This window comes from Staurois parvus, unplaced genomic scaffold (assembly GCF_062004578.1).
Source record: "Staurois parvus isolate SC_StPar_1 unplaced genomic scaffold, SC_StPar_1.0 ptg000294l, whole genome shotgun sequence".
Taxonomy (NCBI): domain Eukaryota; kingdom Metazoa; phylum Chordata; class Amphibia; order Anura; family Ranidae; genus Staurois; species Staurois parvus.
In genome coordinates, this window is record NW_028318090.1 from 4,529,044 (window position 1) to 4,673,222 (window position 144,179).

General features: G+C 42.9%; 1 protein-coding gene across 1 annotated transcript; it reads left to right on the forward strand.

Annotated features, from left to right (window-relative positions):
- Positions 1-21,724: 21,724 nt before the first annotated feature.
- EMB (embigin) lies at positions 21,725-73,168 on the forward strand. Its single transcript, XM_089682700.1, has 9 exons — positions 21,725-22,079; positions 39,115-39,198; positions 42,607-42,793; positions 51,305-51,393; positions 54,506-54,633; positions 58,402-58,678; positions 71,377-71,410; positions 71,501-71,566; positions 72,801-73,168. The coding sequence occupies exons 1-8, from the start codon at positions 21,992-21,994 to the stop codon at positions 71,556-71,558; spliced, it is 945 nt and encodes a 314-aa protein (XP_089538826.1). The 5' UTR covers positions 21,725-21,991; the 3' UTR covers positions 71,559-71,566; positions 72,801-73,168.
- The last annotated feature ends 71,011 nt before the right edge of the window (positions 73,169-144,179 follow it).

Below are 144,179 nucleotides of genomic sequence, written 5' to 3' on the forward strand. Positions count from 1 at the left end.
TACGCAAAATCACATATATATGAGTGATTTTGCATTTCCGGGTAAGGACATGCACCCTACCCGCTCCGCATCTGTCAATCAACGGGCCCGGGCCGGTGGTTACTCTCCGGCACCTGGTGATTTCCAAGGATCTCCGACAGGGAGGAGAACTGTTATGTTTATTTACAGTTCTCCTCCCTGTCAGCTCGGGCACAGTACAGCCATCCAAAGCAGTGTGCTTACAGTGACTCACACTGACACGGCCCCCTAGTAAAACACTCCCAGCACACAGTTAACCCTTTGATCGACCCTCATGTTAACCCCTTCCTGCCCAGTGCCATTAGTACAGTGTCAGTGCTTTTTTTTTAGCACTGATCACTGTATTGGTGCCACTGGGGATGTCAGTGACACCAAGTCAGTTCCCCCCAGTGTCAGAATGCCCACCGCAGTCCCGCTAATAAGTCGCTGATCATCGCCATTACTAGTAAAAATGTAAAAATATTTTATGAATCCCAGTATATAGACCGTAAATGCAATAACTTTCACATAAACCAATTAATATACAATTATTCGGATTTTGTTTTGCAAAGACATGTTGCAGAATACATTTTGGTGTAAATTTACGACAAAATTAGATTTTTTACATTTTTTTACTGGACATGTTTAATAGCAAAAAGTAAAAAAAAAATATTTTTTCTCAAAATTGTAGGCCTTTTTTTTTTAATAGAGCAAAAAAGAAAAACCGCACAGGCAATCAAATACCACCGAAAGAAAGCTAAATTTGTGGGGAAAAAAAAGGACAGAAATTTCATTTGAGTGCAGCGTTGCATGATCGTGCAATTGTCAGTTAAAGTAGAGTTCTCAAACTCAGATATAGTGTATTCAAAAACACACTGATAATAATAATGTTTTCATTGTATATCATGTAGCACTCACCTGCTGGTTTTCCTCAAGTTCTTTTCCCATGCAAGTGTAGCGGTACATTTCTGACTCAATGGACAATCTCAAGTGTGCTGCTCAGATGTGTTGCCCTTGATCTCATGGCCACACAGTGCTGGATAATAATAGTGTGCTGCCGCACTAGCTTTCTGTCAGCCAATCACATGGTGCACTCTGGCTGGGGTGTTAGTTGGCAGGTAAAAACGTCTAAAGGGTTCGACTTCACAATTTAGGGGTGGCTGATTGTTTGTTGCTTGACTGGATGATCCCATCTAAGCAGCAAATTGGGTAAAAATATGCATTCCCCCCATTTAGTAAGGTAAGAAACATCAGGAGACCAGCATGGGAGAATGTGACTAAATGGCTGCTTGTCTACCAGGCCAATGTTTTTTTTTTTTGCATTCTTTGCTAGAAATTTTTCTAACCCCCCAAAAAAAGGTATATATTTTTTAAAAGTAGAGACCCTGGAAAATAAAAAAGTGTCACACCGTATTTGTGAAGGTATTTATCAAGCACATAGTTTCAGGGGAAAATACGCTTCCATTAATTTTATTGCAAACCAATACAATATAATACCCAATTCTTGGTAAAATATAAAGGATAGGTTTGCATTGGGTAAATAAATACCAAACATGTCATGGAAACACAAACAAACTATGGTACCATTCTCCACAGGTGACATTTTAAAAGTTTTTATAGGCCATCAGTTTTGAGTTGACCATGCATTATGGCCCTAGAATTATTACTCTCAATCCAGTGTTCACAATGATAAATTGTGGGTGGGGCTTAGGCACCCTAGTGGGAGATACTAAGAACTACACTCACTAATGGCCTAAACATTAGGCAGGAGTTTGCGGTCATACGGTATCAGCGTTAACCGCTTGCCTGCCACCCTATAGCCGAAATACTGCTACAGGGCGGCAGGGCTGTGCAAAATCATGTACATATATGTGATTTGCATTTCCAGGTAGGGAGCGTGCACGGCGACCTACCCGCACGGCCATTGGCTGCTATGCATCTCAATCACCGGGTCCCAGCCAGAGATTTCCCACCAGCACCTGGCGATCACTGTGCAAAGCTGACAGGGGAGAGACCTGTGTGTAAATACCACTGGTCTCTCTCCTGCCAGCAAGGACATACTGTTTTGCAGAGAAATACAAAGCAACATGTCTCCTAAGTAAAACACAACACACAACATACAATGTAAAACACTCCCAGCACACAGATAACCCTTCCTGCCCAGTGTCATTAGTACAGTGTCAATGCTTTTTATTAGCACTGATCACTGTATTAGTGTCATTGGGGATGGCAGTTAGCCAGTTCCTACCCAGTGTCAGAATGCAGTACCACTATAAGTTGCTGATCGCCGCCATTACTAGTATAAAAAAAAAAATATATATATATATAAATATACCGCCATTTGAAGACGCTTTAACTTTCACGTAAACTAATTAATATACAATTATTGGGATTTTTTTTAGCAATGTAGCAGAATACATTTTGGCCTAAATTTATGAAGAAATTTTATCTTTTACATTTTTTTATTATATATATTTAAAAAAAGTCAAAAATATAGTTTTCTGTTCAACATTGTTGGTCTTTTTTTGTTTATAGCACAAAAAATAAAAACCACCGAGGTGATCAAATACCTCCGATAGAAAGCTCTGTGGGAAAACAATGACATAAATGTCATTTATGTACAGTGTTACATGACCGTGCAATTCTCATTTAAAGTAATGGAGAGCCGTATCGCAAACAATGGCTTAGTCAGGAAGGGTTTTTTAATTTTTTGCACTATAAACAAAAAAAGACCGACAATTTTGAAAAAAAAAACAATATTTTTTTACTTTTTCCTATAAAACATGTCCAGTGAAAAAATTTTAAAAATCAAATATCGTCATAAATTTAGGCCAAAATGTATTGTGCTACATGTCTTTGCTAAAAAAAAATCCCAATATGTGTAAATTAATTGGTTTATGTGAAAGTTATAGCATCTACAAATGGCGGTATATATACTGCTGGCAGGAGAGACCTGTGTTGTGTGTAACAGGTCTCTCCCCTGTCAGTGCTACTCAGCGATTGCCAGGTGTTGGCAGGGAAATCTCCAGCCAGGACCCGGAGATTGACATCTGTAGCTGCCTATTCGCGGGAATAGGGCAGCGCGCATGCCCCCTACCCAGAACTGCCAATATATACGTGATTTATGTCCTTTTTCTTCACACAAATAGAGATTTCTTTTAGTGATATTTGATCACCTGTGTGATTTTTATTGTTTGCGCTATAAACAAAATATATAGTAAACTTAAAGTTAGTCATAAATTTAGGCCAAAATGTATTTTGCTATATGTCTTTGGTAAAAAAAAATCCCATTAAGTGTATATTGATTGCTTTGTGTGAATGTTATGGCATCTACAAACTATGATAAAGATAATGTAATTTACACAGCTTTTACTTTCTGACTGCTTATCATATTTCTTGAGGTGCTAAACCAGGACAATATACACCCCCCCAAAATGACCAGGACAGTATAAACACCCCCAAATGATCTATTTTTGGAAAGTAGACACCCTAAGCTATCTGCTGAGAGGCACACTGAGTCCATGGAAGTTTTTTTTTTTTCCACAAGTTTTTGGGAAATGACGAACACTTTTTTTTTTTTTTACACAAAGTTGTCACTTAAATGATATATTGCTCACACAAGCCATGGTTATATGTGGAATTACACCCCAAAATACATTCTGCTACTTCTACCAAGTATAGGGATACCACATGTGAGACTTTTTGGGAGCCTAGCCAGATACAGGAGCCTGAAATCCAATGACCACTTTGAAAGCCTGAAGGTGCGTAACTTCCTCATTTCACTTCCTCACTACCTATCACAGTTTCGGAGGCCCTTCAATGCCAGGATAGCACCCCCCCCCCCCAAATGAGCCATTTTTGGAAAGTAGACACCCCAAGAAATTTAAAAAGAGGCATAGTAAGTATTTTGCAGATCTCATTTTTTCTCACAAGGTTTTGAAATATAAAAAAAGAAAATAAAAAATATGTTTTTGTTTTCTTTCTTCATTTTCCAAAAACAAACGAGATCTGCAAAATAATCACCATGCTTCTTGTCAAATTCCTTGGTGTGTCTACTTTCCAAAAAGAGGTCATTTTATTTGGGGGGGTTAGGTGCTATCCTGGCATTTCACGGCCTCCAAAACTGTGATAGGTAGTCAGGAAGTGTAATGAGGAAATAAAGCCCTTTAAAAGCCTTAAGGTGCTTATTGGATTTTGGGGTCCTATACTTGGCTAGACTGCCAATAAGTCTCTCACATGTGGTACCCCCATAATCAGTAGAAGTAGCAGAATGTATTTTGGGGAGTAATTCCACATATAACCATGGCATGTGTGAGCAATAAATCATTTCAGTGACAATTTTGTGTAAAAAAAAATATTTTTTTTTGTCATTTGCCAAAAACCAAAAACTTGTGGTAGAAAAATAAATTGTTCTATTGACTCAACATGCCACTCGGCATATAGTTTGGGGTGTCTACTTTCCAAAAGGGGTAATTTTGGGGGGTGGGGGCGTTTTATGTCCAGCATTAGAAGTTTATGCCACAGATCACTCATTCTTCTAATCACCTGAAGACCAAGCCTTTTCTGACATTTTTTGTTCACATAGTACTCACACAGTGATTTTTCAAATGCAAATTATAGTGCTGTTGTGCTTCGGAATAGATATTCATGCAACTTTGATATATGCTGCTGTATACGCTGCAGTCCTAATTTGTGAAAAAAATAACACAAAAACAAACAAAATACCATGTGGACCGCGCATAAATTATGTGTAGAAAATTTTAAAATACATGAGTAATATTGCTTCACATATACAAAGTGAATATTCAGTGAACCAAACTTGCCTGCTTCATCCTCATCATCATCAAGGTATGATAACACAGCAGCTAAACATAGAGACTATACTAGAGCAATATCTGTTAAAAGGACAGACATCTCACCCTCCACAACCTCACCTACTGACCAAGGCATTGAGGATGCCAGAGATAAAGACCCTAATCGTCAGTGTCCTATTCACAAGAAGCCTCACCCTCTTAAGAAATGTCGTGGGCTTAGGGCAAAGACTTTACAAGAGCGCAGGGAGATTCTCCAGAAACTTGGAATATGCTACAAGTGCTGTGCTTCTTATAACCACTTTGCTAAAGATTGTAAAGCTGTCATCAAGTGCACAGAATGCGGTAGCGACAGACATGTTACAGCCATGCATCCTACTCCACTTCCAGACAACCCGCAGCAGCTACCTACCTCAACCCCTGTCTCAAATTATGGCGGGGAGCAACAAAGTCATGCTCTAGCTAAAAGTAATGTTTCTTCTTCATGCACAGAAGTCTGTGGAGAGGGACTGGATCACAAATGCTGTGCCAAGATATGCCTAGTCAAGATATACCCAAAGGATCATCCTGAGGAAGCTGCTAGGATGTATGCCATAATAGATGAACAGAGCAACAGATCCCTGGTTAAGCCTAAATTCTTTGAGATCTTTGGCTTAGAAGGTCACGCCACACCGTATACTCTCAGAACCTGTTCTGGTCATGTAGAGACCTTTGGCAGAAGGGTCGATGGATTCATGGTCTCTCATGTCAAGGATGGAGAAGGCATACCCCTCCCAACATTAGTTGAGTGTGATCAGATACCAGACGAAAGAGAAGAGATTCCTACTCCAGAAGCTGCATATCATCATCCTCACTTAAGGCACCTTGCTGATGAGATTCCGGCGATGGACAAGAGTGCTGAAATCTTGGTCCTGCTAGGAAGAGACATTCTCAGAGTACATAAAGTACGCGACCAATGCGATGGACCTAACGATGCCCCTTATGCACAAAGACTTGACCTAGGCTGGGTAATAGTGGGCGATGTATGCCTGGACAGAACGTCATCTGAGATCCACTCCTTCAAAACTTACATGTTGGGAAATGGACGTGCATCCCACTTCAAACAGTGCCCTCACCATTATGAAGTAAAGGAGAAGCCTCTTGATATCATCCAAGTACCTGATGTTACTGCTGTTCTTTGTGATGACAACCTAGGTACCACAGTGTTTTCTACTACAAGTGATGACAACAAAATAGCCTTGTCAGTCGAAGATAGAGAGTTCATCAAAATAATGGACGAAGAATTCGTCCAGGATGAGTCTAACAGCTGGATCGCACCATTACCTCTTCGTGCTGCAAGGGCCACACTCCCAACCAATCGTGAACAGGCTCTATCCAGATTTAACTCACTTCAACAAACACTAAAGAACAGGCCTGAAATGAAGGAACATTTCATCGCTTTTATGAAAAGGATTAGAGATGAGCGAATCGCACATGACGAAGTGGAATTCGTTTCGAATATTAGGAAAAATTCGATTCGCGCCGAATCCAAAAATTAGCAAACTTTGGATGCACGAATCGAATTTTCCCCGATCGGCCGATTTTCATCCCTTCTACAGCCGGCAAAAAGTGTCCCTGCAGAGAGCTCCGCTATTTCTGACAGTTCTCTGACAGTTCCTTCACATTTACAGCGGTTGAAACATTGTATCTATTTGTTTCCATTTAGGATACAGATGTTTTTATTCGGAAACAAATAGATACAATGTTTCAACCGCTGTAAATGTGAAGGAACTGTCAGAGAACTGTCAGAAATAGCAGAGCTCTCTGCAGATACACTTTTTGCTGGACTGGAATTCTTCTTATTTTCATCCTACTTCTTCTTCTTCTTCTTCTTCTTCTTCATCCTCATCCTCATCCTCTTCTTCTTCTTCTTCTTCTTCATCCTCATCCTCTTCTTCATCCTCATTCTTTTCTTCTTCATCCTCATCCTCTTCTTCATCCTCATCCTCTTCATCCTCATCCTCCTCTTCTTCTTCTTCATCCTCATCCTCTTCTTCTTCTTCTTCTTCTTCTTCCTCACCATCATCCTCTTCTTCTTCATCCTCATCCTCTTCTTCATCCTCATCCTCTTCTTCTTTTTCTTCATCCTCATCCTCTTCTTCTTCTTCTTCCTCATCCTCTTCTTCTTCTTCTTCTTCCTCACCATCATCCTCTTCTTCTTCTTCATCCTCATCCTCTTCTTCATCCCCATCCTCTTCTTCTTCTTCTTCTTCTTCATCCTCATCCTCTTCTTCTTCATCATCCTCATCTTCTTCTTCTTCATCCTCATCCTTCTTCATCCTCATCCTCTTCTTCTTCTTCCTCATCCCATTCTTCTTCTTCATCCTCATCCTCTTCTTCTTCTTCCTCATCCTCTTCTTCTTCTTCTTCATCATCCTCATCCTCACCATCATCCTCTTCTTCTTCATCATCCTCATCCTCTTCCTCATCCTCTTCTTCTTCATCATCCTCATCCTCTTCTTCTTCTTCTTCATCCTCATCCTCTTCTTCTTCATCATCCTCATCCTCTTCTTCTTCCTCATCCTCACCCTCTTCTTCTTCTTCTTCTTCATTCTCATCTTCTTCTTCTTCTTCATCCTCATCCTCTTCTTCTTCTTCTTCTTCTTCTTCTACTTCATCATCCTCACCATCATCCTCTTCTTCTTCATCCTCATCCTCTTCTTCATCCTCATCCTCTTCTTCTTCATCCTCATCCTCTTCTTCTTCATCCTCATCCTCTTCTTCTTCTTCATCCTCACCCTCTTCTTCTTCTTCTTCTTCATCCTCATCCTCTTCTTCTTCTTCATCCTCATCCTCTTCTTATTCATCCTCATCCTCTTTTTCTTCTTCTTCATCCTCATCCTCTTCTTATTCTTCTTCTTCCTCATCCTCTTCTTCTTCTTCTTCTTCTTCTTCTTCCTCATCCTCTTCTTCTTCTTCTTCTTCATCCTCATCCTCTTCTTCTTCATCCTCTTCTTCTTCTTCATCATCCTCATCCTCACCATCATCCTCTTCATCCTCATCCTCTTCTTCATCCTCATCCTCTTCTTCTTCTTCTTCTTCTTCTTCCTCATCCTCTTCTTCTTCATCATCCTCATCCTCTTCTTCTTCATCATCCTCATCCTCTTCTTCTTCTTCTTCTTCATCCTCATCCTCTTCTTCTTCATCATCCTCATCATCTTCTTCTTCTTCTTCTTCTTCATCATCCTCTTCTTCTTCTTCCTCACCATCATCCTCTTCTTCTTCTTCTTCTTCTTCATCCTCATCCTCTTCTTCATCCTCATCCTCTTTTTCTTCTTCTTCTTCTTCTTCTTCTTCTTCTTCTTCCTCATCCTCATCCTCTTCTTCTTCTTCTTCTTCATCCTCATCCTCTTCTTCTTCTTCATCCTCATCCTCTTCTTCTTCTTCATCCTCATCCTCTTCTTCTTCTTCTTCTTCATCATCCTCATCCTCTTCTTCTTCATCATCCTCATCCTCTTCTTCTTCCTCATCCTCACCCTCTTCTTCTTCTTCTTCTTCTTCTTCTTCTTCATTCTCATCCTCTTCTTCTTCTTCATCCTCATCCTCTTCTTCTTCTTCTACTTCATCATCCTCACCATCATCCTCTTCTTCTTCATCCTCATCCTCTTCTTCATCCTCATCCTCTTCTTCTTCATCATCCTCATCCTCTTCTTCTTCTTCTTCTTCTTCTTCTTCTTCCTCATCCTCTTCTTCTTCTTCTTCTTCATCCTCATCCTCTTCTTCTTCTTCTTCATCCTCATCCTCTTCTTCTTCATCCTCACCCTCTTCTTCTTCTTCATCCTCATCCTCTTCTTCTTCTTCATCCTCATCCTCTTCTTCTTCATCCTCTTCTTCTTCTTCATCCTCATCCTCTTCTTCTTCTTCTTCCTCATCCTCTTCTTCTTCTTCTTCCTCATCCTCATCCTCTTCTTCTTCTTCTTCATCCTCATCCTCTTCTTCTTCATCCTCATCCTCTTCTTCTTCTTCATCATCATCCTCATCCTCACCATCATCCTCTTCTTCTTCATCCTCATCCTCTTCTTCATCCTCATCCTCTTCTTCTTCTTCCTCATCCTCTTCTTATTCTTCATCCTCATCCTCTTCTTCTTCATCATCCTCATCCTCTTCTTCTTCTTCTTCATCCTCATCCTCTTCTTCTTCTTCATCCTCATCATCTTCTTCTTCATCCTCATCATCTTCTTCTTCTTCTTCTTCTTCATCATCCTCTTCTTCTTCTTCTTCCTCACCATCATCCTCTTCTTCTTCATCCTCATCCTCTTCTTCATCCTCATCCTCTTTTTCTTCTTCTTCTTCTTCTTCTTCCTCATCCTCATCCTCTTCTTCTTCTTCTTCATCCTCATCCTCTTCTTCTTCTTCATCCTCATCCTCTTCTTCTTCTTCTTCTTCTTCTTCTTCTTCTTCTTCATCCTCATCCTCTTCTTCTTCTTCTTCTTCTTCTTCTTCTTCTTCTTCTTCTTCTTCTTCTTCATCATCCTCATCCTCACCATCATCCTCTTCTTCTTCATCATCCTCATCCTCTTCTTCATCCTCATCCTCTTCCTCTTCTTCTTCATCCTCATCCTCTTCTTCTTCATCATCCTCATCCTCCTCTTCTTCTTCTTCTTCTTCATCCTCATCCTCTTCTTCTTCATCCTCATCCTCTTCTTCTTCTTCTTCTTCTTCATCCTCATCCCCTTCCTCTTCTTCTTCTTCATCCTCATCCTCTTCTTCATCTTCATCCTCTTCTTCTTCATCATCATCCTCATCCTCTTCTTCTTCTTCATCCTCACCCTCCTCCTCTTCTTCTTCTTCTTCTTCTTCATCACCCTCATCCTCTTCTTCTTCTTCTTCTTCCTCACCATCATCCTCTTCTTCTTCTTCTTCATCCTCATCCTCTTCTTCTTCTTCATCCTCATCCTCTTCTTCTTCCTCATCCTCTTCTTCTTCTTCTTCATCCTCATCCTCCTCCTCTTCTTCTTCTTCTTCTTCTTCATCCTCATCCTCTTCTTCTTCTTCTTCCTCTTCCTCATCCTCTTCTTTTTCATCCTCTTCTTCCTCTTCTTCTTCTTCATCCTCTTCTTCTTTTTGTCTTCCTCTTGCAGGTCACTGCTCATACGCAGATTTTTTATCGGCAAAAAATCGTCCGATTTGCCCACTATTGCCGCGAAAATCGGCCAATCGGCAAAATCGGCCGATTTTTTTCCAACTTTACAGAAAAAAAAACGGCCAAAATACCGAAAAACGGCCGACCAAATAGCCCACTAATGATCCGAAAATCGGTCGATTTTATTTTCGGCCGAAAAATCGGCCGATTTTCGACCCATCTATGGCCTGCATTAGGGCCACAGAGACTTTAGGGCCACAGAATCGTTACTCAGGGACACAGAATCGTTACTCAGGGACACAGAATCGTTACTCAGGGACACAGAATCGTTACTCAGGGACACAGAATCGTTACTTAGGGCCACAGCTATCAAAAAAAAAAAAATTTAAAGTGACATACACCCTTTTTTTTTTTGGTGGCTGTCGTGCACAGTTGGTGCTGCAGTTTGCCGATTGTGCAAAATAAACTGACTTTCTGCTTCACAACCACTATTGTACGTTCAAAGAGTTAAATCCATTTACACGCCGGCTGGCGGTAATATTTTTTTGGGTGATTAGTGCATTCCAGTGACACAAACGTACAAGTTTCCAGCCAACGGCAAGCTGCAATTGACCGATTGTGTACAATAAACTGACTTTCTGCTTCACAACCACTATTGGCCTTCAATTGAAGCTGCTTCCGCTCCGCCACTCTGCCATTGGACTCTTGATAGTCGTCTCCCCACACTGCTGCTGGGGGGACTTTTTAACATAGGCCTCTGTATGGCCTTCAATTTAAGCTGCTTACGCTTCGCCACTCTGCCATGGGCCCCTGTACCACCTCCTCTTGCTGCTGCCAGGTCCAGAGTGTGTCATGGGTCCCTCTACGGCCTCCCATTGCTGCTGTCTCTATCGCCACACTCTGCCATGTGCCACTTTCAGGTCTCCTCACACTGCTGGTGGGTTCCATTTTGTCATAGGGTGCTGTATGGCCTCCCATTGCTGCTGCCTCCACCGCCACACTGTGGCTCCACACTCTGGTTTTGGCCCGTGACTGCCCAAATGAGTGAAGTGTGCGGTGATTCTAAGATCGACGGCACTCATCTGCATGTCATACTGACTGACAGTATTATTTCTCTTCCCCAGCAGACTCCAAGGGCATTTAAATTAAAGGTACAGTGTTCTGCACTAATATAAAGGTTCTCTGAAGCCTAGAAACCCTTTTAATAAGTTAAATTCGCAGCGAATAAATTCGCATTGAATCGAATTTATTCCGCAAATTCGGCGAATCAGCCGAATCAAATTTTTGAATAATTCGCTCATCTCTAAAAAGGATCTTTGACAATGATCACGCCGAACCAGCGCCACCACTTCAAAGACACGATGAGTGCTGGTACCTGCCTTTCTTTGGAGTGTATCATCCACGTAAGCCAAAACAAATCAGGGTAGTATTTGACTCCAGTGCCAAGCATCAAGGCGTATCCCTGAACGATGTTCTTCTCACTGGCCCGAATCTAACCAACAACCTTGTAGGTATACTTATGAGATTTAGAAGAGAACCAGTTGCCATAACTGCTGATATTGAGCAAATGTTTCATTGCTTCATTGTACGTGAAGACCATAGGAACCTCCTAAGGTTTCTGTGGCACCGTAACAACAACATGGACAATGAGATAATTGAATACCGCATGAAGGTACATGTTTTTGGAAATAGTCCCTCACCCGCTGTTGCAACATATGGTTTACGAAGGACTGCCCTTGATGGAGAAAAGGAGTATGGTGCGGATGCTCGACACTTCGTTGAGAGAGACTTTTATGTTGACGATGGACTTAAGTCTTTACCTACAGACGAAGAAGCCATAGACCTGCTCAAAAGGACACAAGGTATGCTTTCAGAGGCTAACCTCAGACTACACAAGATTGCCTCGAATAGTGTCGCTGTTATGAAAACCTTTCAACCTGGCGATCATACCACTGGGTTTAAAGATTTAAATCTTGGGATGGACATGCCACCTGTACAGAGAAGTCTGGGCCTACGGTGGGACTTATTAAAAGATACCTTCGGCTTTCAAGTCGGCTCTGCAGACAAACCATTTACCAAGCGTGGTGTTCTGTCAGTGGTGAACAGCTTATACGATCCATTGGGATTTGTGGCTCCCATCACCATACAAGGTAAAGCCTTACCTAGACAGTTCTCAGAGTCTATTAAAGATTGGGATGCTCCGCTGCCTACAGACAAGCTTCCAAAGTGGGAGTCCTGGAAACAATCTCTACATGCCTTAGATGGAATCAGTATACCACGCTGTTACACCTCAGCTTCCCTTGCTATAAGTCAGAGAAAAGAGCTTCACATCTTCTCAGAAGCATCTGCCATAATCAATTCAAGACCACTTGTTCCAGTTTCTACAGATCCAGAGACCCCAACTATCCTTACCCCAGCTACTCTACTTACCTAGAAGCTTGGGTCCGTTCCTGTTCCACCTGGAAACTTTAAAACAGGAAATCTGTGCTATGACCAGTGGAAGCGAGTACAACACCTCTCCAACCGCTTCTGGAATCGTGGAGAATGGAGTATATTTCTACTCTGCAAGGACGCAGAAAATGGCAACGCCTGAACCCTAACATTAAAGTTGGAGATCTCGTTCTGCTGAAGGACCAGCAAGCTGAAAGAATCGAGTGGCCTATGGGACTCATTGTAAAGAGCATTCCTAGTGATGACGGCAAGGTATGCAAGGTGGAGGTGAAAGTTGCAAGACAAGGGACTGTAAAGACTTTCAGCAGACCTATCACAGAACTTGTTCTGCTCTTGCCCTTTGGAAAATGAACTTGCTTGCGTATGCTGCTGGATCCAACCTGTGACTTCAAGAAGGAAGTGTCTTGAACTTTAATTGATACAACTTGAAGCCTTATGTTATAATTGTTGCACTATATGCATGTTCTCTTTTGTATGTCTTTCAGGTCTTCAAGACATCAAGCAAATTGCACTGTTGTTTATTTGCAATTGTATAACTACCGTTATGGTTTAAATAGTGACATTTACAATGCCAGACGTGGAGTATGCTGTTACACAGTTAATATTTATGTTAATGTACATGAGAATTCATATAGTTTATTCTTTGTACCATTTCCTATGGACATTTCTATAGTTAGTTATGCTGCCATCCAGTGGTCTTATTTGGTAATGCATTTGTTTTTCATGTTGCCTCCCTGAGATCTATGACACAGTTCCTTTGTATATGAAGCTCCTCCCTTCTTCTTGAGTTCAGCACTTCCTGTGTCATGGAGGCAGCTAACAGACCACATGTAACAGGGACACATGTATTCTGTATAGTATGCTGCAGAAAGTATCATCTTTTGACCGCATAATACTGGAAACCATTCATTCTGCTGTATCCTGTTGTCACATGTACAGAATAAAGCAACTTCTGGATGAACACAGTATTGGTGAGTTCAGCTATCTGATAAGGATTGTCCACAGTGATTATATCTGCTTATACAGGCTAGGCAGAGAGGTCTCACAAGGGATAAATCGCTATCACAACAATCTGAGTCAGAATACAGTGAGTCTTCCCCTTCACTCTCACCTGATATGCTCAGAATCCTGTAGGCCTTTTCACTAGAGTACCTTTGGTTGGACATTTTGGGCACTAAATTTATAGGTACCTAGTGTGACTCATGGGAAAAAGAACATGTGGCTGTCAGGGACTGCTTGAACCACTACAAAAAAATTTACCGGCAAGTGCTAAGAGAGATCAAGCCTGATTCTCAAACACTGCGGTTTTGTGCGCAATGTATCAAGTGACAGTGACCTACTGACGCTACAGTTGCTGGGGGAGAAGGGGGGGTAAACGTAGGTCCTAAACGCAGGTGCTGGCAGGTTCTGGGGCTGTGTAGCTGGCCAGCTAAGACCAGACCTAGGTTGTTAATATGGTTCACATATATGTGTATACCAAACCTGCCAATAACTTCAGTACAGTATATATGTGCACATGTTAAAGCCAAAAGCAGAATCATTGCTGTGATTTATGTCTTTGATTGTTATATGACATTTTTATATTAATTGTGTTAGCAGAAGCAGAAAAGGAAAATATGCCTTTAAGAGTTAGTATAAGGTGAGCCAATCACAGACAGCCTCACACTGTACAGAGCCTTAACCAATTACAGCCAGTTTCACATTTGTGCCTGTGTAAAACTCCCTGCTAGGACTTTCTAGAGACACATGCTCACCAGACAGAGGAGGAAACAGACAAAGTTCCAATCAGAGAAGCTCCATGGAAGTAGAGAAGGTCAAATAGGTATTTAATGCACTTGTGTGTTCCTCTATTGTTTAACAGTGCAGGTAGATCTGTGTCTAAAAACTGTTGTGTGTGTTTACTTGTAGTTCCACCGAATTTACGAACTTACGAATTTACGAATCAAGTCACTGTAGAGTAATCATAATCGAATTTACCGAATTTATCAAACTATACAGAATGAAATAATCTATCGAGATAAGTTATCGAATCAACCATTAAACCATTGTAATATGAAAGAAACAAGCCATTGTAAGCCGTGTTATATGAAGAAGATTGAAGTTATTAAAGAAGTTAACTAAAGTATTCGGTGTGCTCTTTAAACCTACTGCATCCATAGAGCGGCATTGGAGGAATTACAGAGTAAAGTCAGTCTAATCAACAAAGAAACAGCAATTGCATAATTTTTCTAATGCCACAGCGCACTAGGCACCAAAGGGTGCTGCGCCTGCCACAGGCTGATCGCGCTAACGCTGCATTTTTGGGGACACTATACTAATGTGAACGCTGGTATAGTGCTGATCTGATCAAAGATAATCCGTTCAGACACTATACTAGAGGTTTATTGTGTATGAGCGTGTTCCTGGCAATCAGGGGGTTAAATGTGATTACTGGTGTACTTGCGGGCAATCTGACGCTATCTGGGAGGGGCGCTAACTGACGCTAACACGATTGGAAGTCGCCAGCGACACTAATACAGTGATCAGCAAAAATTCTGTACACTGTACTAATGACACTGGTGACAGGGCAGTGAAGGGGTTAACTGGGGGGGCGATCAGGGGGTTAAATGTGTCCTAAAGTGTTCTAACTGTGAAAAGTGTAGTGTTTTACTCATTGTGCCTTGATTCTTCTCTCTCTGGGATGGAATGTGCCCAGAGAGAGAACATGTCATTTCCCGTACCTGTGTAAGTGTAAACACAGGTACAGGAAGATCCCTTATAGGACAAAGATCGGTCATCCAACTTAGGCCGAACATCACTGAACTAAATCATATGATTGATTCCTTGGGGATCAAATCACGGCACCAGCGGGTCGGCGGGGGCGCTCGTGTGTCCCCCTGGCCCACGAAAACCACAAGAGCGCGAATCACGTATATATACGTGATTTTGTGCACCCGTGCCGCCCAGTAGCAGTATTTCTGCTATAGGGCGGCGCAGAAGCGGGTAAACTTTTTTTATGTAGTCACATGACCCCAAAGCTCCGGCTGGTGGTTTATTTCCTGTGCAGTTGGTGGGCGTAAACTCCTTTAGACTCTCACAAGAGCTTTGCCTTTGCTGTCACAAGGCCAAATAGAAAACTATTTTAGAAAAGGTATCTCTATTGCTATTTATTACAGAATGCATGTAGAGAAAACCAGAGCACATAAAAGGATGGTTATTCCATAGGCTCTCTTTGTACTTGAAAGTGGGACTAAACTTAGGACTGCCACCTCATCCCTTTAAAACGATCACATTAATTACACTGGTTCCGTGGCTGATTAAGGTGGTAATTAAACTCACTAACCCCAGGTTCACACCTAAGCGGATTCCCCAGCGTTTTGCAGAAACGCACTACAGTCCCTTTGACATGATTACCTATGGGACACGTTCACATCTCTGCGTTTTCTGTTTTTTGGAAAAGGTCAGGGACTTTTTTTGAATACAAGTAGTTGGTTCTAGACTTCAACTGAAGCGCTGCAGAAAAACATGTAGTGCAATTTTGCGGCATTTTAATAACACTGGTAGGGTTAGCTGTGTAAAGTCATGTTAAAAATGCAAGTTTTTTTAGCGTTTTTTCATTAGCATTTAGCCACATTTTGCTGCGTTTTCCACATTTGCGTTTTTTAGCATTTTTTTTACCCAAAAAAATGTATTTTTTTTTTTTGCTCATAAAAAGTCCAAAAACGTTGGTTTGCCGTGTTTTACCACGTTAGATCATTTTTACAGCTAATAAACTAGAAACCTAGTAGTTTTTTTTTTTTATTCCAGCCAAAAAACGTCTGTGTCAAAAACCTGTGATTACAGCCTATAGGACAGATAGGATAACATGCTGGGGAGTTTACTGGCTGATGAAAAAAACGTCAAAAGCCAAAAACAGTCGCTGTAAAAACGTCCCGTGTGCATGAGGACTTCTGCTGCATGTACCTTTTGAGGTTGCCAAAGAAATGGTTTGCAGGCTTAACAATCCGCCCTGGTTCACACTAATGCGGTGCGGGAAACGCATCAAATCCTGTGCGTTTTCTGCACCACATTGCAATCGCAAGGCGTCCATGCTATCTGGTATGGGTGTCAATGTCAATGTTAAATTAATGCTCCCCGCCCCCTGAAACAGATCACAAAATGCAGTGTGATTACCAGAATTCGCATCGCATGGGTGTTCACACCCATGCGATGCAAATCCGGTGTGGGGAAAAAAGGGTCCTGTACCTTTTTGGTGCAGATGTGATGCGATTTGAGACATAAAAATTGTGTGGATCAAATCGCACCGCACAGACATCACATGTGATGGAACGGATGGATGGAATGCAGTGCAGTTCCTGTGCAAATCACATGTGATGTGCCGCATCACATACGCTTGAGTTCACATATGTGCGGTGCGGTATATCGCATGTGATTCGCACAGGAACCGCACCGCATTCCTGTGAAAATTACATGCGATTTGTGTGCGGTGTGATCGGAGCCATACATTTTCTATGGCTCTAATCGCACCATACCCACATCAAAAACGTGCAGGACCCTTTTTTGGTCCACACTAGAATAGGGTATTCACACCTATGCGATCCGATTCTGTACATCTCACCGTGTTTTGTGGACTGCTTTCGGGTTGTTGTTAAGTTAACATACACACCAGCATCGGTTCACATGAATGGGGTGCAATTCTGACACGGTGCGGAATTCGCACAGAAAACGATGAGAATTCCGCACTGCATCAGCATGAACCAGGGCTTAGTGTGAACCAGGGCTCCTGAGTTTTCCCTTTTCCAGTTTGTGATGTTTTTAGTGATCCATTTGCATCTATAGATTAATTTATGAAGCAATCTGTAAATCAATCTATCTACAGTGACGGAAATAAGTATTTGATCCCCTGAAGCTTTTGAATGTTTGCCCACTCACAAAGGAATGATCAGTCTAAACATCGAATGGTAGGTGTATTGTAACACTGAGAGACAGAATAGCAACACAAAATTCAAAAGAAATGCATGTCTAACAAATGATGCACTGATTTGCATGATCATGAGGGAAATAAGTATTTGATCCCCTATCATTCAGCAGGATTTCTGGCTACCAGGTGTCTTTCATACAGGTAACAAGCTGAGATTAGAAGCAGTCTCTTAAACGGAGTGCTGCTAATCTCATTGTATTACCTGTATAAAAGACAAGTGTCCACAGGATCAATCAAACAATCAGATTCCAAACTCAAAGCTGTCCAAGGATGTCAGGGACAAGATTGTAGACCTACACAAGGCTGGACTGGGCTACCAAACTATCGCCAATGATTATGAGAACAGTGAGGAATCATCCCAGAACTACACGTGAGGATATTGTCAATGATCTCCAGGCAGCTGGGACCACAGTCACCAAGAAAACAATTGGTAACACACTATGCCGACAAGGATTGAAATCCTGCAGTGCCCGCAAGGTCCCTCTGATCAAGAAAGAACATGTCCAGACCCGTCTGAAGTTTGCCACTGAACATCTGAATGATGCAGTGGAGGACTGGTTGAAAGTGTTGTCAGATGGGACCAAAATCGAACTCTTTGGCATCAACTCAACTTGCCGTGTTTGGAGGAGGAGGAATGCTGCCTTTGACCCCAAGAACACCATCCCAACTGTCAAACATGGTGGTGGAAACATTCTGCTTTGGGGGTGTTTTCCTTCTAAGGGGACAGGACAACTGCACCGCATCAAAGGGACAATGGACGGGGCAATGTACTGTCAAATCTTGGGTGAGAACCTTCTTCCCTCAGCCAGGGCATTGAAAATGGGTTGTGGATGGGTGTTCCAGCATGACAATGACCCAAAACACACAGCCAAGACAACAAAAGGAGTGGCTCAAGAAGAAGCACATTAAGGTCCTGGAGTGGCCTAGTCAGTCTCCAGACCTTAATCCAATTGAAAATCTGTGGAGGGAGCTGAAAGTTTGAGTTGCCAAACATCAGCCACCAAACCTTAATGACTTGGAGAGGATCTGCCAAGAGGAGTGGGACAAAATCCCTCCTGAGATGTGTGCAAACCTGGTGGCCAACTACAGGAAATGTCTGACCTCTGTGATTGCCAACAAGGGATTTGCCACCAAGTATTTGATCCCCAAGTCATGTTTTGTGAAGGGGATCAAATATTTATTTCCCTCATGAACATGCAAATCAGTGCATAATTTGTTAGACATGATTTCTTTTGAATTTTTTGTTGCTATTCTGTCTTTCAGTGTTACAATACACCTAACATTCGATTTTTAGCCTGATCATTTCTTTGTGAGAGGGCAAACGTTCAAAACCAGCAGGGGATCAAATACTTATTTCCTTCACTCTATCTATCTATCTCATACTGAAATTGGTGTGCTGTGTGCCATTTAGCATACGGTATGTATTACCAAGGGGATTGAATTCTAGATCTACCAGCTGACGGTTGATTTGTCCATCCCACTGGGGGAAGGGAGTGTAGCAGAATGTGGTGTTAACATAGGTACATCGAACCAGGAGATGTGTGTTTTGTTCAGACAGTAAAAAAAAAAGTCTAAATTTCAACTTCCACCCAAAATAATATTTTAGATTTGGGCACTAATGCATTAAATCACCAGGGCTAGTGATATGTGTGTCCTTCCTCTCTCTCTCCCAAGGTCGTATGTTGTCAGTCGTTTGCAGCTGGATTCCCCAGTCATTGGTCTGTTGTACAATATGGAGGCTCATGTGGAAGAGTGACCTCATGGTTTAGATCTGTAGTGACCTCTACAACTGGGAAATCTTAGCAGAATATCTCACAATTGATATCAAGACTTATAAGACGTTGGTGTGCCTTTCAGCATGATGGCAGACATGAAGGGGTTGATTTACTAAAACTGGAGCACAAAGAATCTGGTGCAGCTGTGCCTAGTAATCAGTCAGCTTCTAACTTCAGGTTGTTCAATGAAGCTTTGACAATAAGCCCCGGTCACATCAAAGCCGATTTTGAAATCGTGCTGCTTACAGTGAAGTCGCACGATTTCACAATCGGGTGACTTGCTGATTTCAGTTGCGATTTGCAAGACATTTGACACAACAAAAGTAGTGCGTGTACTACTTTAGAAATCGGTGCGGCTCCAACCAAGTCAGAGCCGCACCGATATGACCGCTCTAAAACGGCCAATAGGGTGCGACTTGGCATACGATTTGCGAGTTGCATGATATGCAAATCGCATGCCAAGTCGCACCCAATGTGACTGGGGTGTAAGCCTTGGTTCATACCAGTTTAACTTTTCATGTGATTTGACAGTTTCAAATCGCACGACAAGTCGCACCCTATTGTCCTCAATGGAACTGTTCAAAAAGGTGCGACCCCGACTCTGTCAGAGTTGCGCTGATTTTGAAAATAGTTTGCGCACTATTTTTGGTTATTTCAGGTGCAACTTGCATAGACACAGGTGCATGAAGCCGCAGCGACGTCAAGCAAACCGCACCTAGGGTTTTTATAACTGAACACATATTAATTACACAGCTTCTGTGGCTGATTAAGGTGGCAATTAAACTCACTAAGGCTGCCCACACACTATACAATTTTCTGTCCAATTTCTGCCCAATTTCCTTTAGATTTACCTTCAACTATGTAGTGCAAGAGCCTGCCTAATTGGATACAATTGAAAGTGTTGTTAGTTTTGACCTCCTATTATGTGTTTTTTGGTAAATCTAAACCAAAAATCAAGAAAATTGGATAATCTATGGCCAGCCTTAGTGCCTTATCTGCATTAAATTAGCCCCACATTGATATGTGTTCAGTTTTAAAGGGATGAGGTAGCTACCCTAGTTGCACCTGAAATCGCACTGACCTGCGGCTTCAAATGAAGTAGCGCGATTTCAAAGTTGCATTCAACGTGAACCAGGGATAAAACCGAGAAGCTGATTTGTTACTAGGCACAACTGTACCAGTTTTAGTAAATCTCCCCCATAGTGTTTACATTTTATCTTGTCTTGCACTTTTTTTTTAAAGGATAATTTCACCTTTTAATAAAAAATAATAAATGCATATTTGTTTTGCAGGTAACAACATGTGCACTTATTATTTTTGTCTGCAGGAGCCTGTAAAGCATTGCACCAAGGATCAGAAGATCGCTGGTGCCATGCAGGTCTCCTGCAGATCTGTCAGAATATCTGCTTGTTCATATAGGATGTACAAGCAAGCAGATATAATAACAGGAAGAATCAATGTTCATTGAGGACTACAAGCTGGCAGCCGCTAAGGCTTCTGGGACTTGTAGTCTCTCACAGAATGCTGTGAGTGGGCAGAGCCTGCACAGCCACGTTTTTTTTAATTGACAGCTATTGGGGGGGGGATCCAACACTAGCTGTCAAAGAGCAAGGCCGGTCAGATTGTAACATGTTACATGTTCCACCCTGAATATAAGTATGACCATAGATGCAGCCACTCTCTTATAAACACTGCCATCTACTGGTTGAATAATATAGCTCCACTGAATACTTTCACCGATGTAGTTGTTGTACATAAATACATGAACATTGTATTCCAACACAATACTTACCTATTCTGAGAGCGATCCAGTCCGGTTACATGATCAACTGTCAGGAGCAGCTTCAGTATAGAGGAGGGACAGCCAACAGTGGATCCCCCATAGTAAACCTATGGCTCACATCATCGCCCAGGTACTGCAGCCGTTTATTGGCTAACATGTTACGAAAAGGCAAACTTATCCTTTAAAATGAGAAATTAAAAGAATAGATCAGTCCAGATGGGGCTGTGTATGGTCAGAATTTGTTAAACTGAAAAACATTTTTTTTAAAATTGATATACTGCTGCTTTTCAGCCCTTAGGCCTAATGTGCACAGACGTGTTCCAAATGCTCTGTCAGAAGTTGGCGAAAACGCCTCTAATTTTGTGTACTTGCGTGTGTATTTTGCACATACTTGCATGTATTTACAGGCGTATGTTATTTATAAGCATATAAGTGTAAACTCAGCTAGAAAATTTGTTTATTCTTACCATTAGAATAAATTCACACGCATGTTTATGTGCGTTTATGCACATAGGCAAATAAATTATGCTCAAAAGTACCTCTTCAAATGCAGCTTTGGGGCATTTTTCTGCTCCTGATCACTGCGATTAAATGCCTGCATGTGCATGGCAACATGAAATAACATGCAGCTGCATTCATGGTGATAATAAAAAAAATACACCAGAATCTCCTAGTAGAGGCATTTTTCTGGCCGTGTGCAGATGTGGGTTTTTCCTGGACGGACGTTTGGCAGGTAAACCAGCTCCCATTGATGTATTTTATGCAGGTAATTAGCTGTTTGTCTGCATTGAATGTGATATTTCTTCAGTACTGTGATGACTTCAGGAAGGATGTGAGTTAGCAGTGTAGCAACCATGTGCTGATCTCACTAATGACTCTGGGAAGCTTCACATCACAGGCAGAGCTGGGGGCTGATGCAACGCGCAGCCTTCATGGTACATCCCTGTCCCAGCAGAGAGAAGTCTTCATACGTCAGAGGAGAGTCTGCATACATCAGAGGAGAGTCTTCTACAACAGAGAAGAATCTTCATACATCAGAGGATCCTGCACACTGCAGCGTCCGTGCCAAGCTGTCCAGCCTGTACTGCCAGTATGCGCTTCTTTCTCCTCCAGCCCACTGTGGTGACCCTCATCCTCTCTGGGCTCCTATCTCCCCCATCCGTCACCCCACACACAGCAGGTAAGTGCCCTCCCAACCAAAATATCATCTTCCTTTTAGCTTTGCTGTCCTTGAAGGATGGAAGGTGACCTTCCATGGAAGATAAGTAACGTAAGCCTTTCAATTACCATGAACTACACAGAAATGTATATGCTGTATGACCGCTTATGTCTCATTTATTACATCTGTTATATTAAAGGAAAAAATGTGGACAGTGACGAGTTTCCTTTTATGACATTCAATGAATGTGCAGAGGTGACTTCTGTCTATCTGGCCCTCTATGTATAGCTAGCTATCTGTCTATCTCTGCTTGTCTGTCCTTCCGTCACATTGCAGTTGCTGTGCTGTCTACCATTCATGAGCATGCGGTATGTATTAACAAGGGAATGTAATTATAGATCTACCAGCAGAAGGTTGATTTGTCCAGTACACTGGGGGAAGGGAGGATGGCAGAGTGTGTTCTTGGTAATTAATATACATTGAACCTGCAGACCTGTGTTTGTTCAGGCAGAAAAAGAAGTCTAAGCTTGGGTTCACATATGTGCAGTGCGGTATATCACATGTGATTCGCACAGGAACCGCACCACATTCCTGTACAAATTACATGCGATTTGTTTGCGGTGCAATTGGAGCCATACATTTTGTATGGCTCTATTTGTACCGCACCCAAACCAAAAACGTGCAGGACCCTTTTTTGGGTTCGCTCTAGAATCAGATAGCATGGATATTCCCACCTATGCGATCCGATTCTGCACATCTCACCGCGTTTTGCGGACCGCTTTCGGGGTGTTGTTAACTTTACATACACACCCACAGCGGTTCGCATGAACGGGATGCGATTCTGATGCGGTGCGTAATTCACACTGAAAACGCTGTGAATGCCACATCACATCAGTTTAAACCAGGGCTTAATGTCACCTTCTACCCAGAATGACATTTTATTTTTGGTTGGGTACTGATGTGTTGTGTCACCTATAAGCTACTTATTTCTTGGGGACCCCAGGGCTATGATTCCCCTGTGGCATTCGGTGTGTCCTTCCTCAATGGCAGTCTTTTGCAGCTGTTATTAGCCTCTTCCCCGCCGCCCTATAACACAAATACTGCCACAGGGCGGCAGGGCTGCACAAAATCACGTGTATATATACGTGATTTTGTATTGCCAGGTAAGGGGGCATGTGTGCGTCATACCCGCGCTGCCATTGGCGGCTACAGCTGTCAATCAGTGGGTCCCAGCCTGGGAGATTCCCCGCCGGCACCCTGTGATTTCCAACTATCACTGACTGTGGAGAGGTCTGTATGTAAACAATACAGATCTCTCCAGCATGCTGCTTTGTATTGCTCTGCGTAGCAGAGCAATACAAAACAGTATGCCTCCCTAGTAAAGCACACACAGCCACAGTTAACCCTTTGGTCGTCCCAGATGTTAACCCCTTCCTACCCAGTGTCATTAGTACAGTGTCAGTGCTTTTTATTAGCACTGATCACTGTGTTAGTGTCACTGGGGATGTCAGTGACAGTCAGTAATCCCCCTAGGTGTCAGAATGCCCACCGCAGTTGCGCTATAAGTTGCTGATCGTCGCCATTACTAGTATAATAAAACAATACCAGTATATATATCGCCATTTGTAGATGCTATAACTTTCATGTAAACTGATTAATTTACACATATTAGGATTTTAGCAAAGACATGTAGCAGAATACACTTTGGCCTAAATTTATGACGAAATTTGATTTTTTAAAATTTATTTACTGGACATGTTTAATAGCAAAAAGTCAAAAATATTGTTTTGTTTTTTTTCAAAATTGTTAGTCTTTTTTTGTTTATAGCACAAAAAACAAAAATAAAATACCACCAAATAAAGCTCTATTTGTGGGAAATAAGGACATAAATTTCAGTTGGGTGCAGTGCTGCATGACCGCGCAATTGTCAGTTAAAGTAACGTAGCGCCGTATCACAAAAAAGGTCTGGTCAGGAAGGAGGGTCAGTCCTCTGGGGGGCAAGTGGTTAGCCTGTTCTACAGTATGGGGAATCGTCCAAGGAGAGTGACTTCATTATTTAGATATTTTCCTTTTTTTCACCTTGTGATCCTGCAGGTGACTCACATCCTGTTCTAGGGTGACAAAATCTCGCTCACTGCACTGTATCTATGGAGCAGGATCATTGTCGCCCTGAGCTGAATTATTTTTTGAATTACAAACACTCTCCTCATCTCCTTAACCATGAGGGAGTTGTTCTGTAGTCCACTAAAGAGAACAAGAAAGTTCATTAATATTATTTTAGGATTCAGTTAGTAATACTAAACACACACTGTTTAATTTTTTTTAGTTCTTCTCTTTATATATATATGGATGATGGTGTAGCAATTGGGCACACAGATATGGACACGGTCATCCATCTTGCTCAAGATTCCCCATCTTGTATCATTCTCTCTCCCTCCAATCCCTCTCCCTCAGGAATGTGGTCTGTGTATATGCTGAGGTCAAAAGGCATCAGGCACAGCTGGATAGCTTCATGGTTATAAACCCCAATTAGCCTGGGCCCAGTATGTCTGTGAGACTCTTGCTTGGAGATGATCGTAAAGCTATAAACCAGTCCTTCACGGGACATGAAAGACATTCCGAGATAGCCGTAAAACATATATCCCATTTAAAAACCACTTTTCATAACTTACAATAGGGAATACATACAATCGAACAAAGCATATATTCAGATAGCTCAGTTTAATGTGAGTCGCCAGATATCTTACACCCCTAGATTAAGTCTACCTGAGAGCAGAAAGCGATATCTCTTTAACCGTCACAGGTAGATATGTCATCTGATATCTAGACATTCAGCAGATGATTCTGCATACTATCCTACCAGTGGATAGGATGCTCCATGTACCTATGGAAGATTATTGACCATGGTATAAATGTGTGGGGGATTTGGTCATAGCAGAGTTCTCTGCCTAAACACCCTCCCCAAATGAGGCGATTGGTTCTCTGCTTTAAGGAGACACCCTGCTGGTGGACTAGAAAATAGGCTGTCAGGCCTGAGAGAGATAAGTTGAAGTATTCTCCATTTTTAACATCAGGAACCAACTTGGGAGAACGGGACCCTTTTGTTCAGGACCTTGATCTGCTTAAACGAAGGCTGACGGCAAGTATTCTACCTCTCTAAACTTCTTTCTGTTATCTCTCTCTTGTGGTATTGCTCTCTGTATTTATATATATATATATATATATATATATATATATATATATATATATATATATATAGGCTACATCTTTTTCTGTAAATATTTTATTTGCACCATTTTGACCTTTTTAGTAATTAAATCCTATTATCTGAAAAGTGTTGAACTGTTTCTGAAGTTCTTTAATGCAAACTAAGAATCCCTGTCTCTGAAGAGCGCTACTGTGTGTTTTAAACTTCTGAATACATCTGCGTGCGGTGACAGTATGTATACAGACACTTATTCAAACATCATAGTATTACTGCTAAGATTGACGAGTTTCCCCCTTCTCCGTACAAAAAGGCGGTGGTGGCAGTGTGAAGGGTTAATTGCGTAATTAACCTAACAATCGCTCTCAGGCTGTGGAACATAGATTGTGGTCCATTAGCTGGAAAATCTTTTTGCAGGGTGCAGCTGAGCGTGGCATTGTTACACACGTGACAGCATGGTTTTAGATTGGCTAGTCCTTCGGTCACGAGTTGGTGAGAAGGGCTGGGGGTCCGATGCCGCGTCCGTCACAGATGGCACTGAATTAATTTTAATTAAAAGTACCTTTTTTTATAATCTATGTACAGCTGTCACATGACCCAGCTCTTTCCCAGCCCATGCGGGAGGAGCTTCTAGTCCTCTGCTGCCAATCACATCTTAAAAACAAACAAACGATAAAACAGACTTCGAAATTACAGAGGAAAAATACATAATGAATATTTTTTTTAAATGTTTTAAATCGTCATACAAATATGAATTATAACTAAAATCTTCATACTTTTAGTGCAAAAACATGGGGTATGCTATCTAGGCAGGGTCAAGGATAAGAGGGTACCACCAGTCCTCCTTTATGGGGCCCCGCCAACAGGGGGGCCCAGGCAGCTGGGTGACTTGGACATGGGCAGCAAAGGTGATCAGTGCGGGAGGAGGGCGTGATTTACTGGAACTAATCCCCTGTATTGCTTTCTCTGCAGCAGCTGAAAGCTGGCTTCTTCTCCTCTCCCTCCTACTGGTTTTCAGCTGCTGCAGAGAGCCAAACAGGGGATTGGTTCCAATCATTGCCCCCCGGTGCATCCATCACCCTCCCTGTGCTCCATATGTGCACCTGAAATTGGCGGGCCCCCTGACTTTGATTTCAAAGTCAGGCTTGATGTGAACGGGGGCTTAGGGAAAGAAACAGAGAGACACACTAGAATAGTAGTCGGTACCAGTGTGCAAAGGTTTATTTGCTTTGGAAGAAAACATTGCCTATAACGTTGGGTGTACTGGATGGGTGTAGAATAGTTTTTTACATTTTAGAACGGGATGCAGAATTTTAAAGGGTGCCTTGACTGAAAAAAGGTTGAGAAACACTACTCTAGCATACATGCTACAGTTTGTCTGAAAAGTAGAACTCTGCTTGTCACAGGTGTGCTGGAGTTGGGAAAATTCCCTGTCCTGCTCCTGGATAGCAGGTAAGGAGATTGGAACAAATCATGTAAGCAAGATGATACCAGGGGTGGACTGACAACTCATAGGGCCCCCGGGCAACAGGGGATCATGGGGCCCCTGTGTCCTTGCCCAAACTCAAAAAAGCCTATGGAAAAGGTACCAGGGCATATCATGGGGCCCCCTACTGACCCCGGGCCCTCGGGCAGTGCCAGAGTTTCCAAATGGTCAGTCCGCCCCTGGATGATACAATAAAGTGGAAGTATAGTCTTGAAAAAAGGAAAAAAAAAAAAAGGTCCCTGCATATTAATGTCATAATGTGCTAGTATGCATTGTCTACCAGCACATTGTGAAAAATTTACCTTTTAAACAAAGCTCTCCAGCAACCACTGACAAGGCTTCCATCGTCACCATAGGTTCACATCTGTGCGGGTGGTGCAATCCGTGTAGCCGTACCACCCGCACAGAGAAATATGGACCCGCGTGCGGGTGCCATTAGTTCTAATAGCACGCCGCCCGCACTGGAAAACGCCACTGTACTGGGAACCGAGGTTCCGGTGCGGGCTGCGTTTTCAAAAGAAGTGCAGGGACTTCTCCCCTGTGTGTCATGGGAGTCCATTCAAATGCATGGGCTCTGGTGCCCGTGCAAAATGCGGCCCGCACAGCCACGTATATGTGAACTGGGGGTCAGAGAGCGAAATTTAACACACCTGCTCCCCATTCACACCTGAGACCTTGTAACACTAACAAGTCACATGACATCGGGGAGGGAAAATGTCTAATTGGGCCCAATTTGGACATTGTCTCTTAGGGGTGGACTCACTTTTGTTGCCAGCGGTTTACACATTAATGGCTGTGTATTGAGTTATTTTGAGGGGACAGCAAATTTACACTGTTATACAAGCTGTACACTCACTACGTCACATTGTAGCAAAGTGTAATTTCTTCAGTGTTGTCACATGAAAAGATAGAATAAAATATTTACAAAAATGTGAGGGATGTACTCACTTCTGGGAGATAGTGAATATATTGTACTTGACATGTGAGGCTGAGCCTGGAGATGGACTAAAGATAAGCTCCACTAAATATTATTTGCATTTTTTAAATGGACACCTTACACTATATATTGTAGATTTACTATATATATTTATCTATTCCCTTAGTGTGTAAGGGGGCTTACTCTGCCCCCTACATGTGATGTGATGTCAGTAAAATGTAGTAGAAGATTGGGATATAACAAATGGTTTTACACCTAGAGTGTCAGGCAAGTAAGGTTGTTTTGGTGGCAGCTTCCATACGCTTCATGTTTTCCCTGTGGGACCTGCGTGCTAATCACTGAACTGTCCACTGGTGTAAATGTTCCCACTCTGGAGAGTTACAAATTTACATGAAAAAACAGACCAGTCCATCCAGTTCAACCAACAGAGGGAAAAAAAACAAAACGACACACAAACAGAAAACCTCCATGCCCACCTGATCTAGGGAAAGGCAAAATAACCCCCAATAAACATGATCTAATTTGCTCCAGCTGGGGAAAAAAATTCCTTCCTGATCCGAGAAGCAATCGGATATGCCCTGGATTAACTTTAGCATTTTTGCATTAATGTTTAGCTGGGTTTTTTCTGTGTTTGCATTTTTTTTTACCAAAACAGTCCAAAGACACCAGTTTGCTGCGTTTTACCACATTTTGCAGTGTTAGAGCATTTTTACAGCTAAAAAACCCACTAGTCCCAGGTTTTTTCTTCCATCCAAAATACACCCCTGCCAAAAAACGCTAATTACAGCCTATGTGTGCATTGACACAAAAGATAACATGCTGGGGAGTTTTCTGGCTGTAGAAAAAAAGCACCAAAAACAGCAGCACTGGTAACGTTAGCTGTGTAAAGTTTTTTCAGTATTTTTGCATTAGTGTTTTTGCATTAGTGTTTAGCCACTTTTTTCCCGCATTTTTCCATGTTTGCTTTTTTCTAGCATTTTTTTACACAAAAAAATACAATTTCTGCTCAAAAAAACGCTGGTTTGATGCATTTTACTGCGTTTTTCAGCATTAGAGCGTTTTTACAGCTAAAAAACTCATATGGATACCCACTAGTTCTGAGTGTTTTTTCCAGCCAAAAAATGCCCCTGCCAAAAAAATGCTAATTACAGCCTGTGTGTGCATGGACACAAAAGATAACATGCTGGGGAGTTTTCTGGCTGTAGAAAAAAACACCAAAAACAGCAGCTGTAAAAATGCCCAGTGAGGACTTAATGTTAGTATCCAGTTATATTATGTGTATCTAGAAAAGAATCCAGGCCTTTCTTAACGCAATCTACTGAGCTGACCAGATCCAGTGCTTGAGGTTGTCTTTTCTATGTTTTCACAGCTTTTAATGTGAAGAAGCCTTTCCATATTTGGAGATTAAATCTGTTTTCCTCCAGATGTAAAAATTCCCCCCTTGTTTTTTGTGATGACTTTAAAGTGAATAACTCTACAGCAAGTTCACTATGTGGACCATGTATTTATACATGTTGGTCATAACTCCTCTTCTCAAGAGAGAATACATTTAGTTCCTCTAATCATTCCGCATAGATGAGCTCAACACTCAACAGGGAGATTGTTCCCAGGAGCGTGGCACAGTGGCTTAGTGGTTAGCATGTCTGTCCTGCGGTAAATGAGTCACGGGTTCGATTCCCAACCATGGTGCCTCCTGCATGGAGTTTGCATGTTCTCCTTGTGCTTGCGTGGGTTTCCTCCCACACTCCAAAGACATGCTGGTAGGTTAATTGGGTCCTGTCTAAATTGGCCCTTATATGTGTATGAATGTAAGTTAGGGACCTTAGATTGTACACCCCTTGAGGGTTAGGGACTGATGTGAATGTTCATTATATATGTAAAGCGCTGTGTAAATTGACAGCACTGTATAAGTACCTGAAATAAATAAATAATTCCAGGAGCCAGTGTGCTTCTGCATTTCACATCCATGCTTCCCATTCCAGACCGGTGCAGTGTGCTGTCACTCACCAAGGCCAAGGAGGTGCATACTGCACATGTGATGGTTTGGAATGAGAAAGCACAGTGGCTCGTGGGAAGCTGGGAGTCAGCTACTAGTTGGAGTGGTACATGGGCTGGATGGGTTGATAGCCTCAGTGGGAGTTTTTCAGATGTCCCTCCTGGCCTAATAGTAAGATTTGTATAATAAGGACAACATTTCAATACTGCACAGTGTTTTTATGTAACACACTGGGGCCCCTAGATTGTACAGTCTGTTCAGCTGAACTTGGCCTTTGTGTCAAAAGGCTCAATTTACAAAGATTTAAAACAGAACAACTCCTCTAACGTAAGGGGAAACCACACAACCTACACACAGCATTGTTCTCAGGAAACCTCAGCCTTGCCTGGACTTGCCACATATTCTGGAACAAATTAGAGGCTTACAAAATAGGAATTTTATTCGAAAATGCACTCATATAGCAGGTATCAGATTAACTCATAGGGGTTAATTTACTAAAACGGGAGAGTGCAAAATCTGGTGCCGCTCTGCATAGAAACCAATCAGCTTCCAGGTTTTATTGTCAAAGCTTAATTGAACAAGCTGAAGTTGGAAGCTGATTGGCTACCATGCATAGCTACACCAGATTTTGCACTGTCCAATTTTAGTAAATCAACACCATTGATACTTTTGAATTTATGATTTAAGTGACTTTAAACACAAGAACAAAAAGTGAATATATTTGCAGCTTACTGGTCCTTATGTTGCGGCTGCATTCATTTTTTTAAGGCTTTTTTCTCCCCTTTATTTTCATCTGGTGATCCTGACAGTTACACACTTCCTGCCCTAAGGTGACAACTCTACTGCATCTGTGGAGGAGCAGGGTAGTCATCCTTGGACAGCAGCATCTTCAACCTGTGGAGGGGGCTGTGTTAGATGGACTAGCAGATTTAGATGGACTTTACATTACTGGCTAACAAATTAATGCCAAACTCCAGCTAGCACTTTTTAAGCAGGTAAAACAACAGTTTGTTTTTATATATTTTAAAGTTTTTAACTATATGAATAAAATGTGATCATTGTAAGCACCCCTGCCATTGTTAAATGGTACTTCTTCTGGACAGCTTGGTCTGTGAAAGTAAGCTGAAAAATAACAGATCTAATTCCATTATCAACAGGTTATAAAGCTATGTTACATGAGGGACTCAGAAAAACAAAGACTGCAGGTGTTAATGCCTGTGATAGACCATGGCATGTCTTTTTTATGTTCAATCTGTGTTTATTGCAAAATTTTAAAGTGTTACTAAACCCAGGACCCTGCATTCACTATATCTGGTCTCCCACAGAACACACAACATGGAAATGCAATTATTGTAGTAAATATAAACTGCTAAATACCTTTTCTCATCAGTAGTTAGAGCAGTCTTGTGACTTCAATCAGTGTCCAGCAGAGCACTGGTTAAAGCTTGTAGTAGGAGTTTTCATTCTGATTGTCCTATGAGGCTGCAAAACACCTGACCCTCTGTCTGGACAGTGCTGATTGGCTCTGTGCTAATCACATGCAATCTCACAAGAAAAAAAAAACTCTCTAGTAATACACACCAAACTGAGCATGTGCAGCTTGCCCCCTAGGCTCCGTTTTATAATAAGATGGATTGGGGACTGTGGAAGAAGGGGAGGATTAGAGAAGGCAGGATCAAAACATCCTTTTTACACAATGTTTAGGTTCTACAGTTAGTATAACAAGCATGCTTTACTACATATACAAATGACTTTACGGTTGTGGGTTTAGTAACACTTTAATACAGTCATAGTACAAAAGTACTACAAATGTACCACACAGGGTATTAAAAACATATACGGAAAAATAAAAAAATTAAATAAATTAAGAAAACAGGCATGCACCAACACACAGAGTGTTATATAAACAACCCACACATGACAGGATGAGCCCCTGGCTGGGACCAATCACAGTGTATATTAATGAGCTAAGGCAGGCTCATGACCACAAAAGTAAGGTGGCACCTGGCAACACTGGCTTAATAACTTCAAAGAGGATACAAAGAGCATAAACGGCCCAAAGGCAGCTGACGATCCGTCACCTAATCTCATAAAGCTGAATTGTAGGGGCAAAAAAAAAGGAAGGGGAGGAAGGAAATGGAAGGGAGTAGACGAAAGGGGAAAGGGAAGGAAAAGTAAAAAGGGGGGGGGGAGGAGAGAAGGATGGGCAGAGCCAGGAGTGGACAACCAGACGAAATGTCACACGATATCAAATTAGAGACAAGGCTTGTCCCTGCCCCGAAAAAACTCGTAACTCAGAGGACTCCCTAAATATTTTTCAAGAGCGCCATGTTTGGTGGCATTGCTCATCCAGTAAGTATCCAGTTCCTGTGCCAAAAGGGATTCCATCTTCTCAATGTGATCCATCTCTGTAACCCACTCCACTAGGGATGGAACCCGCATCGTCCGCCAATAGCGTGGAATGTCATGTCATTTTTTTTACTGTTTACTTTTCCCATAGCATTTTTTTTTTTTTGCAAAATGCATGAAAATTTGAATCTGATATCCTCTAATATCCTTCAAACTCCTGAGACCACATCTTTTGTCGTACTCACACAGAATTAAAATAATTATAAAGGTATTTATTTCATATATGTCACTTTTTTAAAAAATAAAGCTCTTTATCCTGGAGTGTTAGCTTTGTGAATTTAATCAATGTTTTGTCCCTTTTCCAGAGTTCTCCTTGAATTTTTCTGCAGCTGCATTGTTCAGTATTTGCAGCATATAATGTGTGCTCACACCCACACAAACATGTCAGGAAGGGTGGCATGCTCCTACAATGTCAGCAATAGCCTTTAATTTAATAAAGTAGTGTAGGGAAACATATTTCAAGAACAGATTGTACCAGCTGCTAGAACAGGAGGTCAGGTTGGTGTGCTGAGCAGAATGTTCTATGTACCTGTCTATAATGATTGTGGTTGTGAAGTGGCGGATGGCTACAAGCAGGGATGGCTGATGACTTAAAGGTGAGCCCGAGAGAGTACTGCTAGACACAGATTAAGAATAATTACCAGTAAGCCAGGGAAGTCCCAGTAGTTACAATTTCTGGTGGTCATCCTTGTCAAATGTGTTTGAGATTTTCTTGTTTCTGTAAAATAACAACTCTGTCATCTGTATAATGTTGTTGAAAATGATGCACTGAGGTTTATCTCAAGCCAAAATGTTAGTTTGTAGAAGGGTTAAAATAACGACTGCCACATTTTTAGATGAGGTAAGGAATAGAAGCACCGTCTCATTTATAAAATCCAGAATAAGAATTTATTTGAATTCACCAGAAGAAAACATGTTTCAAGGGTTGCAAAGGTCCCCTTTAACTTGTGTGATGTTTTTTTTTTCCCTCTGCATCAAGATGCTGAGCTAGATTGATCAACTGCTGGTGGCACTGTGGTTCCCTGGGTGGCGGGTTGTAGTTCCAGAGTTCACCAGTGGGTGTCTTCCTGCAGCCAGCAGATCCCAGTATCAATCTGTACTTGGTGCTGGCTGCTGGGAGGGTATTTAGTGCCTGTTTGCATGCCATCCAGATGTATGCTTGCTGTTAAATCCTGAGTCTAATCCTACTCCTGTCTTACATCTACATCTTACTTCTGTCTTGTGCCCTGTGGCCTTGTACCTGCTCCCTTTTTCCTGATTCCAGTCCTGGTCCTCCCCCCTTCCCCCTTCCTTGTATCTCCAGTATTCTCTGTGATCTGATTCCTCATTTTGTATATATTGTATTATAGTTAGGTTGTTAGGTTGTTAGGTAATTTCTCACTCGGTTTACTGTTTGCTGGTGTTTTGATGGATTTTGGTTCCACCATAAATAAATCTTTCTTAAAGAGTAACTCCACTTTTGTTGAGAAAAACACATTCCCCTCTGGGCGATCTATGTACACTGCAAGGATTTTAAAAAACTTTGCTGCAGATTCCTACCTTTTTGTTATTCTGAATAAAGTGTCAATGTGGAAAGTGAATCTAATGGAAGAGATTTTATAAGAATGGGAGTGACTGTATAATTATCAATCAGCATTTGCACTTGCAGGGCTCTAATGAGGAAAATTGCAAGGTTTGCTTCATTTTAGACATGATTTCCTATTGGGGGTTGCCAGAAATCTGACTTGTGGGAAAATCAGTGATCCAATCAAACAAGACGGAAATGATGTTGCTGAGGGGGAGTGTTTTACAAAGTCTGAGTACAGAACACCTCCAGGTAGTCACATTGCATTGCATTTTACAGATAATTACAGTGGCTAATGAATTCAAATAAATGCTGTAGTTTATAAATGGAGTAGTAGCTGTGATCAAACAACTTGTGAAACAACAACAAAGAAAATTTCCAGCTCAATTTACCAACCAGCCTGCAACCAACCAAATTGTCCTAACAGTTCATGTTAAAAACAGGGGTGATGTGAACTGCTAGGCTTGGTTCACATATATGCATTTTGAGTTTGATGCGTTCCCCCATGCTTTTTGCAGTTTGTTTTGCATTTTTCTACACTCGTTTTTGATGTGTTTTGTACCACGTTTTGCATTTTGTTCAGCTTTTTTTTTTTTGTTAAAGTGGAATTGTTTTTGTTACTGAGCAGAATAAAAATGCAAACCATGGACAAAAACTTGCCAAAAATGTACTACCATGCATTTCAGCAGCTTCTCCATTGAACTCTATTGTAGCAAAAATACTTTGCTTTTATAAAAGTCTCTGATCCTTTCCAAAAAGGCAGCAGCCCAAAAAAGCATAGATGTGAACATGTTCCATAGGAAACCATGTTAAATGGAACGCATTAGTATGAGCGGAGCCTTAGGCAGGACCATTCAGTCGGTTGTAGGCTGGTTGGTAAGTTGAGCTGGAAATTTTTCTTTTCTGTTGTTTGACTTGTGTCACCTTTCTATGTGCCCATTGCTGAAAGGCCAGTTATAGACTGGAGCCGTTGCTGTTTGTTTGTGCTATAAGGACTGGCTACAAGAGTCCTAGAAAAATAAAGATGCCTGTAAACTTCCATGTAAAAACCTTCATTGTAAAGGACCTATAGATTAAAATGATAATAAAGGACATGTTTTTATCTATTTAAAATTCTGCCAATTACCTTACACTGTATACTGCTCCTTGATGTCATTAAGTTTTTCCTTCTTTTTTTTTTTTATTCTTTGTTTATTCAGTTCTTTATAACATCACTTGACAAAGTATAAGTGAAGATATCAGAAGTGTAGAAAATATGTTACACACTTCTTGTATAAGTTGAGTACAACAATCTTAAGAACAAAGATAAACAAATATTGAAAAAACATGTAAAAGGTACCTGCAGGCACCGCCATCTAAATTTGAAAGAGAGAATTTGTTTGAAAGTCAAATGTGCTGTTGTCACCAAAACCAGCACCTTCCACTCAAGGTTTTACCTTCTATCTGAATCAGATGGCCCCATGAGTGCTAGCTATGATATCTGCATTTAGATTGGGTCCTTTCCCTTGCAGGATTCTGTGGAGCCGGACTTGCGTTAATGCTCCTAGTTAACTGTGTGCCATTGTGCTGTGTGCGTCCATACCAACACACAAGCTGATGGCAAGCCACTGCCCTTTTCCCTTCTCAGAGCTAGTTAAGGGACAAAGGCTGGTGCCCATGATGTCCCTCATGATACATAATAAGAGTGCTCCCAATGAAAGGATCAATTCCTGTCCGTAGCCCAAACTGTCCTCGATTATTTTCCCCACCTGGGAGAAACAAAGCTCCAGACACTGAAGTGTGCAAGTTAAATCTCTGAAAGTTTAATGCAAAACATGAACTGTTATACAGAACTCAGTGGGTGTTGCTTAATTTTCGGATGACCAATGAAACATTCCACTCTTATCAGTATAGTTTAGTGAAGAACAGAAACTGCAAATAGCTGAGGGATACCATATAAGGTAGTTCTGTTTACTGAGAATAGAAACTATTCTCATGAAATGAGAGAGAAGTTCCAAGTGAAACTCAAAATCAAAACTACCTGTTCACACATCTAGAAATGGAGGCATTATACAAAATGGATGCCAGTTAATAAGACGTATTTCCTTACACCCAAATATGAAGTTTGGGGAAGCTGCACAGAGGGACCTGGACTCCATAGAGGTACATAGCAAATAAATTAAGTATTTAAATCTCTAAGAACTCCAATTTGGTGCTCCTATTATTCCCTATAGAGCTGGTAATTACGCAGGAACCATTTGAATCTGAAGGCTGATTTTTGGATATATAGCAGATAAGGAAGGGGGGAAATGGGAACCAGTAGAGGTTTTTTTTTTTCTATACAAAAGTGCACCCATACTGTAAAATGTATCTAAACCCAAAAAACAAATAAACTAATGCAGGCCATAGCTGGGTCGAAAATCGGCTGATTTTTCGGCCGGAAAAAAAAAATCGGCCGATTTTCGGATCGTTAGTGGGTTAATAGGTCGGCCATTTTTTGGGATTTTGGCACTTTTTTTTTTATCCGTAAAGTTGGAAAAAAACTGCCGATTTTGCCGATCGGCCGATTTTCGCTGCAATGATGGTCAAATCAGCTGATCTTTTTACCGATAAAAAATTTGCGCATGTGCCGTGACCTGCAAGAAGAAGAAATAGAAGAAGAAGAAATAGCAGAAGAGGAAATAGAAGAAGCAGAAGAAGAGAAATAGAAGAAGAAATAGAAGTAGAAGAAATAGAAGAAGAAGAAATAGAAGAAGAAGAAATAGAAGAAGAAGAAATAGAAGAAGAAGAAATAGAAGAAGAAGAAATAGAAGAAGAAGAAATAGAAGAAGAAGAAATAGAAGGAGGAGAAGAAGAAGAATTCCAGTCCGCTATTATATTTGACATGAAAAAGTATTGCGGTTGTAACAATGTATCTATTTGTATCCTAATAAAAACATCTGTATCCGAAATGGATATAAATAGATACATTGTTGCAACCGAAATACTTTTTCATGTCAAATATAATAGCGGATCTCTCTGCAGGGACAGAAGTAATTAAATGCCGGCCGTAGACAGGATGAAAATCGGCCAATTTTTTTTTTTCGGTTGGTGGTAACGTCGGCCTATTGAACGACCGATGTTTCGTTTTTTTGTTAAAAAAACAGCCGGTTTTCGACCCATCTATGGCCTGCATTAGTCTTTAAACCTCTAAAAACTCTAATTTGGTGCCCCTATTATTCCCTATAGAGCTGGTAATTACGCATGCACCATCTGAATCTGATGGCTGATTTTTTGGGTATTTAGTAGATAAGGGAGGGGGAAAATGGGAACCAGTAGAGGTTTTTTGTTTTTTTTTTAATACAAAGGTGCACCCATACTGAAAAATGTATCTAAACCCTAAAACAAAACTTTAAAATTTTGCAGGCTACTATTTCTTAGAGGAGCTGGCTGTATTTGTTTTCTTTTTTTCAAGCTATTTTCCTCTTATTTTCAACTTTTAATACTGTGAATAGCACACTTCCTGTCTCTCCATGTCTACACTATCGGCAAAGAAAGCCTTGATTGTCACACAGAACTTCAAACTTCATGAACTTCGTGTCTGTCTTTGTTCATCTCCATTACATGGTGGATTTACGGAACTAGTCCCGTACAGAAGAGAGATTAAATATGCTGACTTTTTAGCTCATTTGGAGATGTGCATTACGAACAAATTTGTTTCATTTCATCTCAGATTCATTTGTTAAGGCAATAATTTAGTTCCCTCATATTCGTTATGTTAGAATGATTTGTTTTTGGAATTTGTTTCATATTTCATTTTCATATTCATATTTTCGGAAGTTATTTTGGAAGATTCTAATTCATTTGTTTTGTCCTTATGTTTTTTGCACCAATTACTTGCAACTTTGATATGGCTTGCTTATGACTTACTTGTGTTTTCTATACGACTTGCTTGCAACTTGGACTTTGATGTGACTTGCTTGCGATTTTCGATGCAACTTGCTTATGACTGATGTTTTGCTTGACTTTGGCCAATCAAAACATTACAGAATGTGACACATATTATTAAACTTTCAAAACCCTCCAAAGTCGCAAACAAATGAAAAGAATGAATACAAACTGAATTTGTTTTTGGAATAATGTATTAGATCTGTTGAAATTGGTTACTATTCTGATTCAGAGATTAATAAGAGAGAATAACGGAAACTTTTGGGGATTTTGATTCATAACGAAACAAATCAGTCTAATGGCATTTCTGTTATTTTCTGTACTTGCTAATAACGTTCTTAGCCTGAGGAAAGAAGAATGCAGCCATCACATACCACTTACCCTCTAGAGGATTTACCCCCCTTCCTGACCAGGCCATTTTTTGCGATGCGGCGCTGCGTTACTTTAACTGACAATTGCATGGTCGTGCAACTCTGCACCCAAATTAAATTTATGTCCTTTTTTTCCCAAAAATGGAGCTTTCTTTCGGTGATATTTGATCACCTCTGCGTTTGTAATTTTTTGCACTATAAACAAAAAAATACCGACAATTTTGGAAAATAACCCAATAATTTTGACTTTTTGCTATAAAACATCCAGTAAAAAATTTTTAAAAAACAAATTTCAGCACAAATTTAGGCCAAAATGTATTCCGCTACATGTCTTTGCTAAAAACAATCCCAATACGTGTAAATTAATTGGTTTAGAAATGGCAGTGTATATATACTGGAATTTTTTTTGTTTATACTAGTACTGGCTGAGATCAGCGACTTATAGCGAGACTGCGGGACTGTGGCAGGCATTCTGACGTGGAGGGGGAACTGACCAACTGCCACTGTCATCCCCAGTGACACTAACATAGTGATCAGTGCTAATAAAAAGCACTGACACTGTACTAATGACACTGGGCAGGAAGGGGATAACATCTGGGGCAATCAAAGGGTTAACTGTTTGCTGTGTTGTGTTTTACTATGTGTGCTGTGTGTGCTTTACCATGTAAGCATGCTGCTTTGTATCGCTCTGCTATGCAGAGCGATACAAAGCAGCATGCTGGTGCTGACAGGGGAGAGGTCTGTATTGTTTATATACAGACGTCTCCCCAGTCAGTGTTCTTTGGCAATCACCAGGTGCCAGCGGGGATTCTCCGGACGGGACCCAGTGATCGACAGCTATAGCCGTCAATGGTGACGCGGGTAGGGTATATATATACATGATTTTGCGCAGCTCTGCTGCCCTGTAGCAGTACTTCTGCTATAGGGCGGAGGGGAAGTGGTTAAGGGCTGGTATGCTGCAATAAATTACATTTTTGTTATGGGCACTTTAACTTTAAAATAATACAAATACAGCATATTATATTATAGAGTAGATACAGTATATGTATACACTTTAAAATGAAATTGCTTTGCCTTGGATAAGAGAAGGGTGCCTTCACTTTACTCTTGGATCACAATAGCAATATAGGAACATATAATGGATGTAGTCCAACATAATGCTGTCTTCTTCTCTCTCTCCAGGTTCAGATGGGATCTTCCAGGCGTCTGTGAAAAACGGGGAAAGTGCTGACAATTCAGTAATATTACATAGTCTGACTATATCAGGTAAAATCTACATTTATGCTAAATGCTGTATAAAGGTCGGGAGTTAGTCCCAAAATTAGTATTCTGTTTCCTCAATATAGTTCTGAGGTATCAGTAAAATGTTTGTTTGGTTTCCATTGGTGTGTTCGTTTTTTATGCTGGCATTCTGATGCAAGATACGAGGCTTTTGTAGCTGACAGCAAAAAGGAATGTCACAATAAACACCCATGACTCTCAGGCATAACCTATCCCTATCACTTATGTCCCTCTTCGTCATAAAACTTACCCTATTCCCTAACACTGAACACTAAAGAGTATCCATTTATTTGTCCATTCCGGAACCCCCCACCTCCCTGTTGCTTCAGTCCACTCCTCCTTCCCATAAGTGTTTAAGACTGTTGACTGGCCCACCTTGCTCGAGCATTGGTCACATGCTCTTTCATACCTGAAAGTCCTGGGTATTTCTCAGGCTAGCCATACATTATACAACTTTCTTGTACAATTGCCCTTTAGATTTACCAAAATCTGGCAGTACTGGGCAGCACAGTGGCTAAATGGTTAGCACTTCCGCCTGGCAGTACTAGGGTCGTTGGTTCGAATCCCAACCACGGCACCACCTGCCTGCGTGTTCTCCCTGTACCTGCGTGGGTTTCCTCCGTGTACTCTGGTTTCCTCCCACACTCCAAAGACATGCTGGAAGGTTAATTGGCTCCTGTCTAAATTGTCCCTAGTATGTGTATGTATGAATGTGAGTTGGGGACCTTAGATTGTATGCCCCTTGAGGGTTAGGGACAGATGTGAATGTACAACATATATATATGTAAAGTGCTGCGTAAATTGATGGCGCTATATAAGTACCTGGAATAAATAAATAAACCATATAATATGAGGTCAAACTTAAACACTTTCAATTTATATGCAATCAGGCTGGCCCTTGCACTACATATTTGAGCCTTAGTGCTCCCACAGAGGAGTGGGGCACCATGAAAGTGCTGCATCGGTGGTGGTGGTGCTTTTGGTGGGCAGGGGCATATCTACCACAAGGCAAACAAGGCACTTGCCTAGGGTGGCATTTTTCAGGGGGGCAGCACCTCCCCCCAGAGGAAGGGATGAAAAAAAGGACACGCACACCGTGGTAAACAGGTGGGATCCAAGACAGGCTGCGGGCTGCTTGATGGTGTATGTAGAGCCTGGCTCTCATTCCCGGGGATGTCTGGAGCTGTGAAGATGAGTGTCTCTCTATCTCTATGTAGTGAAAGGCCCTCCCGGGTGGGGGGCAGGGGTGTTGTTGGACAGTCTCAGGCTCTCTCCACAGGATGGGGAAGGGGGGGGTTGTGTTGGTGTCCGTGGGGGCAGACGATTTTTGTGTTGCCTAGGGCAAAGATCTCTTTAGAGGAATCGGGACCTCCTTCCTCCTGTTGGTGATCCCACTAGTGTAACTTAAGATCTATATAAAGTAATAAGGACCTCCTTTTATCCTGCGGAAGATTCTTTTAGTGATGTCTAAAGATCTATATAGAGGAATCAGGACCTCCTTCCTCCTGCTGGTGACCCCTCTAGTGACAACTAAAGTTCTATATAAAGCAATCAGGACCTCCTTCCTCCTGCTGGTGACCCCTCTAGTGACAACTAAAGATCTATAAAGAGTAATCAGGACCTCCTTCATCCTGCTAATGAATCTTTTAGTGATATGTAAAGATCTATATAGGGGAATCAGGACCTCCTTTCTCCTGCTGGTGATCCTTCTAGTGATACACCCCAAATTTCCTATTTTCTTTAACCTTTTGTCTTATCTTCTAAATTAGCACCCCCAAATCCTTTTTTTTTAATTTCATCTTTGTATGATTCTGCAGTTATAGACATTGAATTTTAGTTTCCACTGCTTTGGCCTGTCTTGAATTTCTATATCACATTCTTTTTTTCACAAACACCTGCAGAAATATCAGCCCTATTTCTAAACCCTTCCTTTGTGTTTTCAGCAAAGTAACATACCTTAGTCACCAGACCTTGTGGTATATCATTTACAAACAGATTAAGCCGCACAGGACCTTGTACACAGCCTATAGGGTACACCACTAGTGTCTAATCTCTGTTCAGCAATAACCCAATTCACAACCACACTTTTATGTCTATCCATTAGCCAACTATGTACCCACTTAACCACCCAAGGGTTAGGTCCTATTTTGTACGATTTTTTAAATGAGATCATTATGCATCTATGTAGCCATTAATCCAGAGGCATAACTAGAACCTTCATGGCCCTGGTGTAAGAAACCATAAAGAGCCCCCTGACCCCAGTCAGGGCCCCCCTCCACGGTGGCAGAACGCCAGGGCCGGGTCGCAAGCACAACCATTGCGACCCTGTCAGTTCCACCACTGCAGCCTCAGGAGCACAGAATGAATGGACAGGAATAGCTCTGTACAGAGCTTCCCGTTCATTCATAAATGGAAGCATAGTAAACACAGTTTACTATGCCTCAGTTATGAATGAAAACAGTCAGTGAACCATGGATACTGACTCTATTCATTCAGACAGGGAAGGGGCAGTAAATTACACATTTACCTGCCTCTACTCCACTCTCCATCCTGAAAGAAAGGTGGGCCAGTGGAGTACACAGAGGCTGATAGGAGAGGCAGTGGAGTGGCAAGTAGAGGAACCCCTTTCAGCGGCTACAGAAGGAAAACGGAGGGGATCAGTTCCTCTATATGCCGCTCCTCCTATTCAGGTGTACAGGGGGAAGCACAGGCCCCCTGGCATATGGGGCCGGGTCACAATTGCATCCCCTGTACATACACCCCTGCATTACACATATTTTGTTATGCTTTAAATTTTGAGTCTCTGAATTTGACGTGACATCAGCCTCTTGGATTCCCCTGCACAGCAATGCTCAGACTAGGCCAGGGAAAAGCAGTGCAAAGAGCCAGTCAATTGTACTGCAATGTTCATGTGCAACAAAGAACATGCTGATAGAAGGGGAGGCCAGAGAGATGAGCTAATCAGTTTGCTGCGTTTCCTTGTACTGTCCAGTCACAGGTTGGGGGAGTGATAAGACCCGTAGTGGTCACAAGCTGCAGTAGAAAAAGTATGGTCTTCTGCCTTCCTATAGAGGGGTAAGCTGTGTGGCAGAGCTGTGAAAATCTTGGTCATGGATGGACAGAAATACCAACTCTTTGGAAGGGAAAACAGCTCCCTTATGTACAGTATATTTCACCTATGTATTTAGCTGTTTACCTGGAGTTCAGCTTTATCAGATGCTAAAAATGGCAAACATTAGCTGCTGGTTCCATCGATAGTCAAATATATGACTGTACGAACTTCCATAGAGTGGTTGGCTTTGTGCCATTCTGCTGTTTCAGCTACATTTCTGCTTCCAAATCATAATGTTTGTTTGATGGCTGTGTAAGCAGTCTCTGTTTATCTCTCTCCAGGCCTAGCATCCAAGGACACAGAAAAAAAAATCATTGTGGACAGCCTTGTGCATCTTAAACTAGAATGTATTCTGAAGGCTGGCTTCATGCAGATTTCCAATCTAACATGGAAACATGGAGAAGAAGAAATCAGCAGAGACCGTTATTCAGACAATAATACAGCTGGTGAATGGCGCACCACACTGGAGTGAGTATTGTGAATGTGTCCTTCAGCCTGGACAGTCAATATGAACATGCTGACATTGGACAAAGTGTCTCCGTGTATTTAGATTATGTTTGGGCTCAATCCGTCCATCTGAATCTGCAAACTTTATTCTAACGCAACAGGCGCAATACTCAGGAGTGGTACTGTGTACAGAGAGGTCGGCGCTAATTTGGAGTTGGCCTCCAGACAAACGTTTAGCCTTTAATTAGGTTATCATGTGATCAGAGTTGGATTTATATGTCAGGAGTCTGTTGTTGCAGTTACTCTGGCACCTTATATTCAGCTCATGCTTTAAAGTAGAGCACAGGTTAAAAAAATAAGAACAAAAAACGCCCCTGCATGTTAGTCTATGTGTCCATGCACACATAGGCATTTGAAGGTTGGGGCATTTAGTGGCAGAAAAAAATCCACAGCCAGTGCATCCAGGAGCAGCAAAGTTTTGGCAGAAAAGACACTTGACATGCCTAAATGTGCCTAAGAGCTAGTCGCGTTTAGCTCTTGAGTATTAATTAATTTAAATGACTAGAATAAATTATTATTCTGGCCAATGAAATTAATTAACGCTCAAACACTTGATGTGCCTAAACACGTTACATGAGTTTGCAAGCATCAAGCGTTTTTTCTGCCAAGACTCTGCAGCCAGGAAGAAATGAGTCTAGGAGAGTTGGCAGAATGTCCTGTAAGCATGAGGCCTAAAAATGCAGCTTTTATCTCACCTTTAATCTGGAGTTGCCATTAGGTGTCGCCAGGGGTGGACTGACAGCTCATGGGGCCCCCGGGCAATAGGGAATCATGGGACCCCTGTGTCCTTGCCCAAACTCAAAAAAGCCTATGAAAAAGGTACCAGGGGCATCTCATGGGGCCCCCTACTGACCCCGGGCCCTCGGGCACTGCCCGAGTTTCCAAATGGTCAGTCCGCCCCTAGCTGTCGCCAGTCTTCTGGGTTAATTGACGTCCACCGTCATTCCTTCCACATCTTTTAATCTCACAAGCTGTCATTAACCCATCTGCTGGAAGGAAGTCATCAGGCTCAGAATACTACTGGATAGTGTTGGGCTTCATGTTCGAATCAAACATATGTCTGACTCGAACATGGGCTGTTCATGTGTTCAGTGAACAAACGAACAGTAAGTGAACAAACGAACAGTGAACATGCCCCACAGTGCACTGTGCCCTGACGGTTCATTGTGATTGGCCAAAGCAATGCTTTAGTCAATCACAGGACATGATGACGTCACAAGTCACTACACTATTTAGGAGCTGTGATGTGAGAAGGTGGAAGTGCTTACACACCTGTATTCATTTGAGGTCCGTTTACATCCAACCGCCCCATAGGGAACAGTGGCCTGCTCAGCGTGGATCAGCGGACAGATCCCTCATTAACCAGGCAGACCTGTTTGAAGGGTCCACCTGTGTGAAAGGGGCATAAGGCCTCTTTCACATTGATATAATTATGAACCAGTGAGCAATTAAATCCTACTTTCAAATTAAAAAATCAAATAATGAAAAGCTGCCCACACCTACACATACTCATACAAATGTGCTAAATAACAAAATTATGCAATAACAGTGCCACGCTTTTCTCAAATTCAAATAGTGACATATAAATTAATCCCAATGTGAACTGGATAGTGAAAAAAATATATATAGTCATACCATCACTATATGTCCACCTAAAGGATGCAAGCCATTTTTGACCAATCTTAGTTGTGAGCTCAAAAATTTCAGGAGAGAGAGCAGTTGGTGTAACTGGTGGTGGAAGTGCACTATATATGAAAAAAGAAGATTTTTGATGGCATAAGTTTTTTTTTATTTGGAAGGACTATGCATTAGAGATGGACTGCATTAGTTCATAGTAATTCTGCATATTGTTTGCAAAATTTTTTCACTATCCAGTTCACATTGGGATTCATTTTTATGTCATTCTTTCACATGGGTGTCATCCTTTCAGTCACAATTTTTCATTAAAAAAATGGATTTGGTTTATATCACTTTTTACATCAGTTTTCAGTTCAGTTCAGTTTATGTCAGTTTACTTCAGTTTACATCCATTTTTGGATCCGTTTTTACTTAGTTGTTGCAGAAACCAATCAGAGGTGGCAAAAATATAAACAAACAATGTTTCTTGCCTAAAAATGGACATAAACGGAACGGATGCCACTGTTCCGATCTATTTCAACGGATCTGGTTGTACACTTGTCCGCTTAAAAAATGTGGATGGTAAGCGGATGATCATTAGTGATGGGCCAAACACCCCCTGTTTGGTTCGCAATCGAAAATAAATTCAGTCCCTCTAATCTTTCCTCATAGCTGAGCTCCTCCATGCCTCTTATCAGTTTGAGCCCTCCTCTGTACTTTCCTCAATTCCCCATTATTCTTTCTGAGAATTGGGGCCCAAATTGAACTGTGGGGGGGTGTGGCTTGCAGTCCGACGAAGGTGGCTGCACAATGAGGAGCTCCTGGATCCCGCTGGCTTCAATCGCCTCTCCCTGGTTCCCTGAGAGCCGCAGCATGGGGAAGCTTGCACGGCACACCCCACAACTTCGCTCTCACCACCCGGTCTCCACTACCTCAGCCCCAGCGAGGGATATAATGGAGATCTTCCATTCACAATCCTCAGCCAGGAACTGCATGGCCTCCAGCAAGATAGCATTGGCCCTCCAGGATGAGGATTGCAGTGAGGACTCTCAGACGGCATCGGAGGATGGAGTGAGAGACTACTCATACAGCACAGCCATTAACCTCCTCTGACATGACAGCCATATCGGCTGATATTAAAAACACACTTTCAGCTGCGATTACAGACTTGAAAGCAGACATTTTAGTCCTTACAGAGCAAATGACTGCAATGGAAAATGCAGGAAAAAGGAGAAATAAAGCCATTCAAAGATTGGATTGGATGTCACTGATTCCCACACTTAGATGAACAGACACTTAGAGGATCTTGACAACAGAGACAGAAGAAACAATATTACAGTGAGGGGAATACCTGAGTCAGTACTACCAGATCAAATTTCTCTTGCACTTCAGAAAGTATTCAATAATACCCTTGAAAAACCAGCAGAATCTGCAATAGAGTTTGCGAGAGCACTGAGAGATAAGGGCTCAGACTCAACCCCTCCTAGGGATATAATGTGCTGTCTTCAAAGCTTCCCCCTAAAAGAAGAGATACTACATAAAGCAAGACAAAATGTTATGATAACCTTTAATAGCGAATCCATCTCTTTATACCAGGATTTATCACCCATTATACCTAAAAATAGAAGAGCCCTCCGCCCTTTACTAGAAATAATTCGAGAGAAGGGCCTAACGTACAGATGGCTCTTCCCATTTGCCTTAAGCATAACACTTCAGGGAAAACAAATCCTGCTACGCAACCCTGATGAACTACCAGATTTGTATAACGCACTACAAATACAACAGCCCCAGCTGCCTGAATGGTACCAGGAATTTAGACTTCCTCCGCAAGTCCGTAGCCCTCAAAAATCACCCTTCTCTACCCCGGATAACCGTACCATCAAAAAGGGTCAAGTTGGGTGCCAAACCCAGGCTCAGTTGGACACTTCGTTATCCCGCAACAAAACTCCCAGAAGGAATATGCATATCCGAAAAGATAATTGTTAATAACTGAGATATTCACAGATATGTCAGTCTGAACTTGGTGTAACACTACACCTGAGACTTGCCAAGCCCTACCGCAATGATCTGGATAGAAACCCTCAAACCTTACAACAAAATCCCATTAGGAATACAATCATGTGAGAAGTCATTAAGGACATATCAGTCATCCTTGGACCCACTATCTGGCTTTTAATGCGGTTGTCTGTGGGTGTCCAGTAACGGATGAGAGGAGGAATACCAAAGATAATAGCGGCACTTCCTCTTCTGCCACTGGTCAACATCTTAACAGACTCAATAAGTGCTTCTGATACACTACAGTCCTAGGTCCAATACCAATGCTTTTATTCAGGATGGCAGGGTCTCTGTTGTCTTAGGCCCGGGGGTCCCAATACTATACAACACTCAGGTTCAATAAGAACCAGGGCCTGTCCACTGAGACCCTGTTGTACTAAATGGTTTGTCTGTACTGCTTATTAGAAAGTTTAACCAATGTTGCGACATATCGAACTACATTTAGCCAGATTTTCTATGTTCATTTTTCTTTTTCTTTAGCAATTTGAAACTAAGTTAAATTTTGTTCTGGTTTGATATTCTAAATGCTCTACTAGGTAGCAGGGACCCGAGAGAACAAATAGCATTTACGGTTTGGAATTTGATGTAGCCTAGATCCTTTTTGTCTCTGACATACATTACACTCAATTCCATTAAACTTACCTTTTCATACCGCTCCTCCCACGACATCCCACAGGTAGTTCTGGATCTTTTAAATCCCAAACTTGTTCATTTTAGCTTTTCACTACATTTTTGAACCTTTAAGGTACATAGATATCTAAGGGTATTATATCCCTTTTGACCTCCTAAACTTATCAACAGTTGATAAGTTAAATTTAAATTACAAACTCAAACTTAGAGAGTTTCTAAATTCAATACACCTAACTGGGAGTTCCCCCCCTTGCTTGACAAGGATGGCCTATCAGCTTCTAGGAACAAAACCCACGGTGATCTCTCACAATGTACAGGGTCTAAACATATCTGAAAAAAGAATATCTCTTCTGAGACCACTTAAAAAGTCTAGTCTGTTATTTGTATTTCTACAAGAAACTCATTTTAAAAATTAAAAACGTCTGAGACTTACAGATACATTTTTCCTTAGCCTACCACGCCCCTAGCCCAATTTCAAAATCAAAAGGAGTCTCCATTTTGGTGAGCAAAGAGGCTCACTTTACCTTGCAACAACTAGAAAACCCTGAAGGTCGATACTTGTTTTTAAAAGGCACCTACGCAGGCCAGCCCCTAACCCTAGCAAACATATATTTCCCTAACACGTCCCATATTACCTTTCGCAACAAAGTAATCCAAGAACTGAAAGGATTCGCTTCAGACTGCTTAATATTAGGTGGAGACTAACATTTCTCTGAACCCATTACTGGACACCTCAAATGGGAAATCTTATGTCATATCCTTAAAAGGATCAAATCCCTATTACAATCCCTACTTTTAGTTCATACATGGAAAGCTCTGTTCCCAGCAGACAAAGACTACACTTTTTATTCAATACCACATAACAAACACTCTAGAGTAGACTAACTTTCCCCCAGAGAGACATACCCCTCCATAAACAAGCAGCTATTGGCATCCAGTCTATTTCTGACCATGCTCCCATAGCGATGACACTAGAGAAATCTTCACCAAAACCCAAGCATTTCAACTGAAGGCTTAATTCCTCATTACTAACAGACAGCACATCCAGCCAAAATATAGATGAGGAAATTAAGAATTTCTACGAACTCAACTCAAGGGGTGACACGACCCCCCTAATCACATGGGAAGCACATAAATGTGTAATAAGAGAGGAGCTCATAAAACTTGGATTTAATGCAAAAAAGAATATGAAAAAACAATCACAACACTCGCTCAAAAAATATCATCACTAGAACAGCTGAGTAAACAATCCACGGCTTCTAAGGTTAGTTGCGAGCTTCTAGAGGCTCAAAATTCATTACGTAACTTGCTAGACCTTAAAGCAAAAAGGGTACTTTTTTTCCCCAAACAAATCTACTACGAGCAGGAGGACAAAAGTGGCAAATTTTTAGCTAGAGCTTTGAAAGAGCACACCATAGCCAACAATATTTTCCAAATCAAAAACAAAGAAGGCAAATTAGAATTTGAGTCTGAGAAAATTGCTTCTCAATTCCACAAATACTATTCCAAATTATATAATTTACCCCCCCAACATAAGCCACAAGGAACTCCAGATGAAAGGCTGCAAGCTATAGAAAAATATAAGAGTAAATTACCTTCCTTAAAAGGGGCAGACATTGCCGACCTTGAGAGACCAATCGTAGAAGAAGAGCTTTTACTGGCCATTAGAGACCTTAAACCGGGAAAAAGCCCTGGCCCTGAGGGATTCACAGCTATTTATTATAAAATGTATGCAGATTAAAACCCCATTTCTATTGGCCATGAACTCTCTAACGAAACCACAGACTATCCCTAGCTCATTTCTCGCTGCACATATCACTGTACTCCCTAAACTGGGCAAGGATACATCAGACTGTGCAAACTACAGACCCATCTCCTTACTAAATTTAGATTTAAAACTATTGGCAAAGATACTCTCTAACAGACTTAGACGCTTCCTGGCTCACATCATGGGTCCTGAGCAGTCTGGTTTTATGCCTGGCAGGGAGGCCAGGGATAATGTTGTTAAAGCACTGAATCTAATACAATCTGATAAACAACACAGGATGGAGGGACTTCTGTCCACAGATGCAGAGATAGAGTGGAATGAGACTTTATGTGGGCAACATGTAAACATATTGGTTTGGAGTCCAATATGCTCTTGTGGATCAAAACACTTTATACTGACCCTAATGCAAAAATTAAAGTTAATAATATACTCTCTGACACAGTACCCAGTAGGCACAAGACAGGGTTGCCTTCTCTCACCACTTCTATTTATTCTGACACTAGAACTCTTTATCAGGACAATTAATTTGGACCCTTCTATGACAGGATTTAATTTGATAGGACAAGAGTTTAAAATAGCTGCTTACGTGGATGATTTACTTTCTTTATCACCCAGCATCACACTTCAGTCCTCAATCTAATACAATAATTCACCATTTTTGGATACCTCTCTAACATGAAAATGAATTATAAAGTGGAAAATCCTACTTCCCTTTCCTACTCTTGGCTTTGGCATTGCAAAACACCTTATCCTGAGAAATGTAAGGCCTTATGGGAATCCTCTTTGGAAATGGAGATACCAGATGACCAGTGGGAAAAAGCCAGTATCCTAGCACATAAGTGTTCAATAAGTACCAGAACTCAAGTATTGACATATGAAATACTGACACAATGGTACACTACCCTAGTTAAGATTAATAAATGGTTCTCTCAAGCTTTTGACCTCTGTTGGAGTTGTGAGAATGTACCAGGCACATTTGTACATATCTGGTGGCAGTGCCCCAAATTACTACCTTATTGGGACTCTGTAAGACAATTAATTATCCAGATTACAGGCACAACCTTAGAACTCACTCCTGCATACTGCCTTGTACACCTCTCCCCTGCTCCTTTCAGCAAATACAAATGTTCATTAACCATCCACCTACTTAACGTGGCCAAATCTCTGATCCCTTTAGACTGGAAGTCAACCTCAATTCCCTCTATTAAGGAATGGATTAAAAAAGTAGACTTATTATATTAGATGGAAGAAAATTCAGCCATGGCCTCCGGTAATACCACACGATTTAACAAAACTTGCAACGATTGGTTCTTATTCACCTTTTCAGATACTTATGCTACATCAAAAATCTTGAGAAGCCGAGATAGGATTAGGGGAACATACCCAACTCTCTCTATATTTATTTCATTTAATTATTAATACAGGTCTTAAAAGAGTATTACAGCTCATACCATTCAAACCTTACCACAATATTATGACATCTTAAATAAATGATACAAAATTTGAAGTTAACTTGCTGTATAAACGATTTCATCAATATACCTTTCTAACAATTTCATATGAGTCTAATCACATTGATATTTTTATACCCAATTGATATTACAATGTACATTGGCATGATATACAGTATTTGGAAGATTTGTTCTTTGTCATCGTACATAGCTTGAGTATATTTTGAAAGAGAATGCTAAATCCTCCTTTTCTCTCTTCTTCTTTCCCTCCTTCGAACAGGGAGCCTTTCAAACTGCGTTAGTTGTGCTTATTCTATACTTTTGATGTTATTAACATATTATAAGTACTACATGTTGTACTTACTTATAAGACATACATCACCTCTGTTTGTAAGATTTATTAACTGTTTATATGCTATTGTTTAAATAAACGTTAATGTGAAAAAAAAAAAAAAAAACTGAACTGCATATTCCAGATGAGGTCTTACTAATGCTTTGTACCGGGGTAAAATGATATCTCTCCCACTGGAGTCTATACCTCTTTTAATACAAGAGAGGATTTTGCTCGCTCTAGAAAACGCAGCTTGGCATTGCATGCCATTATTAAGCTTGTGACCTACCAAAACCCCCAGATCCTTCTCCACCATTGATTCCCCCAGTTGTACCACCCCCCCCCCCCCTAGTATGTATGATGCATGCATATTCTTAGCCCCCAAGTGCAGAACCTTACATTTATCAACATTAAACCTCATTTGTCACATAGTTGCCCAATTAAAAAGTGCATTGAGGTCGGCTTGTAAATTGGAGACATCCTGTAATTCCACTGCAAAACTTGGTGTCATCTGCAAAGACTGAAATGGTATTTTTAATCCCAGACCCTATATTATTTATAAATATATTAAAAAGTAAGGGTCCCAAGATCTAATATATATTTTTTATTCTAACATACAGAGTGTCTGTGGCAGATGTGAACAGTACCGGACGTTATGCTTGTATTTTCAATTCTACTACAGAAGTAAAAGCAACATTTTATATAAACGGTAAGAATGGTAGGAGCAATGGTACATTTACACTAACCATTTGCAGACGTTAACCTGATGATACAAGTTGCAGAACACAAGCAATCTTATCAAAATGATTCTAAAGTGATTTTTTTTTAAGAAAAAATAACAAACATGTCTATACTTCCCTGCTGTGTGCAGTGGTTTTGCACAGAGCAGCCCTGATGCTCCTCTTCGCGGGTCCCCCACATTGACTTGGTAACCTCAAAATTAGGTGGCGTTCACAAATATCTTTTTGAATTAGAAAAACTAGAAAAATTAGAAGTTACTCTCAGTAACTTTTACACTGCAGGCTTTAAAACTTAAAAGTCCATCTCCTGGTTAGATGCCCTCCATCCCTTCTATCCTCTCGTCCTTGGAGCACCCTCCCCACCTTTTATTATATAAATAACTGTTGTATACCGACTTTTTCCATGGGTGCTTACTCCAGTCACAAGAAGTCACAGGTCCTATTACTCTAGCAGTAGGCAGGTCTTGAATACTTCAGAGAATGATGAGGAGCCACTCCATGCAGCATTCACTTGTGAACTTAAGGCAGCTGGATAACGCACCCCTATGGAGAGGGGGTTGTCCCTGATGGCTCACAGGAAATTGGTTGAATAACACTGGACATCATTAAACTTGGAGGACTGGCGCTGGATTACAGAGAGCTAAATCTGCAGCACATAGTGCATATTGCATTAAAAACTGCCTTTTTATTTTAACCTGTACAGGTTTTTAAATGAGAAGAGCAGGAGTGAAACAATAAACTAACATACTCATCTAGATGGCTGTAGCATCAGTCTAATGCTGTAACTGTCCCCTGCTTGCTCTACACCGAGAACTGGGTGATCAAAGATTGCTCAGTTTTCAGGCCTGCTCTGAGCAGAGAGCAGTGTTAATCAGCACTCTGTGCTCTGACCCTCCAGTGCTCACTGGAGCGATAGACTGTGGTGTGGGTGGGAGCAGCTTGCTCGGGCTTTCATCAGCATGCTGAGGGGCTGAGCCAGCTGCCAGTGAGGAATCTGGGTGGATAACAACATTATTGTTGGGATCCCTGCAGAGCCTGGACTGGCTCTGTTAAGTCCGCCAACAGTGGGCTTTAGCCCCTGTTGGCTGAATCTGGGTCATAATAGTGCAGAACTAAGTGCATTCCTCTGACCACAGGATGGCTAATAGAGCTTTGGCCATACTTCTTCTTTAATTCTTATTTAGTAAACTGGAGTTTAACTAATACAGTTGTGCTCAAAAGTTTGCATACCTTGGCAGAAATCATGAAATTTTGGCATTGATATTGAAATTATGACTGAGCATGCCAAAAAACTGTCTCCTATTTTAGAATAGTGATTGTATGAAGCTATTTATCACATAGTTGTTTGTCCTTTTTTTAAATCATAATGATAACAGAAATCACCCAAATGGCCATGATGAAAAGTTTGGCCTTGGTACAGACACACAAAGTGAGACACACAAAGTGACACACACAGGTTAAAATGGCAATTAAAGGTTAATTTCCACATCTGTGGCTTTGCAAAATGTAATTAGTGCATAAATAGTCAATGAGTTTGTTCGCTTTCATGTGGATGCACTGAGCATCCAAAGTCTTGACTATGCCAGTCAATACTGTTCAATCACTTATTAAGAAGTGGAAAATTCAGGGTCTCCCTTGATACCAAGCCAAGGTCAGGTAGACTAAGAAAGATTGCAGCCACAACTGCCAGAGCAGTTGTTCAGGATACAAAGAAAAAACAAGTAACCTCAGGAGAAATATAGGCTGCTCTGGAAAAAGATGGTGTGCTTGTTTCAAGATGCACAATACAACGATACTTGAACAAAAATGAGATGCACGGCCAAGTTGCTAGAAAGGCGCCTTTACTGAGCCAATGCTACAAAAAAGCCTGGTTACAATATACCCATTAATACCTCGACACGCCTCACAGCTTCTGGCACCCTATAATCTGGAGTGTTGAGACCAAAATAGAGCTTTATGGTCACAACCATAAGTGCTATGTTTGGAGAGGGGTCAACCAAGGAATTTTGTAAAAGTTGGTGGCAAGATAAATAGCATGTTATCAGAAGATACTGACAGACAATTTGCTTTCTTCTGCATGAAAGCTGTGCATGGGATGCTCTTGGACATTCCAGCATGACAGTGACCTTAAGCACAAGGCCATGTTGACCCTCTAGTGGTTACAGCAGAAAAAGGTGCAGTTTCTGGAGTGGCCATTATAGTCTCCTGACCTTAATATTATGGAGCCACTCTGGGGAGATCTCAAATGTGCGGTTCATGCAAGACAACCAAAGACTTTATATGACCTGGAGGCAATTTGCCAAGTCGAAGGTGCAGTTATACCACCTGCAAGATTTTTGGGCCTCAACCAACTATTATGAAGTACTGCATGCTGCCATTGATGCTAAAGGGGACAATACACAATATTGAGAACTAAGGGTATGTAGACATTTGAACAGGGGTAATTTCATTTGTTTACATGTTGGCCTACAGCTGAATATGAATCCCATAAGAAATAATAAAAAAGTGTTTTGCCTGTTCAGTCATGTTTTCTTTAAAATTGTACATACTGTATATTACCAATTCTCCAAGGGTATGCAAACTTTTGAGCACAACTGTATGTTAATATATATTTTAAAATGCATAGAGGCTCTTACTAAGATGACAAGATGCCTGGCAAGTGTGCTGACTGCATGGCCTACATTACTTAGAGTTGTTTTGAATGGGGTACCCACTCTCCAAGCACTGCAGCTCATCAGATGGCATAGAGTGGGGGGTTTCTGTGCAATATACTGTCCTCCTAGAGTTACCTTTCCCTGCCTTGTCATTTTGGATAACCTGCAAAGTAGCAGCTGTAAAGAACTCCCAGTGTTCCTTACTGCTGTCCCATAGATTGTAATAGGAAGATCGGCACACATACCGAAATTAGTGGATATGCATTTTAACTCCAAGAGATGTCCAAGGGATTGTTTATTTGGCTACTTTCAGAATGTTCCCTACAAATATTCTACAATTGTGAAACACCTCTCCAAAGTACAAATTTGTTTTCTCAGATACCCTCTCTGTCACTTTGTGAACTGATCCACATTTTTGCTGTTCCAGCCCCTGGTGTTCATGGTGGTGCCAAGACCTTAGTGACTTATAATGGAGATTCTACAGTCCTGAAATGTGACAGCTTCAAGTACAATCCTGTGAAGTGGCTCTGGTATAAAGTCAATGGAAATGAGCAGGTAAATGATAGTGCAGAAGCATTAAGGCCTGTGTGGTGTTGTGTCAATGAGCAAATACAGTTGGACTTTCAGCTTGCATTTGAAATCTGTTTTAAATGCATCTGATTTCATTCCAAGATCATTAATAGGTGTATTTGACCTCCGTCTAATCTGCATGAACCTTCTCCAAGGTGCTTTTGCATTTCCATGGACTTGTATGGGAGAGAAGCAGTTTTGAACTAAAGCCCATTGCCATAAACCCTTAAAGTCTTTGTTATGGATGTGTTGTGCTGTTGATGTGAAAGTTCCTGTTTTATATTTCTACTTTTTTTATTGCAAGGAATAATTGTGGTGTCATGGTATACAGCCTTGCCCATTCAGTAAAATTCATCTTGGAAAATAACCCTTAAAAAGAACTAGATGAACTTTTCTGGAGCCTCTATGTTCTACATGTTTGATGTCCTGAGTGTTCAACTATTCCCCTTCCTAGCCTGGGTGCCATTAGATTTTTCTTTTCAGTTGGCTTGGATTTACAGGAACGGTCTCAGGTTTACGACTCTCTGTACACTATCTTATATTTAAGGTCCTAGCAGCTACTTATGAGCTTTTTGTTCTGCCCCAGGAAGCAAATAGTGTTATCCTTTGTGACAATGCACACTATTGGAAGCTAGAAATGTTTTTCAAGCTTCTAGGAGGAAAAAAAAATACATTTTTGAGGCATTTTTGGGAGTGATTTGCCAGCAGAGAAAAAAACCCACTGAACTCTCCTAAATACTCCAAACACTGCTAACTGCTGCTAAGAGCCAGTTTCCAGCATTTATTTTTTTTCCAGTGATTAGCTGGTTGTCAAGGATCTGGCTACTGCATTCTTAATGGGTGACTCATCAGTTGTCAGTGGGATTCCCCACTGACAGCTGAATGTAAACTAAAAAATTGCAGGCAATGGAAATTTGAGGGGAAAAAAAGACCCCCCCCCAATCCATATGGATTGTAAGGGAAACCCCACACCTAAATATTAAGAAAATTATGTGTCCCCCCCCCAAACCGTACCAAACCCTTGATCAAGCAAGCAGCCTGGTAGGCCGAGAAAGTGGGGGGCGCGAGCGAGTGCCTCCCCTTCCTGAACCATACCAAGCCACATGCCCTCAACATGGAGGATGCTTTGGGGTAGAGGGGCATGGTGGCTGTGGGGGTCTGAGGGTGAGGGACTTATTGGAATCTGGAAGCCCCCTTTAACAAGGGGGCCCCCAGATCCCACCCCTCATGAATGAGTAGGGGTAAATTGTGTTTATCCATTGTTTACTAAATAAATTGTCAATACTGCTCTCTTTTTCTTGTATATTGTACCCCTAGTCATTCACCAAAAAAGTGTCCTATATAAAAAAAGAGTGCCCCCCTCCTAAGCCATACCAGCCCACATGCCCTCAACATGGGGGGGCTTTGGGGTGGGGGGGGCTCAGTGGTTGTGGGGTTCTTCAGGCGGGGGGATTATTGGAATCTGGGGCCCCCAGATCCCACCCCCTATGTGAATGAGTAGGGATACATTGTACCCCTATTCATTCACCAAAAACGTATCATAAAAACACAGATTTTTAAAGTGGAGTTCCACTCACCCTGTCAAAGAATAAAAGTCAGAAGTCTGCTGACTTTTAAAAAATAGCCACTTAGCTGTCCCTCAGTCCCGTGGTGTGTCCCCCGCAGCCTGTCCCCCGCAGCATGTGCGAGTAGCGCTGCGCTTCATGAATGGTCTTGTAGTCTTCTAGGACCTGTCACGTGCCCCAAAAGACCGCCTAGGCGATCGGACCAGAAATGGGAGCGGGTACCTGTCAAATTCGGGTATCCGCCCACCCCCCAAAGGTGCCAATCCTTAATGGGGAGCGGGGGAGCAGTCCTTAAAGCGGAACATTAGTCTAGTGTCAATCACAATGAATGCCGGCTGGCAACCCAAGAAATCCCCCCAGAAAAAGCCCCCCGATCCGACGCTGGCTCCCACCGCCTGACAGCTCTGATGCCTGCAGCCGCTAAATAAACTAAGGCGCAGGGCCACCTGATGATATCACTTGGTAACCCCACCCCCTTGTGACATCAATGACTGGGGCTTGCTGGCCTGCATGCTAGTATGGGTCTGGTATGTATTCTGGGGGGACCCTTGCAGCATTTATTTATTTTTTTTAATTTTGGAGTGGAGTTCCCGTCAAAATCTATAGCAAACCTAAGGGTCACGTATGGATTTTGTGGGAGGAGCCCATACCATTTTTTTTTTTTTTTTTAATTTTGGTATGGGGTTTCCCTCAAAATCCATACCAGTCCTAAAGGCCTGGTATAGATTGTGGGGGGAGGGACCCACCAGGCTGTTTTTTTTCTCAAATATTCATTGTGGGCAGTTCTTTTGTTTACAGTCAACTGATGAGTCATCAGTTGTTAAGGACATGGCATCCGGCTTGCCAGCCTGCTCCTTAACAACCAGCTAAACTGCTGAATGCCTGCAAAACACCAGCACACAAAATGGAAAAATATATTGAGCATTTTTTATACAGCCTTTTTTCAGATCCTTTTCCTTTTTCTGCTCCTGGTGTGCATTGAAGGCTAAGGCTCCATGATTACTAGCTTATATATAAGCTCCTAGCAGCTACTTATGAGTGTTTTTTTTCTGTCCCGTGAAGCAAGTAGTATTATCCTATGTGTCCATGCACACTAATGTAGGCTAGAAGCGTTTTTCAAGCTGCAGCTTCTTTTCAGCTTTTTTTTTTAGCATTTTTGGGAGTGATTTGCCAGCAGAAAAAGATGCTGAACGCTCCCGCTAACTGCTGCTAAAATACGGTTTCCAGTGTTTTTTTTAGCTGGTTGTTAAGGAACGGAGTGGCAAGCTGGCTGCTGTGTCCCTTACAACGGACAGCTCCTCATCTGCACCCCTGTGACATCATCGACCCAGCATGCCCTGGTCGATGACATCACAAACTGGGTGGCCATGCCCCTTAGTTCATTTAGCGGCGAAACTGTCAAATTCACTTGGAAGGCTTCCAGATTCTGATAAGCCCCCACCCGTAGACCCCCATAACCACTGCCCAGGGTTGTGAGAAAGGGGACAAGGCGCTTTGGGGGGAGCTACCTCAATGCACCCCCCCATGTTGAGGGCATGTGGCCTAGTATGGTTCGGGGGAGGGGGGGGCACTCCCCTTTCCTGTCCTGCCAGGCTGCATGCTTGGATAAGGGTTCGGTATGGATTTTAGGGGGACCCCATGCTATTTTTTTTTAATTTGGCAAGAGGTTCCCCTACAAATCCATACCAGGCCTACCTGTCACTCTCTGTCACTGCCTGCTCTGCTCCGGAACTCCTCCCCTTCCCAGAGAGTTGGTGATGCAGTAAGTAATTTCCTAATTGCAGCCTCAAACCTGCATTTACAGTTCACTATGACCCTTCTGAGGGTCCTACTCAGCCCCTAAATTAGCATTAATTAAACTTTATAAGGTAAATAAGCATTAGTTTTGTCTTAGTAAACTTCAATGCAAATGTACTTTGCTGCCATCTACTGACCAAAGAGCATAATGCAGGCATATTACAGTTTAACATTGCACATCAGTATTTATCCATGCCCCACACCCTTACAATTATTCAAGAAATCCAGGCAGAATTAACATTTCTAAATGTAACATTCTAAATCTTTACTTTTTTAATTCAGTCCCACTCTATATACAGTTCGTATTTTATTACAATATTTTTTCCTTTTATAAAAAAAAATATTTTTTTTTATTTATATTATATATTATATCTTTATTTTGTTATTTTAGGTGCTTTTAAATATCTCTTCAGAAAGGTACAATCAAGTCAACAAAACAGCCAATGAGACAAAGCTGCACATATCAGACCTGACTGAAGTAGACAGCGGTGCATATGTGTGCAAGGCAGTATTTGAGACTGGAGCCAGTGAAGGACAAGTTGACATCGATGTGCTCAGTTTAATGGTGCCATTTAAGGTCTTTCTTGCGATCGTAGCAGAAGTTGCTGTTTTAGTAGCCGTTATTTTAGGCTATGAATTGCTAAGCAAGAAGAAACACGTTGAAGAAGGTAAGAGATTGTCTGCTTTGTGCTGTAAACTTTTAGTTTTATCTAGTATAGACATGTGTTTTGTTCGATTTAGTTAATTTAATTCGTTTTTTGGAATTCGTGCTGTTTATTCAAATTTGACCGAATAATCCAATTCATAATCCACAATCCAGATGTGTTTTTGATGGTATATGGGCTATATGAAGAGTTACATGACCATTTTGGAAATTTTCTATTTCAGCAAGATTTTCCCAGTGCCTTTGTTCATCCCTATTCACATCACCATAGTGCAGCTCACAATCTTTTGTAAAGTATTTTAGTCTTTTTTAATCTATTTTATTCTTTTCTTTTATATTCTATTCTAATGTATTCTATTCAAATTCATTCTATTCAAAATTTGAATTTCAGTTATGTTCTTTCTATACTATTCTATTCTTTGATTCTCTATTCTAATCTTTTCTATTATATTATATTCTAATTGATTCTATTCTATTCATTTATTTTCTGTTCTATTTTATACTGTTTTACTCTATTATTTTCTATTCTATTCTTTGATTTTCTATTCTAATCTTTTCTATTCTATTCTAATTTATTCTGTTCTTTTCCATTCTATTCTTTGATGTCTATTCTAATCTTTTCAATTCTAACAGACTCTATTATTTTCTATCCCTTTTATTTTCTATTCTCTCTTGCTCTGTATTACTCTGTTATTTTCTACTGTATTCTATTCTATTCCTTTATTTTCTAGTGTTTTTTTCCTCAATTTTTTTCTATTCTAGTCTTTTATGTTCTATTCTATTCTATTTCTTTAGGCTGGCTATACACTATACAATTTTCTGTCCAATTTCTGCCCAATTTCCTTTAGATTTACCTTCAATTGGATTCAATTGAAAGTGTTGTTTAGGTTTGACCTCATATTATATGGTTTTTTGTAAATTTAAAGCAAAATTCTCAAGAAAATTGTATAATGTATGGCCAGCCTTATTTTCTGTTCTATTTTATTTTATTTGTTGTTTTCAAATTTGAACTGGTTTTCGAATTTGTTTTCAACTTTGAATTTGTTTTCAAATGTGTTTCGAATCGATGCGAAATTCAGCCAAATTTAGTTTCATTATTTCAGATTCGTTTAAATTCGTTACAATTGTAATTCGGAATTCAGAACGAAACGAACCACACATGTCTAATTTAGTATAATGATGAATAGCATATATCAGGATGCATTGGGGAAGATTTACTAAAACTGGAGAGTGCAAAATCTGGTGCAGCTCAGCATAGAAACCAATCAGCTTCCAGGTTTTATTGTCAAAGCTTAATTGAACAAGCTTAAATTAGAAGCTGATTGGTTACCATGCACAGCTGCACCAGATTATGTACTCTCCAGTTTCTGTAAACCAACCCCATTGTTTTAAGGCTAGGTTCACACCTATGCAGGTTGCATTTGAGCCGTTTCTGCATTGCGTTTTACACTTGCATTTTTGCTGCATTTTTATGCATTTCGCGGTTATTTGTCATTCTTTTTTTTGTTGCTAGGCAGATTTAAAACACAAAACGCAGGAAAAACGCAATACATGCTTTTCTGCAGCGTTTCCATTGAAGTCTATAGAAGCAAAAACGCAGCATTATGCATTCAAAAAATTCACCGGGTGAAAATGCACAGGCGTGAACATGTCCCATAGGAAATCATGTTAAATGGACTATACTGCGTTTCTGCAAAATGCTGCAGAAAACGCTTAGGTGTGAACCCAGGGTCAAGGAACATTGCGATCCTAAGCATTTACCATACATAAGGATAAAACAAAAGATTTGTGCAGTGAATACAGGTTGGGTTTATGGAGTGGAGTGTGGGGAAAAGTTGGAGTAAGACCCCGGTCACACTGGTATCATGCCATGAGACTTGCAAATCGCATGCCAAGTCGCACCCTATTGTCCGCAATTACAGCGGTCATATCGGTGTGGTTCTGACTTGGTCAGAGCTGCACCAATTTCTAAAGTAGTACACGCACTACTTTTGGTGCGATTTGCACAGACATCTGTGTTGGATGTCCCCCGCAAGCCTACTAGGTGTCATTTTAGACTCCAATCTGTCTTTCCAGCCCCAGGTGTATTCGCTGACAAATTCATGTAGACTTCACCTCCACAACATCTCCAAAATACGTCCGTTCTTAACCCCAGAAACTAAAAAGCAACTCAATTACTCCCCTATTATATCGCGACTTGACTACTGTAACTCCCTCCTCGCCGGCCTTCCTCAACACAGGCTATCCCCTCTTCAGTCTATCCTGAATTCTGCAGCCAGACTCATCCACCTTACTAACCGCTCCGTATCCGCCTCCCCCCTCTGCCAATCCCTCCACTGGCTTCCGATTGCCCAACACATAATATTCAAATTGCTAACATTGACGTACAAAGCTGTCCATAACACTGCCCCAAACTACATCACCGACCTGATATCCATATACCACCCAAAACGTTCTCTCCGCTCCTCACAAGACTTCCTACTCTGTAGTTCCCTGGTTTCCTCCTCCCATGCCCGTCTCCAGGACTTCTCCAGGGCTTCCCCCATCCTCTGGAACTCACTACCCCAATCCATCAGACTGTCACCTACCCTCCTCACCTTTAAACGCACCCTGAAAACCCATCTCTTCAGGGAAGCCTACCCTGCCCTCACCTAATTGCCGATATCCTCCACTCTTCCTACCACTCCATCCCCCACAGCTATCTCCTCCTGTGCCACCATCCCCTCCCTCCTAGATTGTAAGCTCCAAGGAGCAGGGCCCTCGAACTCCTCGTGTATCTCATTGTATTGTTACTGTACTGTCTCGTGTACTGTCTCCCATTATAATTAGAGATGAGCGAAGTATTCAAAAATTCGATTCGGCTGATTCGGCGAATTCGAGGAATAAATTTGATTCGAGTCGAATATATTCGCTGTGAATTTAACTTACAAAAGGGTGTTTCTAGGCTTCAGAGAGCCTTTATATTAGTGCAGAACACTGTACCTTTAATTTAAATGCCCTTGGAGTCTGCTGGGGAAGAGAAATAATACTGTCAGTCAGTATGACATGCAGATGAGTGCCGTCGATCTTAGAATCACCGCACACTTCACTCATTTGGGCAGTCACGGGGCCAAAACCAGAGTGTGGAGCCACAGTGTGGCGGTGGAGGCAGCAGCAATGGGAGGCCATACAGCACCCTATGACAAAAATGGAACCCACCAGCAGTGTGAGGAGACCTGAAAGTGGCACATGGCAGAGTGTGGCGATGGAGACAGCAGCAATGGGAGGCCGTACAGGGACCCATGAGACACTCTGGACCTGGCAGCAGCATGAGGAGGTGGTACAGGGGCCCATGGCAGATTAGGGGCCTGGCAGCAGCAATGGGAGGCCCGTAATCTGCCAGCACCCTATGACAAAATGGACAGCACCAGCAGTGTGAGGAGACCTGAAAGTGGCACATGGCAGAGTGTGGCGATGGAGACAGCAGCAATGGGAGGCCGTACAGGGACCCATGAGACACTCTGGACCTGGCAGCAGCATGAGGAGGCGGTACGGGGGCCCATGGCAGATTACGGGCCTGGCAGCAGCAATGGGAGGCCCGTAATCTGCCAGCACCCTATGACAAAATGGAACCCACCAGCAGTGTGAGGAGACCTGAAAGTGGCACATGGCAGAGTGTGGCGATGGAGACAGCAGCAATGGGAGGCCGTACAGGGACCCATGAGACACTCTGGACCTGGCAGCAGCATGAGGAGGCGGTACGGGGGCCCATGGCAGATTACGGGCCTGGCAGCAGCAATGGGAGGCCCGTAATCTGCCAGCACCCTATGACAAAATGGAACCCACCAGCAGTGTGAGGAGACCTGAAAGTGGCACATGGCAGAGTGTGGCGATGGAGACAGCAGCAATGGGAGGCCGTACAGAGAACCATGAGACACTCTGGACCTGGCAGCAGCATGAGGAGGCGGTACAGGGGCCCATGGCAGATTAGGGGCCTGGCAGCAGCAATGGGAGGCCCGTAATCTGCCAGCACCCTATGACAAAATGGAACCCACCAGCAGTGTGAGGAGACCTGAAAGTGGCACATGGCAGAGTGTGGCGATGGAGACAGCAGCAATGGGAGGCCGTACAGGGACCCATGAGACACTCTGGACCTGGCAGCAGCATGAGGAGGCGGTACAGGGGCCCATGGCAGATTAAGGGCCTGGCAGCAGCAATGGGAGGCCCGTAATCTGCCAGCACCCTATGACAAAATGGACAGCACCAGCAGTGTGAGGAGACCTGAAAGTGGCACATGGCAGAGTGTGGCGATGGAGACAGCAGCAATGGGAGGCCGTACAGGGACCCATGAGACACTCTGGACCTGGCAGCAGCATGAGGAGGCGGTACAGGGGCCCATGGCAGATTACGGGCCTGGCAGCAGCAATGGGAGGCCCGTAATCTGCCAGCACCCTATGACAAAATGGACAGCACCAGCAGTGTGAGGAGACCTGAAAGTGGCACATGGCAGAGTGTGGCGATGGAGACAGCAGCAATGGGAGGCCGTACAGGGACCCATGAGACACTCTGGACCTGGCAGCAGCATGAGGAGGCGGTACAGGGGCCCATGGCAGATTAGGGGCCTGGCAGCAGCAATGGGAGGCCCGTAATCTGCCAGCACCCTATGACAAAATGGAACCCACCAGCAGTGTGAGGAGACCTGAAAGTGGCACATGGCAGAGTGTGGCGATGGAGACAGCAGCAATGGGAGGCCGTACAGGGACCCATGAGACACTCTGGACCTGGCAGCAGCATGAGGAGGCGGTACAGGGGCCCATGGCAGATTAAGGGCCTGGCAGCAGCAATGGGAGGCCCGTAATCTGCCAGCACCCTATGACAAAATGGACAGCACCAGCAGTGTGAGGAGACCTGAAAGTGGCACATGGCAGAGTGTGGCGATGGAGACAGCAGCAATGGGAGGCCGTACAGGGACCCATGAGACACTCTGGACCTGGCAGCAGCATGAGGAGGCGGTACAGGGGCCCATGGCAGATTACGGGCCTGGCAGCAGCAATGGGAGGCCCGTAATCTGCCAGCACCCTATGACAAAATGGACAGCACCAGCAGTGTGAGGAGACCTGAAAGTGGCACATGGCAGAGTGTGGCGATGGAGACAGCAGCAATGGGAGGCCATACAGGGACCCATGAGACACTCTGGACCTGGCAGCAGCATGAGGAGGCGGTACAGGGGCCCATGGCAGATTACAGGCCTGGCAGCAGCAATGGGAGGCCCGTAATCTGCCAGCACCCTATGACAAAATGGACAGCACCAGCAGTGTGAGGAGACCTGAAAGTGGCACATGGCAGAGTGTGGCGATGGAGACAGCAGCAATGGGAGGCCGTACAGGGACCCATGAGACACTCTGGACCTGGCAGCAGCATGAGGAGGCGGTACAGGGGCCCATGGCAGATTACGGGCCTGGCAGCAGCAATGGGAGGCCCGTAATCTGCCAGCACCCTATGACAAAATGGACAGCACCAGCAGTGTGAGGAGACCTGAAAGTGGCACATGGCAGAGTGTGGCGATGGAGACAGCAGCAATGGGAGGCCGTACAGGGACCCATGAGACACTCTGGACCTGGCAGCAGCATGAGGAGGCGGTACAGGGGCCCATGGCAGATTAGGGGCCTGGCAGCAGCAATGGGAGGCCCGTAATCTGCCAGCACCCTATGACAAAATGGATAGCACCAGCAGTGTGAGGAGACCTGAAAGTGGCACATGGCAGAGTGTGGCGATGGAGACAGCAGCAATGGGAGGCCGTACAGGGACCCATGAGACACTCTGAACCTGGCAGCAGCATGAGGAGGTGGTACGGGGGCCCATGGCAGATTACGGGCCTGGCAGCAGCAATGGGAGGCCCGTAATCTGCCAGCACCCTATGACAAAATGCAACCCACCAGCAGTGTGAGGAGACCTGAAAGTGGCACATGGCAGAGTGTGGCGATGGAGACAGCAGCAATGGGAGGCCGTACAGGGACCCACGAGACACTCTGGACCTGGCAGCAGCATGAGGAGGCGGTACAGGGGCCCATAGCAGATTAGGGGCCTGGCAGCAGCAATGGAAGGCCCGTAATCTGCCAGCACCCTATGACAAAATGGAACCCACCAGCTATGTGAGGAGACCTGAAAGTGGCACATGTTTGGGGCATGATTCATGGCGGATTTAGTCAGTTGTGTCAGGAACTGGTGGTTTGAAATCCAGACTAATCCACGCCTGATTCATTTTCACAAACGTGAGTCTCTCCACACTTTGGGTGGACAGTCGTGTCCTCCGCGGAGTTACAATACCTCCTGCCGCACTAAACACGCGCTCCGATGCCACGCTACTGGCCGGGCAAGACAGCCTTTCAAGGGCAAATTCAGCTAGTTGGGGCCAAAGGTCAAGTTTCGTTGCCCAGTAGTCAAGGGGATTGTCTACCTCGGTTGGCAGGGTGCTGTCCAAGTAGGCCCAAGCCTGTTGTTTGAGGTCCTGCTCCAGGTCCACCTGATGCTGCTGCTGCTGCGGCTGGTTAGTAGTTTCCTCACTGCGCTGGTGAAGAAAGCTACTCATCATCGACTGCAGACTGAGGCAGCCGCTGCTGGTGGAGCTGCCACTGCTCCTACCACCCCACCCCTCCCCTGCTGCCATGGCAGCGGAACGCGAGCGCACAGGGCCCACAGTGTCTGAGGATGGACGTTGGCGCAGAAAGGCAGAGACCAACTGACTACATAGGTGGTTTTTATAGTACGTTATTTTGGCCTCCCTCTCAGCAGGTGTGAAAAAGGCCACCATTTTTGAACGGTAGCGAGGGTCCAACAAGGTGGACAGCCAAAAGTCATCCCTCTGTCTGATGGTTATTATTTGGCTGTCACTACGCAAGCAACCGAGCATGCTATGGGCCATTTGTGCCAAGGAATGCGAGGGACTCCCTGCCTCCATCTCCACAGCATACTGCCACGGTGCGTCTGGGTCCTCTGTCTCCTCCTCCTCCTCCTCTACCAGATGCTCCTGCTCCTCCACTCCTGTCCGCTGAGTGGAAAAACCACCCATTTCACTCAATAATTCCTGAGCACAAATGTCCTCCTCTACCTCCTCCTCTTCTTCCTGTCCTGCCCCCACAGGGGTCATGTGGCGTTGAGATCTGTGCGCCACGTCTACCGCACCCTGACCAGCCATTGTTAACAGCATTTGTTCCAGGACGTGCAACAGAGGAATGACGTCGTTCATCCCATAGTCCTGCCGACTCACGAATAGCGTGGCCTCCTCAAAGGGCCTGAGCAAGCGGCAGGTGTCACGCATGAGCTGCCAATGGCTGACATCGAAGTTACACAGGGGAGTACCTTTATCCGCTTGTAACATCAGGAAATCGGTGATGGCCTTTCGCTGTTCGTAAAGGCGGTCTAACATGTGTAGGGTTGAATTCCACCTTGTTGCAACGTCGCAGATCAGGCGATGCTGTGGAATTCCGTTCTGCCGCTGCAGCTCAAGGAGGGTGTGCTTTGCGGTGTAGGAATGGCTGAAATGCATGCAAAGTTTACGTGACATTTTAAGGATGTCTTGCAGTGGGATGGTGGATTTTAGGAACCGCTTGACAACCAGATTGAACACGTGAGCCATGCATGGCGCATGGCACAACCTTCCTTGACGCAGAGCAGACACCATGTTCTTTCCGTTGTCGGTCAACATGGTTCCGATTTTCAGTTTGCGCGGAGACAGCCATCTGTCGATTTCTCTGTTCATTACACTGAGAAGTTCCTCCCCTGTGTGACTACGTTCGCCAAGGCATACCAGGTGCAGCACAGCGTGACACCGTTGCGCCCTGCACATGTGATATGCCGGTCGGGTAATGGGACTTGGCACGGGGGTGGCGGCTGAGGACACGGCGGAAAAAGAGGTGGTAGAGGCGGACATCTTTGCTGAACCAAGGACGTGCAAACGTGGAGGCAAAAGCGGCGTGACCTGTCCAAGTTGCTGGTGCTGCTGTGCCGGCACCACGTTCACCCAGTTGGCCGTAAATGACATGTACTGTCCCTGACCGTAGTTACAGCTCCACACGTCGGCGCTGCCGTGCACTTTGGCAGAGACCGACATGCTCAAAGACTGGCCCACCATCTCTTCTACATGTGAATGCAGGGCTGGCACTGCCTTTTTGGCAAAGAAATGCCGGCTTGGCACTCTCCACCGCGGCGCGGCACAAGCCATCATTTCTCGGAAAGGTGCTGAGTCCACCACTTGGAAAGGGAGGGACTGCAGCACCAGCAACTTGGACAGGAGGACGTTCAGCTTTTGCACCGTCGGGTGCGTGCTCGCAAACTGTTGTCTCTTGGAAACGGATTCCAAGAAAGACTGCTGACGGAATCCGTGAAGAGGAGTAGCAGGAGAAGGAGCATCTGAACGAGCGGAAGATGCCAACGAGCGACAACTCCCCTCATCAGAGGTGTTGGAGCCTTGACTGGCTGATAGAGGGCGATTGACGTCGGGTGACGGAGCAAGTAACTGACCGGGTGATGGAGCGGGGGCTGGGGCAGGCAGAACCGCCGTATCTTTATCACGGTTTTCCCAGGCCACCAAATGGCGATGCTGCATATGCTGACGCAACGCTGTAGTCCCAACATGGGCCCCCTGGCCACGCTTGACTTTCTGGCCACATAGTCGACATACGGCTATGTTTACTTCCTCGGGCGGCTTGACGAAAAATTGCCACACCGCCGAGTAGGAAACTTTGCCCCCGCTACTCCTCACTGGCTGACTGCTACTTCCTCCGTGCACACCGGCACCACTACTGGCCGTGGTGGTAGGCTGCAGTGGAGCTGGTGCTCTACTCCGTGGCCGTTTGCCTCCACTGACACTGCTGCGACCCTGCTGCCTCCTGGGCAACCCACCGACTGTTTTGCTCGCTGCCAAGCTGGCACCCTCTTCTCCTGATGATGCGGAAGCAATAGCCTGATGACGACGAGGCTGCCAATTGCGATCAGCCTCATCATCATCAATTAGGGTCTCCGCCTCACTACTAGCCCCCTCGGCTGCGTGTGGGTCAGGAGACAGACCTGTCTCTAGACCGGCTACCGAGCCACTCTCCTCGCCAGTACTTCTTTGCCTGGCTGCTGAAGAGGCGGATGTCTCCCCTCGTTCCTGACCGCCCTCTGTTAGCTCTTCCTCACTGTACAGTGGGGCTGAGCCCACAGCATGCGATACTTCGCTTGGTGAGGGAACACCAAAGGACAGGGGCAGGTAGAGGACACGTGATTTCAGTGGGCTTGCTCCCGGGCCATGCCAACTAACGGTTGTGTCTGACGTACCCACCGACCGTTGGCTGTAGGTGTCAGAGGTGACCTGGGAAGAGGAAGACGACCGAGCCAACCAATCGATGACGGCAGGGTTGTCGGTGGAGACACGACCGCTGGATGACACCGGGAGCACTGGCCTCTGGCTGCGACTAGTGCTGCCTCGACCCCTTCCTCTGCTGCCACGTCTGCTCGCTCCTGAAACATTGCCTCCTCTGCCACTCCTCTGCGTGTTGTCTGACATACTCTTTAATTCTATAAGCACCCCAAAAATAACGTAACGATTCTGTGTCCCTCAGTAACAATTCTGTGTCCCTGAGTAACAATTCTGTGTCCCTGAGTAACAATTCTGTGTCCCTGAGTAACAATTCTGTGTCCCTGAGTAACAATTCTGTGTCTGTCCCTGAGTAACAATTCTGTGTCTGTCCCTGAGTAACAATTCTGTGTCTGTCCCTGAGTAACAATTCTGTGTCTGTCCCTGAGTAACAATTCTGTGTCCCTCAGTAACAATTCTGTGTCCCTCAGTAACAATTCTGTGTCCCTCAGTAACAATTCTGTGTCTGTCCCTGAGTAACAATTCTGTGTCTGTCCCTGAGTAACAATTCTGTGTCCCTCAGTAACAATTCTGTGTCCCTCAGTAACAATTCTGTGTCCCTCAGTAACAATTCTGTGTCTGTCCCTGAGTAACAATTCTGTGTCTGTCCCTGAGTAACAATTCTGTGTCTGTCCCTGAGTAACAATTCTGTGTCTGTCCCTGAGTAACAATTCTGTGTCTGTCCCTGAGTAACAATTCTGTGTCTGTCCCTGAGTAACAATTCTGTGTCTGTCCCTGAGTAACAATTCTGTGTCCCTCAGTAACAATTCTGTGTCCCTCAGTAACAATTCTGTGTCCCTCAGTAACAATTCTGTGTCCCTCAGTAACAATTCTGTGTCTGTCCCTGAGTAACAATTCTGTGTCTGTCCCTGAGTAACAATTCTGTGTCCCTCCCTGAGTAACAATTCTGTGTCCCTAAGTAACGGTTCTGTGTCCCTAAGTAATGGTTCTGTGTCCCTAAGTAACAATTGTGTGTCCCTAAGTAACAGTTTTGTGTCCCTAAGTAACGATTCTGTGTCCCTAAGTAACGGTTCTGTGTCCCTAATACAGAGAGGTCTGTCTCTCTTGAATGACCAGAGGCAAATGGAGAATTGTAAGATGGCCGCAATTTATAGTTCCATCATTACACAGTGCTGGCTGGCTGGCTGCTGATTGGCTAATGCGATCACATGTCATGAATGAATGCATTATGGGTCAGCGCGCCTTGTCTGCGCGCCTTCCCAGAGATCCCCGCTCCGTCGCCGCACATGTCGCCGCCATTTTTGGAAAAATTTCGATTCGCGCATCCGAAGTCTGCTAATTTTCGGATTCGGCGCAAATCGAAATTTTCCTAATATTCGAAACGAATTCCACTTCGCCGAGTTTGATTCGCTCATCTCTAATTATAATGTACAGCGCTGAGCAAACTGTTGGCGCTATATAAATCCTGTATAATAATAATAATGTCTTGCAAATCGCACCTCAAATCAGGAACTCACCTGACTTTAAAATCATGCGACTTCACTGTAAGACCTGCGATTTCAAAGTCGGGATCAGTGTTACTGGGGTATAAGGAGAGAAGGGCATTGAGGTTTTCTAAGCAGCGGTAGCATGAGTTCCGGACACACAGTTAGCCATGGGACATCAAAGAATGTTTTTCAAGACTCAAAAACCTAAATAAAGGTATAATTATTTGACTTTGTGATGGAATGAGACATGTAATATCTTCTGTGTACATGCTGGTGATGGCACAAGGTTGGAAGCACACACACGTCTTCAATGTCTTTGTATGCTTTAGCATTGAAAATGCACTTCACTGACAATATGTGTTCATGTGTCCTTGTGTTTGGCATAGTAGAGGACTAATGCACATAAGTGCATGTTACATGAGCTTTTCATGAGCTGCCATTGAAGCCTAAGGGGTCAAAAACACGTGCCAATGCTTTAATTTCCCTTTTTGTCCCCCAACATATGGGAAAGTGCAAAAGAGTGAAGAACCCTATTGAAGAGAATGGCAACCTTTTTGTTGTGCATGAGCCTTGGTTCACATCTATGCATTTTTTGGTGCATTTTGCAGAAATGCATTACAGTGCATTTAACATGATTTCCTACAGATCTAGTTCACATCTGTGCGTTTTGAGCCGGCGGGTTTTCTGGAAAGGGTCAGGGACTTTTTTTCATGCAGCAGATTGTGTTTTGTGTGTAATAGAGTTCAATGGACCCGCACCAAAAATGCAGGTAATGCATTTTTTATGTGTTTTTGTTGTGTTTTGCTCTTTTTCAGTTCTGTTCATGTAGTGCGACTCTGATGCGACTTTTCACTCTCTGGCACTTAAATCGGAGTTCCAGTTGAAAAAAAAAAATAAAAGTCAGCAGCTACAAAAACTGTAGCTGCTGACTTTTAAAATACAGACACCCATCTGTCTCTTGGTCCAGTGATGTCCTCACCACGGCTGGTTTCCCCAGGTGTCTTCTATGCCTGGCGCTGGTATCTTCAGTGTGGGCACCCGGCTGTGGCAGCTTGCAGCCCACTGGGCATACACAAGAAGCGCTGTGAATGGTCCTGTAGTCTTCTGGGACCTGGCACATGTCCCAGAAAACTGCAGGGAGGGAGGTGGGAGGACAACTTCCGCTTCTGATCACCTTAGGCAATCGCAGTGAGAATGGGAGCAGGTACCTATCAAATTCCGGTACCTGCTCCCTAAAGGTGCCAATCCTTAATGGGGAGTGGGGGACAAAAGGTTAAAGCGAAATTTCCCCTTTTGGGTGGAACTCTGCTTTAAGTTGCGTCACAGTTGCATCAAACTCACATCAGAGTAGTGCAGGAACCTTTATGTGTCCAAAGTCACATTTTTGTAGCTAATAGGAAAGTATAACAGTTCTGTTCATGTAGTATGACTTTGATGCTACTAGAGTGCCAGAGAGTGTAAAGTCGCATCAGAGATGCACTACATGAACAGAACTGTCATACTTTCCTTTTAGCAAGAAAAAAATGCAAAACACGTCAAAAACGTGTGTTCAAAAATGCCCTGGAAATACTCATCAATCTAAACCACATAGATGTGAACCTTTCCTTTAATGTGCATTAGGGAACATGCATTAAATCACACAGGTGTGAGTGGGGCCTTGGTTTGGACAGCATGCATACTCCTTTCTGAGACACATCAGATGAAGATAGAAATAGGTAAGGGTCAATTTGTAGACAAGCACAGTAGTCTGTAATTGTTTAAAAAAAAAAAAAAACAACTTTGTGCATATGATGGTGCCCTAATTGTTCGGAATTATAGTGATCTATAAATGTATTATCCATTCTTTGTTTTTAATGCTACTTTAATTCTCTTCTACAGATGTTAAAAGTGAAGATGAACAAATGACACACCTGTAAGAACCTGCCAATGTTTCTTCATTACTTATTAGTCTCATTGTGAAATGTCTAATATTTAATATTTGTAGTTAATGTTCTTTTTTTAGAAAATCTGAAGAAAACGGCACAAGTGAAGCAAGCACCACAAGACAGAGGAAAGCTTAATATATAAGGTAATTGAACTTCTACTTCTATATACGTGATTCTGCACTTCTGGGTAGGGGGCTTGCCAGCTCTCCGCTTCTGCTGTGATTAGTTACACCCGAAGCTCATCAATGGGTGCTGGCCATTGGATGACCGCCGTCACCCATCGATCGACAAGGAGACACACTGGATGGAGCTCTGAATATGTAAACAATGCAGAGCTCCATCCTGTCAGTGGGAATGTGCTGGATTTTGTTTTCCTACAAAGCAGGGAATAAAATCCAGCACATCCCTTAGTAAAAACACGTAAAAGTAAACACAAAAACACTGGTTAGGCGCACAGTTAACCCTTTGATCGCCCTAGATGTTTTTCCCCTTCCCAGTCAGTGTTATTAGTACAGTGATAGTGTATATTTTTAGCACTGTATTAGTGTGACTGGTTCCCACAAAGTCTCAGTTAATGTACGATTATCGCAGCAATATCGCAGTCCCGCTATAAGTCGCTGATATCCGCTATTACTAGTATAAATAAATGATCTAGTATATATCCCATAGTTTGTAGATGCTTTAACTTTTGTGCAAACTAATCAATATACATATTAGTATTGGACTAAATTTATGAAGAAGTTTTTTTTTTTTTCATTTTTTTTAATATGTTTTGTAGCAGAAAGTAAAAAAATATTGTTTTTTCTCCAAAATTGTGTTTTTCTGTTTATAGCACAGTGGTGATCAAATACCACAAAAGAAAGCTCTATTTGTGGGGAAAAAAATGACAAAAAATTAATTTGTGTACAGAGGTTCATGACCACGCAATTGTCAGTTAAAGTAATGCAGTGCCGTATAGCAAAAAATGGCATGGTTATGAAGGGGGGGGGGGGGTAAATCTTCCAGAGGTCAAGTGGTTAAAGTGATTCAAAAGGTAATTTTTTTCTTTAAAATAACAAACATGTTATACCTGCCTTCTCTGTGCAATGGTTTTGCACAGAGCAGCCCCAATCCTCTGCTCAGGCCTCCCACTGGTGCTTGTCCCCCCCCCCCTCACCGAGTGCCCCCAATGCAAGCTGCTGTCTCTGGGGGCACCCGCGCATGCTCACTCCTGAACAGCACCTGAGCAAATGTTCAGGCCAAGAATAATTTGAGTTGGCCTGCTTATCTTGCCCCCCCCCCCATTTATTGGGATAGGTGGGACTGACTGTAAATAAAGTTGATGATGCAATGTATTCTCTAGTTGGTGTACTGATTTATCTTCCTTTCTTTATGCAGAGATGCAGCTCCTTTCCACAGAACTATCCAGCCGACGTCAGCAGTCTTCAGTATGAAACAAAGTTTTGGCTGCAACTTCAACCTGTCCAACACTCTTGAATGTCCGTGGCTTCCAAGCAATAACAATATATGCATACTATAATATATATGCTGCTAACGTACTGAAAAATAGATTCTTGCCTAGAATATAATTACAGGTGTGGTTGTTGTGTTCAAATCCAGCTCCAGCCAAAACTGCTTTACTATAGAGTAAATACAAGTCAGGACCTCTGCAAATGTTTTCTCACTTTCTGTGACCTGATTGCAGAGATTTCAGTACACACTGATATCCGCTGTGTCATCAATAAACCCACTAGTCATGGTCCAGAGTTCACTTTGTCCTGTTTGCAGTCACCGAGGAACTTCTGGGAACTATAATATGTAAATTACTTAAAGCAGGGCTCCACCCAAAAGGGGAAGTTCAGCTTTAAAGATTGGTTCCCCATGAAGGATTGGCAACTTTGGGGAGTGGAGGTACCCTAAATTGACAGCTACCCGCACCCACTTCTGCTGCGGTCACCTAGGACACTGGAAGTGGAAGTTGCCCTTCTCCCCTCCCTCCCCGTAGTCTTCTGGGACACGTGACGGGTCCCAGAGGACTATGAGACCATTCAGAATGGGCAGTGCTACTTACGCATGTGCAAACTGTCACAGTCAGGTGCCCACACTGAAGATGCCAGCACCGGGAACACCAGATGTCCGGTAAAACGAGCTGCGGAGAGGATACTGCGGGATCATGGGACAGGTAAGTGGCAGTTTTTTAAAAGTCAGCAACTACTGTTTTTGTAGATGCTAACTTTTATTTTTTTACAGTGTGACTGGAACTCCTTTTTAAAGTGGTTGTAAACCTCAGACATGAAATATGAACAAAGCATATCCCTCTATAGTGTGCGCATGTCTCAGTCCAGAGCACTAAGTGTTATATCTGCCTCTTTCCTATGCTATTAGCATGAATCACGTATTCCTGACACCAAGAGAAAAATGGTGACAGGCGATGGACCTCCAGCACACAACCTGTGATTGACAGCCTCAGCTCTGTTCCTGTGTGCTGTGTGAAGGGGGGGGGGGTGTCTCTTCCCTCCAATCAGATTTCAGAGCTCTCCTCACTGATATAATGTAAGCTGCCCACCCGCTGCTTTTCAGAGCTGAGAAATCCTGTGTACATTCTGTACTTTGAATGGATGTAAGGGACAGATGGCTGCAGATGAACAGGTACAACTTATGTAGGATGATCTGTTTTATGTCTCTGTATCACCTGAGCTCAGTCACTTCACTGGGTATATGTGAAGGTTTACAGCCACTTTAATTCCAAAAACCTAGGTGAAGAACAAGCCTCATATGTGTTTGTTCTTTGAGTTGTGATTGAAACGTAAGCTTCTGTCTGCTAGTTCAGATAAACGGTATTTATGAATGCAGCAGAAACCAAATACCATTCAGTGATGCAGGTTTGTATTTATAATATAAGTATGATACTATGTGTAATACCTCAGCCAATACTGTTGAAATGTAAATTCTATTTCCAAAGTACCAAATTATTTCACTGTGAGATGTTGACCATTAAAAAAAAAAAAAAAAAAAAAAAAAAGTTTGCAAACATCCTTTATTCTGCCTTTCCTCCTGTGAGTTGTAAATCATGATACTTCTTTATATAGAACTCCATTATTAGTGCTTTAGTAGAGGAACAAGTGACTAGCCATCACCTGGAGTCACATAGATTGAACTGAAGTTGTACCGGCTCTTCTGCTGTGCTGAAAATGCAGAAAGTGGGAGCCGGTAACCTATCAACACCAGGTGCCTGCCCCCCCCAAAAGGTGCCAAATGCAGCAGCAGACGGGGGGAGGAGGCAGATAAGTGTTTTTGAGTTGGAGATGGCAAACATTTTAGGAGCAGAAAATGGCTGCACAGTCACAGTATTAGGCCCCATTCACACCTGAGCGCCTTGGATTTTTTTTGCGAGTTTTTTGTGCATTGTTGTACAAATGGGACGCCCATTTGCTTGAATGGGCTGCCCTATGTGCAACAAATGCCCCAAAGTAGTTCCTCGTCTGTCATGGAGCATTGCTTATTTTTTCAGTGCGCGTAGTTGCGCATTTGTATTGCCTTCTGTCATGCAACAAAAATATGGTAAAATGCACATTTGCTAACCAAATTTTGGGTGTCATTAACAATTAAAGGCACAGTAAGTGCGATGCGAGTGTGCAGTGCATTTCTGAAATGTGCACTTCTGTGTGTTTGGTCGTGCAGGTGTGAAGGCATCCTTAGCGACAATAAAAATAAAGCCGAAAACCTAAAGAAATATCTTTGCAAAATGTATATTTTATGTAGTCTACCAATATTCCCAAACATTCGCTAAGGGGATGAATTCTGCTTTCACATATGCTCTTCGCTAGGTGACAGCCTACGAGCAAATCTGATATTTCTGAGAGTATAGTTAGATCAATTTACTACAAACCGGTGACTCAGCCGAGGCAATTCAGACTTCAGAATCCATAATCTTTTGTGATACGGGAGAAAACTGGGGCACGCTCAGTGAAGTAGTACAACAATCAGCGATGCTACAAAAGGCAATAACTCACAGCAACAAATTAGGTTTCACTTTACTGAAACCACAAGTGAAATACGACTTCTGCGGTGTTGCTGGAGGTTATTGTAATTTACTCATTGCTCTGTGCCTTAGAGAATCAGCCTGCAGGAAATATATATATGGATATACACCCAACAGATCAGTACTGCCACTGAGACACCACAATGTTCCAGACAGTACATAGATCAGGCCTGATAGAATGGAAATATGAATTACCCCACAAAATGTTCACAGTGTGACTGATGGGGGCCACCTGCTGGTATACTGTATATTCCTGGTTTATATATACAGGTGGAACTCTAAAAATTAGAATATCGTGCAAAATCTCATTTATTTCAGTAATGCAATTTAAAAGGTGAAACTAATATATGAGATAGACTCGTTACATGCAAAGCAAGATAGTTCAAGCCGTGATTTGTCATAATTGTGACGATTATGGCTTACAGCTCATGAAAACCCCAAATCCACAATCTTAGAAAATTAGAATATTGTGAAAAGGTGCAATATTCTCGGCTCAAAGTGTCCCACTCTAATCAGCTAATTAAGTCATAACACCTGCAAAGGGTTCCTGAGCCTTTAAATGGTCCCTCAGTTGGTTCAGTAGGAATCACAATCATGGGAAAGACTGCTGACCTGACAGTTGTGCAGAAAACCATCCTTGACACCCTCCATAAGGAGGGAAAGCCTCAAAAGGTAATTGCAAAAGAAGTTGGATGTTCCCAAAGTGCTAAATCAAAGCACATTAATAGAAAGTTATGTGGAAGGGAAAAGTGTGGAAGAAAAAGCTGCACAAGCAGCAGGGATGACTGCAGCCTGGAGAGGATTGTCAGAAAAAGGCCATTCAAAAGTGCTGGGGACTTTCACAAGGAGTGGACTGAGGCTGGAGTCAGTGCATCAAGAGCCACCACACACAGACGGATCCTGGACATGGGCTTCAAATGTCGTATTCCTCTTGCAAGCCGCTCCTGAACAACAAACAATGTCAGAAGCGTCTTACCTGGGCTAAAGAAAAACAGACCTGGTCTGTTGCTCAGTGGTCCAAAGTCCTCTTTTCTGACGAGAGCAACTTTTGCATCTCATTTGGAAACCAAGGACCCAGAGTATGGAGGAAGAATGGAGAGGCACACACTGCAAAATTCTTGAAGTCCAGTGTGAAGTTTCCACAGTCTGTGTTGATTTGGAGAGCCATGTCATCTGCTGGTGTTGGTCCACTGTGCTTCATTAAGTCCAGGGTCAACGCAGCTATCTACCAGGAGATTTTGGAGCACTTCATGCTTCCTTCCGCAGACGAGCTTTATGGGGATGCTGACTTCATTTTCCAGCAGGACTTGGCACCTGCCCACACTGCTAAAAGCCCCAAAACCTGGTTCAATGACCGTGGGATTACTGTGCTTGATTGGCCAGCAAACTCGCCTGACCTGAACCCCATAGAGAATCTATGGGGCATTGCCAAGAGAAAGATGAGAGACATGAGACTGAACAATGCAGAAGAGCTGAAGGCTGCTATTGAAACATCCTGGTCTTCCATAACACCTCTGAAATAAATGAACTTTTGCACGATATTCAAATTTTTCGAGTTTCACCTGTATACTATATTGCCAAAAGTATTGGGATACCCCTCCAAATTGAGGTGTTGAAATCACCTCCATGGCCACATGTGTATAAATTCAAGCCCCTAGGCATGCAGACTGCTTCTAGAAACCTTTGAGAAAGAATGGGTCGCTCTTAGGAGCTCAGTGAATTCAAGCGTGGTACTGTGATAGGTTGCCACCTGTGCAATAAGTCCATCCGGGAAATTTCCTGGCTACTATATATTCCACGGTCAACTGTTAGTGGTATTATAACAAAGTGGAAGCAACTGGGAACAACAGAAACTGAGCTGAAGCGCACAGTGAGCAGAAGTCGCCAACTGTCTGCAGAGTCAATAGCTAAACACTTAGTTCTGGTAAAGGGAACTCTTAAAGTGTCAGCATACCAAGACATTTTGGACAACTTCATGCTCCCAACTTTGTGGGAACAGTTTGGGGATGGCCCCTTCCTGTTCCAACATGACTGCACACCAGTGCACAAAGCAAGGTCCATAAAGACATGGATGAGTGAGTTTGGGGTAGAGGAACTTGACTGGCCTGCACAGAGTCCTGATCTCAACCTGATAGAACACCTTTGGGATGAATTAGAGCATTGGCTGTGAGCCAGGCCTTCTTGTCTGACATCAGTGCCTGACCTCACAAATATACTTCTGGAAGAATGGTCAAACCTTCCCATAGACACACTCCTAAACTTTGTGGACAGCCTTCCCTGAAGAGTTGAAGCTGTTATAGCTGCAAAGGGTGGGCCAACTCAATATTACACCCTACGGACTAAGACTGGGATGCCATTAAAGTTCATGTGTGTGTAAAGGCAGGCGCCCCCAATACTTTTGGAAATACAGTATATGTTAACTTTTATTTTAGTGTGGGTATGCCAAACTCAAATAAAACAGTGGGCTGAGCTGAGTGCCATGTATCTTCAAGGGGGCTGCATTACACCTACTGGGGGCACACCTATTCATTTGAAGAAGAAGATCATACTGTATCACTTTTGGTAATTAGTGTTACTAAACCCAGGACCCTGCATTCACTATATCTGGTCTCCCCGGACCCTGCATTCACTATCTCTGGTCTCCCACAGTACACAGAACATGGAAATGCAATTATTTTAGTAAATATAAACTGCTAAATACCTTTTCTCATCAGCAGTTAGAGCAGTCTTGTGACTTCTATCAGTGTCCAGGAGAGCACTCGTTAAAGCTTATAGGAGGAGTTTTCATTCTCCGCAATTGTCTTATGAGGCTGCAGGATCCCTGACCTCTGTCTGGACACTGCTGATTAGCCCTGTGCTGATCACATGCACTCTCCAAAGAGAATGAAAACTCTAGCAATACACACCAAACTGAGCACCTGAAGCTTACCCCCAAGGTTCTGTTCTATCAGCAGATGGATTGAGACCGTAGAAGAAGGGGAAGATCAGAGAAGACAGGATCAAACATCCTTTTTGTACATAATACGGAGAATTAACCCCTTAGCTTCCACAGTGAGCATAACAAGCATGCTTTACAGACTGATTCCACTGTTGTAGGTTTAGTAACACTTTAAACACAAAATCAAAAATGAATACTGATCCTTATATGTGGTGGCTGCATTCGTTTTCTTTTCTTAGACTTTTTTCCCTTCTGTTTTCACCTAGTAATCTGGCTAGTAACACACCTCCTGTATTCAAGTGCCTCCACTCTGGATGAAGGAGCACAGGGGGCACAGCAGACAGCAAGCAGTATTGCCAGTCTGAGAGGGAGAGGAGTGTTAGATGGACTAGCAAATTTATGCCAAACTCCAGCTAATTCTATATAAACCGTTACGGAAAACATTTTTTTTCCTTTTGAAATAAAAGTTTTACACAAATAAAAGCTGATCATTTTAAGCAACCCTCCCTGCCAGTGTTAGATGTTTTATCTAAACTCTCTAACTGCTACATCTTAAGGAGAGTTTGTTCTGCTGAAAAACAACAGACTTACCGGCTATATCACCAGGTGAAAATAGAAGAAAAAAAGCTGGAAAAAGAAAAACAATGCATCCATCACATCTAAGATTTGATAAGCTGCAGTGCAATAAATGTTGAACCAGAGAAAGGGGGCATAAATCATTTGTTGATGTACTGAGCGGTAAAAATACATTCAGAAGTGGAGCTTTTATCAACTAGAGAACAGCTGGGCCTTCTTGCAGTTACAATGGAGGCTGCAAAGAAGAAGCTAGAGGGATGCATAAAAACACTGGTTTGACATGCCCGCTTTAGAGGAACACTGTGCTTTTTAGAATATATATACAATTGATATACAGTGTGTGTGTGTATATATATATATTTAATTGCAGAGTAAAAATAAATATTAACTCCATAAAATTTTGGTTTGTTGTTTTGTGATTTCTTTTTTTCCCAGTGTGTACTGTAGTATACATTGGAATTGATTTACTAAAGCCTGCGCACTTTGCAAGTACAGTTGCATTTAGTAGCAATGTCAGTGTGCTTTAGATAAGATACAAAAAGCAAAACATACACATATGTGGTATCTATGTGATCATCAGGAGCAGGAGAATTTATTTTGGTCTGTTTTTTGGTGGTAGGTTATGGCAGTAGCAAGAAATATACAGCTAAATTAAAAAAATATCTATTTGTACTATTTTGGGCCATGTTTCCTTTGATAATAATTAAAAAACAAATCAGGAGATAATCATTACCATTTACCACCAAATGAAAGCCCAATTTGTCCTGAAAAAAAAACCAAGGTATAATCCACCCGGATACACAAAGTAGTTGTGATGATATGTATGGTTTTACTTATAGATGTCAAAGTTGCAACATTTTTCTTAAATGTTAATGTTTGTTTTTCCCATAGGTGGGAAGACATTATTATTTCAGGTACTTATATAGCGCCATCAATTTACACAGCACTTTACACATATATATTGAACATTCACATCAGTCCCTAACCCTCAAGGGGCATACAATCTAACATACCTAACTCACATACACATATTAGGGCCAATTTAGAAAGGATCCAATTAACCTACCAGTATGTCTTTGGAGTGTGGGAGGAAACCAGAGCACCTAGAGGAAACCCACACAAGCACAGGGAGAACATGCAAACTCCATGCAGGAGTCAGGAATTGAACCCATGACCCATTTACTGCAAGGCAGACATGCTAACCACTAAGCCTCTTAACCTGGTATTAGCATAAAGTAATCATCTGTACAACAGAAGCTCAGACTGAGAGAGGGATGAGCACCAAAGGAACCAGTCAATTGGCAGTGCAGTGCTCATGATCAAACAAGAAACATTCTGATAGGAAGAGAGTGAAAGATGGAGGAACTCATCAGTCGGTTGCTTCTCCTTTCACTGTCCAGTTACAGGCTGGAGGAGGAACATGACCTGTTATTTTACTGCAGCAGAGAAAAATCAGTTCTCTTGCCCTGCCAGACAGGGCTGTACTGTGTGGCAGAGCCGTGTATCTCAGGACTGGATGGACAGAAATATATATCATTTGGCTGGTAAAACAATTTCCATATATGTATTTTATCTGTACATTAGCTGTTTGCCTCAGTTTCAGCTTTAAATTCTCTATGAGCAGTTGTCTCCTGAAAACATGATCCATTTATTTTTCTGCTTAATCTGATGCTCCTGTTCATAAACCTATAACATGTCACCATCTGGCAAATTCAATAAAGTTAGCAAGCTGCTCAAGTGAACTTAAAGAATATTAGAAAGTTATCTTTGTATTGCTTCCTTTGTTGTGAAATCCCTGGTGTTCCTGCCAGTCCTTCTTCTTCCCTATTAAAAACTGACCACACTAGGCATGAGAGCACAGCGTGGTCAGTTTTCTAGCTGTGCTGTGAACTCTCCTGCTATCCTCCAATGATCAGCTTGCTGCTGTCACCAACCCATCCCCCCAACCCACCCCCAGGGCAGCCTTTGACCGGGAAGATCAGTGTTCTGCTGTTTCTCCTCTCCCAACTCTTATGCAGCTGAGAACAGAGGAAATGGGATCACTTATAAAAAAGGGGAAAAAGGCGTATATAATGTTTTTTTATCTATACAAAAATGTTTTGCCTTTTATTTCTATTTTAATGAATGGGTTGTTTTGCAAGGGGTGGGTTTACAATCACTTTAAACTACATCAGGGGTAAGAAATGATGGGAGCTGACTTTTCTGGCCTGTCTTTGAAAATGTGAGTTGCCTGACTATTCTTGGCATAAAGCTGAAACACTGGCTTGGAGCAAACGTGCGACAAATACAAGTCTGAATTCCTTATCCCTATACGTGTTATCAGTCAGTAACCTCGACATTATTGAAAGCAAAGCATAAGCATTGTAGGCAAGCAACTAGTATACAAATTTCTCTCATTACAAATTCTTAATGGATTGCAAACACTTTATGAACAACCGGTATAGATCTGCAGAGTGGTCAGCAGATCCAGTTGACATCCACTGTCTTTTGCAGTGCTGATTATAACAGCTGATGCTATCGGACAGTGTGCAGTTATTGTAGTAAAGAAAAGTCAGAACTCAGGCTCTCAGAACTTATCTGAGAGGCAGCAATTGGTCTTTGCTCAAGTAACCCCTAGCAACGTTCGTAGGAACCCTGCTTGAGAAACCCTACTGTAGACCATTGGGGGTTTATTTACTAAAGCTGGAGAGTCCAAAATCAGACTCCCTTCTGCATAGAAACCAATCAGCTTCTAACCTCAGCTTGTTCAATGAAGCTTTGGCAATGAAACTTGGAAGCTGATTGGTTTCTATGCAGAAGGGAGTCTGATTTTGGACTCTCCAGCTTTAGTAAATAAACCCCTTGGTGTCTGATGAGACCATGCCAGTGGGAACATTGCATATGGGGTTTCCCTGTGTGATTCTTATGGATGTCAATCAAAGAGATGGGGGGGGGGGGCAATGCTAATACCTTGCCTAAGGCCCCTTAATCAATCTCTGAGCATTCCTGATGAGCAGGCTTTCCTCTGGAGCAATGCTAGCCTTCCTATCAGCTGAAGCTCTCACTAGTTGAGGTCCAACCATCACATGATGCTCATGCTCATGGTACTTACTGATTATCTGTGGAGCTCTATATATACAGCACATAAATATCTTATGGCAGAGAATAAAAAAAGATACATAGTTACATAGTCTGGCTGAAAAAAGACAAAAGTCCAATCAGTTCAACCATTAAAAAAAAAAAAAAAAGTTATAATCCTATACCCACAGTTGATCCAGAGGAAGGCAAAAAAACCCCAGCAATGCATGATCCAATTTGCTCCTGCAGGGGACAAAATTCCTCCATGATCCCCCAAGAGGCAATTGGATATTCCCTGGATCAACTTTATCTATAAATAGTAACCAGTTATATTCTGTGTATCCAAGAAAGAATCCAGGCCTTTTTTTAAAGAAATCCACTGAGCTGGCCAGAACCAACTCTTGAGGGAGTGTATTCCACATTTTCACAGCTCTCACTGTGAAGAAACCTTTCCGTGTTTGGAGATTAAATTTATTTTCCTCCAGACATAAAGAGTGCCCCCTTGTCCTCTGTGATGACCTCAGGGTGAATAGCTCTACACCGAGTTCACTATACCACTGATGCAGGGGCGGATTTACAACTCATGGGGCCCCCGGGCAAAAGGGGATCATGGGGCCCCTGTGTCCTTGCCCAAACTCAAAAAAGCCTATGAAAAAGTTACCAGGGGCATCTCATGGGGCCCCCTACTGACCCCAGGCCCTCGGGCAGTGCCAGAGTTTCCAAATGGTCAGTCCGCCCCTGCACTGATGTATTTATAGATGTTGATCATATCCCCCCTTAATCTCCTCTTCTCAGGAGAGAATACATTCACCTGGTATTTCCTTTTATACCTTTTCTTGTCTAGCATAAAATACTATTTAATGTAAGAGAATACCTGTAGCACCCTCCTAGGAGATAGAGAGATGGCGGAGATAGAGCCTAATTGTTAGTGCGAAGGGCTAAGTAGCAGCCTGGGTGTGATAGCTAGCAAGGTCAGCTTTAGGTCAGAATCAAGAGGTTCTGCAGACTAGCTTTCTGGAACTTCCCCCTGCCCTAGATATTTGGAGAAAGATCTAGAAGCAGTGGACAGAGGTGAAGAGTAGCTGCTCCGTACTCTTAAGAGTATCCTTGCCAATCCTCAGCAACAGTCTTGGCAAGGGACTAGCACAGCCTTTAATAGTAACTGAGCCTGCTCAGCAGCAGGAGAGTTCAGGTGGAAGACGGAGAGGAAGTCAGGCTGGAGATCAGGAGCCTGAGAGGGAGCCAAGGTGGAGAGGGGCTAACCTCTAGGCAAGAGGACTTTGGAAAGAGGAAAGCTCAGGACTTCTCCAGCCCCCTGAAAGAGGACCATATGTGATGCAGGGAAGGAGCGACCCAGGCACTCTAGTGGGGAACTGGATTAGCCTGCCACCCAGGACTGTTTGATTATTCATGTGGCAGACACTGGATCCCCTGCACAGGAAGTCCTCCAGGCAGCCAGATAGTGGAGCATCTGGGGTCTGGGGTGGAACTACAAGAGACACTGGCTAGCTCTCTGAAAAAGACTGTTTGCTGGAACCACTTGTACATAGTTCAGGAAGTTGTCCTCGGTTTCTCAGTTCCATTGGGGAACCCCTTACCCTATCCAAGTTACAATTCCCTTATAAAACTACAAAAACAAGCTCAAGGAATGGTTACTGACTCTTGAATGCAAGTTTGTGTGGAAATACTTGTTTCCTGGCTGTGCAGGACTATAGGGGGACCCAAAACTTCTGCAACTCCTAAGGGGGTAGTGCTACATACCAACAATAAATTTCAAATTGTACTGTTACAGTATGCCTAGCCAAAGCCATGGATACCTCAGTACCCCAATTTACACTATACTGTATTGAAAAATGTTTTTTTTTTTTGCTAACAAAAATCCAGAAAAGGTTATGAATGCTTCTTTTGGTTAAGGCAGAAGGAAGCAGAAAAATAAAAAACTGCAAGCATACAGGCAGGGGTGTATTTACCACAAGGCAAACAAGGCATTTGCCTAGGGCGTCATTTTTCAGGGGGGCAGCGGCATCTTTCAGGGGGCAGCGGCATTTTTCAGGGGGGCAGCGCCACCCCTAAACAAGGGATGGAAGAAGAGACACATAGCATGGGGACCAGGTGAGATCTGAGAGAGGCTGCGGGCTGCTTGATGGTGTATGCAGAGCCTAACTCTTGTTCCTGGGGATGTCCAAAGCTGTGAAGGTGAGTGTCTTCTCTCTCACCGGGGTGGGGGGGGGGGTTGCTAGTGTAAGGGGGAGGGGGTAGTGGAAGGCTCTCTCAGATGGGAATAGAGATGGGGGGCTGGGGTGTTGTTGGTCAATGTCAGGCTCTCTTCGTGGGGGAGGGGGGTGTTGGTCGGTGTCAGGGTCTCTCCATGGGGGGGGAGCCAATTTTTGTTTTGCCTAGGGCAGCACGAAACCTAAATACACCACTGCATACAGGCTCTTTATTCGTTCATCCTGGTGACAGAATGAATACTTATCCATGGGAGCTATGTCAATCTCACCTAGCTAGTCAAAATGGCTGAAGATCCCAAGCCTGGAAAAAGACCGGGAAAACGTATTGGTACTGGAGAGGGGAAATGATCTGTTGTTTGCATTAAATTAGATCTCTGGATTTGGAGATTTTTGTAACTTCCAATGTGTAGGGAAATGTTACCTCTGCTCACTTGTAATAAATGGCTTGGTAGCTTCACAGTACTTTACAATTAATACTTTTCATTCTGCTCAGGTTATGAGAGCTCAGCAGGTCCCATAGACTTGAGCGCTCATGTCATATTTTCCATACCCCTCTCCCCTAGGTCATTCACAGATTGATACAAGCCTGTAACATATTTATCTTGTATTGACCATGTAGCGAATAAAAGTTACTTTATTTGGACGACACTGAGTTGCCAGCTGGACTTTATCTTGAACTTCATATTAATGCCTCTAGTTTTGGAATGGGATGTCTAACATGTTAATCTAGTGATGGTTAGGTTTCCACAAGTGTTTGGTCATTTAGTGTGGCACGTTACCTTACTGTATTGTTTGTATTGTAATTGACTGTCTGAAATAACACATATACACTCACAGGCCACTTTATTAGGTACACCTGTTCAATTGCTTGGTACCGCAAATTGCTAATCAGCCAATCATATGGCAGCAATTCAATGCATTTAAGCATCTAGCCATGGTAAAGATGACTTGCTGAAGTTCAAATCGAGCATCAGAATGGGGAAGAAAGGGGATTTAAGTGACTTTGAATGTTGGTACCAGACAAGCTGGTCTGAGTATTTCAAAAACTGCTGATGTACTGGGATTTCCATACATTACCATCTCTAGGGTTTACAGAGAATGGTCCAAAAAAGAGAAAATATCCAGTGAGCAGCAGTTGTGTAGATAAAAATGCTTTGTTGATGACAGAGGAGAATGGGCAGACTAGTTCGAGGTGATAGAAAGGCAACAGTAACTCAAATAGCCACTTAATACAGGCACGGTATGCAGAATACCATCTCTAAACGCACAACACGTTGAACCTTGAAGCAGATGGGCTACAGCAGCAGAAGACCACACCGGGTGCCACTCCTGTCAGCTTAGAACAGGAAACAGAGGCTACAGTTTGCACAGGCTCACCAAAATTGGACAATAGAAGATTGGAAAAACATTTCCTGGTGTGATGAGTCTCATTTTCAGCTGCAACACTTAGATGGTAGGGTCAGAATTTTGCTTAACCTCCCTGGAGGTATTCCCGAGTGTAGCTCGGGGTAAAGTTTCAGTACCACAAGCGGTAACCCCGAGCTACACTCGGGAATACCATGCGGTGCTGCTCCAGGATCTCTTCTTCACTTACCTTGTCCTTCGCTCCCGCGATGTCCCCCCTGCAGAGTCCCCGGCAATGTCCTCCGGCATCCGTCTTCTGGGTTCCATTCCCTGCGACATCAGAACGTACGGGGGACGGAATGGCGGGAAATTTAAAAATGTGAAAAAGTGACATTCACTAAATACACTAAAATCACATAGTAAAACATTACTGTATCAAACCATTTCACATACATTTTGTCCCGAGTGCTTTGTCCTGTGCCCTGCCTGCATTTTTACTGTTCTTTCTGCCTGGAAACTGAGATATGTCCATGGCGTCCAAAAAGCGTCCCTTTAGGTCAAAAGCGGGTTTAGACCAGCTAGAGAACAGCGATAGTAAATCAGAACCACTTGCAGAATTGAGTGATAATGATTCGTCGGGAAATTCGTCATCAGACACTGAAAACGATTTTGTGACTTTGCTCAGTGATGTGCAAACTTGGCGCTATATTTCAAATTTCAATGTTTTTGGTTTGATTATATTTTTGAATTAAATTTATTATTATTATATTATTATTTTTATGATTATTTATTAAATTATAATTTATGATTTCGTGTTTCAAATTTTAACATACCCGGGATGTTTACTAGCCTCTTGTTTGGACAGATTTCAGTGAGTTATTCCTAAAAATGACAGGCCTACAATAAAAAAAAATACATATTTCCATGCAAAAAAATGTACCGCTTTGTGCACAGAAATATGGACATAATCAGACCACTAGGGAGGTTAAACAACATAAAAGCATGGATCCATCCTGCCTATATCAAAAGTTCATGGGTGTGCAGCCGACAAATCTGCAGAAACTGCGTGATGCTATCTTGTCAATATGGAATAAAATCTCTGAGGAATGTTTCCAGCACCTTGTTGAATCTATGCAACAAACAATTAAGGCAGTTCTGAAGGCAAAAGGGGGTCCAACCCGGTACTAGCAAGGTGTACCGGAGAGTGTACATGTACTGTATAGCATAGTATGTTTGTAACTACAACAAGAATCCAGCAGATGGTGCAAGAGTATGTGAAATAGCTTCTTTTTACATGAGGAATTGCAGCCTTCAGTAATATGAACTCTGCAATTATACCAATTACATATCTATTTCTTTACATTTAAAGAAGGAAAGTATCAGCTTTCTGAGAGAACAGTTCAGATGGGTGTGCCTACCCGAATAAAGATTTTGCTTGATCACTCGTACACAAAACGTACGAACTTGTCATTGAAAGCTTGCACTGACCTACAGTATACTGTGACTTTTAGGTCATTGGGAATGTTTTAATATGAAGGTATATTGTTTACCTTACTTTGTATCATTTACTAAATATGACATACAGTCCTTTCAGAACAAACTGGGTTCCACCCCACTCTCTTTTATTGTAGGTGTCTATTAACCAGTCAATGGACTGTGTCTGATGCAAGTAAATTTACACCAATCGTCCATATCATTATGACCACTGGCAAGTAAAGTGAATAGCATGGAATATATCGAGACAATGGCACCTAAAAGTGGGTGGGATTTATTAGGCAGCAAGTGAACATGTTGCCTCTGACGTTGGTATGCTGAAAGCAGAAAAAATGGGCAAATGTAGTGCTACTGTAGTTGCTAAGTGACATATTGGCATGGATGTCACTCCACTTCCTCAAACTCAATCTTTCCAAAACTAAGCTCTTAGTATTCCCTCCAGCCCATGCCCCCTCCCCTGACTTCTCCATCAAGATCAATAATACAATCATCAGTCCCTCTCCTCATGCCAGGGTACTAGGTGTAATCCTAGACTCCCATCTGTCCTTTCAGTCCCAAATCCAATCACTGTCCAAATCTTGTAGACTTCACCTCTGCAACATCTCCAAGATACGGCCGTTCTTAACCTCGGAAACCACTAAGCAACTTAGTCACTCCCTGGTTCTCTCTCCTTGACTATTGTAACTCCCTCCTCATGGGCCAACCTAATTGCAGGCTATCCCCTCTTCAGTCTATCAAGAATGCTGCTGCCAGACTCATCCACATTACTAACCATTCCATATCTGCCACCCCTCTCTACCAATCCCTCCGCTGGCTTCCCATTGCCCAACAGATAAAATTCAAAACATTAACAATAACATATAAAGCCATTTTTAACTCTGCCCAAAATTACATCACCAATCTTTTCTCCAAATATCACCCAAACCGCACTCTTAGCTCCTCGCACGACCTCCTGCTCTCTAGCTCCCTCATCTCCTCCTCCCATGCTCGTCTCCAGGACTTCTCCAGAGCTTCCACCATCCTCTGGAACTCTCTACCCCAATTTATCAGACTATCGCCTACTCTGCTCACTTTTAGGAGATCTCTGAAAACCTATCTCTTCAGGGAAGCCTATCCTGCCCTCAGCTAATAATGGAATCTTTTACTCTTCCTACCAGTCCATCCCCACAGTTACTACCTTTTGTACCACTAGCCCCTCCCTCCTAGATTGTAAGCTCCAAGGAGCAGGGCCCTCCTAACCCTCTTGTATTGAACTGTATTGTTGCTGTATTGTCTCCCGTTATATTGTAAAGCACTGAGCATTCTGTTGGCGCTATATAAATCCTGTATAATAATAATAATAATCTCTCACCTTGACTATTGTAACTCCCTCCTCATTGGGCTACCTAATCGCAGGCTATACCCTCTTCAGTCTATCATGAATGCTGCTGCCAGACTTATCCACCTTACTAACCTTTCTGTATCAGCCACCCCTCTCTGCCAATCCCTCCACTGGCTTCCCATTGCCCAACGGATACAATTCAAAATATTAACAATAACATACAGGTGAAACTCGAAAAATTAGAATATCGTGCAAAAGTTAATTTATTTCAGTAATGCAACTTAAAAGGTGAAACTAATATATGAGATAGACTCATTACATGCAAAGCAAGATAGTTCAAGCCGTGATTTGTCATAATGGTGATGATTATGGCTTACAGCTCATGAAAACCCCAAATCCACATTCTCAGAAAATTTGAATATTGTGAAAAGGTGCAATATTCTAGGCTCAAAGTGTCCCACTCTAATCAGCTAATTAAGCCATAACACCTGCAAAGGGTTCCTGAGCCTTTAAATGGTCTCTCAGTCTGGTTCAGTAGGAATCACAATCATGGGAAAGACTGCTGACCTGACAGTTGTGCAGAAAACCATCCTTGACACCCTCCATAAGGAGGGAAAGCCTCAAAAGGTAATTGCAAAAGAAGTTGGATTTTCCGAAAGTGCTGTATCAAAGCACATTAATAGAAAGTTATGTGGAAGGGAAAAGTGTGGAAGAAAAAGGTGCACAAGCAGCAGGGATGACCGCAGCCTGGAGAGGATTGTAAGGAAAAGGCCAATCAAAAGTGTTGGGGACTTTCACAAGGAGTGGGCTGGGGCTGGAGTCAGTGCATCAAGAGCTACCACATACAGACAGATCCTGGACATGAGCTTCAAATGTCGTATTCCTGACACAACAAACAACGTCAGAAGCGTCTTACCTGGGCTAAAGAAAAACAGATCTGTTGCTCAGTGGTCCAAAGTCCTCTTTTCTGATGAGAGCAACTCATTTGGAAACCAAGGACCCAGAGTATGGAGGAAGAATGGAGAGGCACACACTGCAAGATGCTTGAAGTCCAGTGTGAAGTTTCCACAGTCTGTGTTGATTTGGGGAGCCATGTCATCTGCTGGTGTTTGTCCACTGTGCTTCATTAAGTCCAGGGTCAATGCAGCCGTCTACCAGGAGATTTTGGAACACTTCATGCTTCCTTCCGCAGACGAGCTTTATGGGGATACTGACTTCATTTTTCAGCAGGACTTGGCACCTGCCCACACTGCCAAAAGCACCAAAACCTGGTTCAATGATCGTGGGATTACTGTGCTTGATTGGCCAGCAAACTCGCCTGACCTGAACCCCATAGAGAATCTATGTGGCATTGCCAAGAGAAAGCTGAGAGACATGAGACCGAACAATGCAGAAGAGCTGAAGGCCGCTATTGAAGCATCCTGGTCTTCCATAACACCTCAGCAGTGCCACAGGCTGATAGCTTCCATACCACGCTGCATTGAGGTAGTAATTGCTGCAAAAGGGGTCCAAACCAAGTACTGAGTACATATGCATGCTTATACTTTTCAGAGGTCCGATATTGTTCTATATACAATCCTTGTTTTATTGATTGCATGTAATATTCTAATTTTCTGAGATTGTGGATTTGGGGTTTTCATGAGCTGTAAGCCATAATCATCACAATTATGACAAATCACGGCTTGAACTATCTTGCTTTGCATGTAATGAGTCTATCTCATATATTAGTTTCACCTTTTAAGTTGCATTACTGAAATAAATGAACTTTTGCACGATATTCTAATTTTTCGAGTTTCACCTGTATAAAGCCATTTATAACTCTGCCCCAAATTACCGTATTTTTTGCTCCATAAGACGCAGTTTTTTCCCCCAAAAAAAGGGGGAAAAATGTCAGTGCGTCTTACGGAACAAATATAAAGCGGCCAGTCCAGTATTTCTGCCGCCACCATGTCAGAATCCCGAGCCGGCCGCTCAGCTGTTCTCTGCGGAAGGAACTTACCTGTTCCTCGGTCCAGCGCTGTAGTCTTCCCGCGCCGGCTTCTTTCCGCCCCGGCATCTGTGACAGCAATACGGTTGGTAACTAGGTAAACATGAAATAGATTGACAATGGTAAAAGCACCATTTAGGCATACAGGGACATGTGGCATCCACATCAGCATAAACAAGGCTATCTCAAGTGTAGCAGTGAGCAGTAGTAAAGTTCAATTTATGACGCGAAGCTAGTCCTAGACCAACTGGGTATGCACTGTCCAAAAGAAAAGAAGGGTGATAGAGGAGGGGGAGGGGGGAGCAGAGGAACAAAGGGGACTGGCAGAATGGTCATTACAGGAGGAGCAGTCATTTGAGATGTTTTGCTGCAGGCTATTGCTGGGGCATTTAATGAGATTCCCAGTTAACCTGCATGCGGTATAGATACAGTATAGGTAGATGTGATTCAAATATAGTAGAGATTTGGTATAGGTGTAAGGAGAAACAGGCGTGAAAGCATAGCCCAGCCATGCTAAGGACTAAGGGTCCGAAACGCGTTGGCAATTTCAGCCTTGTATATGTTTATTTAATAAAGAAGCAGATGTTAGTTGTTTATCCTGAAGTGCCAGCCATCTTTGTCTTTATCGTTGGTATAGGTGCAATCTAGGTTTGGAATACGTGTGGTTTAGAGCGCAGTATAGGTGCAGTATGGATTGGGTACACTTGGTGTCCTGCTGTCAGTGGTCAGTCTCTGCTATCAGTACCAGCAATAGGTGAATAGCCTTCTCACCATTCCCTGAATGCTGCAGTGACCTGTCACTGTAGAAGGGGGGCCCCGTATCTCCGGTGATCAGTGGTGGGAAGCAAAGGGTGAGGGTTGCTGAGCAGTGATGTGCTGCCCCTGGGTGTCCTCACTCTCAGTTTCAGGATTGCATCTCTGCTGGTATGGTCTCCCACTGGTAGGCGACTATTCAGACAGAGGTGCGCTCTCTCTCTAACTCCCTCAGCGCCAAGAAGAAAAACTTTCCCAGGCAGTGAAAAAAAAGTCATCTCTCACTCTTCCTACAGTACAGTGCCTCTTGGGATCTGTAGTGTAATGAGTCAGTTGATCTCATTATATGGCTGCCATCTCAAACTACAACTCCCAGGATTCTCAGCATTCTGTAAAGAAGTCTATGGTACTTGCTTGGCTTCAGCACTCCCCTTGCTCTGCTTAAGGAGAATGTACAGCATAACATCAGTATCTCAGTAGAAGGTGAGGTGGGTAGGTGATATATACAGTTGGAAGAATTTTGTCATACCCAGGGCTTTTTTCAGCAGGAACTTGGGGCTAGGCTGTTCCAGCACCTCCAGCACATGTATGTACTAGCAAGAGGTGATTTGGTGTGCTGAAGGATCTATTGTTGTTGAGGAGGGGTCTGTTGTTGCTGGGGAGTGTGACGAAAAGCCTGTCACCCCGATTGGGTGATTCCGTCAGAAAACTGCTTCCTTGCCACTGGGACACAGGAGCAAGGTATTATAGCCGGGCATAGCACCTAAGGCTAGACGAGAATAGCTTAGATGCAAAACAGGAACTCTTTACTGAACAGAAAACACAAGTTTTTATACAATCCAGAAATAGGGGCAGTGCCCCCATATGAACAATAAAACAAATATTACACATTGAGATAAACATCCCACATTGATTAGGTAAGAGCTTGATCAAAACAGTACAGCCAACAGCTAATAGTGATCTAATTAACAGTAAGCTAATCAACATCCATGCACCAAGACAATGCTTTGCTAATCAGGGAGCCCACCACAGACAGCCCAGCAACAAACCCACCCCTGAATGCACAAAGTCCATTACACATACTGTCTTTCAGGTGCTTGCTTTCACTTGTATAATCTGTATATCATAAGACAAAACTCATACAATATTCCAACAGTCTGAAAAGTGCAATTAATTTATCTTTCTGTCCCAAATAGGGGAGCTTCTCCAACCCAGTCCGCATGAGGGCCACTATATTTCCTCTGTACAGGATGAATATTATATCTTTCCATCCACTCCAGAAGGGCAGATTTATTGCCTTTATGCAGAGAATTAATCCAAGCCTCACCCTCAGCGTTCATCACATTGTTGTCCATCATTAGAAACTGATCTGCTCTCTCCATGGGCCTTAACCATTAGCCGCCCGGCCAATGGCCGTTTGGCGGCTTCAGATGTGCCTCTTCATTCCGGGTGCACGCCATTTGGCGTGCTCCCGCACATGCGCCGTTTGCGGTAATGCAGAGCGGCGCAGCAGCGGGATCTGTCACGGGCCGTGCACCTCGGACACGGCCGATGACAGACCCGAGTACCGGCTCCCGTTGCTGGTACCATGTGACCTGCTGTGACCAATCACAGCAGGTCACATGACAGTTGTATACAATGGATGGCTTCATTCATGATGCCATCCATTGTATACTAGTGCCTAGCTGTGAATGGTCACAGCTAATCACACAAAAAAAAAAAAATGCTGAATGAATTGATTTCATTCAGGTAAATGCTTGTTTATAGCAAAGTAATTCTTTGCTATAAGCAAATTGTGTAAAAAAAATTATGACATAAAAATACAACTTCAAAAAACTCGCCATGCCTCTTATGAAGTACGTCGGACTGTCTACTCTGCAAAAAGGGGTCATTTGGGAGATATCTGTACTGTTCTAACATTCTTGGACCTCAAGAAATTAGATTGGTTGTCAGTACTTCAGGATTGATCAATATTCAGATCTATCCCATAGTTTGTGAACTCTATAACTTTCCTACAAACTAAATAATACATCCTAATTTGGGTTATTTTCACCAAAGACCTGTAGCAGAATACATCTCGGCCTAAATTTATGAAGAACAATTATTTATTTGTAAACTTTTATAACAGAAACAAAGAAAAATGTGTTTTTTTTTCAAAATTTTTGGTCTTTTTTTGTTAATTTAGCAAAAAATAAAAACCCCAGCGGTGATTAAATACCACCAAAAGAAAGCTCTAGTTGTGTGAAGAAAATGATAAAATTTTATTTTGGGTACAATGTTGTATGACCGCGCAATTGTCATTCAAAGTGTGAGAGCGCTGAAACCTGAAAAATGGCCTGGGCAAAAAGGTGTAAAATTGCACAGTATTGAAATGGTTAATCAGTGGGCAGAAGGCTAGCCCCCTGCCCCTCCAAAAGCCCCTGTCCCGGTTGTGTCTGTCACATTTACTGTTGCTGTAGTGGTCTATTGATCTATTGTTGCTGGAAGGGTCTATTAATGCTGGGGTGGGTCTATTGTTGCTGGAGGAGGATATATTGTTGCTGGCTCCAGGGAATCTATTTTACTATTTTCCTTGTTATCAGTAACAAATTCCATACAAATTACTTAGCACCACAAAATTACACTTGTTCCTGTATTCTCTAAAAGGGGAGGTATTTGGAAGTGGGTAGGCGGTGGAGACAAGGGACGGTGGTCATAGGTGGGTAGGGGGCGGAGACAAGATACAGTGCTCAGAGGTGGTTCGGTGATGGAGACAAGGGTGATTCGGTAGGGAGGGGTATCTGCACCTATTCTCTGAGCAAATAAGCCTTGGTCATATCTAGTTGATATTTGCAAAAAGATCTGTTGATCTTGTCAGAAATGCCCTGTGCCCTCTGATCTCAAAGATCCCTCCTAGTTCTTATTATGGGCTACAAGATGATTAGCCGTTATGTTGTAGAGATCTGAAAGAAGCCATGATTCTGTAGTTTAGCAAAAGACCAGTGGAAGGGCTGACAACACTCAGTATACAAAAATGCTGTGTTGACAGGGGCAGGAGGGGTTGGACGCAAGACAGTATGCCAGAAGTAAGAATATGGCACTGATAGTTAGGGATGGGATTTCTACAAGAAGACTCATAATTTTTGCTCCACAGCCTGGACAGTGAATAGTGACAAATACATAGCTGACAAGGGTGTTTTAAATCATTTCCAGGGTCAGCCCACAACACGGCTTGGGAGCTGAGTGCATTCTGGAAAATTAGCAGGTTGTTTTCTGTATTTGCAGTGTTCTTAAAGGGATAAAACACAGAGAAATGTGTATGTACTCTATTTCAGAGATGTACTGCAGTTTTTTCCTATGACAAAGTTTGATGTTCCCAGAATAACTGGAGTCGCTCAAGTCATTCTCTCAGTACACCACCTGCCTTGAGTTTGCATGTTATACCCTGTGCCTGCGTGGGTTTCCTCCGGGTACTCTGGTTTCCTCCCACACTCCAAAGACATGCTGGTAGGTTAATTGGCTCCTGTCTAAATTGGCCCTAGTATGAATGTAAGTTAGGGACCTTAGATTGTATGCTCCTTGAGGGTTAAGGACTGATGTGAAAGTAGAATATATATGTAAAGCACTGTGTAAATTGACAGTGATATATAAGTACCTGTAATAAATAAAGATATCCAGGGGCAGACTGACCATTTGGAAACTCGGGCACTGCCCGAGGGCCCGGGGTCAGTAGGGGGCCCCATGAGATGCCCCTGGTACCTTTTTCATAGGTTTTTTGAGTTTGGGCAAGGACACAGGGGCCCCATGATCCCCTATTGCCCAGGGGCCCCATGAGTTTTCAGTCCGCCCCTGAAGATATCCCATCATTTACTGTCATGGTGACATTTTCCCCAGGCAAGAAGTCATCAGAAATCTGCAACAGACATACAGGCAGATTTGTTTTCCTTCAGTGGAGTAGAGGAAGACTAGGACACATGGCTAGGTCAAGGTTAGAGATTTTTCATCACTTCCTGTCTGTGGAAACAGTTGTCACCGGGACACTAAGTGAGGGAAAATATCTCTGACAGGGCCCTGAATAACAATAAAACCCTGTCAGGGGTTCTAATCCTAACACTCCTTAACAAAAACTAGAAAATAGTTTTGGCTGGATATACAATATTAGGTAATTGTATGAATTAGATCCCATTCACACTTGTGCTACTTGCCATGCGCCTTTGGGGTCCAAAGTTGCATGACAAGTCGTACACCATGTTTCCCAATGAGCACCATTCATATCTGTAGTATTCATATACTGTCTTTTTATACTTAAAGTTGCAGCCACTTGAAAGTAGTTAATGCACTACTTTGGTCTGACTTTCATGTGACTTGAGGGCAATAGACTTCAATGTAAACCCTCCAAAGTCTCATGAAAGTCGCACCTGAATGGTATACATGCGATTTGTGTGCAACTTTGCAGAGCACAAACAACCATCCTTGGTCAAAGTCAAAGTTGCACTCATCCAAAGCCAGATCAAAGTCGCGTCAAAGTCGTGTCAAAAATGCAAGTGAACAATTCAAACGCACACGTCCCTGCGTTAAAAATGGCTGTGTGTATAAGTGGGTGCCGCAGCGACTGTCGGCTGGAACTGAACAGAATCAGCAAGCGAGAATGTCACCAGCACACTGAGGATCACCAATATGCGTCCAAAAGTATTAATGGACAATCACATAGTTACAGCAAGGCACCGTTTCGGAGTCTCGCAGGACCCCTTCATGGTCACATGCCTGATGAAGGGGTCCTGCGAGACTCCGAAATGTTGCCTTGCTGTAACTATGTGATTGTTTATTAAAACGTTTGGACCCATATTGGTGATCCTCAGTGTGCTGGTGACATTCTCCCTTGCAAAGTCGTGTCAAAGTCCTATCAAGTCACACTGTAAAGTCGCAATGAAAATCGCACAATTTTGAGGTTGCACAAGTCTGAATGGAGCCTTAGATGATTTTTTTAGGGCTCAGGTTAGGATTAGCCTAAAGGTAAATTAAGATTATAGGTGAGAGCATAGCACAGTTTAAAACCTCAGCACTGCATAGTACCAGTTCCAAAAGCCAATCTACTGAAACTTTCAAGCCAACCACTATCCACAACACCTATTCTCCAGCCCATTTTGTGTAAAGGATTTGGATGAATTCCCACTGAATTGCACTAAAATGCATGGAAAATGCATGTACATTTCCATGCATTTTAGTCGCATTTTAACATGCGTTGACTTGCATTGTTGCGCGTTTTGATGTGTGTTGACGTGCATTAAAATGCACTGCATTTTGCGGGATTTCCTGTGAAATCACATCCTGTGGATCACAAAGTAAACTTTTTTTCTTTACTTGCATTGCATTGCTCTGTGTTGACCTGCATTTTACAAACACTGGCCTTGCGTTGCATTGTGGTGTGAACAATTGTTTTTTAGGTGTCCCCGCATCGACCTGCATTTTACAGCTGTGCTTAAACACGGATCAATGCACTAGTGTGAATTGACTCTAAATGCCTGAGGTAGAGCCATGAAAGTCATAAGGAGCTGTAGGGAACATGAACATTCATAGGTCATTTATTGATCTAATTTTACCCATTCTATTGAAAAATCAAGGATGAAAAATTCCTTTATTGTCATGGATATTTGTGAAAATGCTCAGAAAAATCTTCAAAAATAAAACACCCCAAAATTATAGTCCATGCACACTGAGCATGGCTGGAATGAAGGGTAAACAGTGTTGGATTTCAGCCATTGTAGGTCATAACCAATGGTGGCAGGGATGCTGGGACAGCACTCAACCACCCATGCCTTATATTACTGGCGTGCAGTAACACATTCCCATATACAGTATAATAAAAAGTACCAGACTGCTGTCCTGCCTACCAGTGCTGTCCAGCTGGGTGCTCATTGCTTCTGCCCCATTTTTGTTGATTGAATAATGCACTTTGTGCTTAAAGTTCTCCTTCTTTGGGTCAGTGCACCAAGAACTAAACTAATGCAGAATGGGCTACCAGTCTGTTTCAGCCTATCTACTTCCATATGTGACTTGTGTGGCTGCAATTACTGATCTTGATAGTGTGATACCAGGACTACCATGTTGACAGAGATAGTAGGGGTTGGGCACAAGACAGTAAGCCCAGGAGGCAGAAGTAAAAATATGGCTCTGAGAGTAAGGAACGGGATTTCTTCCAGAAGACCCACCATTTTTGCTCCACACAGTGGACAGTGGGTAGTGACAGCTACATAGTTGTCAGGGACAACATGTAGTTGCACCTTAACTATACACTCTCTGTAATATGTGAGATGGCCAACAAGGACTTCAATCATGTCATGACATGTTTACTAACGGTTATTATGAACTGTACTTCTTTGCTTCTTATGTACAGCCAGTCCTGATATCAATTTGCATTAGAAAAGACAAAGTGCCTGTGCAGCTTGTGTTACCTCAACTGTGGCTTCTGCTAAATGTGATCTTGATCCTCCAAAAAAACCTTTATTGTAGGCCTATATTAAAATTTGAAGTTTATCATCCCACCACCACACTAATTGGCAGAAATGGCAATCAGATCTTGGCATCTTTCTTGACCCACAACAATGGCAACAAATATGAGAAACTACTAAGTCTTGTTCTAGATTTGAACTCACACTCAAACCAAATTCTAAATTGCTGTACCGTTAGTACTTAGTTCCAACCCCAGGTCATCCAGTAACCTGTTTTTGGGGTTGCTCAGAACCAGGCACTTACAATCACATATGGTGGACCTGCCCTATTGTCAATGCTCTGTGGCTACCATGCTGATGACACCAAGCATGGCGTTGCTCGATTTGAAACCAGATAAACTCTACAAATGCCAATTTAGACTTATGAACAGTATTCTCACGGCCACCAAGAATGTTATAGCTGAAGCATGGCTAACTAACACTCTACCCTTGGAAGCCATAAAAGCTACACAAGCTCACAAATGATTAATTGACTGATAAACTTACTGACACCATGCATATTTTTCACAAAACCTGGGACCCATAGATCTCAAAATGTATGTCACCAGACTTTGACCATCTTCTCCTAGACTTATGAGTGGTCATTCCTTTCACCTTCAATTGACAGGCCACCATCTAGCCTTCCGTGATGCTCTACTCCTTCTTTCTACTCCCTTCCTCTCTTGTCTCATTTTTTCTCTTTCTTTCTTTATGTATTTCCTTCCCTCTTTTATTTGTTTACTGCACACTAGTTGTCAGTCTTGAAGCTAGATATTGGGCAAATACGCATGTATCATATCATTTGAATTTACTGCTCTTTGACCTTTTCCTAGCTATTGGACCGTGAGCCATGCTGATGCCTGATGTATTGTGTTTTGGGCTGTTGTGTGCAATCTGGGGAAACAATAAAAATGATTAAACAGAAAAAAAATGAAGGTTATAATTTTAGGTTTGTCAAAACTCTCTCTTATTATATACAATATACTCAAGAACACACATATAAATGCAGTACATGTATGCCTTCCACTACAGTACATACAAAACAAATTTGTGTTTCCAATGGAAATAATACACCTTCTATGGCCAACACTCAGTCTGCCACTCTATGTTGAACACAAGTGCCTCTGTGATTCGAGAGCAGACACAACTATCAAGTATCGGACTCATTTGTAATTAACCCAGAAGATCTCTGAAATAGTAGGAACAATATCAGGTGGCATGAACACACTCATTTGCATAACAGAAGATATCCCATCTGGGCTTGAACTCAACGTGACTTGTACGTTAAATTAGTGTATCTTCTCCCTGCAAAACAACATGTGCTGGTCAGCTGACTACATAGCCAAACACCCTCCCTGCTTCTATTAAATCATTTCATGCAATGGAAAATTAATTTGAATACTGCACATCGGTGCTGTTTATAGAGCAAACATGGCTGCATTGATTGTGTCCCACAGGTGGTATGGGTATGAACAGCCAGTCAGAGAATCCAAATCTTTCCTTGTACAGTAAATCCCAAGCTCAGAGCAACATAACGGGGCACAGGTGTATGGGAAGGCCGAGCATGGTAAAACACCTCCATGATAATATATAAAAACACTTTTTTTCTGCATTATTAAGTTTGGAAAGGATAAAATATTGTATCGATTCAGCCAATGTAGGCTGAAATATATCTTTACAATAAATTCCAGTCACATTTGTAGTGGAGGTTCAGATTTGTAAGCTAATAGGTGAAAAAAGAAGGTACTTAGATGGATTTGTAGAGGGTGTAAGTCCCTTTATACAGTAGTACCACCCATGGGTTGCTAGGGGGCTTCTTATGTCCATCATCCTGAATATACAGTATATGTAGCCAGGTAGTTAGCTATAATGAGCAAGTTATGACAGTATGCAACAGCTCTTTACAATATCACTAAAGTTATATACTGATTCATACCACTGCCTGCCTCCCACCAATAGGGGGACCTGGGAAGTCAAGGAGCTCCATAGACTTCTATACTGGCCACATGGAATGGGCCGTGGAATGTGGGAAATGAAGTTCAGCAAGGTAGCCATACTGTGAATTTCTATTGACCATTGAACTACATTACATTTGCCAGGGGGAGTAGGGGGAAGAGCTGAATTTTCTCTGGCTGTACAGAACACAACTTCCTCTTGCCATGAGCGAGCCCAGAGAGTGTACATCGCTGTCCAGTGTGCACCACCACTGCAGCATAAAGGCAGACTAAATAGGATTAAGATGTCAAGATGTGCCAACAACCAGAGTCACCTTGGTTCAGAGCAGAGAGTGGACTAATTGCTATGTGTGACTGGATGGTGAGCTGCAATATTGCTGTTACTTGTGAGCTGCTGCTGTGGATATTTACTCTCTGCTGCTAGAGATACTGAGTCCTTTAGGAACTGGCCAAATAACCATCTTGTAGTCTTATTGCTGCCTGCAGACTTGACTGGGACTATTCTCACATGCACCAACGGTACAACTGGGCCCCAATGCTAGCAGGCTGAAGAGTTAGGACTAAAGATTGTCCTTTTACAGCTGCTACACAGAGACTTTTCCTTATTGATGAGGTACTTCTCAGGGGAAATTGCACCATGTCCTAATCATTCTCCTAGAGTGCACTCTAGACTAGTTATATTATTGGTTATACTACTAGTTATAGTATGATTATTCACATTGCAGTTAATGCCGATATATATATATATATATATATATATATAGTTTATTGCTGTTTATATGCTGATATGTATATATATATTGTATATTTTACTATGTTATTACTGTTTTTATGCTGATATGTATATATACAGTATATTATATATGTTTATTGCTGACTTTGCTGAATCATGAGTTAATCCAGTTTAGTGGTACAGAAAGTTTTTTGGCATAGTAATTATACGGTCTCTGTATCTGAACCTACCTTTTGTGTGTTTATTTATGCTCAAACTACCATTTAACCCCTACCAATACAGTGCGTTCATTTACCACAAAACGGTCTTTCCTGGTGCTAATTCACAGCCAAGTTAAAGGTATCTATACTCATGTTCGTATAAGTGCTTGCAGTAACTATCATTCAGCCAGGTGTGTCAAAGGGGTAAGGATGTTCTTGGAGTCAAGGCACAGAACAGAGACCCATTACCAAGTGGCTTCTGCAGGGGTAGCTCTACATACAGTATATTACTAGGCTGTAGGAATTGTTGGAGTGAGAATGTATGTGGCGTGAAGAGGAGTCAAGTCTAGAGGTGGAAGATTGGGTCCTGTATATCTGGAAGGATAACGTTTTCTTGGACCATGATGCAGTGGTATAGTGTAACCAAGCATAGTTGGGCAGCACAAGGGGGACATTATAATGGACTTAATTATTATCTTAGGCAGGAACCAATCATGGCTACAGTATCCCACTGGCCAGGTGGAATGTCTACCCTTGTACAGTGCTTGGAGCTACCTGGATTAGAGAGGCTTCTGGAGATTTGGTGTTCTACTGTGGAGTATACCAACATGGAAAATGCATCATCAAACATTGGTTCTATGTCTTTGACTCTTCTATGTCTGGAATGTTCTAGAGAAGTCCTCGCAGGTCCTTAGATTAACCTGCTGGAGGGTGGGATTGGAGGCATGCTACAGACTAACAGGTTGAAACACTCCTGAATGGGATCTACAGTGTGGCGAATGGCACTAGCTGCCTAAAGCATACCTAAAGCATAAAGTTCCGAGATGAAAAAGAGAGATACCTTTTATAGGCAGTGGACAAACCCTTTCCACACCCAGTTACATAGAACATGAAACATGAATGCTAACAAAATCATTTTTTCACCACTTGTTTTTTCCTATACTGGCTTTATAAAATAAAAAATGCAATAATGTAAAGATCAAATGATAGGTTTAGTGTGGTAAAACACTTTTATTTAAATAGTGAATTTTTTTAGTGCATTGAAGTCTATGTATCAGAACAAAAAGACAAGAAGGAAAGAGGGACAAAGGGATTTGGTTCCAAAAGAGGTACAGTTCCTCTAAATGAGCTATGGTTAGCATTAACTGGAGGCTCATAGGTTTTGGAAAGTCCTTTGTGCCAAACACACAAACAGCATAGTGGGTAAATCACAAATCTTTTAGTATAGCATCTTAGTATGTGCTACCTACTTGTAGCAGTCTCAATTGACATAACATATGATATCCTCTTATGTTATTGTAGTGTTTCTCCCGTAGGAGCCACAGGAATGCTGTCCAGGTCCTCCTCATTTACCATGCCCTGCAGCCAGACACAAAGGCTCATTCACACAATTCTCCAATAACTACTTTCTGTCTGCCCTATAGAAGATTTACTGCTACAGGGCGAACTTCTGTGCAAAATCATGTTTAGTTAATAAATGTGATTTTGCACTTCCGCTGTAGGGGGTGCATACGCGCCACCGGAGTGCTGCTTCTACTGTGACTGGACATAGCAGAAGCAGATCAAAAGGTGCCAGCCAATGGATGAGTGCCGCCACTCGTTGATTGTCCAGGACACTGACATCACACAGCTCTGCCTATGTAAACAAAGCAGAGCTGTGTTCTGTCAGCTGCAATCTGCTAGCAGTAATCTACAGATTGCCTAGTGAAAACACATTACTGTGTACAGTAAACAAAACACATAGCTAGGCACACAGTTAACCCTTTGATCACCATAGATGTTTAATACCTTCCCAGCCAGTGTCATTAAAATATATTTTTAGCACTGATCACTGTGTAAGTGTCACTGTTTCCCAAAAAAGTGTCAGTTGGTGTCAGACTATCCGCCCCAACATCGCAGCCCCGCTAATCGCCGCCATTACTAGTAACAAAAAAAAAATCCAGTATATATATATATATATATATATATATATATATACAGTCAGGTCCATAAATATTGGGACATCGACACTATTCTAACATTTTTGGCCCTATACACCACCACAATAGATTTGAAATGAAACGAACAAGATGTGCTTTAACTGCAGACTGTCAGCTTTAATTTGAGGGTATTTACATCCAAATCAGGTGAACGGTGTAGGAATTACAACAGTTTGCATATGTGCCTCCCACTTATTAAGGAACCAAAAGTAATGGGACAGAATAATAATCATAAATCAAACTTTCACTTTTTAATACTTGGTTGCAAATCCTTTGCAGTCAATTACAGCCTGAAGTCTGGAATGCATAGACATCACCAGACACTGGGTTTCATCCCTGGTGATGCTCTGCCAGGCCTCTACTGCAACTGTCTTTAGTTCCTGCTTGTTCTTGGGGCATTTTCCCTTCAGTTTCATCTTCAGCAAGTGAAATGCATGCTCAATCGGATTCAGGTCAGGTGATTGACTTGGCCATTGCATAACATTCCACTTCTTTCCCTTAAAAAACTCTGGTTGCTTTTGCAGTATGCTTTGGGTCATTGTCCATCTGCACTGTGAAGCGGCGTCCAATGAGTTCTGAAGCATTTGGCTGAATATGAGCAGATAATATTGCCCGAAACACTTCAGAATTCATCCTGCTGCTTTTGTCAGCAGTCACATCATCAATAAATACAAGAGAACCAGTTCCATTGGCAGCCATACATGCCCACGCCATGACACTACCACCACCATGCTTCACTGATGAGGTGGTATGCTTAGGATCATGAGCAGTTCCTTTCCTTCTCCATACTCTTCCCTTCCCATCACTCTGGTACAAGTTGATCTTGGTCACATCTGTCCATAGGATGTTGTTCCAGAACTTTGAAGGCTTTTTTAGATGTCGTTTGGCAAACTCTAATCTGGCCTTCCTGTTTTGGAGGCTTACCAATGGTTTACATCTTGTGGTGAACCTTCTGTATTCACTCTGGTGAAGTCTTCTCTTGATTATTGACTTTGACACACATACACCTACCTCCTGGAGAGTGTTCTTGATCTGGCCAACTGTTGTGAAAGGTGTTTTCTTCACCAGGGAAAGAATTCTTCGGTCTTCCACCACAGTTGTTTTCCGTGGTCTTCCGGGTCTTTTGGTGTTGCTGAGCTCACCGGTGCGTTCCTTCTTTTTAAGAATGTTCCAAACAGTTGTTTTGGCCATGCCTAATGTTTTTGCTATCTCTCTGATGGGTTTGTTTTGTTTTTTGAGCCTAATGATGGCTTGCTTCACTGATAGTGACAGCTCTTTGGATCTCATCTTGAGAGTTGACAGCAACAGATTCCAAATGCAAATAGCACACTTGAAATGAACTCTGGACCTTTTATCTGCTCATTGTAATTGGGATAATGAGAAAATAACACACACCTGGCCATGGAACGGCTGAGAAGCCAATTGTCCCATTACTTTTGGTCCCTTAATAAGTGGGAGGCACATATGCAAACTGTTGTAATTCCTACACCGTTCACCTGATTTGAATGTAAATACCCTCAAATTAAAGCTGACAGTCTGCAGTTAAAGCACATCTTGCTCGTTTCATTTCAAATCCATTGTGGTGGTGTATAGAGCCAAAAATGTTAGAATTGTGTCGATGTCCCAATATTTATGGACCTGACTGTATATATATATACAGTTGTGTTCAAAATAATAGCAGTGTGTTGATAAAAGTGAATAAAGCTGAAAATCCTTCTAATAGCTTTTATTTCCATACACACAAATGCATTGGGAACACTACACATTCTATTCCAAATCAAAACACGAAGAAAAATATTTCAAATTTGTGTTGTTCCACTAAATAAATTGAAGAAAAGTGAATATTAGACTGTTCAAAAAAATAGCAGTGTTTGTATTCTTCTTTACAAACTCAAACATTCACTATATAAACTGAAAAATGTTTGAAGATTTTGCTTTCCTTTGAATCACTTAATGTTTAGTTGTATTAGCACTGTTTCTGAGAACTGCTGTACATCTGTGTTGCATGGAGTCAACCAACTTCTGGCACCTGTGAACAGGTATTCCAGCCCAGGATGATTGGACTACATTCCACAGTTCTTCTCTATTTCTTGGTTTTGCCTCAGAAACTGCATTTTTGATGTCACCCCACAAGTTTTCTATTGGATTAAGATCCGGGGATTGGGCTGGCCACTCCATAACGTCAATCTTGTTGGTCTGGAACCAAGATGTTGCACGTTTACTGGTGTGTTTGGGGTCGTTGTCTTGTTGGAACACCCATTTCAAGGGCATTTCCTCTTCAGCATAAGGCAGCATGACCTCTTCAAGTATTCTGATGTATTCAAACTGATCCATGATCCCTGGTATGCGATAAATAGGCCCAACACCGTAGTATTAGAAACATCCCCATATCATGATGCTTGCGCACCCATGCTTCACTGTCTTCACAGTGTACTGTGGCTTGAATTCAGTGTTTTGGGGTCGTCTGACAAACTGTCTCCGGCCACTAGACCCAAAAAGAACAATCTTACTTTCATCAGTCCACAAAATGTTGCGTCATTTCTCTTTAGGCCAGTCAATGTGCTCTTTGGCAAATTGTAACCTCTTCAGCACATGTCTTTTTTTTCAACAGTGGGACTTTGCGGGGGCTTCTTGCAGATAGCTTGGCTTCACATAGGCGTCTTCTAATTGTAACAGTACTCACGGGTAACTTTACACCTTCTTTCATCTTCCTGGAGCTGATTGTTGGCTGAGTCCTTGCCATTTTGGCTATTCTTCTATCCATTCGAATAGTAGTTTTTCACTTTTTTCCACGTCTTTCAGGTTTTGGTTGCCATTTTAAAGCATTTGCGATCATTTTAGCTGAGCAGCCTATCATTTTCTGCACTTCTTTATATGTTTTCCCCTCTCCAATCAACTTTTTAATCAAGGTACGCTGTACTTCTGAACAATGTCTGGAACGACCCATTTTCCTCTGAACAATGTCTGGAACGACCCATTTTCCTCAGAATTTCAGAGAGAAATGCACTGTAACCAGCATGTACAACATTTTCTGCCTTCCTTCCTTAAATAAGGGCAAAAATTGCCACCTGTTTTTCAAAGAATGAATGACCTCACTAATAGAACTCCACACTGCTATTATTTTGAACATGCCCCTTTTAATTAGTGATTCAATTACACAGAATCAGCAGCATGCATGTCATGACTGTTGGATCTGTTGGATTTGTATTACTCTACTACACCTGCTAGTAAATTATTTGCCATGTAGAAGTATCATTTCTACCAAAAACAGTGATTGATCAGGTTAGTGATGTCTGACTGCTATTATTTTGAACACAACTGTGTGTATATATATATATATATATATTTATATATATATATACACACACACACACTATATTACCAAAAGTATTGGGACATGCCTCCAAATCATTGGATTCAGGTGTTCCAAGCATCTCCATGGACAGAAGTGTATAAAATCGAGCACCTTGTCATGCAGACTGATTCTACAAACATTTGTGAAAGAATAGGTCACTTTCAGGAGCTCAGTGAATTCAAGCGTGCTACCGTGATAGCTGCAATAAGTCCATCTGTGAAATTTCCTTGCTGCTAAATATTCCACGGTCAACTGTTAGTAGTATTATAACAAAGTGGAAGCAACTGGGAACAACAGCAACTCAGCCATGAAGTGGTAGGCCACGTAAAATGACAGAGCAGGGTCAGAGCATGCTGAAGCACACAGCGAGCAGAAGTCACCAACTGTCTGCAGAGTCAATAGCTAAAGACTTCCAAATTGCATGTGGCCTTCAGATTAGCACAACAACAGTGCATAGAGAGCTTCATGGAATGGGTTTCCATGGCCGAGCAGCTGCATCCAAGCCCTACATCACCAAGTGTAATGCAAAGTATTGGATGCAGTGCTGTAAAGCATGCCGCCATTGGACTCTAGAGCAGTGGAGACATAGACAAAGACATAGATGAGCGAGTTTGGGGTGGAGGAACTTGACTGGCCTGCACAGAGTCCTGACCTCAACCCGATAGAACACATTTGGGATGAATTACAGCATAGGCTGCGAGCCAGGCCTTCTTGTCTGACATCAGTACCTGACCTCACAAATGTGCTTCTGGAAGAATGGTCAAACATTCCCATAGACACACTCCTAAATCTTGTGGACAGCCTTCCCAGAAGAGTTGAAGCAGCGTGTAAAGACAGGCGTCCCAATACTTTTGGCAATATAGTGTATATACAGTACAAGCTATATACTGTACAGGGCAAGCTATATTCAAGTCGGTGCTGGAATCAAACAGTAGACTTTAGCTTAAGGCAGTAGCAACAAGTAGTAGCAGTAACAGCAGTACTTCTGTAGAGCCCCAAAGCAGTGTCCATTTAAGTAGTAGTGGACAGATGGACAAAGCCGGTATTCCCTTTGCTAGACCCGCAGTTGACTTCCTAGCACCAGAGGGGGTTAAACAGCACACAGTCTCTAAGATCCTTAGGGATGTCTATACTCACAAGGCCAACGAACAGCAGGACGCATTACTCCATGATACCAGACCAGATCTTCAGAAGACAGCCCCTCAGTCAGCATAGCAGAACCCGGGTCTCAGCAATTCAGGCCCTCAGGTAGAGCAGCAGCTGTCTGGGGTTGCAATGTGCTGTGACAGACCCAACCAGGACAGGGACTTTTGGAGCGGACTAGGGGCTAGCCTTCTACACACTGATTATGGTCCATGGAGAGAGCAGATCATTCTCTAATGATGGACAACAATGGGATGAATGCTGAGAATGAGGCTTGGATTAAAATCTCTGAATAAAGACAATACAGCTTCCCTTCTGGAGTGGATGGAAAGGTGTAATATTAACCTGGTACAGTCTAATGGTCAGAGAAAATGCGGGGCCCTCTTGCAGACTGAGTTGAAGATGCTCTCCCACTTGGGACAGAAATATTTAGCAACAATCTCCCTCAAGAAATCTATGAAGATTAATTAGTTCCACTTTCTCAGACTGTTGGAATATTGCATAAGGTTTTTTTTTTTATGATGGACAGATTATACAAGTGAAAGAAAAAACCTGAAAGATATCATGTGTATTGTACTTTGTGTATTCAGGGTTGGAGGTGCCAGGTTGTATGGGGTGGGACCCTGGCTTGTCTGGGTGCTTGTTCGTTGATTAGCTTACTATTATTTAAATCACTGTTAGCTGTACTGTTTACCGCTTGCACTGTTTAGGATAATGTGATTAAGTGCTTGCCTAATCAGTGCGGGATGTTTACATTGTAATACTTGTTTTTATTGTTCATGTGGAGACTGCCCCCTTGGGCAATCTTAGCCAGGAAAGACCCAGAGCCCCGTGTGCTCACTGAATATATACAGTTACCCAGCATGCCTTAGAGCTCCTCTCTCTGTGATAGGCTGAGGCTGTATCAATATTCATTCTGCTATCTGCATAACTCCACACCCATCATCCAGAAACTTCTGCAGTTTCCTAGATACAAAGGACGCTAGGCAGACTATCAGCACCTGTGCACACAGAGCAGACCTCACTAAATGACCACAGCTCATCCAAAACAGTGAGATAACTATACTTTTACCTAGAAATATTTACAGTCACTCTGCCTACAGAGTGATAACTAAATTTACCTATCCAAAACATAACTAATCCTATCTATATAATCCTGGCACCTACCTAGGAGGGTGCTACATCATGATATCCTGTTCCTTTACAAGCTCATTGCTACTTCTCTGGCCATCCTGCTGACCTGTTTATCAGCCTAGTTATACTGAGCAAGCTGGCTACTTCTTACTGCACATCTGTTTCTTTCTGAAGTTGATTTTTCTTTAACTAGCATTCTTTTTTGTCTGCTGTTTGTTTCTTGCCTAGTGCCCCATACCAAACATCTAAGTCTTAGCCTCCCTAGCGGTCTGATTATGTCAGTGTTTCTGTGCTCAAAGCGGTACGTTTTTTGCACAGAAATATGTCATTTTTTTATTGCAGGCCTGTCATTTTTAGGAATAACTCACTGAAATCTGTCCGAACAAGAGTCTAGTAAACATCCCGGGTATGTTAAAATTCATAAATTATAATTTAATAAATAATCATAAAAAATAATAATATAATAATAATAATAAATTTAATTCAATAATATAATCAAACCAAAAACACTGAAATTTGAAATATAATGCCAAGTTCGCACATCGCTGAGCAAAGTCGCAAAATCGTTTTCAGTGTCTGATGACGAATTTCCCCACGAATCATTATCACTCAGTTCTGCAAGTGGTCCAGATTTACTGTCGCTGTTCTCTAGCTGATCTAAACCCGCTTTTGACCTAAAGGGACACTTTTTGGATGCCGTGGACTTTTCTAAGTTTCCAGGCAGAAAGAACAATCAAAATGCAGACAGGGGACAGGACAAAGCACTAGGGACAAAATGTATGTGAAATGGTTTGAAACAGCAATGTTTTACCATGTAAAATCATTTTGAAAAAAATGAAATTTTTTTTAAATTTTCAAATTTCCCGCCGGCGCCCGTACGTCCCAACGTCACAGGGACCGGAACACAGGAGCCGGATGCCGGCATCAACCGGAGGAGATGGCCGGGGACGCTGCAGGGGACACATTCGGGGGAGCGAAGGACAAGGAAAGCCCTGCAGGGACTCCCTATACAGCACTGCATGGTAAGCCCGAGTGTAGCTCGGGGTTACCGCTTTTGGTACAGACATTTTACCCCGAGCTACACTCGGGAATACCGCTAGGGAGGTTAAGGGGGGTAAATCCTCTGGATTTCAAGTGGTTAAAGCTGACCATAGACTAGTATAATTTCATTCAAATGTTTTAATCTTTAAAATGTTTGTTCGACTTTCTAATTGTTAGTAGGGTCAAACTGATGTTCATTTTAATCTGGCTGGATCTAAAGGGGTGCGGGGGTGGGCTGCATCCCCCAGATTTTAGTTGCTCCCCAAAATTTTCAGTTGCATACCCCCTTGGAAGCTGAGCTGACCTCCTCCTCCCATCCCTGCACTGCGCACAGCCTGGAAACAGGCAGCAGAGCTCCTCCTCCCCACACAGCACATAGCTGTGATCAGTTAAACTTACAGACACAGCCTCAATCTGCACAGTGTGTAGCTGGTTGCTATGTTGCAGTTCTCACCCATCAATAGAGGTTATTTACTAAAACTGGAGAGTGCAAAATCTGGTGCAACTCTGCATAGAAAACAATCAGCTTGCAGGTTTTATTGTCAAAACCTAATTGAAGTTACAAGCTGATTGGCTACCATACATAGCTAGTAACCCCCCCCCCTATAGATTTTCAAGTATTTACATTATCTTTAAACAAAGATTTAAGTAAGATCACTATGGATGCAGGCAATATGGAGAAATTGGAAAAGTGGAAGTCTAAAAAATTAGTGGAGCCTGTATTTGGTTTACACTCACCTTTAAAGTGGTAGTAAACTTGTTTTTCTTTTTAGTTTTACTGACAGGTAAACTTGTAATAAAGCTTACCTTTTGGTAAAATGAATATCTCCTAAACATGTGTAGCACTACCCCCACTGTAGCTTCTTGTTTGTTGCCCCGCAGCCAGGCACAGTGTATTTCTTCAGCCAAATAAACACACACTCTTCCGCTTGTTATCTTTAATGACCAGGCTAGGGGATGTTTGTTTTTGGAGTCTATTGTAGAACTGGTGCTAGTATGTGATGCATACTAGCACATTATAACATTGCCTTGCAGGGAGCTTTTTTTTTTTCTTTTTTTCTTTCCTGTGGTTTACTACCATTTTAAAACATGGAAAAGGATTCAAAATTCCAGTGCCAAATTTATATAAATAAAAACCTGTAGGCACACAATCTTTGACGCCCTAACCAACCCTACTCTGCTGGGATCACCTCTTTTACACAAAACATTTTCTTCTTTTATTGTCTAACCTAACTTTAACATATAGAAACAATGTGTAAATGAACTAGTGTAGCACCCTCCTAGATAGGTAGCGACTTGATTTGATTCTACCGAAGCTCAGTGGGGTGATCTCTCACTGTTGCGAGTAGACATTATTATTATTATTATTATATTATTATTATTCCCCGGTCCCCTGGCTATAGCATGAGGTTTCCATGCCAGGCTGAGTTATGAATATTCATATTTCCCCCAGCCATCCCAGTAGGAGGTTCAAGCCACTGAGGCATGATGGGGGAGCGTATAAATACTTAGAGAGGCCATGTGCTAGCTCTTGTCTCAGGCTTAGGCCTGAGAAGATGCTGCTGGACTTTCTATGCTTCTAAGCTTAGAAACCTGTTAGGGGCCTACCATGCGCTGGTATACAGCCCTACAGAGATCAACAGAGTTACCAAAAGTAGTGTATTTTAGAAATAGTACATGGTACAAGTAGGCCTACCGTCGAGGCTTATCCTGCCAGGACACATACAACAGTTTAGAGCAGAGACAGTGGAGAGTAGCTTCCGAGCTGCTGACAGCATCTGATAGGAGCAGCGGAGTGTGGCCTGGCCAGTCCAACCCAAATGGGAAACTTCCTGAGAAAGTAGACCTACCCCCTACTTATTCTGTACTTCACCTGAACCTTTCCCTACTGCTAGTGCTGTCTGTGACAGATGGGTGACTTGTCCTTACACTATCCACTCACTTCAAGTGACCTAAAACCCAGGGGCAGGGACTTAAAAAGACTCTGATTGAGCCAAGATGGTCGTCAGGGTTACCTGGGACTTGTCAAAGAATGTCTCCTGTCATTTTTACACTATACTTTTTTGGGGACTGGGATCTGGGGTCCCCCTTGTTAAAGAGGGCTTTCAGATTCTGATAAGCCTCTCGCCCGCAGACCCCCACAACCACCAGCCATGGTTGTGGGGAAGAGGCCCTTGTCCCCATCAACATGGGGACAAGGTGCTTTGGGGGGGCTTCCCCTGCCCTAAAGCACTCCCCCATGTTGAGGGCTTGTGGCCTGGTACGGTTCAGGAGTGCTTGCTCTTTCCCCCCCTTTCCTGAACTGCTGGGCTGCATGCTTGAATAAGGGTCTGGTAAAGATTTTAGGGGGAGACCTCCACAACATTTTTTTTTTACATTTTGGCACGGGGGTTACCCTCAAAATCCATAGCAGACCTGAAGGGCTTGGTATGGATGGGGGGACCCCACTTTTTTTCTTTTTTTTTTTTAAATTGCTGACAATGCCAGCAATTCTTTTTACATTTAGCTGTCAGTGGATAACCCTGCTGACAGCTGAAACATTAAAGAACGTATTCACTACTAAAATACCACGTCTTAATAATATAACTCAGCAGCATGTTAGTAGCTGTGCGGTAGTGAATTGTCCCTGTTCGAAGTTTGCAGTTGAACTTTCAATAGGTTTGAATGTTCGACCATGAACCAAACTGGGGGGTGTTCGGCCCATCACTATTTACAACCACCTTAAGTCCTCATACACACTGGACGTTTTTACAGCTGCTGTTTTTGGCTTTTGGCATTTTTTTCTACAGCCAGTAAATTCCCCAGCATGTTATCCTATGCGTCCATGCACACATAGTCTTTAATCAGTGTTTTTTGGCAGGGGCATTTTTTGGCTGGGAGAAACCACTCAGAACTAGTGGGTATCCATATGAGTTTTTTAGCTGTAAAAACGCTCTAATGCTGAAAAACACAGAAAACCCGCGTAAAACCAACGTTTTGTGAGCAAAAATTTTATTTTTTTGTGTAAAAAACACTAGATAAAAGCAAACATGGAAAAATGCGGGAAAAAAGTGGCTAAACACTAATGCAAAAACACTAATGCAAAAACGCTGAAAAACGAGCATTTTCAATGCAACTTTTCACAGCTAGCGCTACCAGCGTTATTAACCACTTGCCGTCCGCCTGCTGTTTATAAACGGCAGGGATGGTGGCACTCCAGAGGCGGGTTGCCGTTCATAAATGGCACCCACCATTTCTAGCTGTGCGCGCTCCCTGGGAGCGCGCAGCACCGCGATCCGGTGCCTGCTGTGTCCTCCGGACACAGTGTAACACCGATAGTCGGACGGGACCTCTGTACGAGGTCCTGATCATGTGATCACTGATAGGCCAATCAGTGATCACATGCAAAGTAGTAAGCAAGATGTCACTTGTGACATCATTGCTTACTACGTGTGAAATCTGTAAATGATCACAGAGGTCACATGGTACAAGGCTATTCACAACAGCCTTGTACCATGTGACAAGCTGTGACCAATCACAGCTCACTCAGTAGTTCTCAATGGCTGCAAGAATGCAGAGAGAAAGATAAATGATTGCTTTTACATCCTATATGGATGCAATCACTGTAAGAAAAAAAAAAAAATCACCCCCCACAAGTAGTACAGTGTCACCATGGCGACACTGTACTGCTAGGGTGACAGTATGTAAAAAAAAACATAAATAATAATATTAAAAAATTAAATAAAAATGTAAAAAAATTTTTTAAAAACTATAATTTTTGGTTATAAACTAATTTGGCTTATTTTATTTTTTACTAAAAAGATACCGGAATACATTTCGGCCAAGATTTATGATTATAGATTATTTATTTGCAAACTTTTATAAGAAAAACACTTTTTTTCAAACGTTTTGGACATTTCATTTACATAGCAAAAAAAATAAAAATCCCAGCAGTGAATAATTACCACCAAAATAAAGCTTTATCTGTCTCAAAAAACTGGTAAAAAATTAATATGGATACAGTGTTGCATGACCGTGCAATTGTCATTCAAAGTGTGATAGCGTTGAAAGCTGAAAATTGCCCTGGACAGGAAGGGGGTAAAAGTGTCCGGACAGGAAGTGGTTAAAATGCCCCATGTGCATGGAGCCTAAAGCTTTACAACTACTTTAGGTAAGGTGACCATCACTGCTTTGAATATATCACTGACAAACATTTAGTTTTGTTATACTCAAAAGCATGATACAATACTTTGTTTTACTTATTTTACTTTCCACACGCATAACTTTTTGCTATTTTCCAGCCATGTAAAAGAAGTGGCCCTGTTGGCTGCTTTCATATTTTTTTATGTTCCTTTTATTCTATACACCAATTATTGAGCCTGAATTTTGTCTTGCTCTCTGTTGTGAGCATCAAGCAGAAAGTTGGGGAAGGCAAAAGAAGATACTGCAAGGATTCTTTATTTCATCTTTTTCCTTCATTTTAGCGCAGTTGTCACTTTCCCTGTGTGCATGCATAAATAATACATTTCACGTTTCACAGACCACCTACACAGAAATCCGCTTGTATACTGCATTAACGCAATCTGTCAGAATGCATTGTACTCTATAGGAAATGGTGATATTGAGAGCATTGCCCTGAATAAGAACAACAAGCTCTTTCATGGATTCCTTAAAGCCGTATGTTGTATTTTGTATAGCTGAACTCCAGACAAACAGCTAAATGAACAGATGCAATAAATAAAAAGCAGGTGTTTTACCTACTAATGGATTTAAAATTCTGTCGATCCAGTCCTGAGAGTTAAAGAGCTTTGCCATACAACAGAACCCTGTCTGGAAGGGGTGGGGATCTTTCTCTGCTGCAGTTTCACCTTCACTTACAGGTTTCCTCCCTACTCTGAGACTGAACAAATTGACAAGAGAGGCAACATATTGATGAGCACATCTGTCTCTCTCTTCTCCTATCAACATGATCCTTACACTGCAACACCCCTGTTCAGCTCCTTGTGCTGCTTTTCACTCCACCTCTCTGAGCTCTGCTGTACAGTAGACTACAGTAGAGCCTAGCCCCAAGTCAAATTTAGGTACTTACACTGGTTGGAAAAATACATTTAAATAAGGAGCATGGGATTTAAAAGAAAAAAAATAAACATACTAACCTTAACGCTGTAGCATTTGTGGTATGTTGTAGCTGTCCCATGTTGGCTCTAAGATCGAGAACTGAAAGATTACATGACCACTGATTGCTCAGTTCTCAGTCTGCTTGGTGTGGAGAGCAGTGACTGTGTGTCACTGCTATTCACTCGGCTTCTCCAACCCTTGTAAGCAGGTTAGATTTAGTTAGATAGGTGCTGTCCCGGCCGGGAGGGAAGGGGTTAATGTTCTCACAGTTGTTATACCTGTGAGTATAAATTGGGACAGTGGACCAGGTCCAAGAGTACAGATAGCCAATGGCTTGTACCCTTGGCATTGGTCTAAAGTCTGGAGGATCTGCTGTCTAAACCATTCGCACCTGCGTAAAACAAATCTTAACGCCTAAGCACAATTTTGCAACTTTGACATGTGTTAGCAAAACCATACATATCATCACAAATACTTTGTGCATCCGGGTGGATTATACGTTGGTTTTTTTTTCAGGACACACTGGGCTTTCATTTGGTGGTAAATGGTAATGGATATCTCCTGATTGTTTTTATTATTAAAGGAAAAGTGGCCCAAAATAGTAAATAAAATATATATTTTTTTAATTTAGCTGTATATTTCTTCCTACAAAGAACAACCCAAAATAATTTCTCCTGCTCCTGACGATCACAGCGTTATCACATATGTGTATGTTAGTTGTTGTTTATATTGTTGTTTATACCCGTAGTACGGCCCAGAAACAATAGTGCACATTTTGCTTTTTTTTATCCTGCCACTAACTGACGCTAATTTAAAAATGTAAACAAAAAAATCCTGACTCTTCACATCTACTAGTGGGAGAAAGAGAATGCTCTACGCACATTAAGTTCATGTCCTCTGTTTTTGAAGATGTACTGTGGCCGTTGTGATTTGTTTTTTATATGATCTCTCTTTGATTTGTTTGATTTTATGGTGTTGTAATAAAGTTTCTGTAGCACCCTCCTAGTTATCTGGGGGGAGCTAGCTGATTATTTGTTAGTTAGAAAGAATGAGTAGCAGCCTGGGCAATAGTCAAGTGGATCAAACTGAGGACAATGAGGCTGAGAGGCTCTGCAGATAATTTCCTTGATACCTCCCCCTGCTGTAGAATCTCAGAGAAGATTCTAGAAGCGGGGGGGGGGGGGGAGTGAGTAGAGGCTGGTCTGCACCCTCAAGGGATCCTGGCCAATCCCCAGCAGGAGGTTTTGCATGAGGTCAGGACAGTCCTTGAGGGTACAGTCCTCAGCAACAGGAGAGTTCAGGTGAAAGATGAGAAGAAGATGATATTCAGGAGCATGGGAGGGGGCCCAGTGGGAAGAGGCCTACCTTCAGACAGGGTGCTGGAAAGAAGGACCGCCCAGCCTCTCTAGCTCTAAGAGTGAGGACCACCTGTAGAGCCAGGAAAGGAGCCAGCCAAGCAGAAGGCCTGAAGGCAGCCACCTACCTAATTCAGAACTGAGACTGAGTGAGTAGTTCTACCTCCCTGGGCCAGTTAAGGGAAAAAGAGCACTCTGGTGGAAAGCCTGATTAGCTCCTTACCCAGGACTGTTTCATTTACAGTAGCACTGGATTCCTTTGCCCAAGGATTCGCTCCGGCAGCTGGATAAGAAGAGGATTATCTGGGGGTCTGGGGTGGTACACCAGTAGAGGCTGTGTAAAGACTTGTACTGTACATAGTTGGTAAGCAGTTTGTTCTCGATTTGCAGTTCCATTGGGCATCCCATACCCCCCTTGTCTCATCCAAGTTTAACACCCCTTAATAAAATATAAAACCAAGCTCAAGGACTGTGGGAAATGTGTGTTGTCTGGCTGTGCAGGACTATAAGGGGACCCAAATCTTCAGCAACTTCTGTGGGGATAGTGCTATATTTCTTTGCATTTTACCTCAGTCCTCTATGAAGTTGTCTTAAAAGGCCCGTATTATCAATGGTGGTTCCCTTTGGTCTTTGTATATATATGGGATGTTGGCAACAACTCACTGACTCCTGTGAGTGAATCTTTAAACTCAAAAATAGGAGGGTGTATTCCTACCACTACTATGGAGTGTAGCATTGCAGTTGTGGCTTTGTGTACACCCCCTGCTGCTGCTACAGCTAAAGGACGTAGAGGTTGGGGGCAGTAAAAGTGAAGCTCAGCCACCAGCAAGTAGGTAGTTTCTAGTTCAAATGCATATTTGAATTTTTTGACTGCAAGGAATCCTGCCCCTTTGTGACAGAGCAGGTTTAAAATTGTATACACATGAAAAAAGGGAGGAAAGTTCTAAGCAGACTCTGTGAACCAGGTGCACTTTGATCACACATTTCATACAACGGTGATTTCACCAGATCATTATTGTCTGGTTCTCTGCTGTGCACGGCATATTGGTCAAGATAAGTTTTTAGCTAAAACGTCCTAATAAATCAATCCAACCCTTATGGTAAGAAAATAAATTGTCCAGTCCCCTCACTTGCTGGTCCTTCTAGACCCCAAAGAAGAACAAACTAGAAAGTTGAGAACTTCCTTTAATAGATTCCTCCAGATTGTTATCTGTAAGACATGTAGGCAACACAAATAAAACAGAATCGTGTCACCTTTGAGGGATCTCAAATGGCAGAAACCTTATAGGGGTTGTAAAGCTTCTCTGCATTCTTCTGTCATCAAGCTACTTGTGTTAATTACAACTGAGTGATTCACCCACATCCTATCTACCAGTAGTACTGTAGGTGTAACTGTTTGGCATACATCTGCAAAGAGCATACCTGGCTCTTAAAGGATGTGTGCAACCAGAACTGATTTTTCATGGAGAGCATATGGAAAGAAAAGAAATGTGTACTGAGAAAAACACAGGCATTTTCCACTTACAACCTCCCCCAGAAATTGCTGGTTAGCTGGCTCCCCTGCCAATATTAATACTTTCTGAGACACTGACTTTGAGCAAGCTAGAGGCGTGGGAAAATCTGAGAACATCCATGCAGTAGTAGAATGAGTAAACCTTACAGGTGGTCAAGATCTGGGGCAGAAATTGTAAGGTAGGATATCTGCCACTTACATACAGTAAGTGTGCCCAAAGCATATAAGTATGCAGCAGGTGGGTCAGGCTAAGCTAAAATATTACTTTTGGATTAACCCTTTAAATTTAGAATTAGCCATGTTAGGTGTTTTAGTGAAGTAATACATACAGGGGTTTATTCACTAAAGCTGGTTTACACATAATCTTGTGCACTTCTGTATTGAAACCAATCAGCTTACAGGTTTTATTATTAAAGCTTAATTGAACAAGCTAGGTTAGAAGCTGGTTGGCTACCATGCTTAGGTGCACAAAAGTCTGAATGTACCAACTTTAGTAAATCTCCCCACAGAGTTTTTCTTTCAGAAAGAGATTGTCATTAAAAAAAACTCTGGAGAACTACACACACCCTTACAATACAGGAACTTTTCCTTGCATAATGTTTTAAGGAGCCCAATGATCGATATACCTCTTATATGAACACCTGGATCACCTGGATCATTAACATGGGTTCTTCAAGTTCAAAGATGCCTTGACATTGTTATAACAACCCAACCACAGCTCCTGAGGTCATTTTCCTTTTCCCCTCCTGGAGACCCAGTGTTGTTTTTTTTTTGTTGTACATCTCATGTATTTTACCCTCTTTAAAGCCTGCTAGTCTGGTGCAATGGCAGAGCAACCATTCTTTTCATTCGTGCTAATATCAGTACTCGCCATAACATGCAACTCGTAAATGAGAACAATCTCACTTGTTGGGTAGGTGCAGCATGGTACGGTGGGCAGAAAGCACACAATTTGCTTAAAACATATTTCTAGTATTGCAGAACTAGTAAAACAGTACAACCAGCCCCAGTAGAGAGGTTCACCCAAGCAGGGCACTTACAACAGTTCAGTACAGAGACAGCTGTGTGCAAATTCCAAGCTGACGACATTGTCTGCCACAAGGAGCAGAGTGAGACCTGGCTGGTCCATCCCAATGGGGAGCTTCGTGAGAAGGTTAACAGAGTCCCTACTCTTTCTTTACTCCACCAGAACCTTTCCCTACTGCTTATACTGTCTCTGACAGATGGGTTACCTGTCCCTACACTAGCCACTTGTGTAATGCACCCTAAGACCCGAGGTCAGAGTCATAAATAGACTCTGCTTAACCCAAGATGGCCACCAGAGTTACATGGAACAAGAGTATCCAACCAGATCACTGCCCTGTGTGACCAAGAAAGTCAAAGAGAATCCCAGATTCCTTCCACCTCCTCTCACCACTGCTTTACTGCTGTTGTTCAGCGCCACCTGCAGTGGATAAAACAGACTGCACTTGCCTGCACACCAATCCTTCTATATGGCTTTGTACTCTGGTTATGTGTGTATGGCATATTATTGTACCTTGCTGCGCATTTCTTATGCATACGGTGGGGACTGTGCTCCCTCCCTAATGACTGTTTCTCTGCTATTGTCAGGGCTCCCGGGTATTACCAGAGGTGTGTGACTGACGCAGGGAAACGCAGACTTCAGATATGTTATAAACAATGTAATTTATTAACACTAACAATACAAACATAAACGCAGTGCAATACTAAAACATAACACAGTGCAAACAAACCAAACCAACCACCCACAGATAACAGTACATACAATGCAAGCGTCATCAGGCAGGCCGGGTCAATATCAATCGGGCAGGTAGGTACAGGGGGAGCAAGCGGAGAATGGTCGGGGTCACAAGCCAGTTTCAGCAGGTAGCGGGCAGCGTGGTACAGAGGGTCAGGCAGAGGAGAATGGTCAGACAAGCCAGGGATCAGGAGCAGGAGAATGGTCAGAAAAGCCAGGGATCAGAGCAGGGTCAGCAGAGAATCAGACAGGAACAGGAAACAGGGCCCAGGAGAAACACAACACCAAGGCAGAGTCTGCAGGTCTGAATGTCCCTTAAATACACCAGTATAATTAGTTCCAGGTGTTTGACTGGCTGCAAGGTTGAGTCTCTGATTGCTGGGAGCACGCGCTGGCCAGCCCTGGTACTGCAGCTCATAAGGCAGGTGAGTCCCACCATTGCTGGCCAGTCCATTCCTGACAGTACCCCCCCCCTCAAGGAGCGGCCTCAGGACGCTCCAAACAGTCCTAGCTGGGCAAAATGTTCCACCGCCCGGGTCTGGTAACTGGCGGGATATCAAAGACTGGCACACCGGGCAGGAATCCGGGCAGCGGCACACCGGGCAGGGGCACACCGGGCAGAGGCACATCGGGCTGGACTCCGGGCAGAGGCACATCGGGCTGGACTCCGGGCAGAGGCACATCGGGCTGGACTCCGGGCAGAGGCACATCGGGCTGGACTCCGGGCAGAGGCACATCGGGCTGGACTCCGGGCAGAGGCACATCGGGCTGGACTCCGGGCAGAGGCACTCCGGGCAGCGGCACACCGGGCAGAGGCACTCCGGGCAGCGGCACATCGGGCTGGACTCCGGGCAGAGGCACATCGGGAGATTACCAGGTGAAGCAGCAGGCACCGGGCCCCCAGGCGGGGCGACAGGCATCGGGCCCCCAGGTGGGGCGACAGGCATCGGGCCCCCAAGTGGAGCGGCGGGCACCGGGCCTCCAGGAGGGGCGACAGGCATCGGGCCCCCAGGCGGGGCGACAGGCATTGGGCCCCCCGGCGGGGCGACAGGCATCGGGCCCCCCGGTGGGGCGACAGGCATCGGGCCCCCAAGCGGAGCGGTGGGCGCCGGGCCCCCAGGAGGGGCGACAGGCATCGGGCCCCCAGGCGGGGCGACAGGCATCGGGCACCCAGGAGGGGCGACAGGCATCGGGCCCCCAGGCGGAGCGGCGGGCGCCGGGCCCCCAGGCAGAGCGACAGGTCTCGGGCCCCCAGGCGGAGCGGCGGGCGCCGGACCCCCAGGCGGAGCGACAGGTCTCGGGCCCCCAGGCGGAGCGGCGGGCGCCGGACCCCCAGGCGGAGCGACAGGTCTCAGGCCCCCAGGCGGAGCGACAGGTCTCAGGCCCCCAGGCGGAGCGACAGGTCTCAGGCCCCCAGGCGGAGCGACAGGTCTCAGGCCCCCAGGCGGTGCGACAGGTCTCAGGCCCCCAGGCGGAGCGACAGGTCTCAGGCCCCCAGGCGGAGCAGCGGGCGCTGGACCCCCAGGCGGAGTGGCGGGCGCCGGACCCCCAGGCGGAGCGACAGGTCTCGGGCCCCCAGGCGGAGCGGCGGGCACCGAGTCACCAGGCACGACAGTGGGCTCCGAGTCAACTGGCAAGACTGCGGGCACCGAGTCAACTGGCAAGACTGCGGGCACCGAGCCAACTGGCGGAACAGCGGGCTTCGAGTCGTCTGGCAAGACTGCGGGCTTCGAGTCGTCTGGCAAGACTGCGGTCACCGAGTAAACTGGCGGGACAGCGGGCACCGAGTCGTCTGGCAAGACTGCGGGCACCGAGTCGTCTGGCAAGACTGCGGGCACCGAGTCACCTGGCGGAACAGCGGGCATCGAGTCAACTGGCGGAACAGCGGGCACTGAGTCGTCTGGCAAGACTGCGGGCACCGAGTCGTCTGGCAAGATTGCGGGCACCGAGTCGTCTGGCAAGACTGCGGGCACCGAGTCGTCTGGCGGAACAGCGCGCATCGAGTCAACTGGCGGAACAGCGGGCACCGAGTCGCCTGGCAAGACTGCGGGCACCGAGTCGTCTGGCAAGACTGCGGGCACCGAGTCGTCTGGCAAGGCTGCGGGCACCGAGTCGTCTGGCAAGGCTGCGGGCACCGAGTCAACTGGCGGAACAGCGGGCACCGAGTCGTCTGGCAAGACTGCGGGCACCGAGTCGTCTGGCAAGACTGCGGGCACCGAGTCGTCTGGCAAGACTGCGGGCACCGAGTCGTCTGTCAAGACTGCGGGCACCGAGTCAACTGGCGGGACAGCGGGCACCGAGTCGTCTGGCAAGACTGCGGGCACCGAGTCGTCTGGCAAGACTGCGGGCACCGAGTCACCTGGCAGAACAGCGGGCATCGAGTCAACTGGCGGAACTGCGGGCACAGAGTCGTCTGGCAAGACTGCAGGCACCGAGTCGTCTGGCAAGACTGCGGGCACCGAGTCGTCTGGCAAGACTGCGGGCACCGAGTCGTCTGGCGGAACAGCGGGCATCGAGTCAACTGGCGGAACAGCGGGCACCGAGTCGTCTGGCAAGACTGCGGGCACCGAGTCGTCTGGCAAGACTGCGGGCACCGAATCACCAGGCACGACAGTGGGCTCTGACTCAATTGGCACGACAGCGGGCACCGGGTCATCAGGTACCGGATTGTCTGGCTCGACAGCGGGCATCGGGTCACCAGGTATGACAGCGGGCACTGGGTCACCAGGCATCAGGTCATTTGGCTCGCCAGCGGGCACCGCGTCATCTGGCAAGGCAGTGGGCACCGAGTCACCAGGTACGACAGCGGGCTCTGAGTCAATTGGCACGACAGCGGGCACCGGATCAGGTACCGGATCATCTGGATCAACAGCGGGCATCGAGTCAACTGGCCTAATAGGATTGTCAGGCTGGATCAGTTCATCATGCTGGGTAGAGGCATCAGGCTGAATGCAGGCGTCCGGCTGAGTAGAGGCTTCAGGCTGAGTAGAGGCATCAGGCCGAGTAGAGGCATCAGGCCGAGTAGAGGCATCAGGCCGAGTAGAGGCTTCAGGCCGAGTAGAGGCATCAGGCCGAATAGAGGCATCAGGCTGCGTACAGGCATCAGGCTGCGTAGAGGATTCAGGCTGAGTAGAGGATTCAGGCTGAACCACGGAAGGCAGGTTCACCGGTTTGGATACTGGCAGGATGGTATTGGTTGGAAAGAATTTTCGCTTTTTTCTGGTTTTAACTACTGGAGCACTGCAAGTAAATGCAGGTCTGCAAACGAATGGAGCAGCTGGAGACAGAGAAGAGCTGGAGGATGGAACAGAGGAGGGAGCAGTTGCTACAGAGGGCTTTTTTACAGGGTTAAAGGTAGGATAGGTGCAGCGAGTGGGAACAGGGTACTGACATGCGGTAGATAGCAGGACAGGAGGAGCTGTTGGGAATGCAGGAATAGAGTTTTGAGGAAATAGATTAGAAGCAGGACTGGGTTTTTGTAAGCTGACTGAGGCTGGGTGCAACAAATCTATCCATGTCTGCAGTATGGGTTGAACAAAGCTCAGCTTACACAAAGCCTGTCTGACCAAAGACTGCACTGCGTTTATACAATCTCTTAGTGTCTGTGGTGAACATGTGGAATAACGCTCCAGAAAGTAACCCACATCATCCTCTAATAACCACACCAGGGACTCTACGTGGTCTGCACTAAATGGTGGCAAAAATTCATCCCTGCATTCGGGGGTACCAGATGAAACCAACTCAGCACAAACCTCAATCAATGGCTGCACCTCAGAGAACTCTGTGCCCTGATCTACTAGAACATGAGCGAGCCGTATACATTCTAGCAGTTCATCCCGGGTATACTCCTTCAGAGTTTGATAAGCATACTCCCTGTCATCAAACACTAGCAGATATAAATACGCAACCTCATCCAGATCCATCCTTCCCATCAACAAACCAAGATGGCTTCCCTGTGCAGCCACTTCTGGTCAGGATTGGCCTTGGTGTAATGTCAGGGCTCCCGGGTATGACCAGAGGTGTGTGACTGACGCAGGGAAACGCAGACTTCAGATATGTTATAAACAATGTAATTTATTAACACTAACAATACAAACATAAACGCAGTGCAATACTAAAACATAACACAGTGCAAACAAACCAAACCACCCACAGATAACAGTACATACAATGCAAGCGTCGTCAGGCAGGCCGGGTCAATATCTATCGGGCAGGTAGGTACAGGGGGAGCAAGCGGAGAATGGTCGGGGTCACAAGCCAGGTTCAGCAGGTAGCGGGCAGCGTGGTACAGAGGGTCAGGCAGAGGAGAATGGTCAGACAAGCCAGGGATCAGGAGCAGGAGAATGGTCAGACAAGCCAGGGATCAGAGCAGGGTCAGCAGAGAATCAGACAGGAACAGGAACAGGAAACAGGGCCCAGGAGAAACACAACACCAAGGCAGAGTCTGCAGGTCTGAATGTCCCTTAAATACACCAGTATAATTAGTTCCAGGTGTTTGACTGGCTGCAAGGTTGAGTCTCTGATTGCTGGGAGCACCCGCTGGCCAGCCCTGGTACTGCAGCTCATAAGGCAGGTGAGTCCCACTATTGCTGGCCAGTCCATTCCTGACAGCTATTCTTTTTTAATGAAACCTAATAAAACTTTTTCCTTAAAAAAACAAAATGTTCTGCACTTCCAATATGAAGAGTCTATGGGGAATAGCTGTATCTGGTAAACACTGTCAGTAGTAAAGATGCACAGCTTAAAGGCAAACGTTTTTTTGTTAGTTTTGACTAGAGTGCAGAGGCATTAGAACACCTTTCAGGTTTTTATTGCTATCTGTGCCCCCATTAGGGAGACTCTCCCCTTCTATTTGTCCTGTTTACCATTAATACCAAAAGTGAAAGAAAATCTCAAATTTTGGGTTCTCCCCAAAACAGGAATAAAGGGAAAACCTTCCAATGGGAACACTAGTTCTGGTGACCCTGGTAACAAGAAAAGATTTCCTCACTTCCTGTTTTGGCTATGGGACAGGAAGCAAAGGGAAAATTCCCCAATAGGATATAGAAGATGAAAAAAAACCTCCCCAATGGAATACAGAAGGCAACAAAAGAAGTTTCGACTTTAGTTCAACTTTAATAAAGATGAGAAAGGCTGTATGACACAAAGTATTTCGCGACAAAGAAGGTGAAAATGTTTTTATATATTTGCAGTTACTAAGGCTGTCATCTGTTCTGCGTTAGAATGTACATTTTTTATTTTTCCTTAAGTGGCCAAATTATATACAAATACTAAATAAAAAGGTTCCACGGCATATAACCACACTAGTTTGCATGGGGAACCAAGAAATCTTAGAAATACTTTGTTAAAAAACACAATGCCCCATCATCCTATGTTTGCAACTATATGGGAAGGCCAAATGAGAATGTGGAGGAACCTCTACACACTACAGTCCCTACACGTGTATAGATAATGGGCCTTAACATTGTGCACCTTCTTTTTATTATTCTACACTTTGAGTACTTATCATTTTTATATTTGAAGTAATGGTTGGAAAGTTATGTAAGGTTCTGCAATTCCTCAAGTTAGTTAGTTGTGATTACCCGTCACTGCACAGTGAGGGAGGAAAGACCATGTATGCTATAATCCTCATTTAATGGAGGTTTTATAGTCTGTGTTTGTTATTATTATTATACAGTATTTATATAGCGCCAAAGGGTATACTCAGCGCTGTACAGTAGCAAGGGGGACATATTCACTTGGTGGTCTGTACTACAGGTGGATAACAAAATAACATTTATTAATAAGCTGGAGAGTAGAGCTTGCATTGCATGGCCAAGGAGTTGCCCAGGAAAAGGATGCTGAATTATAGATTTACAAAGAACACGCCTTTCCCGTACTGTGTTTTGGTGTATACCTGCCTTAAAACTGGGTTGGTTTACTCTGAATTTGCAAACTTGAATTTATAGTTCATGTTCAGTCCCATCCATTTTTTATTAAAATTTAAACATCAGTGAAAAGCTACAGTCATTTGTTATCCGCCTCTGTAATGCTTATTATTTATTATGAGTTTATTTATTGTGATTTACAAGTCCACCATTCTGACCATGTTTCATGTTACATGTATAATGCTACCCCTGAAGGAGCTGCTGCAATTATGCCCAGGTTATTTTCCCAGTAGATTGCCCCACAGCCAGGCACACAATCACAGTCACTCTTTGACTCAATAACAAGTCTAGGGATGTTCTTTTGCTGTTTTTATTTTGGAGTAACTGCAATATGGTTGAGGGAATTGAGTGGAGTACTCCAAAAAGAGAACTATATACAGGTTGAGGTACACAGCTTATACATATATGAGGTTTGAGTAAGCTCTGAATTGAGCTCGAACCTCGTCACCTTGTTAGTGTTCCTGTCATACCTGTGATGGTATTTTAATGCTTCTATAAAGATACCAAAGAGTGCAGCAATATTCTGGATTTGTGCATGTTACTGAACCAAAGCAGAATTCCTTCACAAAGAACTAGCTAGACTAAGTGCTTCAGCACACCAGCCAATGTCCACTTTCGTCAAGCACACAGCCAACTCTAGCACAAGAGGGGTGGCAGCTGCCCAAAAATCTCTATGATCTTTCACAGCAATCTGTACTCATAAAATGTCGAGAGAAAATTGTTTGCCTCTTTCCAACATCCATGTGATACCAAACTAGATCTTCAGATGACAACCCCTCAGTCAGTTCTCTGTAGATGTAGCATCCAGGCCCTCAGGACACCCACCTGAGGCCTCATAATTAGCAAGCACATGACAGTGCTGCCCAGAAGACAGCAAACCCTCCAGGCTGGACTTCCCCTCTGCAGGCAAAGACCCAGAAGCTCTGTGTTTCAGAGTATTACAGACTCCCAGCAGACTTCAGGACCACCTTCCCTGGGATTTGCCAGGGCCATATAAATATTCATGCTGTTACTTGCATTGCTCCACAGCTATGTTGCAGAGGATTCCACTGCTCTCTAGAACGCAGAGGAAGCAAGCAGACCAGCATCAGCTGAAAAACTTTGACCTAACTAATCACATGCAGCTGCACTGATCACAGTGAGCACAACTAAGTTTACCTTACACAACACTTACAGCCACACTGGTTACAGTGAGACAGGCTAAATTCACCTAGCAACAAAAACACAGCTCCACTGAACACAGTGAGCCAGGACTAAATCTACCTAATCCTAGAACCTATCTAGGAGGGTGGACACATGCATATTTAGAATGTAACAAATGAAATATGGTCACAGTTTGCTGCCTCCACCTGCAAACTGCCCTTTTCTTCTCCCTTACTGAATCTAGGGGTTTATCTCACTGAAGCTCCTGTCATTTACAGAATCTGTAAATGAGGTTCCATGTGATACCACAGCAAAGAAACTCATAGATCCCAACAGAGCACCTTGTACATCTCTGTGGATGTCACTGCACATACTGAATCTGAATATAGCATTTCAAAGAACTCAATGGACGTCGCCACACTTACTGAATCTGAATGGGGCATCTCGTAAATCTCAAGTAGATGTTATCTTGAATGAAATCTAAATGGAGAATTTCTTAGATCTCAAAGGATATCACCACACTTACTGAATCTAGGGGTTCTTCTCTCCGCAGGCTCCTGTCATTTCTATTATTTGGCTCAGCCCAAATAGCCATGTCATTCATTCATAGATCTGTTTACAGAATCTGTAATTGAAGTTCCATCTTCTACCCCAGCAGAGAGACTTGTAGATCTTGATAGAGCATCTTGTAGGTCTCAAAGGACATCACAACACTTTCTGAATCTCAATGGAGAATCTCATAGATCTCAAAGGACACCACCGCACTTGCTGAATTTGAATGGATTATGTTGTAGATCTCATTGGATGTCATCTCATATGGAATCTGAATTGTGTATTTCATAGATCACAATGGATGTCACCACACTTAGTGCATCTGGGGGTTCTTCTCCACGTAGGTCTTGCCATTTTTTTAATTCAGCTTCACCCACTTGGAGAGATGCTCTCCAAGACTTAGACTGGGAGGGAATATTGGCATCAATGAACACAACACAGAAGTGGAAGTTCTTCAAAAAGACTGTATGGGAACACACTGCAAAATATATTCCCATGGGCAACAAGTTTAAAAGGCTAAAAATCAAACCTATGTGGCTTACGGCCAAAGTTAAAAAAGCTATAGATATTAAGAAAAGAGCTTTTATTAAATATAAAAATGAAGGAATGCTATCATCGTTTAAACATTACAAAGAATATAACAGAATATGCAAAAAGGAAATAAAGGCTGCAAAAATTGAAAAAGAACGACAGATTGCAAGAGATAGCAGGACCAACCCCAAAAAATTCTTCAAATATATTAATAGTAAAAAGGTTTGGTCCTAGCATGTAGGCCCTTTATAAAATATCTTAGAGTGGGTGACTGGGGACAAAGAGAAGGCAAATTTATTTAATATATTTGTATACAAAGGAGCATGGGGGAGCTCTTGTCCATAATGGGAATGGTATTGACACAGATCCAGATGATCCACATTGGCTTACAATTGATATGATCCAGAAATATTTAAACAGAATAAAGGTGAATAAAGCACCTGGACTGGATGGCATACACCCACGGGTCCTTAAAGAATTGAGCTCTGTCATTTCAAAGCCATTGTTTCTAATTTTTTAGGACTCTTTAATGACTAGCATAGTACCACTGGATTGGCGTAAGACAAATGTGGTGCCAATATTTAAAAAGGGGTCAAAATCTTTACCAAGTAATTATAGACCTGTTAGTTTAACTTCTATAGTTGGGAAGATACTGGAGAGTTTAATAAAACACCACATAGAGGAGTTCTTGCTGGAAAAAAATATTTTATGCAACAGACAGCATGGATTCATGAAAGACAAATCTAATTTCTTTTTATGAGGAGGTGAGAAAAACCTTGGACAGAGGGGTGGTGGTATACTTGGATTTTGCAAAAGCGTTTGACACAGTTCCCCACACACGGCTAATGTGTAAGGTAAAGTCTACAGGCTTGGGAAAATCGGTATGTAAATGGATAGAAAACTGGCTAAAAGATCATATTCAGAGAGTAGTGGTTAATGATCCATACTCTGAATGGTCTAGGGTTTTCAGTGGCGAACCCCAAGGTTCAGTGTTGACATCCTTACTTTTTAATATATTTATAAATGATATAGGGTCTGGGATTAAAAATCCCATTCCAGTCTTTCCAGATGACACCAAGCTTTGCAGTGTAATAACGTCCTTACAGGATGTCTCCAACTTCCAAGTTGACCTCAATGCACTGTTTAATTGGGCAACTATGTGGCAAACGAGGTTTAATGTTGATAAATGTAAGGTTATGCACTTGGGGGCTAAGAATATGCATGCATCATACATACTAGGGGGAGTACAACTGGGGGAATCAATGGTGGAGAAGGATCTGGGAGACTGGTAGATCACAAGCTTAATAATGGCATGCAATGCAAAGCTGCGGTTTCTAAAGCAAGCAAAATCCTATCTTGTATTAAATGAGGTATAGACTCCAGCGAAAGATATCATATTACCCCGATACAAATCATTAGTCCTCATCTGGAATATGCAGTTCAGTTTTGGGCACCAATTCACAAAAAGAACATTGGGGAACTGGAGAAAAGTACAGAGAAGGGCAACCAAACTGATAAGAGGCATGGAGGAGATCAGCTATGAGGAAATATTAGAGGAACTGAATTTATTCTCTCTTGAAAAGAGGAGATTAATAAATACATCAGTGGCTCATATAGTGACCTCGGTGTAGAGGACAAGGGGCCACTCTTTAAGTATGGAGGAAAAGAAATGTAATCTCCAAACACGGAAAGGTTTCTTCACAGTGAGAGTTGTGAAAATGTGGAATAGACTCCCTCAAGAGTTAGCTCTAGCCAGCTCAATGGATTGCTTTAAAAAAGGCTTGTATTCTTTCTTGGTTACACAGCATATAACTGGATACTAACATTTATAGGTAAAGGTGATCCAGGGAATATCCGATTGCCTTTCGGGGATCAGGAAGGATTTTTTCCCCTGCAGGAGCAAATTGGATCATGCTTTGCTGGGTTTTTTTGCCTTCCTCTGGATCAACTGTGGGTGTAGGATTATAACTTTTTTTAGCTTTAGTGGTTGAACTGGATGGACATTTGTCTTTTTTCTGCCAGACTAACTATGTAACCCACATAGTGAATAAATAAAAAAACCTTTGTGCAATCACCTGCAGTGTATAAAGTCAACAATATTATTCCTAAATGGAAATGGGACACATACATATTATGCTGCTATGTCCCAATATGATCACACCAGATACGTATTGAATTGAGCAATCCAAATCCGGGACAGGGCTGTGATGATCGTGGCGCCAGACCCCAGCCCTTCTCACCAAACTTGTGACCGAAGGACTAGCCAATCTAAAACCGTGCTATCATGTGTGTAACAGTGCCACACCCAGCTGCACCCTGCACAAAGATTTTCCAGCTCACTGGACCACAATCGATGTACCGGCAGCCTGGGAGCGATTGTTACTGGGTCAGGTTAATTATGCAATTAACCCTTCACACTGCCACCACCTCCTTTTTGTATAGAGAAAGAGGAAACTCGGCAATATCAGCAATACACTATGATGATTGGATAATCGTCTGTATACCACTGTCACCGCAGACAGGTTATACAGAGGGTTAAACCCACACAGTAGCGCTCTTCAGCGGCAGGAATTTGTAGTTTGCATTAAAGAGCGTTAGAAACAGTTCAGCACTTTCAGAAAGTAAGATTTATTATTAAAAGGTCAAAAGGGTGCTATAGAAATATTTACAGATAAAGATGTAGCCAATATATATATATAAATATACAGAGAACAAAAGCACAGCAAAGAGATAACAGAAAGAAGTTAGAGGGTTAAAGTACTTGCCAGTCAGCCTTGGTTTAAGCAGCTTCAAGTTTCATGAGCCCAAAAGGATTTATTGTCTCCCACTGTCAGTTTTGATGTTAAAACAGGAGAAACTGCTTCTCTCTAACTCAGCTTAGCTTAGCTTTTCTAGTGTCTCCACAGGGTGTCTCCCTGGAGCAGTAAACCAATTGTCTCCTTTGGGGAGGGAGGTGTAGGTGGAGCCCTAAGTTATGACCAGAAACTCTCCTAGCTTCTATTATGATTCATAACTTATTCTCGGGGCATTTGGCAGCCTGGCCACTAGTAGATTAATACTCAGCCACATCTGCGGAATGGTTAGAGATGAAACATGTCATATACACATGAATGGTTCAGGAGATATAATTTTCTGCTCTCCTATATATGCCAGCTAGGGGGTGTAATATATCAGGAAACTGGTATCAAAGTGACCAATCTGAATATATGCTTGGTTTTTATGTAAGTCTCTCATATTCCAAGATATGAAATCATAGGGGAAAATGGATGTTGAATGTGGTGTCTAGTTTATGGCTTCTCTGGAATGTCTTTGAACTCAGTGAAGGTCTTGGTTTATGCTTTTATGATCCCTTTCCAGGCAAGTGTTTCTTAGACAGGGGAGAAACCTAGCTAGTGAGGTTTTATAGCCAGGATGCCCTCCCACTGAGTTTGTTGCCTGTGATCTCTATAAACACACACCGACCACATGTCACTCAACAGAGAGGGAGGGGGGATGATTGGAGGAGGAAGCCTGCTTTGTGAGTGAGAGATGGTACAACATGGAAGATTCTTAACAAAATGGAGGACCGCTTCCATCTCTGTGTGCACTATTGCTACAAGCGCTACATACCCTCTGCAAAGCCATGCAGGTGTAATGCATAAGGATGTGGAGAGAGTGACAGGAAGGCTGATGGAGTTCATTTGGATGTTGAGTATAGGAGGAAACTAGCTAGAAGTGAGCGTGGATGTGAGGAGGTAAGGAAACAACAACAGAGTCCCCACCAGGTGCTGTATCCATGAGGAGGAATTGTGAATATTTATGGCTTTTATCTGCGGTCCACCAGGATAGTGCACTAGACATGTGAGTGCATTATTTCTATATTTTTAAATAAATTGAGTGTTTTGGAATACACTATGTGAGTTTATCTTTCTGCATATGCATACTGGTGATTGGTCTGTAACAGCGAACAGTATATCCCATCAGCAAGACAATTCCCATAACCCAGGGACAAAGGGGTTAAAAGAGCAAGTAGACCAGAGTTCAGTAGGTCTTACCCATCAGGTGAGAGGCTGATGGTAGTGGTATCTCACAAGGTTGTGTTTCTTAATTACCAGTTCTGTGCACTCAGATGAGACTGATCATAAAATATGGACTTTTTAGAAGGAAATTTTAAAATATGAGGTTTATGCAATTGTAGACCAAATGCAATTTCTCCTGCGCTCCAGGACTCAGGCCGGTGGCAAATGGACGGAACCAAAACCAAAAGGAACGACCACCAATGCATGAAAGGTTGTGCAGCTCCACACAAGGCTGAGGAAGCCCGACCAATACTGCAGAATGGAACAAAAAACGAGAAGTGCACCACCTTGCGCATTACCTCAGTAACCAAAATTTATTGATAAAGGAATGGTACTCACAAACAGCGAATAAAATCAGGCATGTAAGTCCTCCACGGGACTTCAGAGACAAGAAACCAGCGAGAATCCCATCAAGGGGGTAGTTACTCAGTACAGCTGATGTGTTTCGAAGGCCATGCCTTCTTCATCAAAGCTCTGAGGTAATGCGCAAGGTGGTGCGCTTCTCGTTTTTTGTTTCATTCTGCAGTTTATGCAATTATGTATGTAGCGCTGTCCCAGCTTTGGATTGTTCAGCTTCACCCACATAGCCACATTGGTCATAAACAGATTAATTTACATATCTATTTACAGGATCTGTAAATGAAGTTCCATCTGCCACCACGCCAAAGGACATGTAGATCTTAATGGAGACTCTTGTATAGGGTCACCACCTCATCCCTTTAAAAACGAACATATTAATTACACAGGTTCTGTGGCTGATAAAGGTGGTCATTAAACTCACTTGGTGCCTTATCTGCATTAAATTTGCCCCAGTGCCGGTGAAATTTATATCTGTTTGGTTTTAAAGAGATGAGGTGGCAACCCTAATCTTGTAGCTCGCAAAGGCTATCACCACACTTGTAGTCCATTGGTTACTTCTTCCAGTTCCGAAACCAAAAGTCCACACCTGTGGCTGGAGGTATAGCCTGTAGGAGCCAGAAAATTGCACCCATGGTTAAATGATCTCTGTTGAAATGCTTTTCAGGCTGCAAAGCAAAACAAGTAAAAATGCATATTTACTTTAATTAATGTGGGTGTACATATTAATTTACAAAAGGTAGAATTCACCTTTAAGTGGGTGCATGCAATCCCATGGGGTAACAAAGTGACCTGCACTCCCAAAATAACTGCATTCATGTGCACATTTGCTATTGCCCAGGAAGAGGTGCAAGGATTGAAAGGTAGTTTTGATGTTAGCCTGAAGTTCTCTTTCAAAAGTCTTTGTGTACCTCATTTGTGTGAATTTACCTAAACCACCTTTCCAAATCTGATAACCACATACATTAACTAATAGCTCTTGGCATGGCTTCCTCCTGATTACATCTCTTCCATGTGAGTGAGAAACAGTTTTCAGTTCAGATTTTTTATTCTAGGTCGTCCATTAGTAACTCGATTAGTGAAGTATAATCTCATCAGAGCCTGGCATTCTTTTACTATCTGATTGGAAGACTGCTGGAAAGTAATTACTCTCCCACCTTTTACCATGACAACATTTGTGTGGAACAGAGGCTCATCTGCTATCTGGGCTATGGCGGGCTTCTTCAGTCCGCTGCCTTATACTTTAATTAACCATTGTTACTTTTATTGAATTGTGCCTTAATGTAGTGATCACAGAAAATGAAGAATACAGTAAAATCTGAATGCGAGTTATGGGACATTTTGGAACAACATTTAAATAAATAGACAGGTTTTTCTGAAGGGAACTTTTAGTTGGAAAACTATGGCCTATGCAGTTGCTTTTGAAAATGCTACTTGCTGGGCTTTTATGCTGAGCCAAAGGATTTAAAAGTTCACCTTTTTCCCAAAAATGAAAAGGTGATTTAATTTCAAATATTTTGACCACCCCTCTGGACCCCACTGCAAAAAGCAGCCATGATGCTCTGTGCTGCCGGTGTAGCTCCATGCTGCCGCTGCCGGAGTTAGTATCCCTCATTATGCTTACAAAATGTTCATTGGTCAGCATAGCCATGTGACCTCACTGACCAATGGGAAGCACATTTGAGGTGTCGTCTTCCAGTAAGGGATCCCAGAATAAACAAACTCTTCTCAATGGTCAGCGAGGTCATGTCACACTGACCAATGAGCACTTGCCATTGCAGACATTAGGATGAATACTCACTCCAGGGCTGTGCATTGCAGTGTACGATGTATGGACCTCTACACCAGCAGCATGGGGCATCATGGCCACTATGTGCAGCTGGGTCTGCAGGGTGGTCAGGATATTTGGAGTCAGTATACCTTTTAATTTTTTTAAGTAGAAGCACTTACCTTTAAAAGCTGAACTCCAGGCTAAAAGCAAAATACACTGTTGTAATATGTATATGTGAGTGATTTTACCTGCCAAAGGGTTTGTATTTCTATATATCCATTCTTGAGATATGCACAGATCTGCCATGCAGCACAGTCCTGCACTCCTGACTCCACTCATACTAATAATTTTTGGGGGTTAATTTGTTTTATATCTATGCATATTATGGCTTTTTTTTTTTAAAAGAAGGTATAGTAGAAGCCAATTTCCTTCTTACCCTCTGTTCATTTCTCTCTCTCTGATAAAAACGCATGTAAAGATACTTCATAACAAGCAAGCAGGCAGGAAGGGGGAGGAGTCACTGGTCTGACTCATTATTTTGTCTGTATATTGGAGCTTGAGCTGCTGAGCTCTGTAAAAACAAGTCCTTTGCATAGAATAACTTAAAGTGGAACTTCCCCGGATCGTAAAAAAAAAAAAATTAAAGCTACCTCTAAAACATTTTGAAATAGCAATTAAAAATACATTTTTACTTATAAATGCAGGCTTTTTTATTGTGGCAAATACCTTTAGCATTAAACACTGGGTTCTTCCCTTGTGGACATTTTAAGTAAAGGCAGAGCAGTCTCTCTCCCTTCACTTCTCATATTTTATTCCTGTCCCTTACGATCATATGCAGGCAGATCCCATGCCTGCACGCTCAGTGATCTACTTAGAAACCTTTTTTGTTTGAAAATAAAAATGTATTTTCCCCAAAACTTTATCAAGATTTCACAGTCTCACAGTTTGCAGATGATATCTCCAGCAATAGAGAGCACTGGTGAAGTAGCCTTCCCAGGGGGCAGCTGTGAGGACAGGATTGTGTAACCTGTGCCTAAAGAGACCAGGGTACAATAAATCCTGAGTAACTGAATTATTATTTTTTTTTTAATTGAAAAATCTTTTTTTTATTGCATTTTCAATATTATAAAACATTTACAAGTCATACAAAACAGTAGAACATACAAAAATAAAACTAATTAAACAAAAGAACCACAGCACCAGTGGCTACCATAGCAATTATAGCCATCAATCATACATAAGCTCGTAAATGGACTTGTACAGGGAGTACTAATTTGCCATGAAGGGTTAAACATGCTATTGTGAAATTAAATCAAAATAAGCACCAATAACTTTGAGCATAATCATGTCAGACAATGCATATAGAAGGCTTCCAAAGTGTAACTTCACAATGGAAGGGATCAAAATATGTCAGAGAGGCATTACACGCTAAACATTTATAAGGTGTATCAGTTAATCAAACACTGTGAATGTAAAATTAACAATCCCCCAGACCACGCCAAACTTGTCAGGCACCCTCCCTATTGGTATATGTGGCTAATGTGACTGTAAAATGGCGAAGCTTTATTTATCAAGGCTTTCCAAACAGGTAGGGTAGGTGCAGCAGCTTTCTTCCATGAAAGAACAATCTGTTTCCTAGCATAAAAAAATAATAATGTAAGCAGTGGGAGAACGGTTTATGTGGGGGCTAAAGAATCCACCAGACTCAAGAGTTGCAACTCTAAGTTGGGGGTAATAACCAATGGGGTAACCATTTGGACACGCTTGATCTCCCGCCAGTACTGTTGAATTGCTGGACACTCCCAGAATATATGGTTGAAATTGACATGTAAAGAAGAGCAACAGCAGCAACTAAATTAATCTTTGACAGAAAAGTTAATCTGTATGTTAGAGGACCAGTTAATGGGCAGATGTTGGCACCAAGTTGTACAGTCCCACCTGTTTCATTTTGGATAGCTCACCCCCTGCCTGGCTTTGTAGCCACCATAGTGGACATGTCTCCTGGCCAGAGGGAGGTTCATTTTCAGCACTTTGCTTTAACTTCACATGAAAGAACAATCTGTTTCCTAGCATAAAAAAATAATAATGTAAGCAGTGGGAGAACGGTTTATGTGGGGGCTAAAGAATCCACCAGACTCAAGAGTTGCAACTCTAAGTTGGGGGTAATAACCAATGGGGTAACCATTTGGACACGCTTGATCTCCCGCCAGTACTGTTGAATTGCTGGACACTCCCAGAATATATGGTTGAAATTGACATGTAAAGAAGAGCAACAGCAGCAACTAAATTAATCTTTGACAGAAAAGTTAATCTGTATGTTAGAGGACCAGTTAATGGGCAGATGTTGGCACCAAGTTGTACAGTCCCACCTGTTTCATTTTGGATAGCTCACCCCCTGCCTGGCTTTGTAGCCACCATAGTGGACATGTCTCCTGGCCAGAGGGAGGTTCATTTTCAGCACTTTGCTTTAACTTCACATATCTTCCTTTTGACTTGTTACATTAGATATCCTGAAAGAATCTTTGTGGCTGACCTCCACTAATATAATTATACATCCTGCAACAGTCTTTTTGGTGCAGAGCACAAGTACACATCTTTCAGCCATTTTTCCTCCATTCCTCTTCTTGGGAACACCACTGAGTTGGGACCACTTCCCTGAATATACTAAGTCTCTAAGCTTGAGTCTATCCAACGATGAGCCACAGGACCCACAGCTGAGGGCCAGGGGGACAAGGCAATTCCATTAGTATGCTGTCACTCACTCCAAATGTCCCATCTATAGATTTGCCCAGCTGAACATGCTCCCTGATGTTATCTATTCCTGGGTTTTACTCAGAGGTGTATTTACCACAAGGCAAATAAGGCATTTGCCTAGGGCGGCACTTTTCAGGGGGGCAACAGCATTTTTCAGGGGCCACCCCTCGAAAGAAGGGACACACACAGCATGGGGACCAGGGGGGATCTAAGAGAGGCTGTGGGCTGCTTGATGTATGCAGAGCCTGACTCTTGTTCCCAGGGACGTCCGGAGCTGTGAAGGTGAGGGTCTTCTCTCTGCTGGGAAGGGGTTGCCAGTGTATGGAGAGGCGGTGGTAGTGGAAGGTTCTCTCGGGTGGGGGTTGGGGGGGGCTGGGGTGTTGTTGGTCAATGTCAAGCTCTGTTCATGGGGGAGGAGGGTGTTGGTCAGTGTCACCCACGTGGAAGAAAAATATAATTTAAATATATTTTAAAAATATTCTTCCCAAATATATTGACATATATTTGAAATACTACAAATTTGGCCATATTCAATATATAACCAAAAAATAAATGTTTTTTATATGTTAAAAAAAATCTGAAGAATATATTTTAAAAATACATATATTTTTAAATATATGTCTTTAGAAAATATATTTAAATTTACATTTTTTTGAATACATGTTAAATTATATTAATGTAGGCCAATATATTATAAATATATGTAACATATATAATTTATTTTCTAAATATATTGGAAATATATTTCTCTTCCATGTGGGCAGGGTCTCTCTGTGGGGGGGGAAGCCGATTTTTGTGTTGCCTAGGGCAGCATGAAACCTAAATACACCACTGGTTATACTGTCACTCACATTCAAAGGCTCTGTGCAGGCCCCCAAAGCCATATGCACCACACTACAAGACCTGCTGAAGAAGGTCAGGGATAGACAAGGAGACTACTATTATTAAAATATTTTAATATTGTACTCTGTGTTGATTATTTGATTGCTGTTCTGTAGATAGATTTTGGTAAATCACCTCTGTAAAATTTTAAGACATTTTCAAGCATGTTTAATTTCATGAAGAAGTAGGCGCTGACCTGAGAAACACATTGTAGCCTGATATCGCAATACATATCTACTATGTAAATACAGGTATATACAAATTAATGATCTGTATAATAATGTATTGAGATATTGGGGATGTAGAAATTATGTATTTCTCATACAGTTGTGTTCAAAATAATAGCAGTCAGACATCACTAACCTGATCAATCACTGTGTTTGGTAGAAATGATATTACTACATGGCAAATAATTTAGTAGCAGGTGTAGTAGAGTAATAGAAATCCAACAGACCCAACAGTCATGACATGCATGCTGCTGATTCTGTGTAATTGAATCACTAATTGAAAGGGGCATGTTCAAAATAATAGCAGTGTGGAGTTCTATTAGTGAGGTCATTCATTCTTTGAAAAACAGGTGGCAATTATTGCCCTTATTTAAGGAAGGAAGGCAGCAAATGTTGTACATGCTGGTTACAGTGCATTTCTCTCTGAAATTCTGAGGAAAATTAGTTGTTTTAGACATTGTTCAGAAGAACAGCGTACCTTGATTAAAAAGTTGATTGGAGAGGGGAAAACATATAAAGAAGTGCAGAAAATGATAGGCTGCTCAGCTAAAATGATCGCAAATGCTTTAAAATGGCAACCAAAACCTGAAAGACGTGGAAGAAAGCAAAAAACTACCATTCGAATGGATAGACTTCTACTATAGGGCGGTGGGCAAGCAGTTAAAATAAAACTAAAATTTTGATTCTGTTACAAAGCATTGAAAAGTTACAGTATTTACAAATTAAATATATACTTTTTTTCAATTTTGTGCCTTTTTTCACTTTATTATATTAAATTTCATTTTTGCACAGCGTTGCATGACTGAGCAATTGTAGATTAAAGTAACACATTGCCGTATAACGAAAAATGGTCTGGTCATGAAGGGGAGTAAATCATCTGGAGGTCAAGTGGATAAATATACAAAACCATGGATGATTGACTGCGTGCGATAGGTTTTTTTATGTCTTGTTTTCTTGGTCAGTGTTTATTTTCAGAGTAATCCATCCCTAGCTTTTCATTTTGTGAACAAATTCATTGCCCATCTTGTATCTACGAATTTGCTGTGTATATAAAAAGATGTATTGACTTATCTGTAAATAGCTTCATTGGACTGATTATGTGGAAAGAATATCTAGGATCAATCATCTATGTTTACCTTTATTTATATCTTTGATTTAAACTTCATTTTCTTTTTTGGGTCTGCAAATCTTTTGTCTGGATTACAAATTGTCTATTAAAAGAAATCTGATATGAGATAAACACGGAGGTGGGGACCAAAAATGCTAGTTGCTAAAAGCAGTAGTAAACTTGCTCTTTAAAAAAAAAAAAAAAAAACATGGCCCCAGGTGGTTTAACCTCCCTGGCGGTATGATTATTTCAGATTTTTGGTGCTGAAAGCAGCACCATTATTTTGCATGGAAATTTGGCGTTTATATTGTAGGCCTGTAATTCTTAGGAATAACTCACTGAAATCTGTCCGAACAAGAGTCTAGTAAACATCCCGGGTAGGATAAAACGTAAAACACGAAATCATAAATTATAATTTAATAAATAATCATAAAAAATAATACATTTAATTCAATAATATAATCAAACCAAAAACACTGAAATTTGAAATATAGCGCCAAGTTCGCACATCACTGAGCAAAGTCGCAAAATTCGTTTTCAGTGTCTGATGACGAATTTCCCCACAAATTATTATCACTCAATTCTGCAAGTAGTTCTGATTTACTATCGCTGTTCTCTAACTGGTCTAAAACCGCTTTTGACCTAAAGGGAAGCTTTTTGGACGCCATGGACGTTTCTCAGTTTCCAGGCAATAAGAACAGTAAAAATGCAGGCAGGGCACAGGACAAAGCACTCGGGACAAAATGTATGTGAAATGGTTTGATACAGTAATGTTATACTATGTGATTTTAGTGATTTTAGTGAATGTCACCTTTTGTCATTTTCAAATTTCCCACTGTTCCGTCCCCCGTACGTTCCGACGCTCGCAGGGGACGGAACCCAGATGACAGATGCCGGCATCCGCCGGATTACATTGCCGGGGACACTGCAGGAGAGACATCGCGGGAGCGCAGGACAAGGTAAGTGATCGAGGGATCCCGGAGCAGCACCGCATGGTATTCCCGAGTGTAGCTCGGGGTTTACCGCTTGTGGTACTGAAACTTTACCCCGAGCTACACTCGGGAATACAGCCAGGGAGGTTAAGCATACTAACTGCACCGCATTGCACCGCATACTAACACATTATGGCATACTTATCTTGAAACGAAGCCCTCCAGCAGTGCACTCTCACAGCTGACAGAGCTTCCATCTTCTCCCTTCTGGGATCTGCTTGAATGGCAAAGCCATAAAAACATCACTCCCACAAATGTGCATGTTGCTGACGTCACTAGGCTGGTCCAGGCTCTGGAGAGATCCTGACTTTAAACTGGTTGTAAAGGCTGAAGGTTATTTCCTTCATGCATTCCATCCATGAAGGTAAAAAACTTGTTTGCAGCAGCCCCCCCAATACTTACCTAAGCTCCCACTCGATCCAGCGATGTGCACTGGTGTCTCAGCTATCCCAGGACTCCCTCTTCTTATTGACTCCCGCTGCTGTCAATCACAGCCAGTGAGCCAATGAGAAGAGAGAGGGAGCGGAGCCGAGCCAAGGCTCCGTTTTGAATGGACATATGGAGCAGCGGCTAGGGAGTGCACATGCTCAGGTGCCCCTATAGAAAGCTGCTTTACTGACAAGAGTGCCTGTGGGGGACCAAAGATAAGGAGGATCCCAGCTGTTCTGTGCAAAACCACTGTACACAGCAGGTAAGTATAGACATGTTTGTTTTTCTTTAAATGTAAGAATCACTTTAAACAGCAGCAGCTGAGAGCCTGAGCTAGCCACTCCCGCCCCCTGCACAGCCTGGCACTCCAGTGAGCAGTCTCCGACTCTCTACAGACTGAAGAATGAGAACTGAGCAATCAGTGGTCTTTGATCAATCAGCTCTCGGTCTTAGAGACAGCGGGGGACAGCTCAGCTGGTATCGGTGCTGCATCCATTTAGGTGAGCATGATTGTTTATTTTTGTTGATTTCCAAATTTCTCTTTTAAAGTGGAAGTTATCACAAACAGCAAGCAGGCAAGCTCTTTATTGCATGTCTCTTCTCCAAAAAGATGCACCTATCTGCTTACTCGCTGTTTTCTCTGGCATGTAAACTGAGCTGTGCAGTTTATCCAACTGGAAATCTTGTGAGCTTTATCCGCTTCCTGTCCACCCTATAGCTACGTGATTTTGCATTTCCGAGTAAAGGAGGCGCGATAGCCGCACACGCATCCTACCCAAGCCGCTATTCACGGCCTCAGCTGTCAATCACTGGGTCCCGGCCAGTGATTGCTCACTGGCACCTAGTGATCAAGGAGGATTACCGACGGAGGGAGAAAACTGTAAGTAAACAATACTGTTGTCTTCCATGTCAGCTCCTGCACACTGCTATGCATGGCTTTGCATAGCAGACCATGCATAGCAGTGTGCTTACAGTGAAGCACACACACACAGCACACAATAAAACAGCACACAGTTAACCCTTTGATCACCCCACATGTTAACCCCGTCCTGACTGGTGCCACAAGTACAGTGTCAGTGCTTTTTATTAGCACTGATCACTGTATTGGTGTCACTGGAGATGTCAGTAACACCAAGTGTCAGAATGCCCACCGCAGTTCCGCAGCCAGCTATAATTCGCTGATCGTTGTCATTACTAGTTGAAAAAAAAAAAATTTCAGTATATATAAACGCCATTTGTAGACGCTATAACTTTCATGTAAACCAATTAATTTACACAAATTGGGATTTTTTTTTAGCAAAGACATGTATCAGAATACATTTTGGCCTAAATTTATGACATTTGATTTTTTAAAATTTTTTGACTGGACATGTTTATTAGCAAAAACTCAAAAATACTGTTTTTTTCTCAAAATTGTTGGTCTTTTTTTTTATAGCGCAAAAAAAAAATTGCCATTGCACAGAGCAGGTAAGTATAACATGTTTATTTGTTTTTTAATTCTACCTTTAATACCACTTTAACCTTCTGTTCTATGTGCCTTCAGACTGCTATCTGTCATACTTTTTAGGGATGCAGTGATACCATTATCTTTCAGAAAGTACGAGTACTGATACTTTGTTTTTGTATTCACTGATACCAATTACCGATCCCTACCGGCAACTCTTTTGTTTACACTTAAGATGGCAGCAGGGTAACCCCACTCAAAGCTGAATGAGTGATCGGTTGTTAAGGACACTGTGGCCCCACTCCTTAACCACTTCAGCTCCCACACCTGTTCACCCCTTATGGACCAGAGCAACATTTCTGCTATGGATCTTTTTATTTGGCAATTGTCATTACTTAAGATAATAACTAGAGATGAGCGAATTATTCAAAAATTCGATTCGGCTGATTCGCCGAATTTCAGGAAGAAATTCGATTCGATGCGAATTAATTCTCTACGAAGTTAACTTATAAAAAGGGTTTCTAGGCTTCAGAGAGCCTTTAAATTAGTGCAGAACACTGTACCTTTAATTTAAATGCCCTTGGAGATGAGGAAGGAGAAGGATGAGAAGAAGGAGAAGGATGAGAAGAAGGAGAAGGAGAAGGATGAGAAGAAGGAGAAGGAGAAGGATGAGAAGAAGGAGAAGGAGAAGGATGAGAAGAAGGAGAAGGAGAAGGATGAGAAGAAGGAGAAGGAGAAGGATGAGAAGAAGGAGAAGGAGAAGGATGAGAAGAAGGAGAAGGATGAGGAGAAGGATGAGAAGAAGGAGAAGGATGAGAAGAAGGATGAGAAGAAGGAGAAGGATGAGAAGAAGGATGAGAAGAAGGAGAAGGATGAGAAGAAGGATGAGAAGAAGGAGAAGGAGAAGGATGAGAAGAAGGAGAAGGAGAAGGATGAGAAGAAGGAGAAGGAGAAGGATGAGAAGAAGGAGAAGGATGAGAAGAAGGAGAAGGATGAGAAGAAGGAGAAGGATGAGAAGAAGGAGAAGGATGAGAAGAAGGAGAAGGATGAGAAGAAGGAGAAGGATGAGAAGAAGGAGAAGGATGAGAAGAAGGAGAAGGATGAGAAGAAGGAGAAGGATGAGAAGAAGGAGAAGGATGAGAAGAAGGAGAAGGATGAGAAGAGGGAGAAGGATGAGAAGAAGGAGAAGGAGAAGGATGAGAAGAAGGAGAAGGAGAAGGATGAGAAGATGGAGAAGGAGAAGGCTGAGAAGAAGGATGAGAAGAAGGAGAAGGATGAGAAGAAGGATGAGAAGAAGGAGAAGGAGAAGGATGAGAAGAAGGATGAGAAGAAGGAGAAGGATGAGAAGAAGGATGAGAAGAAGGAGAAGGATGAGAAGAAGGATGAGAAGAAGGAGAAGGATGAGAAGAAGGAGAAGGATGAGAAGAAGGAGAAGGATGAGAAGAAGGAGAAGGATGAGAAGAAGGAGAAGGATGAGAAGAAGGAGAAGGATGAGAAGAGGGAGAAGGAGAAGGATGAGAAGAAGGAGAAGGATGAGAAGAAGGAGAAGGATGAGAAGAAGGAGAAGGATGAGAAGAAGGAGAAGGATGAGAAGAAGGAGAAGGATGAGAAGAAGGAGAAGGATGAGAAGAAGGAGAAGGATGAGAAGAAGGATGAGAAGAAGGATGAGAAGGACAGTTCTGTGACAGTTTCTGTCTATTTCTGACAGTTCTGGGACATTCACTCCATACAGCGGTTTCAACCGCTGTATGGAGTGTATGTCACAGAACTGTCAGAAATAGGCTATTTCTGACAGTTCTGGGACATTCACTCCATACAGCGGTTGAAACATTGTATCTATTTGTTTCCATAAATGGATCCATTTATGGAAACAAATAGATACAATGTTTCAACCGCTGTATGGAGTGAATGTCACAGAACTGTCAGAAATAGGCTATTTCTGATAGTTCTGTGACATTCACTCCATACAGCGGTTTCAACCACTGTATGGAGTGAATGTCCCAGAACTGTCAGAAATAGGCTATTTCTGACAGTTCTGTGACATTCACTCCATACAGCGGTTTCAACCGCTGTATGGAGTGAATGTCCCAGAACTGTCAGAAATAGCCTATTTCTGACAGTTCTGGGACATTCACTCCATACAGCGGTTGAAACATTGTATCTATTTGTTTCCATAAATGGATACATTTATGGAAACAAATAGATACAATGTTTCAACCGCTGTATGGAGTGAATGTCCCAGAACTGTCAGAAATAGCGGAGCTCTGCAGATACACTTAGAGGAGCTCTGCAGATACACTTTTTGCCGGCTTGGAATTATTCTTATTTTCATCCTACTTCTTCTTCTTCTTCTTCATCCTCATCCTCTTCTTCTTCTGAGGATGAGGATGAAGAAGAAGAAGTAGGATGAAAATAAGATTAATTCCAAGCCGGCAAAAAGTGTATCTGCAGAGCTCCTCTAAGTGTATCTGCAGAGCTCCTCTAAGTGTATCTGCAGAATAGAGGAGCTCTGCAGATACACTTTTTTGCCGGCTTGGAATTATTCTTATTTTCATCCTACTTCTTCTTCTTCTTCTTCTTCATCCTCATCCTCTTCTTCTTCTGAGGATGAGGATGAGGATGAAGAAGAAGAAGAAGTAGGATGAAAATAAGATTAATTCCAAGCCGGCAAAAAGTGTATCTGCAGAGCTCCTCTAAGTGTATCTGCAGAGCTCCTCTAAGTGTATCTGCAGAGCTCCTCTAAGTGTATCTGCAGAGCTCCTCTAAGTGTATCTGCAGAATAGAGGAGCTCTGCAGATACAATTTTTGCCGGCTTGGAATTATTCTTATTTTCATCCTACTTCTTCTTCTTCATCCTCATCCTCAGAAGAAGAAGAAGAGGATGAGGATGAGGATGAAGAGGAAGAAGAAGAAGAAGTAGGATGAAAATAAGAATAATTCCAAGCCGGCAAAAAGTGTATCTGCAGAGCTCCTCTATTCTGCAGATACACTTAGAGGAGCTCTGCAGATACACTTAGAGGAGCTCTGCAGATACACTTTTTGCCGGCTTGGAATTATTCTTATTTTCATCATACTTCTTCTCCTTCTTCTTCATCCTCATCCTCATCTTCTTCTGAGGATGAGGATGA

Bases quoted from the DNA above. Each gene is read 5' to 3' on its own strand.
- EMB (XM_089682700.1), top strand. From the start codon at position 21,992: ATGCGCTTCTTTCTCCTCCAGCCCACTGTGGTGACCCTCATCCTCTCT. The intron at 22,080-39,114 runs GTAAGTGCCCTC...CTCTCTCTCCAG, and splicing joins CGTCACCCCACACACAGCAG to GTTCAGATGGGATCTTCCAG. The intron at 39,199-42,606 runs GTAAAATCTACA...ATCTCTCTCCAG, and splicing joins ACATAGTCTGACTATATCAG to GCCTAGCATCCAAGGACACA.